We start from the raw sequence: 144,179 nt of genomic DNA on the forward strand, positions 1-144,179 counted from the left end.
ATTGGATTCCTCCCCCCCTCCGCTGCCTCAATTGGCACCTTTCAGGGGGGAGGGGAGTGCAGATACCTGTACAATACAGGTATGTTCACCCACTTCCGGGAATAGCTAGCCGCAAACGCCCTCCCCCCCTCCGTTGTGTTGTGGGAAACACACAGTTCCCACAACACAACGGGGACCAGTGTAGACGGGCAACGCAACTCACGCATGCGCAGTAGGGAACCGGGCAGTGAAGCTGCAATGCTTCACTTCCTGATTCCCTGACCGAGGATGGCGGTGGGGGCAGCCGAGAGACGAGCGATCGATCGGTTTCGGCTGCCGACATCGCTGGACCCTGGGACAGGTAAGTGTCCATTTATTAAAAGTCAGCAGCTACAGTATTTGTAGCTGCTGGCTTTTAATATTTTTTGTTTAAGGTGGAGCTCCTCTTTAACTGCCACTGGTCAGCCACTGATGCATCAGTGGACCAGCAGTGTCAGTACATTAACCCCCCCCCCATGCTGCGAATTACAAATACCATTGGTATTTAACCACTTGAAAAGACAACCCGTCACAGTACATATACTGCTACGGGGTGTCAGCTACAGGCGTATGACGCTGCCCGTTTTAGGGTGTCGGGCGTATGCTTCCACCCACCTACACCCCTGTGATTTGACACAGCAGGAGACTGTCAGCAGATCCCAGCCAATGATTCATGGCTGGGACCTGCTGATCGGCTGTGTCAGATCACAGCCCACAGCTCTGTGTTGATAATCAATACAGGGCACACACAGGAAACATAGTTGATTCCCACTATAAGTTGCTGATTGCCGCCATTACTAGTATAAGAAAATGTATTTCCCTTTTTTTGTGAGTATTTGGGCACTACCTTACGAAAAAATAATGCAAAGCTGAAAACTTAGTATGTTCACACGGGCTCTGACAGAAAAAACAGTTAGCAGGCCTTTCTACAAGCACATTTTCTGCATTATTATTCCAAAGCACTTTAAGTGCCTCTAAAAATACATATAGTTAAAATGTGTGTATTGTCTTAAGCATTTTCTTTTTTTGAAGTGACACTGCCCCTTTTTTTACACCGGGGGGGGGGCGCAGTTTGCCATCTTCGCCCTGGGCACCGTATGACTATGTCCTGGCACTGTGTTTACATACAGTACTTGGGCAACTTACACATCTGCCTGCAGTTGTGTGGTTGCGCTTCCACCTGTGCACATGCCTAGGCAGCCTGCATCTTTGCCTCTGCATGTGCTTTGGCAACCTGCACTATTGCTGAGTAGGATCTTAGTGATAATTGCTGTGAAATCTGGCTTCTCCTCCTCCTCCCTCCTGCTGGCATTCAGCTGCCACAGGAGGAAAATACAGGGGATCGGTTCCAGTAAATGCCAGCCCCACCGCCCCTCCTGTGCAGGTTTCTCTTCCTTCTGCTGCCAGGGCCCCCTTGTATGCTTACCTGGTCACTCCCCCTCCCATCGCAGCGCTGCCAGCTTCAGGATGGGGAGTGGGAGAAGGGGCCAGTAAATATGTAATTTACCAGCTCCTTTTTTTTCTGAATGAGCACAGTGGGTGATCGGTACCAATCACTCACTGTGTTCATTTATAAGCATAGTAAATACTGTTTACTATGCTTTAGTTTGTGAATGAACAGGGAGACTGTGCAGTCATGAGAGATCCCCGTAAAGATGATAATACTAGGAACAATAATAACATAGTTGCCAACATTGCAAAAAAAATATGTGGGACACTTTTTTGGCTGTAGGCGGAGCCATACAATAATTAGGGGGTGGGGCATTCGTTTGTAGGCGTGGTTTAGAAAAAACAATTATAAGTGCCGTGGCGAAAAATGGGCGTGGTTTATGGGAAAAGTGGGTGTGGATTACGTGGAAAAGTGGGCATGGCTTAAATGGGCGTGTCTCAAGAGGGTGTGGTTAGAGTCTGAGATGAATGAGGGATGGAGAGGGAAAGGGGGAGAGGGAAAGGGGGAGAGGGAAAGGGGGAGAGGGAAAGGGGGAGAAGGAAAGGAGGAGAGGGGAATGACGGGACAGCAGCCCCAGATCCTACACAATAGAAATATGTGTATTCTAGAAAGTTTAACAATCAGCAGATAAAGATACTCCAAACGCCTGGTGTTAACGCTTCAATCATCCCGGCACCATGGTTGTTATGGTGTCAGGATGATTGAAGCGCATTATTTCTATTATTACATTGTAATATAAAATTAAATCATTCAACTCACCATAATGCCGAATCAGTGGGATCCCTGAGCGTGTCACTAGCCACGTCGCCTGCCACCAGCAGAGTCTGTCCTTGCATCAGGTGCCACCAGCAGAGTCCGTCCTTGCATCAGGTTCCCCCAGCAGAGTCTGTCCTTGCATCAGGTGCCCCCGGCAGAGTCTGTCCTTGCATCAGGTGCCCCCGGCAGAGTCTGTCCCTGCATCAGGTGCCCCAGGCAGAGTCTGTCCTTACATCAGGTGCCCCCGGCAGAGTCTGTCCTTGCATCAGGTGCCCCCGGCAGAGTCTGTCCTTGCATCAGGTGCCCCAGGCAGAGTCTGTCCTTGCATCAGGTGCCCCCGCCAGAGTCTGTATAGACCCCCTCAGTGCAGACCCCCTCCATCAGTGCAGACCCCCTCCATCAGTGCAGATCCCCTCCATCAGTGCAGACCCCCTCCATCAGTGCAGACCCCCCTCTATTAGTGCAGACCCCCCCTCAGTGCAGCCCCCCTCTATTAGTGCAGCCCCCCCTCAGTGCAGCCCCCCCTCTATTAGTGCAGCCCCCCTCAGTGCAGCCCCCCTCTATTAGTGCAGACCCCCCTCAGTGCAGCCCCCCTATATTAGTGCAGACCCCCCTAAGTGCAGCCCCCCCTCAGTGCAGCCCCCCTCTATTAGTGCAAACCCCCCTCAGTGCAGCCTCCCCTCAGTGCAGCCCCCCTCTATTAGTGCAGCCCCCCCTCAGTGCAGCTCCCCCTCTATTAGTGAAGACCCCCCTCAGTGCAGCCCCCCCCCTCTATTAGTGCAGCCCCCTCTCAGTGCAGCCCCCCCTCTATTAGTTTAGACCCCCCCTCAGTGCAGCCCCCCTCAATTAGTGCAGACCCCCCTCAGTGCAGCCCCCCCTCTATTAGTGCAGACCCCCCTCAGTGCAGCCCCCCCTCAATTAGTGCAGACCCCCCCTCTATTAGTGCAGACCCCCCTATATTAGTGCAGCCCCCCCCCTCAGTGCAGCCTCCTCTCTATTAGTGCAGCCCCCCTCTATTAGTGCAGACCCCCCTCAGTGCAGCCCCCCCCTCAATGCAGCCCCCGCTCAGTGCAGGAGCGGCCGGTGTTCTGCTGAGAAAGTTCCCCTCGGCAATGAAGGACCCCCTGTACTGCGCAGGCGCAGCGCTTGCGCAGTACGGGGCTGGGGAACTTTCGGCAAGAGAAGACACGGCGACGGCGCCGTGTCTTCTGCTTGCTTCAGTGGAGAGGGGAGGGGCCGTGCAGCTAAAGAAGCCGCTTCATTGGCTGCACAGATCGAGCCCCCTTCCTCTCTCCACTCAACACTAGGGGGAAGATAGAGCGGCGGCGGCCGCCGCCATTTTGCTGGAGCCCGCTGCTCCAAAAACAAAAAAACAACATTCCCGATTTTCCTTATGGAAAATTTCGATTCAGGACAGCCTATTTGCAGAGTCTCAGAATCTATATAGCAAGATGTAGTCACTTAGAGTGCAGATAAAGGCCATGTGCTTACTGAGGCACAGGGAAAACGTCAAACCATTCAAGCAGAGTGTGAAAAAAGATTTAGAAATCTCTCTTTTTACTGTTTTCTTTTAAATGCTGATAAATGCAATTAAATACTGTACCTCCTAAACATAGTCTGTACAGACACTATGACTACTAGCTGACCTGGTACAATACAGAGGCAGCTTAAAGAGGAACTGCAGTCTGCTCACATAATTTGTAATAAAAACATCTTTGCCATTCTCAAGCTTCCCTCCAACCACTTTGCATATTATTTTATATATACTGTGATTCTGTACTTGCCAAATATGCTGCAGAAATCTCCCTCCACTAAGTCTGGCTTCAGCCATTTGAACTGTGGGCAGCTGAAGCTGCTGCCTGTTCACTTCCTGGATTTACACAGACACACAGAGGCACACCTCCAGCTCTGCAGCTCTCATTGGCCCTCTTATGATCCATTCCCCCTCCCTTCCACGCACACACTCACAAGAGTGAGAGAGAGAGCTGTGCATGATATCATAAGTCTAGACTTATTACTAGACAAGAAACAGGAAGTGGGCTGTATAAGGTATTTACTGGCAGAAAAAAAATGTTTTACTATCCACAGTTAAAACAACAAGGGCAGAAGATTTAATAGATGGAAAGTAGAAAAAATTACTGAAGGTCCGCTTTAACTCTTCAGTAGGACACAGAAGTTGAATCCAACACAATTTTACTTCTGATAAGTGCAGTACAAAGGATGTTTTTTCCACAGTCATTTGAAGTATAAGGACTAATTTTCATCAGCAGCTGTGTTGATCTTATGGCCAGGGGTGGCCCGTCCATTACGGGCGCCGTCCCCCTCTGTCACGCCACCCCCCTATATGACTAATGGATAGATTCATCCATTGCATGAATCTATCCATGGCTGCCACTGACACCCCCTATTCAGGCGTCCGGACCCTTTTCGGACGCCAGGCGCCTGAATTCCAGTGGCAGGGGTGGGTGTTTTTTTGAAGCACCTGGTTTGAGCCATAGGCTCCAATAGGCTTCAAAAAAGGTGGACTTGGAGCGCAGAGCATTGCGCTCACAGTCCACCCAGATGTGTTAGAAAATCAAATGAATAGTTGCTTTTCTAACACTGAACCGCCTCTCCGCCAATCAGGAAGCGCAGGCCTAATACCCGTTACCTGATTGGCTGAAGGCCCCTATTGGCCCCCTATTGGATGCCTAGCAGAACAGAAGAACAGAGGAAGGGGAAGCATGGAGGACACAGGAGCCATCTCACAGCTCGCTGCCATCACCCGCTGCCTGACCCGCCACTAAGATGGGGTAAGTGCCGGGCAGACAGGGCACGGGCAGGGGTCACAGTGGTGGCATATGATGGGCACAAGTGGCGGCATTTGATGGGCACAAGTGGTGGCATTTTATGGGCACAAGTGGCTGCATTTTATGGGCACAAGTGGCATCATTTTATGGGCACAAGTGGCAGCATATGATGGGCACAAATGGCTGAGATATTCGAATACCTAAAGGGAGTGCTTACCGAACTGGCGGTTTATGCTATTATAGGTAAAGAAGTCAAGAGTGGCACCGCCCATATACAAGGCTTTGTGAACATGGGAAAGTGGAGAAAGAGGTTAAAGCAAATGAAAGAAATGCTTGGTATTGGGAAACTGAAGCTCCAATAGGTAGAGGACGCCATTCCGACCTGCAAGCTGCTGCTCGATTGCTATCCAAGTCAGGCGGAGATTTGCATAAAGTGGCTGATGCGAATCCATACAAGTTCATCCGGTATGGTCATGGATTGAGAGATTATGCCACAAATCTCCATCTTGTTAAGCCCCAGGAATTTAAGACCAAAGTGATCATTCTAATTGGTCCATCGGGTTGTGGGAAGTCTCCACATGCCCGAGAAGTGCTGCAACCAAGGCTTCCCTACCAAAACGCGTAAGCTCTTATATCTTTTACTCACTTTCATGTACTAATAACGCTTTTGCAAAGATTATTGGAGTTGCCTGCTCTACCCTCTACCCAATGCCCAAAAAATAGCTGGTGCAGATGTGTACTATAAGCCTGGAGGGGAATGGTGGGATGGATATGAGCATCTAGCTAAAGTCTGTACCAACTAGCACCAAAACAAGAAGGGGGAACAGAGGAACCTACCAGATGTAACAAATAAGGTAAAAGATGGGCTGCTTTGGCAGCTCAATTTATGTATTTTAAACTATTTATATGTTTATAGCTGTCTGTACATGCCTAAATATGCATGCTTCATGTTATGTATTAGAGAGGCTGCATACCTTCATTCAAAAGAAATCTTCCTCCAGCAAAGTTAATTCACCAGATATAACTCAAGTGGCGAAGGTAAATGTTAAATCACCTTTCGCTTTCCACCACACACTGATGTTGCAGTTCCATTTACAGGGAAGTGTTACAGCTGTGGCGGGAAACACAGGCGTAATACATGTCGTTTTAGAAATGCAGTTTGTCTCATGTGCAAACATAGAGGTCACATACAAACAGTCTGTCAGACTAAAGATCAGTCTACAAATGTGAATACAATACCAACGGCAGCACACTCCATTAATGCGCCAATTGTTCTGAATGATGAAACCTCTACAGGTGTTTATACAAATAACTCTATGTATAAAGTGGACGGAAGATTTACACCGATATTGTGTTACAAGATGTTCCATGCAAAATGGAAGTAGATTCAGGGTGTGCATATTCCTTGATTGCAGAAGAAACGTTTACCACAATATGGCCTCACAATGCTCCTTCAATAGCACTCGGTGAAATATGGAAATTTCAGAGGATGCTTACGCTTAATAATTACTAAGAGACAAAGAGCAAGTTTGCTGGGTAGAGAGTGATTTGAACCCCTTGAAATTTCGTTGTTGGGAGTTCATAATGTATCTCAAATTACAGAATGTGATAGAGGACTTTAGTGCAGTTTTTGAAGAAGGCCTTAGTGTGTCTAAAGGCCCTCCTGTTTCTTTCAAATTAGACCCTACAGTAACCCCAATTCGTATGAAACTGCACAAAGTTGCATTAGCTCTCAGACCAAGCATTGATGCTGAGATTACACGTTTTGTGGAGCAAGGTATACTTGAACATGTAACACACCCTAAGTGGTGTACCCCAATAGTTCCAGTATTGAAGCCAAATGGTGACGTTAGATTAGCGTGGATTTCCTTGGATACAGAATTGATGAACACAGAATTCATTCAACTGATTCTAAGGTTGAAGCTATTCATAAAGCTCCAATCCCAACAAATAAACAAGAGCTGCAAGCTTTCCTAGGGTTACTAAACCACTTGCCGCCCGCCATATAGCAAAATGACGTCAGCAAAGTGGTTGCGATATCCTGACCGGACGTCATATGACGTGGTCAGGATAACAAGCCACTGCGCACCCCCTGGGGCGTGCATCACGGAGATCGTTGTTGCGCGTGTCAGTCTGATGTGTCAGAGACGCTTTACAACGTGATCAGCGGTGTCCAATCATGGCTGATCACGATGTAAACAGGAAGAGCCGTTTATCGGCTTTTCCTCACTCATGTCTGACAGATGCGAGTAGAGGAGAGACGATCGGCTGCTCCTCTGACAGGGGGGGGTCTGCGCTGATTGTTTATCAGCGTAGCCCACCCTCGGATGCCCACCCAGGACCACCAGGGATGCCACCAGGACCACCAGGGATGGACACCACTGATGACCACCAGGGATGCCATCCCTGGTGGTCATGGGTGGCAATGTGTGCCCACACATAATGCCAATCAGTGCCCACCAGCAATACCTGCCAGTGCCTCCTAATCAGTGATGCCAATCAGTGCTATCTATCAGTTTCAATCAGTGCCACTCATCAGTGTCCATCAGTGCCCACCTATCAGTGCCCATCAGTGCCACCTATCAGTGCAACCCATAAGTACCCATCAGTGCCACCTTTTAGTGCCCATCTGTGCCACCTATGAGTGCTCATCAATGCTGCATATCAGTGCCACCTATCAGTGATACCTATCAGTGTCGCATATCAGTGCCCATCATCAGTGCCCATCAGTGCCACCTCATTGGTGCCACCTCATCCGTGCTGAACAGTGCCACCTTATCAGTGCTCGGCAGTGCAGCCTCATCAGTGCCCATCAGTGAAGGAGAAAACGTACTTATTTACAAAATTTTATAACAGAAACAAAGAAAACCTTTTTTTTTTTTCAAAATTTTCGGTCTTTTTTTATTTCTTTAGCAAAAAATAAAAACTGCAGAGGTGATCAAATACCACCAAAAGAAAGCTCCATTTGTGGGAAGAAAATGATAAAAATTTTGTTTGGGTACAGTGTAGCATGACCGCGCAATTGTCATTTAAGCAGTGACAGCGCTGAAAGCTGAAAATTGCCTTGGGCAGGAAGGCAGGAAAGTGCCCTGTATTGAGCTGGTTAATTTTTACCATTCTTTTCTGCCTGACAAAGCCACTGTTGCTGAACCCCTGCATCAGTTACTAGATAACGATGTTCCATGGAAGTGGACTGGTCTTTATTCTACAGCTTGCAATGCTACAAAAAAGCTGTTATCTTTTGAGAGAGTACTTGTACACTATGATTTACAAAAACCACTTACTCTTACCGATGCGTCTCCATATGGCATTGGAGCTGTTTTGAGTCATGTTTTGGAAACTGGTGTTGAGGCTCCTATTTCATTCTATTCAAGGACCTTGTCTATGACAGAGAGGAATTATGCTCAAATTAACAAGGAGGCTTTAGCTGTGTGCTGGATAAAAAAGTTTCATGGTTTTGTATGGGCGGAGGTTTACCATTGTAACAGACCATAACCCTTTGCTGGGTCTGTTCACCAGAAATTCTCCCACTCCTCAAATTCTTTCCCCATGAATGCTCAGATGGTTACTCATGCTGAATGCCTATGACTGTGATTTTGAATATCGTCCTGGCAAGAATATCACTCATGCTGATAGGTTGAGCCAGTTGCCTTTGTTTTCTCCTGATTTCCTTGTCCCTCCTGTGCCTGAGGTTCTCATATTGGAATCCATTACAAACCCTCCATTACATGCGAGAGACATTGCTGGTATGACTGCTGAAGATCCTGTGCTGGCCCGTGTGCTCAACTGGGTGTGGCCCAAATCAAAAGTTGAAGAGAAGTTCAAACCATTTTAGTGTGCCAACATGAACTGTCTGCCTATAAAGGTTGCCTATTATAGGGAAACAGAGTGGTAATTCCAAAGGCAAGCTCAAGTACTGCATGCTCTCCACAAAGGACATTGAAATAGTTTGCATGAATGCGTTAGCCAAAAGTTATGTTTAGTGGCCTAAAATGGATGAAGTTATTGAGGTGTGGGTACAGAACTGTGTACCATGTCAATCTACCCATCATGCTCCATCTAAAACCTCAGTACATCCCTGAGAAGTGACTAGGTCACCTTGGTCATGGTTGCATATAGATTTTGCGGGGCCTTTTCAAGGACAGATGTTTTTTTTAGTTGTCGATTCCGTTTCAAAATGTAAACCGTGAAGGGCGCATCAGTAGTGCAATGCAAACAACTGAATAATTAATTATAAAGTACTGAATGAATCAATATAAAGTGAATAAAATAAAAAAAGTTCATATTTTATCCCACATTGCTATAAAACAAAAACAGTGAATCTTCTTAAAGGTGCTCCAATCACCATATGATAATAAAGTGCAAATGCTGCAAAATTGTAGTGCTTCACCCGAAGTGATAAGTCAAAGCGCTCACCAGATAACATCGGCCACAGACTAAAAGGACCAAATAGAATTTCTCTTCAGGAGGAATATCCTATAGGATGTTGCAGCATAGGGAATGCTGTGTGTGGGCACCCAAATTGCAAGCCAACAGGAATGAATATATATATATATATATATATATATATATATATATATATATATATATATATATATATATATATATATGACTCCTTTATCAATTGCCTCGCATTCAATTCCTCCACCACATCTGTAAATAGTGGCTACAGAAAAGCTACAGAAAGGCACGGATAGTGTAACAACGTCTTTTTAATAGCATAAAAGCACACTTACAATTCAAGTGGTAGGTTGTAAGGTACAGACGAAAAAACGGGCTGCAGCTATGGAGGGAAGCAGAGTCCGGTCCGGCACCTCGCAAGTCTGTATAACACTCGGTGTGTGTCTCGGCGTGTGTCCCAGCTGTAAACAGGAACAGAGGACTCGTATGCTGCGTGTCGAGCCTCCCTTTCAATATACTTCATGCTCGTGCGCGATTAATCAGCAAATGGGGAATTTCCTGTAGTAGTATGGGGAATTTCCTGATGACTCGTGCACGAGCGTGAAATATATTGAAAGGGAGGCTCGACAAGCAGCATACGAGTCTATACGAGTATCCGTGCCTTTCTGTGGCTTTTTATGAGGAGCCACTATTTACAGATGTTGTGGAGGAATTGAATGCGAGGCAATTGATAAAGGAGTCATATATATATTCATTCCTGTTGGCTTGCGATTTGGGTGCCCACGCACAGCATTCCCTATGCTGCAACATCCTATAGGATATTCCTGAAGAGAAATTTTATTTGGTCCTTTACATGCCTGGGGGTCACTCTGTGGCCAGTGTTATCTGGTGAGTGCTTTGACTTATCACTTCGGGTGAAGCACTACAATTTTGCAGCATTTGCACTTTATTATCATATGGTGATTGGAGCACCTTTAAGAAGATTCACTGTTTTTGTTTTATAGCAACGTGGGATAAAATATGAACTTTTTTTATTGCACTTTTATTAACTTTATATTGATTCATTCAGCACTTTATAACTAATTATTCAGTTGTTTGCATTGCACTACTGATGCGCCCTTCACTGTTTACATTTTTGTCTATTAGTTTTACACTAATTTTAGGAGCAGCATCAGATTGTGAGAGTGTTTGATTTTATTTGGCGCCGTGCCCATTTCTTTTCATTTCATTTCTTTTCATTTTTTATTGGTTTGCTTTTCAAAATGGCTGGAAGTTGTATCAGTTACATCCCCCACTTCAGCGACTGTTATAACAGTTTTAAGGAGGCTGTTTGCTACATATGGGTTGCCAGATACAACCATGTCTGATAATGTTACGTAATTTACCTCCTTAGGATTCAAAACCTTTATGGCAAGCAATCGTATTCGACATGTGACGATTGCACCATTCCATCCGTCATCAAATGGTCAAGCTGAACAAAGATTCATTGAAGAGAATTGTTCAAGGAGATAGGAATCAGAGACTTGCAAATTTCCTTCTGCAACAACATGTGGCACCATGCTCAAGCACTGGTTGTAGCCCAGCAGTTTGGATCATTTACACCCTGATCTGACATCGGAGTTACAAGAAAAGCAAGAACTGCATTTTAAAAAGGATGCTAATGTTTCTGTGAGAGTGTTTGAGCCTGACAGTGCTGTCAGAAACTATGTTGCTGGGCCTCTGATACCAGCAAAGGTGCTTGTGGCTACAGGACCTTTGTCATACAAATTACTGATGGTAGAATATTACGAAGGCACGTTGATCAGTTCCAAGAAAGGGTTGGTGAAGGTGTACCTGCTGCTGGTTCTAGTGGTACTGGGATTCCAGTGATGTCAGATCATGGTAAACCATTGGTTGATACAGGTGCTATTCCTCCAGGAAATGTTGTTGCAAAGCCAGTTTCTCTCAGTCCCTCTGACACAGCACAAGAGGAACAATTGCACCCAACCGAGGGTCCCAGGGAACTGTCTCAAACAGTGGTCCTTAGGCCAGGGCCATCTTACTGAGTGGGCACCCCTGGGCACTGCCCGGGGCCCCATGTGCACATGTTGCCCCATCAGGGCCAGTTCTGTCACAACCTTGCAGGATGCAGCAGAGCTGAGATAAGCTGGAAGGACTGCAGTGTGTGGTCTCTGCATGGACAAGTGACTGTGACAACTATCAGCAATGGGGCTGCCTGGTCCGGGAGTCGGAGGCCACATTTATTCTGCCTGCGGGGCTGGCTGTCACTTCTCTCGCCTCTCTTTCACTCTTCTCTGAGTGAACTGAATATTGGCAGCTCCACCTCCACGGTCTCCACAGCAGCAAGTTGACAGTGCTGCCTTTGTAGCTGTCTGTGCCGATCCTGTAGTGTCACCCATCATTCTCACAGGAGGATTCAGAGTGAACAGCACAGGAGCTCAGTGTGCTGAAGACCCCTGTAAACTGACCAATCCCTGGTTCCCTGCTGTGCCCAGGCTAGCAACCTCACCCCCTAATGTGCACACACACAGCATGGTGTGTGCAGCTGCAGCATGAAAACTGCAATTGGAGGTGACTAGAGGCTGGAAAATCGGTAAATCCACTGTCCAGACACCCCGCTCAACATAACAAATGTCCTTCTCTGCTGCTCTGAGCCGGTTCACACTATGCGGTGCGGGAACTGCATGCGAGTTTGAACAGGAATCGCACCGCATTCCTGTTCAAATCACATGCGATTCTGCAGCAGTGCGAATTGAGCCATTAATTCTGTATGGCTTACTGTAAATCGCACCAAATCTGCACCAAAGTGTAGCAGGATCCTTATTTTTTTTGGCCAACCTAGAATCAGATGGCATGGGTGTTCACGCACCCATTCGATCCAGTTCTGCAAATCACACTGCGTTTTGCGAACCGATTTCAGGGTGTCGTTACCCTAACATATACACATGTAGCAGTTCACATGAACGGGATGTGATTTGGATGTGGTGCAGAATCTGCACAGAATTTGTTGCAAATTCATGGTGCAAAAGTGTGAACCGGCACTTAGTCTTGTAAAAAACTGCCGCACGTGGATTGCTTTTTAGAGGTATTAGACAGGCCGTGAGGAGGTGATATGTTGCTTCCTCACCATCTATTTTAACCCCCTAAAAGCTGCATCACCCTCACCACAACTATATGCATTGCACATGGTTGTGGGAAAGTTGCAGCACAGACTCTTATTTGATCTGGTTGCATTTGGTAAGCAGTAGTGCCCAACAAATGCAACTGGTGATATAATTCTTGCTGCAGTCACGAATCAAAGCATCGTGGCTCCAGCATGTGTACACCCCCAGCTACTGCATTACAACATGCTAGTTAAAAAAAAATCCATAAATCTATCCCATAGCCCATAGTTTGTAGACGCTATAACTTTTGCGCAAACCAATCAATATACGCTTATTGGGATTTTTTAACCAAACGTATGTAGCAGAATACATATTGGCCTAAACTGATGAATAAATTAGATTTTTTACATTTTTTTATTGGAAATGTTTTATAGCAGAAAGTTAAAAATATTGTTTTGGGTTTTTTTTTCAAAATTGTCTACTTTTTTGTTTATAGTACTGTGACAGACCTAGCCAGAACAGAGGCTGTTGGAGAGGACTGTATGCAAGCCTGTTGCCTTTTGATTATGGGCCCTGGATTTTCAATGGAACAATACTCTTTGTGAGGTGAATGAGAAATCCAGGCTGAACTGTACTAATCGGACTCAGTCGTGTATATATGTATATATTGTATGGGGACTCCTTACTGTAGATTTGTGTCCCTGAAGAGGGAGGGGGGATTCCTCCAGCAGCCCCCTGCTGATAAGACTGATTCATTCTGTTGGGACACATCCTGTGAGGAGATGCTGGTGTCATCAACCTGTGTTTATGTTAATTGAGAGAGCTGATCACATTAGCCACCAGCACTGGCTAGGAGACGAATGGTCTAGGCTGAGGAGGGGGTAGATTGTTGTTTGTATTGTTAATTGTAATTAGCTCCAGCTATTGTGTTTATATTAATGTGTGAAGCTCGGTGCCGACAAGTCTGTCATCTGGTCTGGGTACATTTTGTAGTAAATTAGCTCATGTTAATTAGGTTAGCTTTGAGTCATCCCTGCTGTATAAATGTCTGTGAGATCTCAAATAAAAAGTTAGTTCTGATGTACTCCAAGACTGGTGTTGTCTAGTTCTTGGGGTTCCTATAGCCAGATCCATTGGACTCGTGTTCCAGAACTTAGGAAGCGCTATATGACGGAAGCACTCAAGTGGAGTGTGGGACGTTCCGTGACAAGTACAAAAAATAAAAACCGAGGTGATCAAATACCACCAAAAGAAAGCTATATTTGTGGGGGGGGGGGAAAGACATCAATTTTATTTGGGTACAGTGTCGCACAACCGCGCGATTGTCAGTTAAAATAACGCAGTGCCTTATACCAAAAAAATGCCTGGTCATGAAGGGGGGTAAACCTTCCGGAGGGCAAGTGGTTAAACAAACTTTTTTGAAATGTCACACTGACATTTCATAAAGTTCAATTGGCCGCAGTGCTGTGAACTGGACATGCTAGAGACGAGGCATTTTGCCTTGTCATGCGGTGGGACTATGCTGAAATAGCCACCTAATACAGTCCCACCACATTTGGTGTAAAATATACCTTAACCACTTGCTACCCACCCGCTGTAATTTTTATTGAGGGTAAGCAGCCCAGGCAGGACAGACAACATACTTATACATCGCCACCTGTCTTCCTGGTTTTTGGGGCATGCATGCATGCCCACTGCCAACCCATGCTGTGATTGGACATAGCACAAGTTAATCAACAGGTTTCACCCAATGTTTTTGAAAGAATCCTGCTGATCAGCTGTGTCCAATCACAGCAGAGAGTTCTGTGTTAAAAAAACACACATAACTCTTTACAAAGAGTAGCGATTTGGCTGTTTCTTCTCCCTGGGAAGCAGGGAGAAAAAACAGCCAGTTCTGTAACTAAAAAAAGCACATATTACACACATTACACTTGCTAGATACATAGTTAACCCCTATATGTTACCCCTTCCCAGCCAGTGTCATTAGTACAGTGTCAGTGTATAGTACTGTATGACTTTTAGTGGGACTGTGATAGGGTAGCAGGCAATCTGACGCTAACAGACCCTCGCAGGGAGGTACACTGACTAACTGACACTGACATCACTAGTGACATAAATACAGTGATCAAATATAATACTTCATATAATATAAAACTTTTTACACTGTTTGTTCAAATTTATCAACTATTTATACTTTAATTCTTGAGAAAAGGTGCGTAAATTGGAGAAGGCTTGTAGGGCCACAGTGCATTACTTTACCCAGGGGCCCATGATGCTATTAAGATGGCCCTGCCTTAGGCGTCCAAGGAGTCATATTCGCCCTCCCAGTTATCTCAAAGACTTTGAGGTCTAGGGGGAAGGTGTGTTATGTATTACTGTGTTATACTGCTCTCCATCCAGCAGGGGGAAGCATTGTAAATATGTTCATTTGTGTATATTTCTGGTAGAGCTATGTATTTCTTTAGCATCTATGGTTCCTGTATTTCTTTGTGCGATTAAGTAAAGAAGTTCTGTGAATGCCTGTCTATGTCTATGCTTCAAATCAACATTTTAAAATACACAACTTTATTTAAAGCATTTCTAGTACTGATATTCGGTCTTTTTACACAAGAAATTGGTGGTAACAGGGTGTCTTTTGCCTATGAAAAATCACTTATATTGTGCCTCCTTTCACATAATAGACTGTGTTGGGTTTGTGTTTGTGAGCCCTACTGAGTGAAACAGGTACAAACCATGTCATTCAGGGTGAATTTTTACATAGTGGCTTTCTTTGTGAAACCACAATAACAAGTCATAGCAGGTTTCCTTTATAACCAATGAGGAAATGAATGTCAGAAATCTTGTTGGTGGCAAATTTCACCTTTCATTTGCACAATATACAGTATATGAAATGTTGTTTACATCTTTTGCCCTTAGCCACACCTTCACAGCTTTTCTATGCAATTTTTATTGATTTTATATGGGGTTAATCAGCACCTTATCAATTTCAATAAGGATGTTTCATTGGTGTTATGATGAATGACCTGTGTTGTCAGCAAGGAGCATGGGAACAGTATCAATGATCGTTCTCTTGGCAAAGTTGGTGTTTATCCTATGTTTATAAAACCTTATGTCCTTTTCACCAAAACAGAGGAACCCAAATGTACGGAGCATTCAGTATGACTTCACTTCTTCATGGGTTCCCAGCTTCTTTGTCCCTCCACAGTGCAGGGGTTAACAGGACACATATGCACCACAGGCTATTTTCATACACACAGCACAGTTCATCTATCATGTGCTGGCAAGTACAACCATCCAAAAAATATTATCTTTCTACTAATATTTGACTGAGTCATTAGTTTATTTTTCTAGATTATTGTATTTCATTCCCCAGGCAGTAGCCCACCTTGTACTTTCTTCATGTACAGTGAGGCAAAACATTCCATTCTTCACCCAGGTGACTGACCCCAAACAGAACATATGCAGGAAAAGGGTAACAATATACTGGCATTACATTAACATTATGGGATGTCAGAAAAATGGGAAATTCAAGATGACTATACTGAAGAATAAAAGACACCGATTGTTCCATCTCAAATGGAACTTGCTAGGGGTTTCCCCTTTCTCAGTATTTTAATGATTTTTAGATGGATTATCTCCATTTTTAAGTTTTGTTTATACTAGTTATGGAACACTTAGCCAACATCTTGCAAGCCAATGACTCTATTCGGGGAGTTACAATAAATGATGTCACCACAAACTAAGTCTTTTTGAGGACAATATACTCCAAAATGTTTCAAACCCAAACAAAGCATTCTTTACCATTATCAAAGAAATAGAACTGTTTGGCAATATGAGTCATTTTTAAACTAATGCCACCAAATCTCAAAGTCTTAACATTTACTTTTTCCCTACCCACTAAAGACTGCTTTTTTTCAAGAAGCATTTCTTTTCCGGTGTGTGCACCAATCTCAATTAAGTACCTGGGTGTACATATAAAGTACCTGCTCAGGTTGACAAGTTGTACAAGCTCAATTATTTATCCTTGCTAGCCTCTACTCAATATAAACTTATCAGCCGGTCATCAGAGTATCACCCCTGGTTGGGGAGGATGTGTCTTTACAAAATTGACATACTACCTCACTTTCTGTATCTTTTTCAAACACTGCTCAAATACGTTTGGCCCCGAAGCTTGGCTCAGTTGTGTTATGACATTTTGGTTCAAAGAAAACTAGATGGTGGAGGGGGCTTATCGCATCTCTATATTATGCTGTGGCTGTGCTGAGTAGGATTACAGATTGGTGGTTTCATACTCACTCCAAGCTTTGGGTAGAGATTGAACAATATACTGTATGTCTCTAATGTCTCTCACATATCTTCCATGGATATGACTGCTATCTCATCCACCACCTCCTTCATATATAGGATTCCACAGTTTGGAAGCATAAAACCTCCTCACACGTAGGACACCTCACTCCAATTCTGGGAAACCTGGTCTGCACTGTATTAGATTCTTGTACTGGACAGCTTCCAAACAGACAGGCTATTTGCTCTGCAGGTGTCAAGCTTTTAGTGAAATTTTTTCTCATGATCCCTTTGCAACTGAGTAGGCAGCTTCATTATATACAACTTAAACATTTCTATTCTCGCCTTACTAATCTTGGACCAGGGCACAGGGACTGTATGCCATTTGAATCTCTTTGCTTCAATAGCTCTTATTGCCCACATATTCTATAAATAGCTCTTATTGCCCACATATTCTATCCCATCTCTATAGCATACTCTTAAACCACCTGTTACTTAATCTTCTCTTTTACATTAGGGATTGAGAGAGAGATAGAACTGGGATACTGCATTTCAGAGGTTGATTGGGAAAAGTCATTCTTTTTGACCTTTAATTTGAGTATGTCCTGCCAGACATAAGGAGGAAATTATAAACTCTTGACAAGATGGTATAGGAGCCACATCACACTTCATACGATGATATCATCTGTTCCAGATTAGTGCTGGAGGTGCGGAGAAGATGGTGGCACTCTGCTTCATACATGGTGGGCTTGCCCACACATTAAACCTTACTGGGCATCCATATTGCAGCTTTTTCATTTGATCACGGGGGCGACTTACCCTGGGACTCCAAAAGTGGCCCCTTTGTTTATTATACTAGGGCAGTGGTTCTCAACTCCTGTTCTCAGGACCCACTAACAGGCCAGGTTTGCAAGATAACTGAAATACATCACAGGTGATATAATTTGCTGCTCAGTGATTGCAGTATTCTAGTCTGCATCTCCTCAAGGTAATACGTAAAATCTGGTTTGTTAATGGGTCCTGAGGACAGGAGTTGAGAACCATTGTACTAGGGTCAACTGCAAAAATTGAAAAATTACTTCTTTGATTCCTTTTATCTGTGGCCAGGATGCTGATCCCCAGACATTGGACATCTGTTGTTCTTTCTATTGGGGAATGGGTGTCAGAACTTAAAACTATTATACAAATAGAGGAGCTTACAGCTAACTTTCAAAAACGACACTTAAAATTCACAGCCATCTGGTCAGCCTAGATTAGAGTGGAGTTCCAGTCACTTGTGGAAAAAATAAAAGTCAGCAGCTACAAAAACAGCCACTCACTTGTCCCACGATCTAGCGGTGTGCTCACCCCAGTGGGTCTCACCCGCTGTCTTCGGTCCCCACCATCGTCACTATGGGCAATCAGCTGTGACAGCTTGCGGCTTCACAGCTGGATGCCTACTGTGCATGCGTGAGTCACGCTGCGCCTCGTGAATGATGGATGCAGTCTTCTGAGACACCTGTCAGTTTCCCAGAGGACTGCAGGGGGGAGGGATGGAAAAGAACTTCCGCTGGACTCGGAATGGAAGTGGGAAGCGGGTAGATGTCAAAATCAGGTACCCGCCCGCTCCTAAAGAGTGTCAATTGTTCAAGAGGAGTGGTGAACGAGTCATTAAAGTGGAACTTCCCCTTTTGGGTGGAGCTCCGCTTTAAGTTTTCCAGCTCATCTATACTTCAGGCCTTTCTGCAAATCCCATCTAAAATTTTTGCTGCACATTAAGGGAATTTGCTAACAAATGCTCAGCCTGGTGCTCGCCTTGCCTGCCTCCTTTCTCTATTCTTTTTCCTCTCCTAGGTCTTCCTTTATTGTTCTTTTCCTTCTCCCTTGGTTAGTGTTATCTTGCTAAAGCAGCTCATAGATGAGTCTGTTTTTTACATTCACCCAGCAGGTTGAATGGAAAAAAATGACTAATTTCACCCATCCACTTGATGTGGATGGGGGAATCCTCCAAGCTGAGCTATTGTAATCTGACAGCCTGGAAACCTCTCTGCCGTCAGCATGCACTGATCAGCATTGCTGGCTGTAGCCTGCAGCGCTGATGAAGCGGGAAAAATCTGACAAGGTGGTTGTACAAAAGTCAATCAGTAGATCAATTTCTGAACAACCTTCCTGCCCATACAAGGATCAAAATTCGGCTGGCTTGTGTCTCTTTGAATCTCTTGTGTATTGACCCACGCAGGAGGCTCTACATGAATGAATATTTGTTCACACGCTTAAAACTGGTTTGGAAGTGCAGATCATATTATCACATGCACTTCTGACCTCTTTTCATGATGTTTTGTAGTACTTAATCAAATCCACATTGCAGGATAGCGACACAGCTGTAGTGCGAGTTTACAATGCTTCATTGACATAAAGTACCGGTACTTCTCAGATTGTCTTTTGTTTATTGTCTGTACCTTTTTGTACAATTTTATATGCTTCAAAAATCCTAATAAAATGTTGTTATTTAAAAAAATGTTTTTGATTGTTAAAATATTTTGTTATATGTCATATAAATATCAAACAATGAAAAAATGATACTGGACTTTGGACAAGCTGTCTTTTACCCAGTGCAGTATATATCTAGTGCATATACTGTATATGATGATCTTATCTTAGCTTTAAAACATCTGTAATTCTCTTCAGCTATTCCTTTAGGGCCAACCCACCCTCTCCCAGTTAGGGACCTACTGTGCAGAGGATTGAAGGAAGATAATTTAAAGACAGATGCAAGTACTTAGACAAATTGTAGTAAAATATTTTTATTTTTAATGGACATACAGCTACATTAAATTATTCCTTCTATAATGTGTTTAAAGTTCACCTTTGACATACCAGGTGAGGAAAAAAAATGCTGGTACCCTTTTCACAAAAAAAGAAGTACCCTCTATTTGCTCCAAATTAACTTGAAACTAACAAAATTGGCATCTGTCATCATTTATTCCATATTTAATAAAAATCAGACTTTGCTTTTGTTTTTTGATTCAACTGAATATTTTAATAATTACAACAAATGAAAATATCGCACACAAAAATGAAAGGGGGAATAAATCAATATTTTCTTGCACAACCTTTAGGCTTCATGTACACTGCTGCTGGTAAACAGACGTTTAGGAGCAGTTGGGTGATTTTTTCAGCTGCTCCTGAACTCTCCTCTGTTATCTTATCAGTACATGTACACAGGGTCGTTTATAGTTGTTTCTAGGCAGTTGAGTTCAGAAGCATTTTTTGGAAAGCAAAAAAATGCATTCAGAATGGATGTTCAGAGGTATTTGAAATGGCAAATGCCTGTAACAGCTTGTAAAAGCGTGTAAATGCAGTAACTCGCGTTTAGCTGCGTTTTGTTTACAGGCGTTTTTTTATTTTTTACTATTTGCAAAAAAAAAAAAAATAAATAAATTTGTAAACATTAAATTTGTCACTGTATCCTTGTAATATTCCATAAAAGCATTACACTGAAGATCAGTGGGAAGAATGCCCCTTACACCAAAGATCAGTGGGAAGAATGCTTCTTACATTGGGGGTCAGTGGGAAGAATGCCCTTTACAATAATGACACTCATCACTGTATAAGGTGTGTCTAAAGTTGGTGAATGGTATCAGAAAACAAACGAAACAGAAGATACAGACAAGTTACCTTTGTTGTTGTTGTTCAGCCATTTATTCGTGTCCGACTCTTCGTGACCTCATGGACCATAGTGCGCCAGGCTTCTCTGTCCTCCACTGCCTCCCGGAGCTTGCTTAACTTCATGTTCATTATTTCGATGATGCTATCTAGCCATCTTGTTTTCTGTCATCCTCTTCTCCTTTTTCCTTCCATGTTTCCCAGCATTGGGGTATTTTCCAATGAGTCCTCTCTTCGCATTAGGTGGCCAAAGTATTTGAGTTTCAGCTTCAGGATCTGTCCTTTCAGTGAATATTCAGGGTTGATTTCCTTCAGGATTGACTGGTTTGATCTTCTTGCCATCCAAGGGACTTTCAAAAGTTTTCTCCAACACCATAGTTCAAAAGCATCAACTCTTTGGCAAAAAGATTTGGGATAATCCTTTGCGCTACCAAGTGAACAAATAACTAAATCAGGGTCCCCTGATGAAGTCACGTGTTGTGACGTAACGCGTAGGGCGTGGCCGAATACACCGAACAAACCGGAAGTGATGTAAGAGGTGCACAACGCTGTCTACAACGCATTGTTTGCACTGTTTTTGCCGTTTTTTTCTGTTTTAAATGTAAGAGTCCATCTTGGCTTTTAATAAATGTGTTTAGTTAAACGTTTTTATGCTATGGGAGGTGTTTCCTTTATCCTTATATAACAACTGAAAACATTGGAACCACCTCACGTTTGGGAGTTTTTAAGTCGGTGACACTATTAGAGATCGGGAGCAGGGTCCAGGACCACCAGTAGTTGGAGTGATCGAGCCGTTTTTTAAAGGTGGAGATTCGATCTATCCCTAAGAGATCGTTAAGGCGGTTTATACTCCTCTTTGAGGTAAGAGCTCTGGGTGACCTAAGTTCACAAAAATTATGAAGATTTTACACAGACGAATCACTGCATATAAGAATTTATAATGCCCCGTACACACGAGCGAAATGTCGGACAGAAAAAGTTGTATATTCCGATCGTGTGTATGCCTCATATGACTTTTTACGTCGAAAATTCTGACGGACCTAGAAAGAGAACATGTACTAAATATTTCCGACGGAACCAATTCTTATCAGGAAAACCGTTCGTCTGTATGCTGTTCCGACGTACCACAAACGACGCATGCTCTGAAGCAAGTACGAGACGGAAGCTATTGGCTACTGGCTATTGAACTTTCTTTTTCTAGTCCCGTTGTACGTGTTGTACGTCACCGCGTTCTTGACGGTCAGACTTTGGTGTGGTCGTGTGTATGCAAGACAGTTTCAGCGGAATTCCGTCGGAACTTCGTCGGAAAGACCTTCAGAGTTTATTCCGACGGGGAAACCGGTTGTGTGTACAGGGCATTAGAATACTTTATTATAGGAATTGGTGTCACAGGACTTTTTATATATTTGTTATATAATTTTGACACACTTATTGTAAGATATTTAGCACTTTATTTATTAATGTTATTTATAATGATAATTTTTAGTATAGGAAGTTGTGCTGACCATTATTTATCCAAATCAACTCTTTGGCGTTCAGCCTTCCTTATGATCCAACTTTCACAGCCATAGGTTACTACTGTGAACCATGGGCGTCTGCAGAACTTTTTTTTAGGGGGGGGGCATAATTTTAAGGTCACCCATGCTCCACCCCTTTTTCGACAATGTCATAAAGGGGAGGGGCTTAGTCATTATCACATAAAGCATGATAACCCTCCCCCCCTTTTTGGGGGGGGGTGCACCTGGTTTTGTAGTGGCCAAGATGTGGGAACTGTTGTTGAAGACTCTGCTAGTTTACCAGTAATAATCCCCAGCATTGGTGTCAGTTTCTGCAATAATAACCGCCAGTATTGGTGTCAGTTTTTGCAATCATAACTGCCAGTATTGTTGTCAGTTTCTGCAATAATCCCCAGCATAGATGGTCAGTGGTTATATGCTAATTAAAAACCATGCAGCATGAAGGGAACCCCGCTGACAGCTGATGACTCATCTGTTGCTAAGGACGCGGTGGCCGGCTTCCTGGCCCCCTGCTTAGCAACCAGCTTACACCGATCATCAGTGGGAAGAATGTCCCTTACACCGATAGTCAGTGGGAAGAATGCCCCTTACACCGATGATCAGTGAGAAGAATGTCCTTACGCCGATGATCAGTGAGAAGAATGCCCCTTACACCAATAGTCAGTGGGAAGAATGCCCCTTACACCGATGATCAGTGAGAAGAATGCCCCTTACACCGATGATCAGTTAGAAGAATGCCCGTTACACCGATGATCAGTGAGAAGAATGTTCTTACACCGATGATCAGTGAGAAGAATGCCCCTTGCACTGATAGTCAGTGGGAAGAATGCCCCTTACACCGATGATCAGTGAGAAGAATGCCCCTTACATGATGATCAGTTAGAAGAATGCCCATTACACAGATGACCAGTGAGAAGAATGTTCTTACACCGATGATCAGTGAGAAGAATGTCCTTAAACTGATGATCAGTGAGAAGAATGCCCCTTACATCGATGATCAGAGAGAAAAATGGGCCTTGATAGCATTCATAACGATATATCTTTTGTGTCCAATGAAAGTGTTATAAAGATTTTCAGAGATTTGAGGGCAGTGTGCCCAGTGTGCCCCTGTGCCTTTAAGGAGGATTGGGCTACCTCCAGGCTCACCTGCCCCCTATCTATCTATTAGAATGCATGTGCTTCCACTGTGGAGACTCTCATAAATTTACAAGAGTTAGGACTGCAAGTAATACAGGGTGCATTGAAGTGGCCTTTCAGCTTACGCATGCATTTGCAAATGTCTGCTAACTAAACCCCTGTTTTTAATTCATACTGTTAGACAGGTTGATTTGGTTGGTCGGCAGACTGGTTGGTGAGTTGAGCTGGGAATTTTTCTAGTTTTGTCTTGCATATGTTGCCCTTCCATGTGCTCCTTGCCATGAAAGCCAGTTATAGGTGGGGCCAGTGGCCATTTTGTTTGTCATTGTTCCTCTATACCTAGCAGTACAGTGTGCCCATGTAATATTAATCCAGTAGAGTGTACACATGTCATAATAAAACAGTAGAGTGTACTCATGTGATAATAATCCAGTACAATGTACCCATGTTATAATAAACTAGTTCAGTGTACACATGTGATAACAGGCCAGTTCAGTGTATATGTGTGATAAAAATCCAGTAGAGTGTACACATGTGATAATAAATCAGCAGAGTGTACACGTGTCAATAATCCAGTAGAGTGTAGACATGTGATAATAAATCAGTACTGTGTACCCACTGATAATAATCCAATACAGTGTACATATGTGATAATAAACCAGTACAGTGTACCCATGTGATAATAATCCAGTACAGTGTACCCATGTGATAATAAACCAGTTCAGTGTACACATGTGATAATAAACTAGTTCAGTGTACACATGTGATAATAATCCAGTAGAGTGTACACATGTGATAATAAATCAGTAAAGTGTACACGTGATAATACACCAATACATTGTACACATATGATATTAATCCAATAGAGTGTACATTAATTATACACATTGTTCCTCTATACCTAGCAGTACAATGTGCCCATGTGATAATAATGCATTACAATGTACCCGTGTTATAATAAACCAGTTCACTGTATACATGTGATAACAGACCAGTTCAGTGTACACGTGTGATAATAATCCAGTAGGGTGTACACATTTGATAATAAACCAGTACAGTGTACACATGTGATAATAGACCAGTTCAGTGTACACATGTGATAATAATTCAGTAGAGTGTACCCATGTAATAATAAACCAGTTCAGTGTACACATATGATAACAGACCAGTTCAGTATACACATGTGATAACAGACCAGTTCAATGTACACATGTGATAATAATCCAGATCCGTGTACACATGTGATAATAGACTAGTTCAGTGTACACACGTGATAATAATCCAGTAGTGTGTACACATGTGCTAATAAATCATTAAAGTGTACACATGTGATAATACACCAATACATTGTACACATGTGATATTAATCCAGTAGAGTGTACATTATATATACACAGTGCATTGTTCCTCTATACCTAGCAGTACAGTGTGCCCATGTAATAATAATGCAGTACAATGTACACATGTCATAATAAACCATTAGAGTGTACCCATGTGAAAATAATCCAGTACAATGTACCCATGTTATAATAAACCAGTTCAGTGTACACATGTGATAACAAACCAGTTCAGTGTGCTCATGTAATAATAAACCAGTTCAGTGTACACATATGATAACAGACCAGTTCAGTATACACATGTGATAACAGATCAGTTCAATGTACACATGTGATAATAATCCAGTTCAGTGTACACATGTGATAATAGACCAGTTCAGTGTACACATGTGATAATAATTCAGTAGAGTGTACCCATGTAATAATAAACCAGCTCAGTGTACACATATGATAACAGACCAGTTCAGTATACACATGTGATAACAGACCAGTTCAATGTACACATGTGATAATAATCCAGTTCAGTGTACACACTGAAGACGTTCACAATGAAACGTACGTCGGAGCGGTACGTGGTCACGTGTCTTTTGCCTTCCAACATCCGGATCCTCTGGTTGTCCTTTAGTACTGGGTGGAACGCAAGCCGAACATGATGCGATGCGACGGGTCTTTGACACCAATCTTACCCTGACATACGAGCAGCCCCAGTGCCGGGTAGGCACCTACAAATGTAAGCGACGATTTGGCTATTCCAATGTTATTTTAACTTTTTAATAAATGGTTTTACGCTATGGAGACTCTGTTTCCCATATATCCTTATCTTGAACGAGTGGGATGGGAGGGATCCATGCCTAAAACATCATCCAGTTGTCCAGCCTTCCATGTGAGCAGGCACAATCCTGCACAAGCGCTAGTGACTCTCTTTTTAAGTAAAGGGGTCATTGGTATCTGGTAAGCAGATATCTATTACTTCAAGGTGTATTTTCTTTTTTTCTTTGGTGATGGAATTCTTTATACCAACGGCAAGAATTTGGCACATATTGGAAGATATCACTTCTGTTTGAATTTATTCACTGGATTGGGACAATTAATCACTACTATTGTCATCACTGTATTGTCTTTTCAGGTTAATTATCAATTGTGATTGCCACTTATTTATATTTACATCTTTTTATTTAATTAAGCACATTATTCTATTAAGATTTTTTGGTTTTGTGTTTTTTCTTTTTTAGCCAAAACAATTTTCTGTAGCCTTTAGCGCCCCCTATCGCTAATATTATTATTCAAAATTGTAGAGAGGTTAGTTGTAAACTGCTGTGCTTTTGGCAAGCATATTAAAGTTATAGTCTTTGGGAGATTTGAAAATAGTAAAATAGAGACTATTAAGGAAAGAGCCGGACAATCAGTGGAATTCTACCAACCTTTTTGCTTTTTCTTTCTATCGCTGTATAAGAATAAGAATATTGTATAAGAATAAGAATATTGTATTGTACTGTATAAGAATATTGTTTAGAGCTTATATTATTGTTGTACATTGCAAGAGGGTCTTGTAAGGTAAGACAACGACCCTTGGTACGTTTTGTATAAGTTGTTTGTAACCAAATTAAGAAAGGGTAAGGAAGAAAGTAAAGAATACCCCCCACCTAATCCCGGAGAGACATGTAAAGACTATGCGGTCAGAGTTTGTGGAACGGATTATTTTTTGATAAATCCTTTTATTGACAATCTAGCTGCATGGACTGAAAGTATGTATTGTAGCTCACCCTTCCCGCGCAAAGGCGCAAATGACCAATTCCATATGTATATGGTCAGGGGACCCTGAAGGATAAGAAAGCTTTCTCATGGTACACAGGGGACCCTGAGTGGGACATAAAGTACATGAAGGAAACAGGGACCCCCTACCACTCAAATAGGCCAAGAGGAAGCCACCTCTTCAGCAGATACGATACTTGATAGTGAGTGACTTTGTCACTGGAACTGTACTCCTAAATCAGTTATTCAGGATAATACCTTCATGCCTGGTAAATTTTTTGGGAAGAAATTTAATAGGAGTCTTAGAAATTGAAATTTTCTTGACTTGAAGAGGGGGAGTAGCCATAGAATTACCACTGTTCTTTCAAACTGAAGTCCCTCCCCCATTTCCACAGGACCACCTCTAGGCTAAAGACAGTCTTGATGTAGGATACATTTCATGTACCCCTTACAAAGCCAGACTAAAACAAGGAGTATGCCCAGTTTACCACAAGCAGTATCATCTCTCCAAAGAGAAGGAGGAAGGCATCAGACCCATTATTGAGCAATTCCTAAAACAAGGAATTTTTCAGACCCATCCTATTGCCTTCTTGTTATAAGGCAATATGATGGGTCTGAAAAATCCCTATAAACCCAGTCAAAAAGAGTGATGGATCATACAGGTTTGTGCAGGATCTCTGAGCCATACATAACCTTGTGATTACAATTGCCCCTATTGTACCTGATGTGCCATCTCTCATTACCTCCATACCTGCCTCGGCAGTGTGTTTTTCAGTTATTGATTTAAGTAATGTTTTTTTCTCCGTCCCTGTTGATGAAGACACACAAATATTACTAGCTTTTTTCCTATAGAGGGCGCCAGATAACCTGGAATCGCTTGCCATGGCTATATAGACTCACCTGCAGTCTACTCAATAGCTCTCCGGGCCACCTTACAGTCTTGGGCACCTAGCCATGGTTCTGCCCTCTTCAGTATGTCAATGACCTACTGTTGTGTACTCCCTCCCAGGAAGCCTGTCAGAAAGGTTCTGTTTTACTGTTAGAACATTTAGCACAGACAGGTCACAAAGTGTCTAAGGAAAAGTTGCAATGGTGTCAGGAAACTGTTGAGTGTCTTGATTTTACTCTGTCCCATGGTGGAAGGAGAATCAGTCACAAGAGAGCTGTGGCTCTCGTGGGTCTGCCCCGCCCACATACCAAGAAGGAAGTGTTAACCTTCTTAGGTACAATTGGTTACTGCAGCCAATGGCTATCTGATTGCTCCTACTATGAAAACTTGCTGAGACAAGCTGCTCTAACTGACAGTCCTGACCTTGTGAAATGGAGTGATGAAATGGTTAATGCTTTTGTGTATCTTAAAACTGCTATGGTAATATCTCCTGGTTTGGGATCCCATGATTATTGTAAAGTTTTTAATTTGTTTGCAAGGGACTGTAAAACCATGGCTGGGGTCCTTGCACAAGAGCAGGGAGGAAAGCTGAGACCTGTAGCCTTTTTTTCTAGAGTAGTCCCAGTTCTGGTACAAGGCATGCCGGCGTGTCTGAGAGCTTTGGCCTCTTGTGCCATGCCTGTAGAAATGGCTACATCATTCACATTAGGTCACCCTACGGAAGCACACACACACAGTACTGATGACATTTCAAAGGGAAATGCACTGGTCAACGCCGCTGCTAAACAAGCTGCTTTGACGGTCCCAGCTTTCATCCAAATGCCCCCCCCCCCCCTTACACCCCCAACTTTGCCCTGGGAACAAGTTTTGCAGGACCTATAGGCTATGGCTTCACCAGAAGATCTGGCCTATTGGCATACACAAGGTCTGACAATGAGTCCTGAGACAGGACTCATTGCCAAAGAGGGGAAACCAGGCATAACAAAAGCAAGTGCACCTTTATTCATCTCACACTACCATGGCATAGGACATAAAGGATGGAAAGCTACAGCTGAAATGTTAACACAAGACTTTGCAAATAGAGTGGAAATTGCATATCACCCACAGAGTTCAGGTATAGTGAAAAGATTGAATCGAACGATTAAAGATAAAATAAGGAAGGCTACGGGTGGCACATTTGCCAAATGGAAAACTGTGCTGCCTGCGGTTTTAACAGAAATAAGACTGTCCCCTTCCAATCACCAATCACTTGTTCCCTTTTGAGATACTGATGGGTCAACCTCTTTCCACGCCCTGGATTAAAAAACCCTTGGTAATAGAGCAGGGAGATCTGAGTTTGATACAGGAAGAATATTGTAGAAACTTGATTATGCAGTTGAACGGCATCCACGGTAAAGTATTCTCTTCTTTTCCATTACCAACACAGGAGTTCCAACCCAGAGATGTGGTCGTAATTCGCCAGCTGAACCGGACAAAGAAGCAAGATTACCCTTTTGGCCCGCCCACTTGTGTAGTCGCAGTGACCAGAACCACTGTCCTCATGGAACAATCTGGAGCCTGGATCCATGCCGAGAGGATAAAGAAAGTACCACAAAGAAGAAAGACACAGATAAAGGAGGTCAAGCAGGTGATGCAAATCCTCGAAGAGCGAGTGAAACAGGTATAAAAGACTCTGAAAAAGATGGCCTCACTTCTCTCACAACAGAATTTTGGGAAAGCCTTGTGCCTACTCTTTATGTTGACACTGATAGTATTTCTACCCACATGGAACATCACTAACTGTATCTATCATCTTGAGGACTTGGGCATCCTAAAGGCCATATGCAGCCCCCCTTCTAATGGAACTTGAAGGGGGGCTGCAGTAACTAGACAAAGGAGGGAATCCAATGTGGAGGGCCCCCCAACTGATAAAATGTCATTACTTCAGTATAAGTATTCTTATGCTCAGAAGTCAGGTTATGACAAATGTTGGGTATGTAGTAAATTGCGTCCAAGCACACTCCAAATTCCTCTCTTAACTGCCCCTATAAATATAACCAAGAACTTAATACAAATATAAATACCGTCTTGAATCAGAGAGCTGGTATTAACAACCCTGTGAGTTTCGTTTTCAACCAGTTGACCATGGTCGACATTTCTGAAAGTTTTCAGGATACTATAAGCCAACGATCATTTTCCCTAGGGAATAGTGTATATGTATGTTGCGGCAAAGAATGCTATCCATGGATACCGGTTGGTACCCGTGGGTGGTGTTATTTGGCCTCATTAATTCCAGTTATGGGAATCATAGGGGATGAAAAAGGAAAGCACCAACATCTTTTGAAAGATAGCACATACCCCAGGTATGCCCTTATACACATCGAGAAAAGAGAGTTGTTTTCTGATAAAGACCAAGCCTGGGCATGGTTTCCCTCATGGACAGGATGGGGAATAGAAATAATGAAAAGATTGAATAACTACTCCAAAATTATGGATGAAATTATGGAAAAGAATTCTGTAGACATCAAACTGTTAAGTATTGAAGAAAGGGCTATTCGTAAACAACTAGATATGCACAAAGAAGTTATCGAATCCAGTGCTGCTATGACTGGACTCTGAAGCAACGGAGGACTATGAGTGCTCAACATGGATTCATAATACCAGTATTGAAATATCTGATTATTATGAAATAATTGATAAACACCGAAAGGAGGTGTCAAACCTCCAAGCTGAAGTGAGAGATATTGCCAAAGATGGATATAAAAAAAGTGGAAAAAAAGTGGATCCAAAAAGAAATCGAATTATTTTGATTTCTTTTTGGTAGTGGGATTCAGAGTGGGTCATGCGATCGATCTGAGTGTGATCCTGGCATGCATGGGCCGTTCTGGCTCATGGGAGTTTTTGATCAAGTGATACTTCACTTATCTACCCCCTCGCCCGTTTGGCAGTTCCCTTGCTGTCCCCCATGTTTTGGGTGGGCTTCACATCAACCCCTTGTCCTTGGTGTTGATGTGTGTTTTCCTTAACATCTATGTCCCATCCTCCACAGCTGTGTATACTGGCAGATTAGCTGCCTGCCTTGCACAGGGGCTGTCTGCTGGCTTGGAGATGGTATGCCATTTCTTCTCATCTCCTGCGTCGCATGCTGTAGTCCCCCTGAGCGACCGCGCATGCGTGCTGGTGGGAGCGTGACGCATGACCTCACTCCTCCCGCATCGCAATTTTGGATGTGGCGGCGTGCGCCGCGCACTCGGGAGACTGCTGTTTTCAGCACACATGCATGTGTGGGTGATTACCATCACCCACACCCTCTAGGAGGGTGTGACATTTTGATCAGCCCCTATATATAAGGAGTGCTATTATTATTATATGCGATTTATATAGCGCCAACAGTTTACGCAGCTCTTTACAATGTATAGGGGAGACAACACAATTACAGTACAGTTCAATACAAAAGGTACAGGAGGCCCTGCTCGTAGAGCTTACATTCTAAAGGGAGGGGGTGGTAGTACAAAAGGTAATAGCTGCAGAAAATGATTTGATGGGGGTTATTAATGGTTCAATCAGGTCTGTGGCTTTCGATGAGGCAACATACCAGCAGCTTATATGGTCTAGGTAATTGCTTTTTTTTATATACCCTCTAAAATGACAACTGCTTAAATTTTGTTTTGGCTAAACAGATAGCACCCTTACCCTATGTATTCCTTCTGTCATTTTTAGAATGTAATATAGTTGGATGTGTCCAACTGTGGGTCGTTCAGGGCCTTTTCTGGCTATTTATATTTAAGCTACCAATTATATCTCCTATATGGACTTCTGGTGCTTATATATCCAGCTATTCCATACAGCTTAACATCAGGGATTCAACTACTCAATCGGTTTGATCCATCTCTATCATAGTGTTGTCCTCATCTATATATACACAGCACCTTTTTGAGGTATATATATATATATATATATATCTATACTTATGGTTTTCTATAGTTCTATAAGTACTTTTGCTGATCCCCATGCCAACCTCTTTGTGTGAGGATATGCTGGCAAAAATTGGTGTATCTAAAATGAAAAATATAGCTACTGATTTCAATAGCCGTTGTCTCTTTTTTACGTTCCTAGCCCTCTGCTGATGCGGTTGCATCAGGTGATCACTACGCTCACTCCCTACATCAACCAGGAAGCCTTTCTTTTAACTTTCCTTGCTGCACTGCTTTTCTTCCCTTGGCCTATCTGCCAATTTCCTATCTATTGTTTTTGGACTCCGAAGTTTTAATGTACATGTGAGTATATGAGCAATGCATATAATTCTGTCTTTGCCATGTTCTATCTTTTGCCACTGGATGGACAATAAATGCTGACTTAATGTATGATGTTGTTGCAAATGTGTATCTTTCGTATTTTAGATTGCTACATATAATACTATTTGCATATCGGACTATCCCTGAAGAAGGAGTTTATGATACTCCGTAACGCATAGGAAACACAAATGCATATGATTCTTTTATATGTTTACATTTTGAGTGCATATACAGTATGCTTGGTTAAAGCGGGTTCCACCCAAATTTTGAACATTATCTCTATGCATTCTCTTCCTTGCCTAGATGCTGACATGCTGTGTAAAAAAATTTAAATCGCCGTAATTACCTTTTTTTTTTCTAATCTTCTAAGCACTTCCTGGTTTTCCTCCCATGGGAGTAGGCGTGTTTCTAGTCTCTCCCAGACCTCCCACAGTCCCCTGGGAGCTAGTCAGGCTTCCCAGCATGCATTGTGCAACAGCGTCATCACAACATCTCGGTGAATGCTGGGAGCACAGCATTCACCGCATCCAGGAAATACATGCTTGTGGGCTTCAAATGCCCACAATGAAGATGGAAACCGCCTTCAGTGAATTTTATAAGTTATTCTTTACAACGAAATCGGACACAGGCGGATTATTACACAGAACATGTGAGTAGATAATCATGAGAAGAAAAGTTTGTGAATGAACTCCAAAAAGAAAAGACGATAGATAGGTGGACCCCCGCTTTAAATCCGATAAATATATACACTCAAAAGCAATTTGTACAGACACTTTAATTATATGTTTATATGATATGTATATTACTGTTTTTTGATATTTGTTTTTTGATAATTGTTAAATAAAATTACTTTATACTTTTTTACCAATCAAGTGTTTCACAGTCTATGCCCATGAAGTCCCACCCCTAAGGGGAAAACTTTTGTACTATATTTCCAAAGATGGGTGGAACCCCTTTAAGGGACTAGAAAGTTTTGGTGATTTTTTTGGTTCCATTTTCTCTTGGTTACGACAGGCAGGAATGTTAATTTTAATGTGCCTGTTTTTTCCTATATATATATATATATATATATATATATATATATATATATATATATATATTGTTCAAGCTTATACAATGTATCTGTAATTATACAACGCAATGAAATGACCCCACACAGAGAACATTAAGTGATCATGGTGAAATCACTTTGTGATTAAAGAGGGGGTTGAAGAAGGAGAAAGAGTTAACATGACTAAAATTTTAAAATAGCTGACAGAGCAATATCTTTATTTTAGGGTCTTGTTTGTCACGATGACCACAGGATAGATAAGGTCTGGTGAGAACTGGTTTTGAAATTATGTCTTCAGACAAAGTCAAAACGTCAGCATTAATTTGTTTAAATTATGTTTTTAGATAACATCAACCGTCAGCTAAAGTACTAGTTTAGACTATGTCTGAGATGCTATATGTTTATATAAGAATTATGCCTCATGTGATGAACTTTGGCCTCCCTCCCTCCTTTCTCTTTAAGTTGTGCAATATTCTTTGTCCATATCCTGTATATAACTCTGCCCACCTGCAATTAAAACTAAGCATTCATTCAAATGGCTATCTTGTCTTGTGCACTGGATGCTTCTGGAGCTCTGAAAGAATTCTCACTGATTGTCCAGGTCTAAGCAGATTTAACCCTTACAGGTACCACTTCTCATCCCTTTTTCTTTCCCCCTTTTTCCTCTTTTTTTACTTTCCCTCCTCCTCCTCTTTCCCCTCCCCCCCCCCCCCGATACATTGAGGCTCCCCGGCACACGGGGGCCCCCTGGTACTTTTTGCATCTGGGGGGGGGCAACCCTTTATTTTGGGCTGCAGTACACCTGCATTATGCACAGTTGATCTCACTCCATCTGACCTGCATACGCCGCCCATTTGTTATGATGGCGGCCTTGTCAACGTCTGATAATTTCGCGCCGGTTGACGCGGTCACACCGGATGCCGCAAATGCCGGGGGATCGCCAGGGAGATGCTTCTTTAGGCACACTTAGTGCACAGGTGATTGGTTGGGCTCATCATCTTGATGGACTCTCCGATCACCTGACACCTACCAGTCCCATCCATTGGACACTTGCCCAGATTGATGGGCGGCTACTTTACGATTTTATCCTGCCTGTTTGTCCTTATAAGCTAGGTAAGCTTATCATTGGGCTGTTGTACAGCCAGGACCACATTGTGCTCCACACCAATGATCCATACAAAAATGACAAATCCAGGTGGGAACTCCTTGGACCCCGCACCCCCTTGTCTTTTCTACTCCTGTGACTATGGTGTTGCTCTGCTGCATGTTTTTGCAGCAGATACTCTAAAGTATCGTGGTGTGTTATGCTCTCAGTGATGAACCTACATGTCTGCTATGGCATGACATGTTGATTCATGCACATAGTTTTACATCTTTTTATATTTTTGTGACCTACATTGCCATTTTATCGATTTTGTATTATTGCCCTGTACCAGATCTGTCTCCCAATCTGCTTGGTCAATCCTTGTGAGTTTTGGTGTGTTTTTTGGCGTCAGGAACGCTGCACGCTCCAACCATACATATATTGTACTTCGAATGCTCTGTAAAGGTGATCCTTGCACTATCAGTGTTGTGAGACTCTCCTACATAGCTCCACGTGTGGACCCCAGATCTCCCGTATTGTGCGATTGAGCAGGTTCAGAGATGAAAGCCCCTCCTACATGTGAATTCTGATGTGTACTATACTTAGAAAAAGACATAAACTTTGTGAGTACCATTTATTTCCATTGCCTGTCATCATATGCCATGCTATTTCACTGTGTTTATATACTTATATACTCACCCATGTATCATGTATTATTTTTGTTCTTTATTTTTTTTTGTTGTTATTAGAAAAAACAGCTTGCTTCAATTCGGCCCCTGAAGAAGGAATTAAGTATTTACACCTATATTCCGAAACATGTTGGGATTATTGTGATTACACATTCCACCTGATCTCATATTGAGATCACCTGTGTGTTCCAGAATCTAGCTGCTGCTTATTGATCGAATCTGATTTAATAGTTTTTAGGTGTTCATAATACCTGTGTATATACCTTATTATCATTTGTAGACAATACATTTTGTACTTTTTTACACAATGTTACTTCTTTAAGTTCTGGTTTACCTCCTTTGCCCGTACAATCCCTGGGGCAACTCTCTTTGCATTTTCTTCTGAAATTGGGATATGGCAAAGGTTTCCAGCGTCACACTTATTGGTGGTTTCCCTCCATATTCTTTTACCTATACAGACGTGGCATCTGGCTGGAGGCCTTCCACTGTATAGCTGTCTACCTATAGAAGTCTCGGAGTCTGCCAATTACCATTGCATCCACTCACTGACCCTAACCTGCTCTCCCCAGTTCTATGAAGAGACAATTAATCTATTGTTTGCATTCAAAAAGTGACTGGTGCCCATCATTCTTGCATTACACCCACCATGCCTGGTAACCCACTCTACAAGGAAGGATGTCAGCTCTCCCTAACCCTTGAGGTCACCATTAGGCCTTTGGGGCCCCAGGACCTTGCTACACATTATATATACACAGTGAGTGTATATATCTATATATGAGTAGAGTGAAGTGTACACAGAGCTATGTGCTGTATACATTATATATACACAGTGAGTGTATATATCTATGAGTAGAGTGAAGTGTACACAGAGCTATGTGCTGTATACATTATATATACACAGTGAGTGTATATAACTATGAGTAGAGTGAAGTGTACACAGAGCTATGTGCTGTATACATTATATATACACAGTGAGTGTATATATCTATGAGTAGAGTGAAGTGTACACAGAGCTATGTGCTGTATACATTATATATACACATTGAGTGTATATATCTATATATGAGAAGAGTGGAGTGTACATAGATCTATGTTCAGTATACATTGGATATACAGAGTCAGTGTATATATCTATATATGAGTAGAGTGGAGTGTACACAGGGCTATGTGCTGTATACATTGTATATACAGAGTGAGTGTATATATCTATATATGAGTAGAGTGGAGTGTACACAGATCTATGTGCAGTATACATTATATATACACAGTGAGTGTATATATCTATATATGAGAAGAGTGGAGTGTACACAGATCTATGTTCAGTATACATTGTATATACAGAGTCAGTGTATATATCTATATATGAGTAGAGTGGAGTGTACACAGGGCTATGTACTGTATACATTGGATATACAGAGTGAGTGTATATATCTATATATGAGTAGAGTGGGGTATACACCGATCTATGTGCTGCATACATTATATATACACAGTGAGTGTATATATCTATATATGAGTAGAGTGGAGTGTACACAGATCTATGTGCAGTATACATTATATATACACAGTGAGTGTTTATATCTATATATGAGTAGAGTGTATACAGATCTATGTGCAGTATACATTATATATACACAGTGAGTGTATATATCTATATATGAGTAGAGTGTACACAGATCTATGTGCAGTATACATTATATATACACAGTGAGTGTACACAGATCTATGTGCTGTATACATTATATATACACAGTGAGTGTATATATCTATATATGAGTAGAGTGTACACAGATCTATGTGCAGTATACATTATATATACACAGTGAGTGTACACAGATCTATGTGCTGTATACATTATATATACACCGTGAGTGTATACATCTATATATGAGTAGAATGTACACAGGCTCCCCATCCCGCCACAAGAGTGTGCCTGTGAGATGTTTGCACACATTATCGTTGTTCATGTATTTTCCTCAGTGTGGAACCAGAATGAGCCGGTATGGCTATGAAGGAGTGTGGAGATGAGAGAGCGGAGCGGGAGCGGAGGATCCGGGGATGAGGGAGGAGGACGAGGATGGAGTGAGGCGGCGGTGTCGGCTCTCCTGCCCCCTGTACACTATGGACTCGTATAGAAGGAACGGGGCGGCCGGGGCTGTAGCCGGGAAGATGCCGGGGACCGGAGCAGCCTGTGTATGGGCGAACATCTGAGGAGCGCAGAGCGGAGCGGGCACCGGGGAGAAGGTACAGAACAGGTACAGAGCCGGTATAGAGAAGGTATAGAGCGGGTATAGAGAAGGTACAGAGAGGGTATAGAGAAGGTACAGAGCGGGTATAGAGAAGGTATAGAGCCGGTATAGAGAAGGTACAGAACAGGTATAGAGAAGGTACAGAGAGGGTATAGAGAAGGTACAGAACAGGTATAGAGAAGGTATAGAGAAGGTACAGAGCGGGTATAGAGAAGGTACAGAGATGGTATAGAGAAGGTATAGAGCGGGTATAGAGAAGGTACAGAGATGGTATAGAGAAGGTACAGAGCGGGCATAGAGAAGGTACAGAACAGGTATAGAGAAGGTATAGAGAAGGTACAGAGCGGGTATAGAGAAGGTACAGAGCGGGCATAGAGAAGGTACAGAGATGGTATAGAGAAGGTATAGAGCGGGTATAGAGAAGGTACAGAGATGGTATAGAGAAGGTACAGAGCGGGCATAGAGAAGGTACAGAACAGGTATAGAGAAGGTACAGAGATGGTATAGAGAAGGTATAGAGCGGGTATAGAGAAGGTACAGAGATGGTATAGAGAAGGTATAGAGCGGTTATAGAGAAGGTACAGAGCGGGTATAGAGAAGGTATAGAGAAGGTACAGAGATGGTATAGAGAAGGTATAAAGAAGGTACAGAGAGGGTATAGAGAAGGTACAGAGAGGGTATAGAGAAGGTATAGAGAAGGTATAGAACGGGTATAGAGAAGGTATAGAGCAGGTATAGAGAAGGTACAGAGCAGGTATAGAGAAGGTACAGAGAGGGTATAGAGAAGGTATAGAGAGGGTATAGAGAAGGTACAGAGAGGGTATAGAGAAAGTACAGAGAGGGTATAGAGAAGGTACAGAGATGGTATAGAGAAGGTATAGAGAAGGTACAGAGATGGTATAGAGAAGGTATAGAGCAGGTATAGAGAAGGTACAGAGAGGGTATAGAGAAGGTATAGAGAAGGTACAGAGAGGGTATAGAGAAGGTACAGAGAGGGTATAGAGAAGGTATAGAGAAGGTACAGAGAGGGTATAGAGAAGGTATAGAGAATGTATAGAGAAGGTACAGAGATGGTATAGAGAAGGTACAGAGAGGGTATAGAGAAGGTATAGAGATAGTACAGAGCGGGTATAGCCGTCACACAGGGTGACTAGCCTGGGTGAGGAGATCAGTGTGGACACCATGCCTGGATCGGTGTGTGTGTGTGACTCTCATCCATGCCATGTACCTGGGGAAGGAAGGGGGCACACATCTGTACACTGATCACACCTCTATGGAGATCCCATGTATGTAAGGGCCCTTTGTATACAGATCAGTGTGTGCTGTAATCAGATCTGCAATATACTGTGCTGGCCTATTGTTTACTAATAATATGTGGATGTTGTTTTCCTCATCCTGCAGCTAGAAGATCCCTCTGGGTAGCAGAAGAGAATGTGCTGTGTGTGTACATATTATAAATCTGCATGTATACATTGCATTGTATGTGGTTGTTGTGGATGGAGAGGTTTCCTTCCCCTCTCTTCTGATAGAAGTGATTGCTCTGATTGGGACTGTGTACATTGTGGAAGGCTGGATCTTATAGGAAGACTGAATCTCCAGTCTCTGAGCTCTCCACCAATAGGAGCACAGCACTGTGAGGTTACTGTCGGTTAAGGGAAGCTTTGGATACAGATATCATTGGCACAACTGCCTTTCTTTGTAGACAGGGCAGGTTTTCATTGCTCTATTGTGTGCAGGGGTTTACCTCCAGGACATGAGCGGGTCATGTATCCCAGGTCATGGCCATCGTCTGTGCCAGGGAGATTTGTGGAGGCAGAAAACTGAGCAGCAGTTGGTATCATCCTGCATGCCCCTATCCTACAGCACAACATGCTTAGATTGCCCCTTTATTCCATTTATTTTTTGTGTCCAGGGCTCAGTGTGCAGTCTTGAAGAAGTGACACTAAACTCTGGCCCTGTAATCGATTTTCATTTAAATTACTTACTGTGTCTTTCTGCCTCCTGTAACATTCCTCAGTCAGCTTCTGAAGCTCTGCTTTTCCTCCTTACTTTCATTTGTTTGAGCAATGCACATTAGCTGCAGTCACATGCACTACTCTACAAATCCCATAGTCTATCTTTAAGGGGAGTTCCAGCTGGACCCATGTTTATTAAAAGTCAGCAGCTACAAAAATTGTTTTAATAAACACCCACTCACCTGTCTCATCAGCGATGCAGCCACCCAAAACCTTCGTTCTCTCCCCCCGCCGGTCCACGGCGTCAACATTGCAAGTGTGGGCACCCGGCCGTGACAGTTTGCAGCTTCACAGTCAGGTGTGCACTGTGCATGCAGAAAATGTGTCCCAGAAGATTGCAGGAAGGGAGGAGTCACCTAGGCGGCACGGGCAGAAGTGGTTGCTGGTTACCTGTCAAAACTAGGTACCCCCCCCCCCCCCCCAAAAAAAAATGACATGCCAAATGTGGCATTTCAGGGGGTCAGGATACCTTAAAGCTGAAGTTCCACTTTTGGGCGGAGTGAGAAAGAGAGGGATATTATGCTCTACATACGGTGGGAGCATAGGGAACAGACATAGCCACCCTCTAGTAGGAATTCAGAACACAGAAAAATTAATTTGGGGATTTGGAGGCACTGAGAGCAATAAAAGGTACTTTTTTGGTTAAAGTGTTTCTTACCCTAAACAAAACAAAACAAAAAAGGATCCTGTTTCTTTAAAGCCTGAGCAACAGCTTGTGCTGTGTAATTTGGCCCCTTGTAAAAAACCTGGCTGATCCTGCCTGGTTCTGCCCACAGTTTATCATGGCTGCTGATCCCTGACACCGTGGTCAGTTTACGTCCCTTTGTCATTCGCAGCTCACCTGTGTCCTCCCCCCCCTCCCCTACTTCCCATCCTGTGGGCTACTGTCAGTGCCCGCCCCTCCCCTCCTGCTGAAATAACTTGTTAATTTTCAGGCAATCCCCTGTCTTCCATAATGCATAGTCTCCACTGTATATGCTTTATTTAACCACTTGCCGACCAGCCGCCGAAGTTGTGCTGCTGCAGAATGGCACGGCTGGACGCGGGCACGCCCCCCCGAGCTGATGCGAGTGCCCGGCGGTCTCGATCACTGCCGGGCTCCCGCGATCGCCTCTGAGACATGGAGAATCCGAAACTGTGTGTGTAAACACACAGTTTCCGGTTCTCTGAGGGGAGAAGTGACAGATCGCCTGTTCATACAGAGTATGAACAACGATCTGTTATCTTCCCTGCACAGTCCCCATCCCCCTTCAATTAGAACACACACTAGGAAACACTTAACCCCTTCACTGCCCCCTAGTGTTAACCCCTTCACTGCCAATGACATTTTTACAGTAATCAATGCATTTTTAATCGCACTGATCGCTGTATTAATGCCAATGGTCCCAAAAATGTGTCAAAATTGTCCGACGTGTCTGCCATAATGTCACAGTCCCAATAAAAATTGCAGATCGCTGCAATTTTTAGTAAAAAAAAAAAAATAATAATTAAAATGCTATAAATCTATCACCTAAATGACATTTTTATAGTAATCAATGCATTTTTAATCGCACTGATCGCTGTATTAATGCCAATGGTCCCAAAAATGTGTCAAAATTGTCCGACGTGTCTGCCATAATGTCACAGTCCCAATAAAAATTGCAGATCGCTGCCATTACTAGTAAAAAAAAAAAAATAATAATTAAAATGCTATAAATCTATCACCTATTTTGTAGATGCTATAACTTTTGCACAAACCAATCAATATATGCTTATTGCGATTTTTTTTACCAAAAATATGTAGAAGAATACATATCGGCCTAAACTGAGGAAAAAAAATAGTTTTTTTATATATTTTTGGGGGATATTTATTATAGTAAAAAAAAAATGCGTTTTTTTTCAAAATTGTCACTCTTTTTTTGTTTATAGCACAAAGAATAAAAACCGCAGAGATGATCAAATACCACCAAAAGAAAGCTCTATTTGTGGGAAAAAAAGAACGCCAATTTTGTTTGGGTGCAACGTCGCACGACCTCGCAATTATCAGTTAAAGCAGCACAGTGCCGAATCGCAAAAAGTGCTCTGGTCAGGAAGGGGGTAAAATCTTCCGGGGCTGAAGCGGTTAAACAATGTCTTTCTTTACCTTATTTCCTATCGCTTTCTCCACCTCCTCTCCTCCCGGCTGACGTCAGCGGGGGATTCTCAGCCCCTCCCGCTGTAGCAGTCAGATCAAGAGAGTAGAGAGGCGGCCGGTCACGTGAGTACGCTCTGAAATAAGGTATAGAACAGCATTTCTTTTTTAAAGCATATACAGTGGAGACATTGCATTATGGAAGACAGGGGATTGCCTGAAAATTAACAAGTAAGTTTACAACCACTTTAACAATAACAAGAGTTTGGTGTTTAACTTTAGAAAGTCTCTTTTATTGCTCTGTTTCCTTCAAACCTCCAAATTCCTTTTTTGTGTTGCTGCGACTATGGGATTTGTAGTGTGCATAGAGCAGTGCACATGACTGCAACTAAGGCAGGCCAAAGACGATGCAAATTTTGCACGATTCCCCCATCAACACAGACAGTGTTGATGGGGGAATCTGTCACGTACCTTACTGTGGAGCCTGAGATGATGAGGGTGGCCTCTTGCACAATTCCTGTCCAAGCACCCCTGGTAGTGGAGACAGGGACTGCTAGGGCAGTGGAAGGGAGCAGGTGCCTGGCAGCTGTGGGAGTGAACTGTAACTTGAAGACACAGGAGCCCGTCCAGTGGTGGCGTGGAGTCTGGTCACAAGTCTTGTTCAGCGGGAGCTAGGCTGACAGGTGCAGAATCAAGATCAATTGCAAGGTCGGGAACAGGCAGAAGTCGGTAACGTGCTGGCGGTGGGGTACCAAATCAGGAGGCAGAGCCGTAGTCATGAATCCAAGCCGGGGTCGGTAACATAAGCAAGAAGCAGATATAGCGGGCAGGGGAGATCCAAGAGAGTTGTCAGACGTAGCCGGGTCAGGAACAAGGTCAGCGGACATGGATAAGAGTCAGGCGTACGGGAACCAAAGCTGAAGACAATCCAGCACTGAAGCCAGGCAGACTCTCAGTTTAAATAGGCTGCTGGGCGCCAGAATCTATGGATGCGTGCGCATGCTATCGTGTACGCACACGTGCTCGCATGTATGCACCAATGCACACGCCCATTCCAGTCCTTGTTCATCTTGGTCTGTGACTCTGCACATGTGGATTAGGATTAGCACTTGCTGAACGGGAATTAGCAGCTACTGAATGGGAATGAGCCCTTACTGCACAGGAATGAGCACCTGCTGCACAAGTTCTCTGACATTGCCCCCTCCTTATAGGCAGCCTCCGGATGCCCAATTGAGCCATTTTTTCAGGGAGAGCATGGTGAAAAGCTTGTAAAAGGCTCCCAAGAATTTTCCTTGAGGCAAATCCTTTCCATTTAATTAGGTATTGCATTTGACCCTGTCCTTTCCTGCAATCCAGGATAGCTTCAACTTCAAATTCTTGCTCCCCATCCACCATTATGGCTTCTGGAAGCCCCACCTCACGATCAGGAAAAGTATTCAATACATCAGGCTTTAGTAATGAAACATGAAACACGGGATGAATTCTGAACGAGTCTGGAAGTTCCAGTTCATAGGCCACTGAATTAGTTTTTCTTTTAACTGGGAATGGCCCCACATATCTAGGTCCCAGTTTTTTAGAGGGACAGGCCAACTTCAGGTTCACTGTTGAGAGCCATACACGATCACCAGATCTCAAATCCAGTTCTCCCCTCCTTTTGTATGGATATTTTAGCTTGCTGTCCACGATTTTAGCTATAAAAATGTGTATCCATTTTAGAATAATATGTATATGTGACGTTTATGAGAAGTAAAGTTTCAATTTCTTGTAAATGGCCTGACTTCTTTTAAATGACGTGTAAGTCCTTTCCTGTTATCTTTTCCCGTTGTTCGTTTCTATATGAGTCAATAATATTTTATTTTTGCTCGTTTTAAACATCCTGTATGTCTGTATGTCTGTATATTAATGAAAGGGTTGGACTTTTGTTGTGATGTCATTTTGGTTATATAAGTGAAATACGGAAGTAAAAGACTAGATCATTCTGAACGGCATGCCTTGTATGTGTGTCATAATTTCCATCAGAATGATCTCCAGATCTGAATGGGTTTGAAGGAAAATTCTAGGCAGGATATCATATGAGGGTTCACTTGCTTTTAGAACATACATACACCTCAACACCTTTTCTTATCAAAATGCTTCTTGTTAAATTCCTGCGCTTTGGAAATGGTTTCCCTTAGTATCTGGTTAGTGTTAAAGAAGTTCAACTTGTCCTCGATAGCCGGCAATGGGGAATCTGGTACCAGCATAGGCAAAAAAGAGGGGTGAAAACCATAATTGGAAAAAAAGGGTGACTGATCTGTGGCATAATAGGTAGAGTTGTTGAATGCAAATTCTGCTAATGGCAACAGTGAAGCCCAATCCTGCTGGGTAAATGAAGAAAAACAGCATAAATACTGTTCCAAAGTCTGATTCGTGTGTTCAGTCTGCCCATTGGTCTGTGGGTGGTAGGCTGAGGAAAAGTTGAGCTTGATACCGAGTGCTTTACATAATGCTTTCCAGAATCTTGACGTGAACTGTACTCAACGATCTGAAACAGTGTCACTGGGAATTCCGTGTAGCCTTACAATTTCTTTTACAAAAACACTGGCTGTTTCTCTTGCCGATGGGGTCCCTTTCATAGGAATGAAATGTGCTATTTTGGAAAGATGATCAACCACCACAAAGATGGACGAAAACCCCTCAGAAGGGGGAAGCTTGACAGTGAAGTCCATTGCACTCATATCCCATGGCTTCTCAGGAACGGGAAGTGGTCTTAAAAATCTCCAGGCCTTGTTCTTAGCAGTGCACAAGTTCTTAGGTACAAAGATCTTATGGAATCTCTGCCCCTGGTAACAGTTCAATAGGGCAAGCCCAATGAGGAGGGAGAATGTCTACTTTTTGTTTATCAAACACGTCCATTAAGTCATGGTACACTGATGGAATAAGCTCTTGTGAGTCTGATACAGGATTTAAGCAGCAAATAACTGGAGCCGCATGGTGTGAAGTTTTGAGACAGTTCTGCAAACAGTAAAAAAACTGGAAGGTAACCCCACCAGTAGTCCAGTTATTTTGCGGGTTATGAGCTTTAAACCATGGCATATCCAGAACGATTGGGAACAATGGTGAGGAAATGACATCTAGGCATAGCAGCTCTTGGTGGTCTGGCAAAATGTTGGCAGGCAAGGGCTGAGTCTCATGGGTGATGGGTCCTGATTTAATACTTGATCCATTGGCTAGCTTTATAGAAAGTCTCTGTTGTTTGGGTTGCAGCGGGATGTTATGTTGCTGGGCGAAGGCATGGTCGATGAAGCAACTACAGGCGCCGGAATCAATTATAGCCTGAGCCCGGAGTGCTCCTTCTGCAAGCTGTAGTGAAACAGGAACAGCAGTGTGAGCAGATCTTGTCATGGTCAGGAGACAGGAATCATGAGGAGAAGAATAAAACTTACAGGTCTTGTTAGGACAAATGCTGGCATAGTGACCGGCTCCTCCACAGTACAGACAGAGGTTATTCTGGCGACGACGTAGCTTTTCCTCTGGTGACAGCGGTGGCCGAAGAAGGCCCAGTTGCATCGGTTCAGGAACTTCAGTAGTGGCAGGAGATAATGAAGGAGCAGAAGCAGCTGGATTAGCAGATACCTTTGGTAACATCCACGTGGGACGGAACTGGCCTGTCCTCTTGGATCTTCGCTCTCTCAGACGACGATCAATCTGAATAGATAATTGAATAAGAGCTTCCAAAGAACTGGGTACCCCAACTAGAGCCAGTTCATCTTTTAGTGCATCTGAAAGTCCCAGACGGAACTGGTAATGAAGTGCGGCATTGTTCCATTGTATTTCAGAACTCCACCGCTTAAAGTCTGTTACTTAATCCTCTACCAGTCTTCGACCCTGCTGGAGAGCATGTAAGCTGGATTCAGCTGTAGCTGTGCTTTGTGGATCATCATACAGCTTATCCATTTCATCAAAAAAGGAGTTCATGGTGTTCAGAAGAGGACTGGCTTGTTCCATCAAGCGGTGGGCCCAGGTTTGAGGCTGCCCCTGGAGTATTGAGACGATGAACTCCACTTTAGTGCTTTCCAGCGAGAACTTGCGTGGTTGCAGCAGGAAGTATAACTGGCAGGCATTATTGAAAGCATGGAACTTGCTGCGATCTCCTGAAAACCTCTCAGGTGTAGGGACTTGGGGCTCGGGAGGTGGAACCACTACTGCGGGTACTTGCGCTGTGGCTGCCTGAGCAGAGGTCGTGGGTGATGTTGCTGTCTGGTGCATTGAGGTGGACGGACAGAGAGACTCCACTGTTTGCTCCAGTTGACGGTAGCCATCTTGCAGGCCCTGTACTGCATCAGTAAGGGTGGCAATCTGCTGGCACAGCGCCTCCAAGGGTGAGACCCCCTTTTGGGCTCCATATGGCTGGATTGTACTGTCACGTACCTTATAAGAGTCAAGAGTACAGGAACCAAAGCTGAAGACAATCCAGCACTGAAACCAGGCAAACTCTCAGTTTGCTGGGCGCCAGAATCTATGGATGTGTGCGCAAGCTAATGTGTACACGCACGTGCTCGCACGTATGCGCCAATGCGCTTGCCTATTCCAGTCCTTGCTCGTCTTGGTCTGTAACTCTGCACATACGCATTAGCATTAACACTTGCTGAACGGGAATTAGCAGCTGCTGAATGGGAATGAGCCCTTACTGCACAGGAATGAGTGCCTGCTGCACGAGTTCTTTGACAGAATCCCTCCTGCCGAGCAATTCTCTTCTCCCCGACAGTGATTATCGCTAGGGGCTCTAGCAGCTACTTGCAATAATTGCGAGTCTGGCAGGCTGGTTGTACCCAAGCTAATCGATCAATTAACTTGGTACATTCAGCCTGCCCATTAATGGTTCAAATCTCAGCCAGTTCATGCTTAACCGGCCGAGTTTCGAACAGTCTATGGCTGGCCTTATGTACTCTGCTTATTCAAGTATGTTACAAGGAGTCAAAAAGTAAAAAAACAGAAAGAAAAGATTTAATGAAAAATAGATTACAGGGCCATTAAAGTGGTTGTAAAGGCATAAGGGTTTTTACCTTCATGCAGTCTATGCAGTCTATGCATGAAGGTAAAAAACCTTCTGTGTGCAGCAGCCCCCCCATCTCCCCTAATACTTACCTGAGCCCCTCTTGATCCGGCGATGTCCACGAGAGCCTTACCTCTCTGGGGACTTGCACTCCTGATTGGCTTTTGGCAGCAGCAGGAGCCACAGGCTCCCACTGCGGTCAATCATAGTAAGTGAGCCAATCAGGAGACGGAGGGGCTTAGTCGTGGCTCTGTGTGTGAATGGACACACAGAGCCACGGGTCGGGAGTGCACCTGCTTGGGTGCCCCCATATCAAGCTGCTTGCTGTGGGGGCAACTGGCATGAAGAAGGAGCCAGGAGTGCCGGCGTGGGACCTGAGAAGAGGAGGATCGGGGGTGCTCTGTGCAAAACCATTACAAAGATCAGGAAAGTATAACATGTTTGTTATTTTTTTTAAAAACAAGACTTTAAAATCACTTGAAGTAGAAGACGTGTATGGGTTACTTTTTGAGAATAAAGCCAGCCATAGATGGAGCAATTTTAGTTGCAGGAACGAAAATCACTCCATTCCCCCATTAACACAGTCAGTGTTAATGGGGGAATCCCACCCGTGGAACTATTGTGTTGCAGGTAGCTGTCCCAGCCAGGAGAACACACAGTGAATATTGTTAGCAGCTATAGCTGCTGACACTGAACCGCCAATCAGGAAGCGCATGTCTGTTACTCATTTCCCGATTGGCTGAAAGGTTAGGCGATCCTATTGGATGCCTAGGAGGAAGGGAGGAGACGCACGGCAGAAGCCACCATGAATTTAGAAGGGAAGAGGACACGGACGACGCTGCAAGATGCCTGCCGCAGCCTGTCCCTCTACCGATGATCCCCGATGTGCCCGCCAATCGGGTAAGTGCCGGACCGGCAAACAGCGGGGTGGCGTGGGGGGGTTTGTGGTTGCTTGCGGCCCCCCCAAACAAAAAACACCAGCTGCCACTGAGTCCTGGGGAGTGTAAGAGGACACAGGGACACACAATGAGATTGGAAGAGAAGCGGTTTAACCTTAAACAGCGCATGTGGTTTTTCACTGTCAGGGCGGTAAGAAAGTGGTGGTGTCAGCGGGGAGTATTGATATTTTTAAAATACTCTTGGACGTGCATCTTAAAGAACACAATATACAGGGATATGGGAAATATTTATCGACACTGACATACATACATCTACACAGGTTGAACTGGATGGACTGTTGTCTTTATTCAACCTTACCTATGTAATCATAAGCATTGTGTAAAAAGGTTGGTACAGAAAGAAGAATTTTGTGTATGTTCTCTCAAGTACAGCATTGCCTTCTGACAACCAGAAGGCAATCACATTCAACATCACCAAATAGCAAATCCAGAAGGCATTACATAGGTACTTTGGGCCTGAGAGCCGAACAGAGCAGCCAGTTAAGTGGTTGGGGGGAATGTGCCGCTGAGGAGAGCTACATTAAATTTATTTTTGATATTCTTTATTTTATTTTTAAAAAACAGCTTTTATACTTTTTATTACATATTTATGCCTTGAGATAGGGCTTAAACAGGAATAATTTCCTAAATTGACACACAAAATAAAAAAGTCATATTCCTTATGTTATAATAACAATGTTAACAGACTCTCTGGGCTCTGCCATCCTGACTTTCCGTTGATCCAGAAAGACAAAAAAACACTATAAGAAAACCTATATCTAACAAAAAAAGATTGAAAGGAAAAAAAAAGAAGGAAGAGAAAGAAAACAAAAAGGCAAACAAATAGGATATAAAAAGAGCCCCCTAATCCCCCTCCACTAGAGCATGAACATAATCCCTGGAGCAGGTAAAGAGAGACCAATTGGTCCATTTTTTGTTAAATATCTCCTCTTTGCCTTGCATAGTTGCAGTAATATTTTCCATGGCATATATGTCAGCTATTTTGGTAAGCCATAGCAAGATCGAGGGAGGTGATTCCTGCTTCCATAGGGCCGGGAGCTACATTAAAATTAACCTTTTATCTTTCCTTGTATGGGAAAATCACACAAATCACACAGATCCTTTAAATTGGTTGTGAACCTCTGAAATTTAAAACAAAGCATATCTCTCTATAGTGTGTACTAGCCTCAATCCAAAGCACCAACTGTGGTTTCTATCTGCTCTATCCTCCCTCTGCTATCTGAATGATTCACTTCTGATAGGTTATGTGGACACCACAGAATCTCTGAAGATTGCTCCCCCCCCCCCCCCAGAAGACAGCGGGTGATTGACAGCCTCAGCTGTGCATGGGACTGTGTAGATGGGATGTGTCCTTTCCCTTCACTCTTGTCTTGGATTACACTCAGCTCTCCAAACTGCTTTGCAGTGTATAACATCAGATGCCTGCCCCCTGCCTTCTGGAGCAAAGAAATTCTGTGTAAAGTGTGTGCTTTATGAGGATGAAGAGGAGACAAACAGGTACAACTTATGTAGGAGGTTTTGTTCCATCTCTGTGTATCATCTAAGACTAGCCACTTCACCTGGTATATGTAAGCGGTTACAACCGTTTTAACCTCTTCATGACCGCGCATTGCCAGGAGGGTATCTGTTGACGTCCTCCCATGATTGTGCTTTCTGCACTCCCCCCCCCCCCCAGCAGCGCACATCGGAAGTGATCTGTGATCACTGTGTCCTTAGGATCAATCACAGTGGCTCTTTACCATGTGACCAGTTGTGTCCAATCACAGCTGATCACAGTGTGAACAGGATTTGCCACTTATCAGCAATCCTTTCCTCACACTGACAGCGTGTGAGGAGAGGAAAGCCGATAAGTGGCAATCCACACAGGGGACATCTACACTGATAATCAGGGCACTGATCATCAGTGTCCTGATAATCAGTGCAGCCCCACCAGTGCTGCCAATCAGTGCCTCCTCATCAGTGCTGCCTGTCAGTGCCCATCAGTGATGCCTATTAGTGCCCCCTCATCAGTGCCGCCTATCAGTGCCTCCTGTCGGTGCCCATCAGTGATGCCTGACAGGGCCAATCAATGATGCCTGTCAGTGCCCGTCAGTGATGCCTGTCAGTGCCACCTATCAGTGCCCATCAGTGCCTCCTGTTAGTGCCCATCAGTGCCGCCTATCAGTTCCCATCATTGCCACCTATCATTGCCGCCTATCAGTGTCGCATATCAGTGCCGCATATCAGTGCAGCCTCATTAGTGCTTCATCATCAGTGCCCATCAGTGTTGCCTCATCAGTGCCCATAAGTGTTGCCTCATCAGTGCCCAGCAGTGCAGCTTATCAGTGCCCATCAGTGCAGCATTTCAGTGCCCATCAGTGCAGCCTCATCAGTGCACATCAGTGAAGGAGAAAAATTACTTATTTACAAAATTTTATAACAGAAACTAAGAAAAAAAATGTGAAATGTTCTTTCTTTTTTCGTTTGTTTAGCAAATAATAAAAAACCCAGTGGCAATTAAATACCAGCAAAAGAAAGCTCTATCTGTCCAAAAAAATGATAAAAATTTTGTTTGGGTGCAGCATTGCATGACCGCGCAATTGTCATTCAAAGTGCAACAGGGCTAAAAGCTGAGAATTGACCTGGGCAGGAAGGGGATGAAAGTGCCCAGTAGGCAAGTGGTTAAGGCAATGGCAACATAGTCCGAAACCAAGAATCATTTCTGTCCCACTGCAGTATAATTATCATAGTTGTTCCATATTGTAGGCACTTTGGCTTGGATCACATGCACACAACGTCACAGCTTATAAACATTAGCTGTTCTCCATGCTCCAAAATGCTTTGGTTATGGGCAGATTTATCAGTCTTGCTGCAGTAAAAAGGAGATACAGTAGATTATAGAACAGGTTTACTACATGTGAATGATGTATTCCCCCATCTGCTACAGACTCAAATCTCTGCATAACTGTCACAGTTGTCTGCACCAGGACTGCAGGCTTAGGTTACAGAAATCCTGCTGCAAATGCTTTCCTAAAATAATCGTATACTAGGAAATCCCCATATTCTGGCTGTAACTTGTCTTAATACTCTGCAGATGGATCTGGAAGAAATAAATAGAAAAAAGAATCTATTTGCACAGTTAAATTGGACCTTTGAGTTACAGAGTCTTTGTTAAAGTGTCCTGTCTCATCAAAGTTCTAGGTACTAGAAAAGTGTGTGAAAGGTCAGCTTTGTTTTTCTACTTTAAATTGTGTTATAAACATTAATAAATGATTATCGGGGAAAGTTTGTAAGGGCGAGTGAATCATTGGACATTGGATAGCAGGTATGCATTGAACATTGAACATTACTGTCTTCTATAGAACAATGTAGAATATACAGTATATACAGTATATGGGATTGGAGACAAAAATGTGCAACTCACAGCCCAGACTAGGGATGGACATTGTTGCTAGTAAAGTATAGATCAGAGTTGTGGCAGCTGTGGTTTGACAGTTGATATTGGGCCCCCTTACTGTGGCACGTTTTGTCCGGCACAGAGAATCCAATGTCATTAGTGTCTCAAGCCGGGCACACACTAATGCCCTGTACACACGACCGGTCTTGCCGTCGGAATAAACTCTGAAGGTTTTTACGACAGAGTTCCGCTGGAATTCCGCTCAAACTGTCTTGCATACACACAATCACACCAAATTCCGACCATCCAGAACGGGGTGAAGTACGACACGTACGACGGGGCTAGAAAACGGAAGTTCAATAGCCAGTAGCCAATAGCTTCCGTCTTCTACTTGCTTCAGAGCATGCGCCGTTTTTGGTGCTTCGGAACAGCATACAGACGAGAGTTTTTTCCGATAGTAATTTGTTCCGTCGGAAAAATATAGAAGATGTTCTCTATCTAATGCCTCGTTTCCACTGAGCGGATTGGTTCGGTTTGGTTCGGTACGGTACACTATTTTGGGTGTTTCCATTATGAAAGCGGCCCATACAACCGAACCGTACCGCTCCATTCAGGGTCCTGCTTCAGATGTGGGGCCATAGAAACTGGTTCGGTTAGGGCGGAGCTACGATACATTCCACTGATTGGCTGACAGAAAACCCTCTGCTGTGCTATGCTGAGGCATTTTTTCTAAACCCTGTATGGCCCCTTGTGGTCCCACTTGCAGTGAAAACGCTCACCAGAATAGACTAGACCATTCTAGGCCATTCAAACTGTACCGACCCGAACCGATCCGCTTAGTGGAAACGAGGCATAAGTCTGTCTGAATTTTCGACAGAAAAAGTCCAGTGGGGAATATATGATGAAAAGCTCCCATCGGACTCTTTCTGTCGGAAATTCCGCTCATGTGTATACGGCATTACAGTTTTTTTTTGAGGCAAGCCAGTGGGTTGCATGAAAAAAAACCTGATAGCTTTGGAGACACTGTACTAACCATGCAAGATTAGTCCAGCGATCTCCCCTGCTTAGCTATTGTGTTCTGACAGGGGGAAGGTCTTCAATCAGCGCTCTCTTCCATTGGCAGAGCACCGAACAGCCAGCTTCTGTCTGACAGACCAACGTACACACAGGCAGAATGTTGGCCATTTTTTTTTGAACCGGCAAATGTCTCCCGACATTGTGTAGGGGGCTTTAGAGCAGGGGGTCTCCAAACATTCTAAACAAAGGACCAGTTTACTGCCCTTCAGACTGTAGGGGGGCTGGACTATAGCCATTGAAAGTAGAAAATGTCCGGCATCAGGAGGAGTAAACAGTGCCCCATATTTGGTGTCAGTGAGAGGAATTGTGTCCGATCCTTTGTATCATTGGGTGGGAGGAATCATGCCCCAGCGTTGGTGTCACTGGGGGGAACTATGCCCCATTGTTGGTGTCATTGGCAGGAACTGTGCCCCCACGGTTGTGTCATTGGGAGGAATTGTGCCCCCTTGTTAAGTGTCATTGGTGGGAATTATGACCCATTGTTGATGTCAAAGGATGAAATATTGCCCCAAGTGCTGGATAAAAGCAAGCAAAGGGCCACAACTTGACCCCGGGCCACAGTTTGGAGACCACTGTCTTAGAGGAAAATAGTGTCCTGGTCCTGTGATCATTTTCCATACAATTAACATTCATCTAACCCAACTCCTAAATTTAAACTGAACCCTTACCATATCACTTAAAGCCCAACTCCACAGAGCCTCCCTTTGTTCCCATTAAGGAGATTTCCTCTTAGTTCCCATCAGGACAGAAAATGCTGGTAATAAACGTTTGATAGAGGCTCTAACCCTTCCCCACGCTGTCTAAAACAAAAAAATATATAGAATTGGGCTTAGGTGGTATGTTAAGTGTTATGCCCCGTACACACGATCGGACTTTCAGCCAACAAGCTCAAATCCAACATTTGTTGTCGGAAAATCCGATCATGTGTACGGGGCATTAGAGTGTTAAGAAAATACTATTAGCAGTGAAATGTAAAATAATTAGTTACAACTTGTAGTTTAATGAGATCTGTGTCTTCTTGTCCCAGTGACAACCTCTCCCAGGATCAGGAAGAAAGATGAAAAGGTAAAAATCCCCCCTTCCCCCTAATGGAGTCATGGACAGTAACAGAAGTGATTATTCTTCCCAAATCTACAGTAAAAAAAAAACATTTTGCCTGAAGTTGGCCTTTAAAATCTAAGTTTAAAAAATCAGCACAAGGGGTGGTGCATACATTAATTGTGGAATGTCCCTTGCGCTGGTGCTAGTTGTCCATTGAGAAATGCCATTTGTACCGGTGCTAGTTGTTCTAGTTGAAATCATCATTCTTCTGCCACCCCCGACCCCCCCCCATATCACACAATGGTAATTTTCTAGTACTGGGGGGTTATTACAGCCACTAGATCTACCATAGGTACTTGTCAAGAGTATAGACTATACCCACCCTTTCCACCCATGTCTTGCATCCATAGAGGCTGTACTATAGTACTATAGCTTCCATCAATAAAAATCTATCTATGAATGAAGGAGGCAGACCCTTTTTTTTCTTCCACCTGTCCTCCATTCATAGAGCACTTTTCATTGATGGAAGCTATAGTAAAGCTTCAGTAAATGGAGGAGGGGGGCAGAAAAGGCGGGCATAATCAGCGCTCTAGACATTTGTTTCTGACAGGTCCAGCTAATTTGATAAGTGATGAAACAGCGCTAAATATCTCTTTAAAAATGATATTACTAAAGTGCTGGTACTATTCCTGAGTACCCCAGAAACTATTTTGAACAGATGTAAAGTGCTAATAATTTCTGGGGTTCTCAGGAATAGTACCAGCACTTTATTAATATCATTTTTAAAGAGATATTTAGCGCTGCTTCATCACTTATCACATTATACTTTGGTGCTGGCAACACTACAGAAGTCAGCTGCTTTATAGTTATCTTTTGCACTTCAGCACTATATTTTTTTTACTATATATTTTGTTTACACGTTTTAGCGGCGCATTAGTACCTCACATTTAAAAGGTCCAGCTAATTACCCCCACAGCACCAGGGGGTTGGGGGGGGGGGGGGGGGTAGGGGACTTTGGATTTCAACTAGGAAAGCCAGAACCAGCACAAAGGAAACCCTTCATTAAATGCTGAGTTTAAAAAATTACCTAAACTTAGGCTTTAACAACAAAATACATATTACCCCTTCACCCCCCCCCCCCCAAACTGTTAACCCTGCATACCTGCAACAACCAACAAACATTCCTATTATGGCCAATTCTCAGGCCATTCTGACAGGCAAAGTTTGGGCACATCCAGTGCCAGAGCTTGCACACTTTCTTCTGCCTCATGTGCATTCCTATTGACCATTGAGACCTTCCTTCATAGTGATGGACCAATATTTTTTTGGGGGGCCTAGCAGCAAGCTCCAACACTACGTGGAAGTGTTAGAGCTTTGCCCATGCCTGGAAGGTTTAGGAGGATGCTAGGACACAGCACATGACATTTCCAAGCTGGGTTAAATATCACTTCTGTAAATAACACTGCAGAACTTACTTACTGATTATCCCCTGTCAGGCTCCTGCTTCCATCAGTTTACATTTCCATACACTTGTTGGAACTAAAGAAGTGGCTTGGACAACCTACAAAACATCTTTAACCTTACAGAACAGATCCAGTTAATTGTGACTACTACTACGTAAGATCTAAAAAGTGACTGGCAAATTACTAAGAAGGGTAACAGCTCTACACACATTGATTTCTTTTAAATGTTTATTATAAGAACCACATAGGATTACAATGTAGATAGTGCACCATGGAATAGAATAATGATTCAAGTCTGATTTTCCAGTGACAAGTAATATATTCTTACCATCACATCAAGATATACTGTATAATACAAAGCTGAATAGAATGCTTGCATTTATTCCATCTTAGGCTATGACCAGCATAGAGAGCAGTACCCTAAGGCAGGGGTAGGCAACCTTTGAGAGGCAGAGATCTACCTGGACAACGTGGAAGAGAGCAAAGATCCCCAGGATGCAGCACTCTTTTAAAAAAATAAATAAACTATAAAGTCCCAATAAAACAATGGTACGAAAAACACAGTATGTCAGTAGTATTCCCCCCCCCTTCACATCACTGCCCACAGTAGTGTCCTTTGCCCCCCTTCACATCACCCCCCACCCAATATTGTAGTCTGCCCCCCACAGTAGTGTCCTCTGCCCTCCTTAACATTACCCCCCACAGTAGTATCCTTTGACCCCCCCCCCTATAATAGTGTCCTCTGCCCCCACAGTAGTGTCTTCTGCACCCACCCACTCCCCCAGTATGGATCTCTGTCCCCCTTTCATATCTCCCCCACAGTAGTGTCCTCTGCCCCCTCCCAAAGTAGTGCCCTCTGCAACCCCCCCCCCCCCACACACACACAGTAGTGTCCTGTGCCCCTCACAGTAGTGTCCTGTTCCCCACACACAGTAGTGTCCCGTGCACCCAAAGCAGTGACATCTGCTCCTCCCCAGTAGTGTCCCCTGCCCCCACACAGTAATGACTTCTGCCCCCCTTAGCAGTGTCCTTTGACCCCCTTCTCATCACCCACTCCCCCCCACAGTAGTGTCTCTGTACCTCCCCACCATAATGTCCTGTGTCCCCACGGTAATGTCCTGTGTCCCTACAGTAGTATCCTATGCCCCCCGAAGCAGTGTCCTGTGTCCATAGAGCAGTCTCCTTCTCTGATCTATCCTATTTAGGTGTACAGCACAGTGGAGAGCGGGGGGATAGCATATTTCTAGATGGAGGGTGGGAGCGGGAGCTGCCATAGTTAACTTTTTATTCTGACTAGCTGGTGATTGGTTACTAGGACCGTCCTGTGTCCTAGCAACCAATAATCTATCAGTCAATTAAAAAGTTAACTTGGGCAGTTCCTGCCCTCTGTCCTGAGCTGTGCTACCTCCCGCTCCCCGCTCTGACATGAGGATGAAAGTGGCGGAGGAGGCTGGGGGAAGGAGCGGCACCTAGCACAGGTCAACAAAGCAGGGACATGGTTGAGATCTATCCATCACCTGCATGCGGTCAACAGGTAGATTGCGATCTACAGTTGCCGACCTCCCTAAGGAAACCATTTTTACCAAGAGCGGATTAAACTGTGGTAATAATGTGAAGAGTGATGGAACAAAAGAACACAGAAAACTGAAGCCATAACCATAGCTGCCCGTCTAGCTTTCAGAAATGGGTAAGGAGACCTAATAAAAAGAGAGTAAAAGTTTGGCTGCGAGTGGGAGCATAGTGGAGTTAAGCAGATTTGTGGTTGGGAGAGGGAAATCTCAAAGGATCTGTTGCGGATAATTCCTGAAAGCAGTATGCTACCTTAAAATGTAAAAAAATAAAAATCATACTTTGGCAATAATATTACTAAATTATTTAAGTAAAGGAAGCTTTTGCCCTAGTGGAAGAGAATGCTGTATCAGGATCATGAATAACCAGTGGCCCTCTGGAGCCTTTGCAGTGGTTACCATGTTACATGTGTTTGGGGACAGCTATGTACCCCCCTTTATGTTATTTGCTAAGATCTATGAATAAATCAGACAGCAGGTTCTAGATTAGATCATTTTTTCTATAGAGAGGCCTTCAAGCTATACAGTAGAATACAAGGTGCCTGAAAGCAGTTTATCTCCAGCGATAAGAGACCATAAAGTAATTTAGCTGTTAGAGACACATAAAAGTTTAGGAAATCATTGTCAATACCTTGTCTTTCACAGAAATGATCCTGTTTCAACACAATTCATTTCCCTTTGTCTGGTGGGAGTTTGAACATTAAAATGCCAACATTTAAGACTATTACTGTGGACTTTGCATCTTGCTGACTTTGCCTTGCTAGCATTAATATCTACACCCTGGTACTGCTTCCTCAGACTTATTATACAATGTGTAAATTCCAGCAAAGTGCCTTGTGTCAACTATTGTCCATGTCCATCCCAAAACTGGGAGGATTCTGACATACTTCATCACAAGCTGCTCACTCTTCAATCAGTACATGTAAGATGACCAGACCAGCCTCTGAGCTCATTCCATATTATGCAGCCTCAGGTAAGTCATTGGTCAGAAATGTTCTAATGTTTTCAGCAGTAATAGTTCTTAATTTGTTTTTGGCTCAATAGAAAAAGAGCGCTAGGTCCAATCTCTGTTGGCGGCATCTTCTCAGTCCAGGATGATGCTTATTTGCATAAACTGAACGCAGTGCTACAAGAATGCAATACAGATAATTGTCTGTGCGAAGGTCAGTACAGGTGGCAATATTTTATGGAAAGTGTTGGGTCTATTATTGGATTATTGGATTTGCATAGTTGTATGGTTTCATATAGGCAGCATTTCCATAATTCAAGGTGCACTGCTATATACATTAGATGGATAGATAGATAGATAGATAGATGGATAGATAGATAGATAGATAGATAGATAGATAGATAGATAGATAGATAGATAGATAGATAGATAGATAGATAGATAGATAGCTGACATACTGTGCAGAGATGTAGGTCTGTTATATATTTCCTCTTCTAGGATTATTGAGCAGTAGTAGAATGTTGTACCATGTTAAACATTAATTAACCACTTAAGGACCGAGCCTCTTTCTGAGATTTGGTGTTTACAAGTTAAAAACATTTTTTTGGCTTGAAAATTACTTAGAACCCCCAAACATATTTTTTTTTCTAACAAACTAGAGAATAAAATGTTGCAATACTTTCTGTCACACCGTATTTGCACAGCGGTCTTACAAGCGCACTTTTTTTGGAAAAAATAGACTTTTTTATTAATTAAAAAATAAGACAACAGTAAAGTTAGCCCAATTTTTTTATATTGTGAAAGATAATGTTACGCCGAGTAAATTGATACCCAACATGTCACACTTCAAAATTATTCTTCTCGTTCTGCCGATCGCGGCAATACCTCACATGTGTGGTTTGAACACAGTTTTCATATGCGGGCGCTACTCACGTATGCGTTCGCTCTGCACGCAAGCTCGGCGGGGCAGGGTGGGTTTAAATTTTTTTTTTCTTATTTATTTTACCTTTTATTTTTTATTTTTACACTGTTCTTTTAAAAAATGGTGTCACTTTTATTCCTATTACAAGGAATGTAAACATCCCTTGTAATAGAAAAATAGCATGGCAGAACATAAAAGACTTCAGATCTCATATTTACACTAAAATGCAATAGATAAAAAAAAATAAAATAGTCATTTAAAAAAAAAAAAGTTGCTTTAAGAGCTATGGGCGGAAGTGACGTTTTGACGTCGCTTCTGCCCTGCAATGGTATGGAGACGGGTGGGGGCCATCTTCCCCTCACTTGTCTCCATACCAAGCCAGGGAGAGGCCCCGATCGCCTCCGCCGCTACCGACGGTTCTGGTAAGTGATGGAGGGCACCGGAGAGAGCGGTGGGGGGGGGCTCTCTCCCGCTGCCGATAAAAGTGATCTTGCGGCGAATCTGCCGCAGAGACCACTTTTATCTGAAACCGGACCGCTCACTGAAGAAGAGGTTACCGGGGTTATGGTAGCTAGCTGCTGCCATAACAACGATATCCCTCTTCAAAATGCCGGCGTATATCGGCGTGAGCTGGTCCGGAAGTGGTTAAGAAGAAAAGTTTGAAGTTCGAAGCTGTATTAAACCCAAAACCAAAGGTTTTCTACATTGCAGCTTACCAATTCTTAGATGTGGTGGCAGCATCAGTTTACATTTTTCCTTTATTTGAACCTATTGATCAGCCATCAAGTCTGTTATTTTTCAACTTCCTTTAACAGACTAAGCAATGGTATAAAAGAGGCAGTTAGAGGAATGAGACAAAACATTTACAATGGTCAGCTATTTTTCATTACATGAAACCGTTATACCTAAAGGAAAGAAAAAAATAGCTGTAACTGCCTAATAAGTGTTAGCTGGAGTTCATTTTTAGTTTGTTAATCAAGTCCATGTAAATGTGTTAGTACATCTAATACTATCTTCTCCCCAGAATGACAATGCCGCTGTCCAAGGGTGTCTCTGTTGCTCCTCCATCCAGAGTGGGGATACCAGAAGGGCCTATTCACACCAGATGCGGTAAGACTGCATTGGGTGGCTATTCCAGCGCAGTCCTACTGCAAGTGGCCAGTTCAAACCACCATGTTGCAATTGAGAATAAGTACAGCATGCAGTATTCTTTTTAGTGTAGTGCAGTGTTAGGCATTCCACGGCCTCACACCATGTTGCAGCCAATATAACCTAATGAAATGTCACTGTTTGACATTTCAGTAAAGTTTGTTTAAAAAAGTACACAGTGTGATACATTGCGTTCAGCGCATCAACACTTCTGTCATCCAACTGCACAACAGCGGCTGGGTTCTAGCGCAGCCGCTGTTGTGAACCAGGCCTAAGACAGGAAATTTGTTACTGACTGGATTACCAGTTGAAAATAAAGGGAAAAAAAGCCTAAAAAAGAATACAAATGCAGCCACCGCATTTAAGGACTGTAGGCCCAATATATTACATGATTGTTTTTGGGTTTAATACCGCTTTAAGAAGTTTAAGTGATTCCCTTTATTGGCTAATTATATATATTTAAGACAGAAAAAAACAGTAACCTGTAGTGACAATTTCTTTTACTGATTTGCCTGTACTGCCTTGATGAAATTATAATGATATATGTTGTTGCTCTGGGTTACTACACATTGGAGTTCAGCTTCACTGTGACTGAGGAGGCTGTCTCAGAACTGTGCTGAGGATCAGTATCATTGTAGTTGAAGATTTTGGAGCAAGAGTGGTGTAAAGATGACAGGTTCCCTTTAAAGTCCAATGAGATGAAAAATGTTATGAAAGTTGTCTGTCTTTAGCTAATTGTTGGCAGCGTGGGATTTCTTTTGACTCATTCTTTCTTCTTTGCTCTATTTCATCTGCAATTGGTTTCCCAATGTTGTCTGTTATAGTTCTTTCTGATCTTTTACACTGGTAACCAGACATCCTAAGATTGCAGGACACACACTGGTGGCTGTGCCATAGGGCAATGTCTTAAACAGGAACTCCAGTCTCCCAAAAAACATTTTAAAGTCAGCAGCTACAAATACTTCAGCTGCTGACTTTTAATATAAGGACACCTACCTGCCCCCGGATCCAGCCATGTCCACATCCAAGCCAATTCTTCAATCGGCTTCAGGTGCAGGCACCGGCATCTTCACCACAGCCGACTTCAAACTGCGTGAGCCACGCTGCACTTTGTGATTCAGCCCGCAGTCTTCTTGGACCTGTGATATGTCCCAGAAGGAGCAGGGGGGCAAACTTCCTCTCAGATCGCCGTGGGGTACCTGTGCCCCCCTCCAAAAAAAAGTGCCAAATGTAAAGGAGGAGGGAGTTGGAGAAGGAAAAGCAGACCTTCACCTTTTGAGTGAAGTTCCACTTTAAGCTGAACATACATAAGTAGGTTTTCGGACAAATGTTTGTACAAATATTTATACAAACATTCACATGAAATTTGTCAGTATATTTGATGATTTGACAAATGTCATTCAATGGCGCTTCAAAATTTTGTTTGCTTTTGACATTCGACTTTGGAATGAATGGGCTTTCCTGAATGAAAACTATAATCACTGTTAGAAATTGGTTCATTTGATAAAAAAAATTCCATCCTGCTCCTTCCAATTTTCTTGTTACTGCAGTCAAAAAGGACATCGATTGGACTCCATTAACAACTGGAAAATCAAACGAGCGTTCTTAAAACAAAAACTTTCAAATGAAATTCTGCTAGTGTATTGCCAGCTTACATTTTTAGGTACACCTGTTTAATTGCTTGGTAACACAAATTGCTAATCAGCCAATCACATGGCAGCAACTCATTGCATTTAGGCATCTAGATGTGGTGAAGATGACTTGCTGAAGTTTCAAACCAAGCTTTAGAATGGGGAAGAAAGGGGATTTAAAGGGGTTGTAAAGGCAGAAGGTTTTTTTTTAACTTAATGCATTCTTCGCATTAAGATAAAAACCCATCTGTGTGTAGCAGCTCCCCTAATACTTACCCGAGCCCCATTTCTATCCAGCGATGTCCACGAGTCCCTCGGCAATCTCCCTAGTGATAGGTTGAGACACAGCAGTGCTGCTATTGGCTCCTGCTGCTGTCAATCAAAGTCAGTTAGCCAATCAGGAGAGAGAGGGGTGGGGCCGAACCACAGCTCCGTGTCTGAATGGACACATGGAGCTGCAGCTCGGCTCGGGTGCTCCCATAGCAAGCTGCTTGCTGTGGGGGCGCTTGACAGGAGGGGGGGGCCTGGAGCAGCAAAGAATGACCCAAGAAGAGGAGGATCCTAGCTGCCCTGTGCAAAACCACTCCACCGTGCAGGTAAGTATAATATGTTATTTAAAATAAAATAAAAAAAAAAAAAACTTTACAATCACTTTAAGTTAATTTGACCGTGGCATAGTTGTTGGTGCCAGACGGGTTAGGTCTGAGTATTTCAAAAACTACTGATCTACTGGGGATTTCATGCACAACCATCTCTGCGGTTTACAGAGAATGGTCTGAAAAAGAGAAAATATCCAGTGAGCGGCAGTTGTGTGGATGGAAATGCTTGTTAATGCCAGAGGTCAGAGGAGAATGGGCAGACTGGTTTGAGATGATATAAAGGCAACAGTAACTCAAATACCCACTCGTTACAACCAATGTATGCAGAATACCATCTCTGAATGCACAACACATCACACATTGAAGCAATTGGGCTACAGCAGCAGAAGACCACACCAGGTGTCACTCCTGTTAGTTAAGAACAGGAAACTCATGCTACAATTCGCACAGGCTCACCAGAATTGGACAATAGAAGATTAGAAAAATGTTGCCTGGTCTGATTTCAGCTGCGACATTCAGATGGTAGGGTCAGAATTTGGCGTAAACATCATGAAAGCATTGATCCATTCTGCCTTATATCAACAGTTCAGGCTGGTGGTGTAATGGTGTGGGGGATATTTTCTTGCCACACTTTGGGCCCCTTAGTACCAATTCAGTGTTGTTTAAACATCACGGCCTACCTGAGTATTGTTGCTGATCATGTCCATCCCTTTATGACTACAGTGTACCCATCTTCTGATGGCTACTTCCAGTAGGATAATGCACCATGTCACAAAGCTCAAATCATCTCACCACTGGTTTCTTGAACATGACAATGAGTTCACTGTACTCCAGGGGCCTCGGCAGTCACCAAATCTCAATCCAATACTGCATGCGCAGTAACGTGATTGCGCCGCCCGGTGCCATTTTTTAAAAGATCGAGAGTCTAGACCAAGGTGGCCGGCGACTGTGCAGTGCACTCGTCATAGGCGAAGCCGCGGAGGAGCCGAGCAGCCAGTGACGGTGAGGAGGATACTGAGGTGGAGGAGGAGAGTTAAGCTGGGGGGATATCCATAGTAAAAAGGGGGACAGAGAGAGAGAGGAGGACATTACTGGGAGCCCCAGGAGGCAGAAGCCATGCCATGCAGGGGACAGAGACTGATGTGGTCTGTCCACCATCCATCATATTACTTCTCCAGTCCACATCAATCATCAGTGTGCTGTGTCCTCCTGTGCCCCTTTCACCTCTCCACAGGTCAGGGCAGCACTGTGCTGCCCTGACCTGTGGGGAGGTGAAAGGAGCACAGGAGGACACAGCACACTGATGATGTGGAGAAGTAATATGATGGTGGACAGAGAAGCTACTGTGAGGGTGTGAGGAGGACACTATCATGTCCGCAGCCTCTGTCCACCTGCTGTGGTATATCTGCAGCCTCTGTCCACCTCCTGTGGTATGTCCGCAGCCTCTGTCCACCTCCTGTGGTATGTCCGCAGCTTCTGTCCACCTCCTGTGGTATGCCGACAGCCTCTGTCCACCTCCTGTGGTATGTCCACAGCCTCTGTCCACCTCCTGTGGTATGTCCGCAGCTTCTGTCCACCTCCTGTGGTATGCCTCTGTCCACCTCCTGTGGTATGTTTGCAGCCTCTTTCCACCTCCTGTGGTATGTTTGCAGCCTCTGTCCACCTCCTGTGGTATGTTTGCAGCCTCTGTCCACCTCCTGTGGTATGTTTGCAGCCTCTGTCCACCTCCTGTGGTATGTTTGCAGCCTCTTTCCACCTCCTGTGGTATGTTTGTAGCCTCTTTCCACCTCCTGTGGTATGTTTGCAGCCTCTTTCCACCTCCTGTGGTATGTTTGCAGCCTCTGTCCACCTCCTGTGGTATGTTTGCAGCCTCTGTCCACCTCCTGTGGTATGTTTGCAGCCTCTTTCCACCTCCTGTGGTATGTTTGCAGCCTCTTTCCACCTCCTGTGGTATGTTTGCAGCCTCTTTCCACCTCCTGTGGTATGTTTGCAGCCTCTGTCCACCTCCTGTGGTATGTTTGCAGCCTCTGTCCACCTCCTGTGGTATGTTTTCAGCCTCTTTCCACCTCCTGTGGTATGTTTGCAGCCTCTGTCCACCTCCTGTGGTATGTTTGCAGCCTCTGTCCACCTCCTGTGGTATGTTTGCAGCCTCTGTCCACCTCCTGTGGTATGTTTGCAGCCTCTTTCCACCTCCTGTGGTATGTTTGCAGCCTCTGTCCACCTCCTGTGGTATGTTTGCAGCCTCTGTCCTTCTCCTGTGGTATGTTTGCAGCCTTTACTTGCCATTGAGTCAGAACTTTTAAATACTTTGTCCTACGAAGATATTATCGATGAGTTTGCCAAAAGAAAAGTTAGAACTAAAAAATTGTAGGGAGTTTCTTACTGCTATAATCTTTAAAAGGCATTTTCTGCATTACAGAGTATTTTCAGTCTGTACAATTAAAACCAGTTATTTTTAGTGTTCTCGTGTGTGGAGATATGTTTTTGATTGATCTATTGTAGCAGTCATCAATAAAGGATGAGAATAGTGGTGTGTTTGTGTGTCTGTGTGTGTGTGTGTGTGGGGGGGGGGGGGGGGGGCGGCATTGAAGGACCCGGCCTTGGGGCATCAAACGGAGTAAATCCGGGCCTTGCTGGAGGGCAACATTCTGCAACAACTTCATGCCCTATGTTGCAAGTTATGTTCACTCCTACTTGCTCCAAAGCCAGCCACATATGGGACTGGGACAGCAAAAGGACCATTCTCAGATTTATAGTTGTTTGAATGAGCAAACTCTATTAGGCATTACATATTGTTCCAGTTTACTATCTATTGTAATCTTTATCAAATATAATTCTGTTGCAGATATCAATAAATATTACAAGTTATGCTGGTTATAGTAGCCTTTGTATTCCAAAAGACAGTTTTTATCTTTCAGTGTTCCTGTCTTTTATGTGTCTGTTCACAGACAGTTTGTAACAGTTTGTATACTATATACATTTGTTGTATCAATTTGCATACTATGTACTTTTTGCCCTTTTGTTACCTTGCTAATCTGATTGTGTTGCTGTAATTTTTGGAAGAGTCAAACTGCATGTGTGATCCTGTACTTAATGTATGTCTGATGTATATATGGACCTATAAGAATGTCAAGCTGGCAAAATTAATATGTGACTGACTGCAGATCCTTGTGGACTTTAATCCTGTTCACTTTTAGAATATTTACACACAGTTCTATAGCTGGCCTTATTCCACCTGTTCTTGTCTCGTCTTATAATTATAACAGGAATTATCATTCTTGAAGAGAATTGTTTTCTAAAAGGACATTTCACAATTTTATTTGGTCTCAGTGTGCTTGTGTGGATGTACAGGACAATAAACCTAGTTATACCATCCAAAGGGAAATTTATCAGGAGAAATCTACAAATAATCTGTCTGAATGTTGATGAGAACACAAGTTTATAGGACTGCATAATACTTACAATGGCCATAAACAGGCAGATCCGTCTAAAATTATTATTTAAAAGCTAAACACATTGCTTAGTGCTTGTAGCAACTTCTGCATTTGAGGTTATTCTATCCAGCTTAGAATCTTCTTCCCAGCAATATTTTTCTAAAATGATACCATTCATGTAAGGAGAATGATCACATTGTTATATTATCATTATTTTATAGGATTTTTATAGCGCCAACATTTTGCACAGCACTTTACAAAACATAGGCAGACAGTACACTTACAATACAATTCAATCTGAGGGGATCAGAAGGTCTTGTTTCTGAGAGCTTACTATCTAAAAGGGAAGGTAATAGATGTAAAGGATGTGCTAATGAAAATGTAAAAATACAGTTTATTAGGTGAGATTGGTTAAATTTCCTTTTTTTATTCAATCTCTTTTTATTAGTTTTATAAACATATTATACAAATATATGTACATTCATATACCGTACTTTATAGCTATAAATAATGTCCTGTGTCCCTGACAAAAGACAATAAAAAGATAAACTTCCTTTAAGAAACGGTCTGTCGGTGATTGCTTAAAGGCGAAAAGAGAAGAAGATTATTAAACAGATTGGCGTAGGAGTTCCAGAGGATGGGAGAGTGTCTGGAAAACATCTGAAGGTGAGCATGGGAGTGATGGAGTTAGAGAGCAGGATATTTTGGAAGGAGTCGAGAGGACAGTTTGGTTGATATTTTGAGAGGAGGTTGATGATTTAGCTCGGGGTTACGCATTTGGAGTTATTATTGTGGTGTTTACCTTGACCACTTTCTAGTGTTATGATACTTTGACTAACAATTATTCAATCATGCAACACTGTGGGGGAGATTTACTAAAACTTGACCGTGCAAAATCTGGTCCAGCTCTGCATAGAAACCAATAAAATTTCAGGTTTTATTATCAAAGCTGAATTTAGAAGCCGATTGGCTACCATGCACAGCTGCACCAGATTCTGAGTGCACCAATTTTAGTACATCTCCCCATGAACTCCAATAAATTTGATATCATTCACCAGTTGGAGCTTTCTTTTGGTGCAATTTAGTACAGGCATACCCCACTTTTAAGTACACAATGGGGTTCATTTACTAAAGCTGGAAAGTGCAAAATCAGGCTCACTTCTGCATAGAAACCAATGAACTTCTAACCTCGGCTTGTTCAATTAAGCTTTGGTAATAAAACCTGGCAGGGGCAGATCCAGAGCCTAGTCTCGGGAGGGGCACTGTCAGAACATTTTTGGGGGGGTAAATTTATCAGGGAAATGGCTGGTGTTAGCGCTTCAATCATCCCAGCACCATGGTTGTTATTAGGGCCCAAACAACTAATCGATTAATCGACAACTAATCGATTATGAAATTAATTGATTCATATTTTCATAATCGATTAATCGGCCAGTAACATAATGGGGTTAAAAAAGCTAAAATTAGCCCTTATAGTACAAAAAGCGCAAATAATATCTACTGTAAACATTACTTTCACTGTTGCACAGTAAAAAAACGAAGGGCTAATTTTTTTTTTTATCTCCATTATGTTACTAAATGTCTTATGCCTGGTTCCCACCCATGTGTTTTCTTGGTTCTTTTTGCAGAAATGCACTACAGTTCATTTAACATTCACATCTATGCTTTTTTCAGCTGCTGTGTATTTGGAAAGGGTCAAGGACCTTTTTCAATGCAAAACGGTGCTTTTTTGGTTCAATATACTTCAATGGAGAAGCTGCAGAAAAGCATGTAATATTACAGTTCTGTTTGAAAATCTGAAAAACAGTCTAGAACTTTTCTTTTTCTTTTAATAAAAAAATTTGATCTGAGTCTGATGATATTTACAAGATTCAACCTCTAATAGTATATAGAGTACATCTCTTCTGTCTGTTATTCTCAGAGTGGATTAAAGATTTTACTCCCTAACCATATAGTTGGTTATTTTATATTTACCCCTGCGTATAAGATATTTAGGAATAAATGTCCTTTTTTTAAACTTTACATATTAACTAAATTATACACCACACTTTTTCTTAGGGTTGTTAACCGATTAATCGAAACAATAATCGGCCAACTAATCGATTATGAAAATAATCGTTAGTTGCAGCCCTAGTTGTTATGGTGTCAGGACGATTGAAGCTCATTATTACTATTATTACATTGTTATAAAAAATGAAATGGTTCAACTCACCATAATGCAGAATCAGTGGGAGCCCCGAGTGTGTCACCTGCCACATGTTGCAGATTGTCACTTGCCACATCGCCTGTCACCAGATGCAGATTGTCACCTGCCACGTCCCATGCCACACATTGCAGATTGTCACTTGCCACATCACTTGCCACTTCCCATGCCACACGTTGCAGATTGTCACTTGCCACGTCCCATGCCACACATTGCAGATTGTCCCTTTCTACATCACCTGTCACCAGATGCAGATTGACACTTGCCACGTCCCATGCCACACATTGCGGATTGTCACTTGCCACATCGCCTGCCACCAGATGCAGATTGTCTCTTGCCACGTCACCTGTCACCAGATGCAGATTGTCACTTGCCACGTCCCATGCCACACGTTGCAGATTGTCACTTGCCATGTCACTTGCCATGTCCCATGCCACACGTTGCGGATTGTCACTTGCCACATCGCCTGTCACCAGATGCAGATTGTCACCTGCCACGTCACCTGTCATCAGATGCAGATTGTCACTTGCCACGTCACCTGTCACCAGATGCAGATTGTCACTTGCCACGTCCCATGCCACACATTGCAGATTGTCACTTGCCACGTCACTTGCCACGTCCCATGCCACACATTGCAGATTGTTACTTGCCACATCCCATGCCACACATTGCAGATTGTCACTTGCCACATCACTTGCCACGTCCCATGCCACACATTGCAGATTGTCACTTGCCACGTCACTTGCCACATCCCATGCCACACGTTGTAGATTGTCACTTGCCACGTCCCATGCCACACATTGCAGATTGTCACTTGCCACATCCCATGCCACATGTTGCAGATTGTCACTTGCCACGTCCCATGCCACACGTTGCAGATTGTCACTTGCCACATCGCCTATCACCAGATGCAGATTGTCACCTGCCACGTCACCTGTCATTAGATGCAGATTGTCACTTGCCATGTCACCAGATGCAGATTGTCACTTGCCACGTCCCATGCCACACATTGCAGATTGTCACTTGCCACGTCACTTGCCACACATTGCAGATTGTTACTTGCCACGTCCCATGCCACACATTGCAGATTGTCACTTGCCACGTCCCATGCCACACATTGCAGATTGTCACTTGCCACGTCACTTGCCACGTCCCATGCCACACGTTGTAGATTGTCACTTGCCACGTCCCATGCCACACATTGCAGATTGTCACTTGCCACGCCACTTGCCACGTCACATGCCACACGTTGCAGATTGTCACTTGCCACGTCCCATGCCACATGTTGCAGATTGTCACTTGCCACGTCCCATGCCACACGTTGCAGATTGTCACTTGCCACGTCCCATGCCACACGTTGCAGATTGTCACTTGCCACGTCCCATGCCACATGTTGCAGATTGTCACTTGCCACGTCACCTGTCATCAGATGCAGATTGTCACTTGCCACGTCCTATGCCACACGTTGCAGATTGTCACTTGCCACGTCCCATGCCACATGTTGCAGATTGTCACTTGCCACGTCCTATGCCACATGTTGTGGATTGTCACTTGCCTGCTATAATTGTCTCTTGCTGTGCCCCAGAGTCAGGCAGCAGATTACCATCAAACAGCAGAGAGATGATGTAATCTCTCTGCTGCCACAGCTGCCTGCACACTGCACAGTGAGGGCGGAACTGCAGGGATGCAGGGCGGGCGCCGGGCGGTGAGAGAGGATGTTATCTCTCTGCTCCCCCACCCGCCGGCTCCCTAAATTGGCTAGCAGCCCGCTCTCACACTATCACCGAGCTGCACAGCTGCTCACCAACCAAGCCACCCAGCCCGTCCGCAGACCCGCCCGCTGTCTCTCAACAACCGAGCCGCCCGCTGTCTCTCACCAACGGAGCCGCCTGTGCTCTCAGCCGCAGAGCCGCCTGCTGCCCACTCACTCACCCGCATTCTCGGAGGGGGCAACTGCCCCCTTGCCCCCCCCCCCGATCCGCCTCTGAAACCTGGAAGCTCATTGGTTTCTATGCAGAAGTGAGCCTGATTTTGCACTTTCCAGCTTTAGTAAATAAACCCCAATGTGTACTTAAAAGTGGGGTATGCCTGTAATCACTGCCAGGACAGCACAAGCACCCCCAAAATGGCCCATTTTTGGAAAGTAGACTCCCAAAGGTTAACTCATAACTTTTGACACAATTATTTTGGAAATCAAGAAATAACTGGTTGATGGAGGACAGACTGGAGTTTTTGTTAATTGATTTAAACCCAGTATGTTTTATGGTTGAATAATTCACATATGGTGACAGAATCTGTAAACACTGTGGAATAAAAAGGTTGCCTTGACGTTTGTTGGGATAAGATATCAGCTGTACAGTGCAATGTTTTCAATGAGAACCATTTCATAGGCTTGCCTTGTGAAAAGGAACAATAACGCACAATTATTGTGTAGCACTGGAAAGCATCAGGCAGGACCTACAAATAATACCAGAAAATATGGTTTAAAAAAGTACAAGAGACCCTAGGTCTTTAGAGTAAAGCTCACAAACGCCTCATAATCCTCACAAACAATGTTATATGAATGTTATATAAGGTATGGTCAGCATTACAAACTTTAGTACCATAAATGTCTTCTAGTACAAAATATAAATATCAGCATTTTATTGGACTACAACAGACCTAGAAAGCCATCCCATGCGAGCCTACAATCAATACTATATACACTCGTGGATTAGAAAACAATAAATGTATCTTTTAAATCACTTATTCTGTGTAAGAAAACTAGATGCAAAATATTTGTTTCCTGGAAACATGCTGAAACATAGGTAAACACTTGTGTGCGGCTACATGAACAGCAGCAGCCGCTGTCAGCATGTCATTAGGTTATATAGGCTTCTGCTATTCGCATGACCCGGTCATCCTAGCCGCAAGAATCTGCTGCTGAGATCCGGAGAATGCATCTAACAGGCCTTGTAAAAGGGGCCTAATTAGTATGAAACACTCTTTAAAGATTTTATTTGGCACTAAATATAAAAGAAAAACTAGTTGGCACATAAGTATTTTTGGTGAATTAATAATGTGCCGGTTGTATGTTTTTGCCCATTGAAAGTTACATAGGGTGAAACATTTAATATTTACCATTGAATTGCGTATAAAGCTGTTTTGCACAAAAGCATTGTACAAGCTGAGATCCTAAATTAAAAATTGACTTGTAATGGTAAGTTTGCCTTATTATTTGAAACTGCTCAAAATAAGTTTCATGCCCTCAGAGTGCTCACATATGTTACACTGCTGTTGCCATTTATATACATTGGCCAACATCCAATGCTAGCGTTTTAGACATGTTTGAAGAATGACTAGACATTGTATACTGTACAGGTATAAAAAAGGAACTTGTGACTCTAAACGTGCCAAGTTTGGTCAGATTGGACATTTTTTCCCCAATTACCATTGTTAAAAGTACATATGTGTTTGAAATTAAAAAACATTATTCCAGTTGGATTTTTATTCCCAATGACCAGTTATCATAATTACAGCTATAAAGTTATAGTTGGTGTTTTTTTTTTTTGCTCTGTGTCACAGGTCAGCACAAACAGGCTACAGTTGTTACCATGAGATCCACCAGCATGCTCTCCATTGAATGTTTAGGGGGATTACTATCTGCTACTCTTCTTAATTGAACAGAGGAGAGAATGATCTTCCCATCATATTGAAAGGAAGGGTCCTAAGCAGTGGCAGCTGGTGCTATAAATTTTTTTTGGGGGGCGCAAACAAACCCCTCCAGGTCCACACTCACCACGGTCATGGTTCTCCTGATATGGCTCCCCTCCACGTCTTCGGGTTTCAAATCTTCAGTCTCCAGAAGTCAGAAACTGGAAGTGACACAATGGCGAATATTGATTCACTATTTGCTAAAATCACAAGTGGGAGGGTTTGGAGCGCAGAGCACTGAGGACATCCTAAAACAAGCCAATTAGAGCCTCTGGCTCTAATCACATGCTTGTACAAAAATTATGGACCTAACAGAAACACATTAGTCCGGTGCTCCGCACAGTGCAGTGAGTGCACACATAGAACTATTGTATTTTAACCACTTAAGGACCAAGCCTCTTTCTGAGATTTGGTGTTTACAAGTTAAAAACAGTTTTTTTGCTAGAAAATTACTTAGAACCCCCAAACATTATATATATATATTTTTTTTCTAACACCCCAGAGAATAAAATGGCGGTCGTTGCAATACTTTCTGTCACACCGCATTTGCGCAGCGGTCTTACAAGCGCACTTTTTTTGGAAAAAATACACTTTTCTGAATTGAAAAATAAGACAACAGTAAAGTTAGCCCAATTTTTTTTGTGAAAGATAATGTTACGCCGAGTAAATTGATACCCAACATGTCACGCTTCAAAATTGCACCTGCTCGTGTAATGGCAACAAACTTTTACCCTTAAAAATCTCCATAGGTCAACGTTTAAAAAATTCTACAGGTTGCATGTTTTGAGTTACAGAGGAGGTCTAGGGCTCTAACGATTGCGGCGATACCTCACATGTGTGGTTTGAAAAACGATTTCCTTTTCAGGCGCTACTCGTGTATGCGTTCGCTTCTGCACGCGAGCTCAGCGGGATGGGCGCGGTTAAAAAAATGTTCTTATTTATTTTATCTTTTATTTTTTATTTTTACACTATTCTTTAAATAGGGACTGTAGATTGTAAGCTTCTGAGGGCAGGGACTGATGTGCAATTACAATGTGTAGATTGTCAGTGCTATTTAAATACCTATAATAAATACATATATAAATAAATATTTAACCTCACAAGTTGTTATTATTAATACACAGGATTTATATAGCACCAACAGTTTGCACAGTGCTTCACAATTTAAAGGGGGACAGGGGGACAGTTCAAGACCAGACAGTTAGGAAGACCCTGCTTGTGAGAGCTTACAATCTAAAAGATGCTATACACCTTATGACATCAACATTATTTTCCCAAATGTTTAATGCTAAAAGTTGTTTTTGCGGGGCGTGTCCTGAACATGGAGCTGTGAGGACGTGTCTGGTCCGCGCTCCGCTCCCGCCGCAGCTTACCCAGCAACATACCCACGATCCTGGGCCCTGACACGGCCCAGGACATGTCACAAAGGCGGCGGAATACAGCCCACCATTCCGGGACAGAGACCACCCAACAGGGGCAGCTGGATTCCTATTTTTCCGGGACCCGCGGCAAGGCCCCGGAGAAATCCAAGATGGCGCCGGTCAATAAGACAGGGAAACAGCACGCGCCGGCACAGAAGCAAACCACGCCAGCCGCGCTATCGCCACAGCCATCACCCGGATCGGTGAGTGACTCTGTACCCCCGACATCCCCGGGATCCACTGTGTCTAGGGCAGGGGGATCGGATATTGCCGACCTTATAGAAGAGGGGGACATTAAAAAGCACATCTGGTCCCTCCCCACTAGAGAGGATTTGGAAAGATTCACAGCCAGGGTGGAAAAGGCATTCACAGAGGATATAGCACAACTCAAAGAGGACACCACACACCTGGGCAACAGAGTGGAAACTATAGAGCAAAGGCTGGATGAGGCTCTTCCCACTATGTCAGCATTGCAGCTTAGATGTGCAGCTCAGGATCAAAAGCTGGACTTATTATTGTCACAACTTGACGACTTTGAAAATCGCAGCAGAAGGGCAAACATCCGTATCCGAGGTATGCCAGAAGCAACAGCCCCCAGGGACATTATCCCTTCCCTGCAAGGCATATTCAGGGAAATCCTGGACCTACCAGATACAGAGCCCATTGAGATTGATCGTGCTCACCGAGCCCTGCGACCACCATCCCAAGACGCTGACAACCCACGAGACATAATATGCAAGTTGCATAAATACACTCTCAAGGAGCGAATAATGCAAAAAATGCGCAACAGACCTTATTTTGATTTCGACGGCGCCCACCTCTGTTTCTTCCAGGACATCTCCAGACGCACGCTGATGCAACGTCGAGCCCTAAAACCTGTCTTGCTGGCCCTCCAAGAAGCAGGCCTCACATACCGCTGGGGCTTTCCCTTTTACCTACAAGCCTTTAAAGATGGCCGTTCAGCCACCCTGCGCACCAGAGATGATCTCCCTCACTTTCTCTCTGCCCTGGGACTTGGCAAAGTTGACTTTCCGGATTGGCGAGGGGACCATGCGATGATGAACTTTCCAAACATTGAACTCCCCCAGCCCTGGACACAAATGCCCCAACGCCGGGGCCGAAGACGCAGTCGCCACCAGCAAGAGTCAGATGCCTCCCCCGGCCCCTCTGCACTGAGAGACTGATGGTAACGTCAGGATCCCGAACTGAGTCCTTACCCCCCTGTTTCGGAGGCACCCCTTATTATTAAATCACCTACAGAGCCTGGTCTCACCAGGTCCTAACAACGATCTTCTGCCTACATAAAGCTGGTCAAGGCTCTCACCCGCTTCCTGAAAAGACACAGTTGGAGGATGTTTCCAGTTCTCCTTAGCTACTAGTACTACTCTCCCCGGGCCTCCCCCAAGTATACAACTCCCCCCCCCCCCAACCCCCTATCATGCCATTTACAACAACCCCCCCCATCTACGGGTCATAACCCAGCATTTAAGAGGTGGGAGCGGGGCGGACCCCCTCTCCCTTCTCCCCTCCATGACGGCTCACGTTCCCCCAGTAGGCTGCCCATGTTTGGGCACTAATCCCATTTGGGATACCGGACCTGGACAAAATGGGTCCCCTGAAGAAGGGGGGCACATTGGGCCCAGTCTGTGCCTATATAGAACCATTGTTAGGTTCTCGTTACATTTAAATGTTGCATATGGTTATGCTGACGTTAAAGTTTGTTTTAATTTTAATTGCACTTTTAATTTTGTTTTTTCACTTTCCTCCTCTATTCTCTTCTCCCTCCCTGGCCTCTTTCTTGCTCTCCTCTTCCCTAACAGGGTCTATTCGATTGCCGTTGCCCGCTCCGGACTCCGCCCCCGGGACCGCAGCCGACCTACAACATCATTCTACAATGACAACGGTTAAGGTAATCTCTTATAATGTCCGAGGTCTCTGCTCACCCTGTAAGCGGAGCAAGCTGTGGTGGGAATTAAAAAAGACCAGGGCGCAAATAGTTTTCCTACAGGAAACACACTTTACACACCATGCCATACCAAAACTACCGACACATATCTACAGTCAGTGGTACCATAGTACCTCCCCAGTCAACAAGTCCAGAGGCACCTCCATAGCTATCCACAAAAACTGCCCCTTCCAATATTCAGACACCAGGATTGACCCCCTGGGACGATATGTCTTTCTGAAAGGGACCATAGCGGGTACTAAATACACCCTCGCCAATATCTATTCCCCCAATTCGAATCAACTGACCTTCCTTGATTCAATAATAGAGAAACTAGAGGAGTTCAGAGAGGGGTCTCTAGTTTTAGGAGGCGACTTTAATGTGAGCCCAGACCCATCCCTGGACACTTCACACAGCAAGCCCTCCCATTCACACGCATTCCTTCGGCACTTTCGAAAATCCCTTCAGATGATGGGCCTAGTTGACTGCTGGAGGACCCTTCACCCCACAGAGAGGGATTACAGTTATTATTCAGCGGTACATAACGTTTACACACGTATAGACTTGGTCTATTTTGACCGCCCGACCTTGGAGCTCCTTCAAAGCTCTTCCATAGGAAACATAACCATCTCAGACCATGCCCCGGTCCAAGCCTCTTTTATCATTCCAACAGGCTCCCGGAAAACCTGGAACTGGCGCCTTAATGAATACTTATTAGATGACCCTGTAGTGGAAGCCCAGGTCTCAGACACGATAAAAAATTACTTCCGAGAGAATAATCAAGGAGATTTGAGCGAGGGCACAATATGGGAATGCCATAAGGCCGTTGTACGAGGCGAACTTATTGCACAGGGGTCAAGACTAAAGAAAGAAAGGCAAGCTGACTATAATAGAGTTCTAAATGCACTTCAGCAGGCGGAACTTAAACACAAGGCGGGAGGTTCCTCAGATGACCTACGAGAACTAACGGAACTCAGAGACATATTCTCACGGTTGTTAGAACGACAGGCGCGTAAACAATTGCGACACTTATCCCACCGATACTACGAGCATGGTAACAAGTGCGGACGCATGCTCGCAAGAGCGCTTCGGACAAAACGGGCCCAAATGCAAGTACACAAACTTCGAACCCCTACGGGAGATATGACATTCCACTCCTCCAAGATAGCAGAAGGGTTCCGCGACTATTACGCCGAACTCTACAACCTAGATGCGAAAACTACCCATGAAGCTAAGGAAAACAGACTGACCAAACTTCGAGACTACTTATCCACCAACGGACTGCCCTCCCTGACTGAAGACCAACTAGCTGACCTAGAATCCCCTATCACTACCACGGAACTTGAGTCCACCATCAAATCTTTACCCAACGGGAAAAGCCCAGGTCCTGACGGATTTACTATAGCATATTATGCCAAATTCTCCCCGCTCCTCACGAACCACATGTGTAAATACTTCAATTCCCTAGTAAAGGGATGCAAAATCCCATCTGAAGCTCTCTTAGCACACATCTCGGTTATACCGAAGGAGGGTAAAGACCCAACTGTCCCACAGAGTTACCGCCCCATTTCCTTACTAAATACGGATGTAAAAATCCTAGCGAAAATCCTTGCAAACCGACTGAAACACCTTATCCCCCTTATAGTTCACTTAGACCAGACGGGTTTTATTGTAGGACGCGAAGCTCGAGACAACTCAATCCGTGCGATTCAACTTATACATTGGGCTAAAACTAAAGAGGTACCCCCCCCTTACCTAATACTCTCCACCGACGCCGAGAAGGCGTTCGATCGCATAGATTGGTCATATCTCAGAGAGGTCTTAACCTCAATGGGGCTGGGCCCAAATATGCTAGCTTGGATACTGGCCCTTTACTCGGAACCTAGTGCACAGGTTAGGGTTAATGGGATCCTCTCATCCAAGTTCCCGATTGGGAACGGCACGAGACAGGGGTGCCCACTCTCCCCCCTCCTCTTCGCCCTGGCCTTAGAACCACTGCTTTGTAGAGTGAGAGCAAACGCAGATATCACAGGGCTGACGGTGGGTGCTGTGGAGCACAAACTCTCAGCCTACGCAGATGACGTACTGTTTCACCTAACCAATCCCCTGGTCTCGTTGCCGGTCCTGATGCGGGAACTCAAAAACTTTGGTACACTTTCTAATTTTAAAATCAACTATAATAAATCGGAAATTCTACCTGTCAATCTGTCTTCCTCTATGACAAACAGCTTAAAAGCAACATTCCCTTTCACGTGGACTAAATCTTCTCTACGCTACCTAGGCATACAACTGACGGACAGCTTTGACACTCTATATACCACAAACTTCCCTAGACTTTTGACAGAAATTAAACAAGACTTAACACATTGGACGAAGACAGCTTTCACATGGATAGGCAGGACAAATATAATAAAAATGAACGTACTCCCCAGAATTCTTTTTTATATGCAGATGCTCCCCATACGCTTGCCCAAAACCTTTTTTAAACAAGTATCCAACTTGATCACCACCTTCATTTGGAATTCAAAGAAGCCACGAATTGCTATGAAGGTGCTGAGACGTTCGAAAAGATACGGAGGGTTGGGAGTCCCGGACTTACAGCGATACTGCCAGGCTATTGCCCTACAGAGAACTCTAAATTGGCACTTCCATGGACATTCCAAACTATGGGTGACCATGGAAAAATATATGGCGGGCAGAAACTTGTCCTACGCCCTGTGGCTCTCACGGGAACACAGGGGATTATCAGATTCTACGTCCCCATTGACGATATCTACGCTTGACACATGGGACAGAGTAAACAGAAGGTTGAACTTAGCCCCCCCTGTGTCCCCGCTGGCCCCACTGGGCGGATTCCTCTGGTTTGAACCGGGGGAACGTGCAGGTTTCTTTGAAGCCTGGGTAGATGATAAAAACGCCAGCTGTGGCAAACTACTGAGAGGTGGGAAGCTTCTGCCCTTTGAGTCTCTGGGAAATAGACCAGGTAGCCCACACCTAAATTTCTGGAAGTACAGACAATTGCACCACTTTTTTGCAGTACACGGCAACTCTATTAGGGACATCTCAACACTCTCGCCTTTTGAGGGACTGTTTATACTGGAAGAACCAGTCCCACACATGATTTCTGAACTTTATCAATTACTGGGGTCCTCGGCCTCGGCCTCTAAACCTACTTATATAAGAGCATGGGAGAAAGACCTTGGGAAGGGGTTCTCCGAGTCTCAACTAGCATGTATGTACCAATTCACACACTCCAGCTCGCTGGACTCTAAGATGCAAGAGACAAATTACAAATTATTAACACGTTGGTACAGAGTCCCATCTGACCTGGCGTGGATTTATCCTGCTAGCTCAGATCGATGTTGGCGGGGATGCGGAGGCCGAGGCACCCTCCTACATTTGTGGTGGGAGTGCCCACGAATAACGACATATTGGCGGATGATTAAGGACCAGATTAAAGATATCCTCGGAATAGAGATCCCCTTCTCCCCGGAACATTTCCTCCTGCATATCCCCCCTATACCAGTTAGTCGCTACAAAAAAAGCGCACTACCTCATTTGCTCAATGCCGCTAAACGTCTACTGCCTATCTTCTGGAAGAAAGAGCAGATACCGAGCAAAGACGAGTGGATATGCAGGGTTAATGCAATAAGGGAAGCAGAGGAATGGGTGGCAGTGGGCAAAAACACTACAGTTAAGCACACAGCCATATGGTCAATATGGCAAGTACACTTCCAAGATACTTCCTATGTACCCTCTAGCCTGGACATTTCCCTTTTAAAATTGGCGGATCCCACATTGGGCCACAGAGCCCACCCTAAATAGCTCCCACCACGGTTTCTCCTTAAGAATGAAATATAGATCGCACATGGACTCCGATGCCTTTGCCAGAACCAAGGGGCTGCCTGGGGGCGGATAGTCCGAGGTGGATGATCGGAGAAGCACGAGTGAACAAGGTTTGACCCTATCTACCCCTCCTTACCCCGCCCACTCTCCCTGCCACTCCTCCACCCTTTTTTCTACTCTTTTCTCTTCTTACCCCTACTTCCCTTACCCTATCAAGTGATATTATTTATGGCACTGTTGGTTGATTGCGCAGAGTATGGGCACCTAAACATAACTTACCGGTTAAAATTGAGGAAAAGCTGCTTTCCTGGCCGGGGAGGCCGGGGAGGCCGTGTGGGCGGAGACGGACCCGCGGCCCCGGGGGCGCGCCGGGGGAGGACAGATGGAGGCCTTGTGCCCCCCTCCTCCGGTGGGGCTCCCGGTGGTGGCGGTTCGGACGGGCCGCGGCTTACCCCTCCCCGGTCCGGAAGATCATTATTGCTCAGGTCAGAGGGTCTACGGTGGGCGAGGGCTACTGCTGGTCGCCGCCCCCGGGGACCTGTAAACCTCAATGTAGCATATACTGGTACTACCCACGAGATCAGTTCTCACGGTCTCAACAGAAATTTTAACACAGCCCGAGACTATCCCCCCCCCCCTTTTTTTTTTTCTCCCTTTTCTATGCCGTTTCCCCCCCCCCCTTTTTTTTCTTCTCTCTCTTTACTTATTTATTTTTTACTTTTACTTTATTTTATTTTAATTTACTTTTGTTAAATACAAATATGCAGATTACTGCTAATGTTGATATAGAAAAAGTCTGTCACTAACGTATTTGTACTGAACTGTATTTGTCGAGATGTGATGGACAACAATAAACAAAGTTTAAACAAAAAGTTATTTTTGCAAATTATAGCCATTTTTCAGTTAATAGCATATTTTCATTAGGGGTTTGCCATTCGTTTGCCTATCCTTTCTATAGATATTCCATCTTCAGGAAGCCGCACATTATTATTATTATTATATTAAAGTGATTGTAAAGTCTTTTTTTTTTCCTCTAAAAATAGCAAACATGTTATACTTACCTGGTCTGTGCAGTGAATTTGCACAGAGCAGCCCAGATCCTCTTCTCGGGTCCCTTTTCTGTGATCCTGGACCTTCCCTCCTGTTCAGTGCCCCCACAGAAAGCAGCTTGCTATGGGGCCTCCCGAGTCACAGCTCCATGTGCCCATTCAGACACAGAGCCTTGATTCGACCCGCCCCCTCTCTCTCCTGATTGGCTGACTGACTTTGAATGACAGCATTGGGAGCCAATGGTGCTGCTGCTGTGTCTCAGCCAATCAGGAGGAGAGTCCTGGATGGCCAAGGCACTCGTGGACGTCACTAGAGAGAGATGGGGCTCAGGTAAGTATTGGGGGGTGCTGGGGCGGCTGCTGCACACAGAAGGATTTTTATCTTAATGCAAAGAATAGATTAAGATAAAAAAACCTTCTGACTTTACAACCACTTAAAATTCCCATTAATGCCACAAAAATAAAGTTCTTTGAAGGAATTCTATAATAAAGACCTTTTTCTGTGTGTGGCATAGAAGACATCATCACACAGACTTTTCTGACCCGGAACACAAAAGCAGAGGGCTATTTGTCCTCTGGGCCTCATCAGACTTTGGGAAATACAGGGCTGTCATATAAAATGTTATTACCCAAAAATCCTGGTGAAAAGGGTTATTTAGATTAATTTCCAAGGAAGCATTTCCTGAAGTTTCCCTACCTGTACTTTATACTTCAGTCAGACATTGTTGGCATCCCTCCAGCTTTATCTGAGTTTGCTAGTAACTCATCTGAATCCACTGGTGCCAGACCAGTGAGTTTGAAACATGTATACACTTACTAAAGAGTTTATCTAGGAAACACTGTGGATAGTTATATTTTTTTTTTTTTTTTTTTTATCCAAGAAAAAGTTTTTATTGAAAAACAAGTACATACAGTCCAAGAAATCCACAGTTAAATTGTACATAGTAGCCTAATCAGGCATAGTTCCATAGAAGAATCAGACTCATACAAAAGTATAAAGTACATCCCACTGTTAGAAAATAAGATAGGAATTAATATCACTGCCTCCTACTTATGGAAATTCCAACCCTCTATCTGTAACCATCCCGAGCTCAGAGCTCCAATCAGGGTTAATGCGGGGTGCACCATGCCTTCAGCCGTTATTAAGGCGCAGTAATCTATCCATGACCAGGTCCTCCGAAGCTAACCCAGGAGTGCCTAGCCATGGCTCCCATAGTTTTTCAAATTTTCTTGAACATCCCCTGTGTTGGTATATAATTTTCTCCATTCTTAATATATGTCCTAGTGCGGTAATCCATTCCTTAACTGAGGGAGGCGTTTCAGATTTCCAGTGTACCATGATTAGCTTACGGGCCACAAAAAGGGCTCTAGTTAAAGCTTCCCTGACGTGGGGTTCCCACTCTAGTTCATCTAACACATTCAAAATACAGTGTCTAGGGTCCAGCGGAATTGAGACCCCAAACACTGCGTTCAGCGTGTCCACCACCCCCCTCCAGTACACATGCAATCTGGGACATCTTCATAGCATATGTATTAAATCTCCATGATCTCTCTTACATCTAGTACAGGTTGGGGTGGAAAGAAGTCCCATATTATTTAGCCTATGGGGTGTATAATACGCTCTCAGAAGTGTATATAGTTGCGTTAGTCTTTGCGTTACATTCAGTGAACATATGGAAACTGACTGCAAGACCTCCTCCCATTGATCCTCATCTAAGGGTCCAACATCCAACTCCCATTTCCCTTTTACTGTCAAAGGATGCTTTAGAAGGTATTTGTGGAGCAAGGTGCTATAGCTCTGGGAAATGAATCCTTTAGAGGTCTCCGCCCCTTTGAGCAAATCGACCAGAGGGTTCGAGCTGGTATGCCAATCAGAGGTTTTTGACTGTGCTTCAAATGCGTGTCTAAGTTGCATATAATAAAAAAGCATGGAGGACGGAAGACTATATAGGTCCCTTAAATTGTCAAATGAACGTAATTTGCAATCACTTATGATTTGCTTTAGGTAGAGAATGCCAAACCTCTTCCACCTTTCCGCATGTTGCAGTTTAGCAAGTTCTGGGTAGGATTCATTTCCCCATATAGGACTATACTCGTTGATACCTGTCGCCTCCTGAATGTACTTAGTTTTGTTCCATATTTTTTGTATGAGGGCATAAGTGGGGAAACATTTCTGAGGCTTGCTAAAGGCCGTGGCCTCTAAAGCCGTGGGAACGGATTTACCCCCTATCGTATGTAGCATTATATATTCTGAAGCGCTAGGGACCCTGGTCGTAGACTCCCCCTCCATGGCCATGGTGCCTATTAAATGTTGAATTTGCGATGACAAGTAGTAAAGCCATGGATTTGGCAATGCAAGTCCACCTTCATCTTTAGGGCGTTGTAAGTTTTCTAGTTTTATTCTTGGTGGGCGGTTCTTCCAGATCAGTTCACGAAAAATGGCATTAATTATTCTGAATATCTTAAGTGGGATGACTACCGGTGAATTATGTAGTATGTATAGCAGTTGAGGCATTAGAATCATTTTAATTAGATTCACTTTGCCTGCAACCGACATACTCAGAGCATTCCAGGTTTTAACTCGTAGACGAAATCGAGCCAGTAGTAGGGAAATATTCAACTGACTATATTCCCTAATCTTAGGAGAAACCTGTATCCCCAAGTATCTGAAGGAAGCGGACACAGGGATTCCCCCAACTTTCTCTTCATTTAATAATCTTGCATCATCTATTGGCATTAGGGCTGACTTGGTCCAGTTTATTTTAAGGCCCGAAAAATCCCCAAAGCGAACCACTGTATCCATTGTGTTTTTTAGGGAGTGGTCAGTATCACCCAAAAGAATCATAGTATCATCTGCATAGAGCATCACCTTCTCCTGTCTGTCACCATAGCAGAAGCCGGTGATATCTCCGCAGTCTCTGATCCGTATTGCCAACGGCTCTATGGCTAGAGCAAACAGCAGGGGGGACAAAGGGCACCCCTGCCGTGTACCCCGCCCCAGAGCAAAGGGCAGTGACATTCTACCTGCCTCTCTAATTATCGCCTGAGGGCAATGATATAATAAACGCACCCAAGAAATATATATCTCTCCAAAACCAAATCTCCTCATTACCTCCCATAGGTATGGCCATTCCACACTGTCAAAGGCTTTCATTGCGTCCAGAGACAGCAGTGCCCTCTTACCTTTATTATCCGGTGGGGACTGCATGTTAAGATATAATCTCCTAAGGTTTATTGCTGTTGATTTGTTGGGCATAAATCCCGCCTGATCAGAGTGTATAATTGAGGCAACAGCCTTATTCAACCTGATAGCCAAAACCTTTGCCAATATTTTGATGTCTGACTGCAATAAGGATATCGGTCTATATGAGGCCGGGTCTACGGGGTCCCTGCCTGGTTGGATAGTTATATTTTAATTTGGATCTGTTATCCACAATTCAAAAGAATCACCACCAGCTAAAGCCAAGATTGCATATACAGTGGTGACGGAAAGTATTCCGACCCCCATACATTTTTCACTCATTGTTATATTGCAGCCATTTGCTGAAATCATTTAAGTTCATTTTTTTCTTCATTAATGTACACACAGCACCCCATATTGACAGAAAAACACAGAAATGTTGACATTTTTGCAGATTTATTAAAAAATAAAAACTGAAATATCACATGGTCCTAAGTGTTCAGACCCTTTGCTCAGTATTTAGTAGAAGCACCCTTTTGATCTAATACAGCCATGAGTCTTTTTGGGAAAGATGCAACAAGTTTTTCACACCTGGATTTGGGTATCTTCTGCCATTCCTCCTTGCAGATCCTCTCCAGTTCTGTCAGGTTGGATGGTAAATGTTGGTGGGCAGCCATTTTTAGGTCTCTCCAGAGATGCTCAATTGGGTTTAAGTCAGGGCTCTGGCTGGGCCATTCAAGAACTGTCACGGAGTTGTTGTGAAGATACTCCTTTGTTATTTTAGCTGTATGCTTAGGGTCATTGTCTTGTTGGAAGGTAAACCTTTGGCCCAGTCTGAGGTCCTGAGCACTCTGGAGAAGGTTTTCGTCCAGGATATCCCTGTACTTGGCTGCATTCATCTTTCCCTCGATTGCAACCAGTCGTCCTGTCCTTGCAGCTGAAAAACACCCCCACAGCATGATGCTGCCACCACCATGCTTCACTGTTGGGACTGTATTGGACAGGTGATGAGCAGTGCCTGGTTTTCTCCACACATACCGCTTAGAATTAAGGCCAAAAAGTTCTATCTTGGTCTTATCAGAATCAGAGAATCTTATTTCTCACCATCTTGGAGTCCTTCAGGTGTTTTTTTAGCAAACTCAATGCGGGCTTTCATGTGTCTTGCACTGAGGAGAGGCTTCCGTCGGGCCACTCTGTCATAAAGCCCCGACTGGTGGAGGGCTGCAGGGATGGTTGACTTTCTACAACTTTCTCCCATTTCCCGACTGCATCTCTGGAGCTCAGCCACAGTGATCTTTGGGTTCTTCTTTACCTCTCTCACCAAGGCTCTTCTCCCCCGATAGCTCAGTTTAGCCGGACGGCCAGCTCTAGGAAGGGTTCTGGTCGTCCCAAACGTCTTAGATTTAAGGATTATGGAGGCCACTGTACTCTTAGGAACCTTAAGTGCAGCAGAAATATTTTTTGTAACCTTGGCCAGATCTGTGCCTTGCCACAATTCTGTCTCTGAGCTCTTCAGGCAGTTCCTTTGACCTCATGATTCTCATTTGCTCTGACATGCACTGTAAGCTGTAAGGTCTTATATAGACAGGTGTGTGGCTTTCCTAATCAAGTCCAATCAGTATAATCAAACACAGCTGGACTCAAATGAAGGTGTAGAACCATCTCAAGGATGATCAGAAGAAATAGACAACATCTGAGTTAAATATATGAGTGTCACAGCAAAGGGTCTGAATACTTAGCACCATGTAATATTTCAGTTTTTCTTTTTTAACCACTTCCCGACCGGCACACGCCGATGTACGTCGGCAGAATGGCACGGCTGGGCAAATGGGCGTACCTATAAGTCCCATTGAATTCCCTGCCGTGCCATTGCGTGCGCCGGCCGGGAACTTCGTGAGTCGGGTTGCGGGTCCCGTGGACTCGATCGCCGCGGGGATACCAGCGATCGCCTCACGGAGAGGACGAACGGGGAGATGCTGATGTAAACAAGCATCTCCCCGTTCTGCCTAGTGACAGTGTCACTGATTTCTGCTCCCTGTCATTGGGAGCAGAGATCAGTGACATGTCACAGCTAGCCCATCCCCCCTACAGTTAGAAAACACTCCCTAGTACTGACTTAACCCCTCCCCACCCCCTAGTAGTTAACCCCTTCACTGTCAGTGTCATTTACACAGGAATCAGTGCATTTTTATAGCACTGATTGCTGTATAAATGACAATGGTCCCAAATATGTGTCAAAAATGTCCGATGTGTCCACCATAATGTCGCAGTCACAATAAAAATCGCTGATCGCCGCCATTACTAGTAAAAAAAAAAATGATTAGTAAAAACTATCCCCTATTTTGTAAACGCTATAACTTTTGCGCAAACCAATCAATAAGCGCTTATTGCGATTTTTTTTTACCAAAAATATGTAGAAATATACGTATCGGCCTAAACTGAGGAAAAAAATGTTTTTTTAATTATTTTTTGGGGATATTTATTATAGCAAAAAGTAAAAAATAATGCGTTTTTTTCAAAATTGTCGCTATTTTTTTGTTTATAGCGCAAAAAATAAAAACCGCAGAAGTGATCAAATACCACCAAAAGAAAGCTCTATTTGTGGGAAAAAAAGGACGTCAATTTTGTTTGGGAGCCACATCGCACGACCGCGCAATTGTCAGTTAAAGCGACGCAAAGCCGAATCGCAAAAAGTGCTCTGGTTAGGAAGGGGGTAAATTCTTCCGGGGCTGAAGTGGTTAATAAATCTGCAAAAATGTCAACAATTCTGTGTTTTTCTGTCAATATGGGGTGCTGTGTGTACATTAATGAGGAAAAAAAATGAACTTAAATGATTTTAGCAAATGGCTGCAATATAACAAAGAGTGAAAAATTTAAGGGGGTCTGAATACTTTCCGTCCCCACTGTAAATCATATGCAGTATAAATCCTCGGTGCAAATTAATTTCTTTGCGGTACTTTGTGCCCCACCCCATGTAGCCTTCATGTAAACTGCAGTTATTTTTTGATTGCAAATTATGGAGAATCCATCAGAGTAACTAGATACTATTGTTTTTCTTTGTAGTCCATGGCTGCTCAACAGAACAGGGTATCCCAACATGTGAATTATCTAAACTGAAACATCAGTTTGAGGTTACAAAAAAAAAAATCCTTTATTGGGCCTCAACAGCCATTAAATACCTGGTATCCCTCATCCCAGTTGACTTGAAAGACACATTCCCCTGAAACATTACACTGCTCATTTGTAACGATAACTTACTGCTAACAAGATGACACATGGAAGTATTTTGCCTTGAATGCTGTAACATTATTAAGATGGCATTTCTCCCTAAATGTGTATACATTCTACAGAAAGTAGTTGACATCACATTACAGTACAGCAAATAAACTTTGGTGCAGACAACTTGGATAACAACCAAACTCTTCTGACTTCCCCTTAACAGGTTATCCTGGTGTGCACACCACATTCTCCTTGCCTTAAAACAGCATCCCACTATTGGATTATCCCTTGATACATGTTCTACAGCCCTTACAAAACATGCTATTTCTTCAAACGAATTCCCCCCTATACTCGATTTTGGTCAATCCAAGGTTCATCCTTGGTTCCCTTACCAGCCTGTTATGTCCCATCTTCTCAAAAAGAATAATCAGAGCCCCATATTTCACACTTGCAGGCTGTTGGCTTACTATAAATGAATTAACAAAATGAGATGGCCATTACAATCTTGACCTCTGGAAAGCACTCCTGCTCAGACTCCTGTCTGCTCGCTCCCACCCGACATTTCATTAGACCAATTACCCCTTTTGTACAGCTATGCACTGGTACAGGTCCATTAAGACACTCCTTATCCATACTCTAAACTCAACTGATACTACCAACACAAGACTAAAAAGCCTCATATTTGACACATTGGGAATGGTACACAGAAGTCTCCTTTACACTGAAACAGTGTTGAAGGATTATACATTTCTCATTAAAATTCTCAATTTGCAATCTTCAAACTTCCAAGAGACTAATTTTAAAATTCTAGTTAGATGGCAAAGGACTCTATTAATCTTACATAACTTTTACACTAACATTACCCCAACACTAGAACATTTCTGGAAGTGAGTCTGAAGTATAGTTACACTTAAAACATTTACAGACTACTTGATCCAAGTGGACCCAAACTTCTTCCTCCTACATAGCTCTCAAATCCCCTTCAAATGTTATCTCTTTCTAAGCACTTACTGAATGGCAAAGGCTTGCATTCCCACAAAATGGAAAGACTCTTCCCAACACGATGACACCTATGTGGCTTTATAAGGTTGAGGAGACCAGAATGATGGATGACCTAATTCTTTCCCCCCAAACAAGAAAGAAATATTTGTTCAAATGTGGTTTTACTGGAATGACTTTACCTTCCTGGAAGAAGGTAAAGTCTTATTGCTCAGCATTACTTAAAAATAGCACTCTCTTCTCCATTCCATGAACCAGTTGACACCTGTTCCCCCACCTACAGTCCTTCCTGTCCCTACCATTTCTCCTTCCCCCCTCACCATTCTCTCCATTTCCCATTCTACTGTTGACAGTCCCCCCCATGGCTTAGAAGTGTAACCTACCAAAACCCTATGCTTCTGGTCCTCACATAAACCTTCCACTCATACACAACTCTTCCCCAAATTAAAAATATGCATGCCAGGGACCTTAAACTCTGCAGGCTATTCCTACAAGACCGAACTGCTCCTCAAAACGGTAACTTCATTTTTAAGTGCTCTTACACATTGATATGTCTAACGTTTTTTTGCATTCATTTTGTTATCTGTAGCATGCATTCTCCATGTTCTCACAATGTTTACAGGGAACAAAAAGGTGTGTACCCAGAATTCTTTCATTGTTACTGTCACGCTTACCCCTAATGCAGGTGGTCAGACACTATAGGTAGCTTCTGTGTTCTTCACCTATAGCAGCCCCATTTCCCATAAGGCAAGCAGGCCTACCAGTACTCGGTTCCCCCAAGGACTTATACACAATGCTATAGTGTAGGGCTACCACGCCAGTGCATGTGTGAACTGAGCAAATCATGTGGTTGGCAGACAGGTAGAGTGATTCAATGAGAGTCCAGGGACAAAGCAGGCAAGATTCAGAATAGTCGGGGTCAGTCCATAGTCAAAAAGCAGGCAGAGTTCAGAGAATAGTCGATATCCGATCCGAGGTTGTCAACGAGAGAATCCAATCTAGCAGAGCAGGTCAGGAAAACAGGGAGCCTGAAACACGTATTACACACGCTATCACAAGCATGAGACTTAAGGTTTGGCTGGCTTAAAGGGGTTGTAAAGGCAGATGATTTTTTTATTTTAATGCATTCTATGCATTAAGATAAAAAGCCTTCTGTGTGCAGCAGCCCCCCTAATACTTACCCGAGTCCCATCTCTATCCAGCAATGTCCACGAGTCCCTCAGCCATCAGACTCTCAGACTCTCCCTCCTGATTGGCTGAGACACAGCAGCGGCGCCATTGGCTCCCGCTGCTGTCACTCAAAGTCAGTTAGCCAATCAGGAGAGAGAGGGGGCAGGTCTGAAACACAGCTCAGTGGCTGCTTGCTGTGGGGGCATTCGACAGGAGGGAGGGGCCAGGAGCACAGAAGAGAGAACCGAGAAGAGGAGGATCCAGGCTAGGATCCAATCTGCCCTGTGCAAATCCACTGCTCACAGCAGGTAAGTATAATATGATTGTTTTTTTTTTTTAAAAAAAGAGAATTTACAATCGCTTTAAATCAGGTTTGGCCCCCACCCAGAGACTAGACACATTAATCACCTTTCAGGTGGACAGATAGACATGGATGCATCATAGCCAAAACCAGAATGCTGGAATGAGACCAGCAGCAATCAAAGAACAGGAGCGTTACACGTTCCTGACAGTTACGTTCTGCATTTTGTTCTGTACTCTGAAATGTATATAAATAAAGAATTTGTAAAAAAAAAAAAAAAAAACATGTTAGAATAAACATCATTTCTGGGATATAAAAAGCTTTCCCCTCATGTTATGATAACTTATAGCCAATGCCTCGAAGCAGTTGCTGTCAGCTGCTTTTAGTATGGGTGGCTATGACTCATAGAGTATCCCAAAACAAGAGATGCTTGCTTTGCATTTGTCCTCTACCGTCTTTCTTTCTCATCTGATCATTGTCAGCCACATTCCGAGATATGTTCTTTTCAGCTTTGTTCATTAAATACACAAATAGAATTGTGAGAACAAGCTTCAAGGCAGCACAAAAAATATCATAACAAATGACTAATAGATCTTACTGTTATAAATCCTAGTATCAGTAATACTGACATTCAATGATTCCCTACCTAACTTAGCTATCAGTATGTTTTTTTTTCAATGACAAAGATTACTCCTTTGTTTAATTACAGTATGTATTTATTTATGGAGGTAGTCATCTGCATCCACAGAACTTTTTCCACGAGGGGGGGGGGGGGGGGCATCATTTTAAGGCCACCCATGCTCCACCCATTTTCGACAATCTCATGAAAATCTTTCCACTGGAAAGATATATGTGTGTTATTTAAGAGATAATTCATCTTCACTTTGTATTGGAAGTTACTCAGGCGGCTGCGTACCATGCCCATATAGCCTAGAGAATGTACATCTTTTTACATTTACATCTGTTGTGGCCGTATTTTGATCTTCCTACTGTCACTGTATAGCTGTTTTCCTCAAGATCAAAATACGGCCACAACAGATGTATTGCAATGTAAAAAGATATACAATCTCTAGGCTACATGGGCATGGTATGCAGTAATCTTGCGGATGCCCATGCTTTCAATCCAATACAAAGTGATAAGTGAAGATGAATTATCTCTTAAACTGTACACACACATATCTTTCCAGTAAATTGCAATTATAGCTCAGCTCAGCTGTCCTACTTTCCAAGCAAAACAATATATTATTATATATAAAAATGCTCCTCCTGAGTATTGCTGTTACCTGTGGTTCTTCATTGTGTATGCCTCAGTATTTCCTGTCTGATGATGATCCCCCTGGCCCAGGGCAGCACTGGCAGGCGACAGCGTATCACTAACTCTGATTTGGCCACTTGGGTGGGCGGGGCCGGTGCTGCGCCGGCCGGATCTACACAACACAAGCAGGCTGGCAGCCAATGACTGGTGCGGACATAGGCATGCGCAGCGTATTGCAATAGGGTGTGCACCCCAAAGCTCAAACACACACGCATATATATATATATATATATATATATATATATATATATATATATATATATATATATACACTAAATTACCAGAAGTATTGGGACGCCTGCCTTTACACGCACGTCCACCCTTTGCAGCTATAACAGCTTCAACTCCTCTGGGAAGGCTGTCCACAAGGTTTAGGAGCGTGTCTATGGGAATGTTTGACCATTCTTCCAGAAGCGCATTTGTGAGGTCAGGCACTGATGTTGGATGAGAAGGCCTGGCTTGTAGTCTCCACTCTAATCTGAAGGCCAGTCAAGATCCTCCACCTCAAACTCACTCATCCATGTCTTTATGGACCTTGCTTTGTGCACTGGTCCAAATCATTTGGTGGAGGGGGATTATGATGTGGGGTTGTTTTTCAGGGGTTGGGTTTGGCCCCTTAGTTCCAGTGACGGGAACTCTTATGCCCTGTACACACGGTCGGATTTTCCGATGGAAAAAGTGCGATCGGATTGTGTTGTCGGAAATTCCAATCGTGTGTGGGCTCCATTGGTCTTTTTCCGTCGGAATTTCCGACACACAAAGTTTGAGAGCAGGATATAAAATTTTCCAACAACAAAATCCGATCGTTTAAATTCCGATCGTGTGTACACAAATCTGACGCACAAAGTGCCATGCATGCTCAGCATAAATTAAGAGACGATAGCTATTGGCTACTGCCCCTTTTATAGTCCCAACGTACATGTTTTACGTCAGCGCGTTTAGATCGATCGGATTATCTGACAACTTTGTGCGACCGTGTGTATGCAAGACAAGTTTGGCCCAAAATCCGTCGGAAAAAATCCATGGATTCTGTTGTCGGAATGTCCGATCAATATCCGACCGTGTGTACAGGGCATTAAGGCGTCAGCATACCAAGACAATTTGGACAATTTCATGCTCCCAACTTTGTGGGAAGACTTTGGGGATGGTCTCTTCCTGTTCCAACATGACTGCTCACCAGTGCACAAACAAGGTCCATAAAGACATGGATGAGCGAGTTTGGGGTGGTAGAAAATTAACTTCAAGTGCACAAATTCACATTATATTAGTAACTAAAACATATAAAATTAAGTGTAACAATCTAAAAAAATAAAAATTCCAAAGTGCTATAATGGTGGGAACCTCCCAACTAAAAAGTTGTTGCACTTGAAGTTAGTTTGTATTGCAATTATCTGTAGAGGGGTTTCCACCATCCTTGCTAAGTTTAAAAAAAAAAAAAATATGTCTTATTCTCATTTTGATGTGCACTGACATGTGAAATCACATATCACTGGAATTATTGCACTTGAATTTAATCTGTATGGCAAATATCTATAGGAGGGGTTTCCACCATTCCTAAGTTTCATTTTTTATTTCTTTTTTCAGTTTGATGTGCATTATATATGATGTTACATATCACATAGACCGGTATTGTGGTAATATTGAAGTTTATTGAGATTTCCATACATTAGAGGGTTCCACCATTATTGTTAAGTTATTGATTAGTAAGTTAGCGCTACACTTTATTTTTTTGTGGTATTGGAACACATAACAGTGCTTAGCGGCAGGCCTTTTACTGACACTTTTTTATTTTACCTCCAGTAGTTTATTGTAAATAATAGTGTGGTAATTACCTATTATACTAAAGATCAGCACGTGGCTTTATTAAACAGACAGATTTCAGTTTTGCCCCACCAGGCCAGCCCCCCATGGACAATGTGCCTGGCTGCTGAGTTAATCTCCCCATCCCTGCACTCAGTGCACTGATAGGCAGCACTCATGGGCACTGATTGGCACTAATTGGCACTGATAGGTGACACTGATTGGCAGCACTCATGGGCACTGATAGGCAGCACTGATGGGGACTGATGGTCAGTACTGGTGGCCACTGATAGGCTGTACTGGTTGGCAGCACTGATTGACAGCACTGTTGGGCACTGATAGGCACTGATGGGCGGCACTGATGGGCACTGACAGGCAGCACTGATGGGCACTGATTGTCACTGATAGACGGCACTGATAGGCAACACTGATTGGCAGCACTGATGGGCACTGATAGATGGCACTGATAGGCAACACTGATTGGCAGCACTGATGGGCACTGACATGTGGCACTGATTGGCACTGGAAGGTGGCACTGATTGTCACGGATAGGTGGCATTGGTTGGCACTGACAGGTGGCACTGATGGGCACTGACAGGTGGCACGGGTGGGCACTGATTTGCACTGACAGGTGGCACCGATGGGTACTGATCGGCACTGACAGGTGGCACTGATGGGCACTTATTGGCACAGATAGGCAGCACTGATTGGCACTGACAGGTGGCACTGGTGGGCTTTTATAGGCGGCACCGATTGGCACTGATCTAGGAGAGGGGGAGTTTCACATTGAGCAGTCAGCGAGCCATGTAAGAGCCGCTCTGTGCGTGAAACTGTAATGTAATGTCACTTCTTGCAGAGACCAGCTGTCAAAACTCGGCGCTGATGTCAGGGATGGGTGTGACAGAACAGCTAGCCTATCAAACACAAGCCAATGGGATAGGAGCTGGGCGGGCCGCGCCGCGCCGTGTCTGTGGCTCCGCTCCCTTTCTATCATCTATCAAACACCAGCCAATGGAATAAGGTCTGGGCGGGCGGCTCCGTGTATGTGGCTCTGCCCCTTTCTTAAGCAGCCCAATCATTGGCTGGTGTTTGATAGCTGATAGAAGGGGGGCGGAGCCACATACACGGAGCGGCCTGCCCAGCCCATATCCCATTGGCTTGTGTTTGGTAGGCTAGCTGTTCGGTCCTGCCCACCCTGACTTTAGCGCTGAGTTTTGACAGCTGGTCTCTACAAGCACTAACATTACATTACAGTTTCAAGCACTGAGCGGCTCTTATATGCCTCCCAGACTGCTCAATGTGAAACTATCTCACAGGCAGCACACTATACAGTCTCTTGCAGGATTTTACAGCAGATCTCAGGACACACATTAGGGTGTGTCCAGGCACACCCGGCACACCCCGTGCGCATGCCCATGGGTGCGGATCAGCCAATGCAGGCATCGCATTGGATGATCGGGCCAGGGTGAGGGGGGATGTCAGATGATAGATGTCAGAGTCGCAGAGACACAGAGAGCAGGTGGACCCTGCTGGCTGCTGCAACACCTTGATGATTCCGGGGGGGGAGGGGGGCACTTGACCCCCCTTGCCCCCCCTTGCCCCCTCCTGCGGACGCTCATGTAGGTTGTGTTAAATTGTGTAATATCAGAAATCATTTGACCGATCCATCTGAGATGGATAAAGATTGTTGACAAGCATCAATCATGTTTTTCTAGTTTAGCTTCATATAATTTTGGACGTAGTGAACATGGACCTGATAGATAAGACCCAGAAAATGCTGCTGGGTACAGACAAACAAAATTCCTTAGGCTCCATGCACACTGGCGTAAAAAATGTTGCTTCTACAGGAGTTTTGTGTTCTGCCTGTAGAAGCAGCTCAATATTATCCTATGTGTCCATACACATTAGGACGATTACAGGCATATTTTGAGATCAACATTTAGAGGCAGGAAAAAAAACCCTTCTCATTCACGTTTCTGATTGGATCTCACTGGCAGGAAAAACATAAAACTCTCCTAAACTCGTCTAAACGTGCAAAAAACGTTCTATATGAGCGTTTTTTACTCCAAAGAGAACAGACTTTTTTCAAGCCCAGTGTGCATGGAGTCTTAAAGTTTAGCAAAAGCCAAAACATTTTGTTTTAGGTTTAGGTAGAGTAACAAATGCTTAGAACCTTATTGCGGTTCTTTTTTTTTGTTTAACCTGTATCTAATTGAGTAGATTTTTCTATCCTTCCTGTTCCAAAGACTCAGGAGCAAGTAAGAAGAATATCTTCCCAAATTGAAGAAAAATCCCCTCCTAGACAGTTGCCACCGAAACAGGTGTGCCCATTGCAGAAATTCTCCTCTACTTTAGTTTTGCAGAAAACTGTAAAATTTAGAATTTTCCACCACTTTGTGTTTTGGTGACAATGGTCAACCGGACAAACAGAGGGCATATCTCCCTAGCATGGACATAGTCCTTTATAAAGAATTATGCTGCCGAAATGTGTTTATATATTAACCTGTTTCTTTTAATAAATCTTTAATACAGGCCAGGATGTGCAGTGAAGGAGCAGATATGGAGAAGGATTTGGACAGGAAGCTAAAGGGCCGGGGAGACACACAGAAGGGGAACACGAATATTGATGGCGGCTGGGCATGGATGGTGGTCTTGTCTTCTTTCCTTGTCCACTTGCTGGTTATGGGATCACAGATGGCACTGGGCATTCTCAACATGGAATGGCTGGAAGAGTTCAATCAAAGCAGAGGTCTGACAGCTTGGGTCAGTTCCCTGACAATGGGCATCACCCTAATCGTAGGTATGACATTGCACTAGAAGGACCTGCCTCTTTTATACATTTCAGTTACACTGAAAAATTTTGTCTTTTTTTTTGCTTGATCTGGCCGACCCCAATTTGGACATTTGGACACATTAAAAAAAAAAATCCTCTCAATTGCTGTTTATGTCCCCTAAGATAAAAGGCCCAAACCTTCTCTTGATTTTGCCACGGCTTGGATAAACCAAGCATTTGCATCTATGAATAGATCTGCTTTTACAAGTGGCAAAGTATACCTATATCCTATGTATATGTGCTCCAGTCCTATAAGGATATGTAAGCAGAAGTGCTGTTCTTATTCCCACTGTATATGTACACTGAAAACGAAATACACAAGTATATGCACAGTAAACATAAAAGAGAGGCAAAAGCAAAACGCAATTTTTACAGCTAAAGTGTTATTTCATTCACTATATCTGGTCTCCCACAGTACACAGAACTTGGAAATGCAATAGTGAATATAAACTGCTAAATACCTTTTTGATCAGCACTTATAGCATGCTTTCGACATATCATTGTCTGCTCAAAGCTTGTAGGAGGAGTTTTCATTCTCCCCTGATCCTCTGTCAGTGCTGATTGGCCTTGTGCTGATCACATGCACTCTCCCAAGAAAAAAAAAACTCTCTAGCAATACACACCAAACTGAGTATGTGCAGCCTGACTCCTAATGCCCTGTTCTATCAAGAGATGGATTGGAGTCAGTTAAAGTAGAGGAGGATGAGAGAACACAGCCTTTATATACAATGCAGAGGATTAACCCCTTAGGTTTCACAGTGAGTATAACAAGCATGCTTTACTGCATATACAGACTGATTTTACTGTTGTGGGTTTAGTAACACTTTAAATTTTACTCAGTGCACACTGTTGTTGTTGGTATACTCTGCATGCTTAAGTCTTGGCTCAGGTTTATTCAGTAAGCATTAGAGCCCTTTCACACTGTGCCGCCTAGGGCATCAGCGGTAAAGCGGCGCTACTTTTAGCACCGCTTTACCGTCAATTTAGCGGCGCTATTTGGCCGCTAGCGGGGCGGTTTTAACCCACCGCTAGCGGCTGAAAAAGGGTTAAATCCGCCCGCAAAACGCCGCCGATCATTTATGACACCAGGCTTTTAATGGTTTGACAGTTTGGTTGCGAGCACAATCAGTGTAACAGTTACATTCCCAGAAGGTGCCAGGAATCTGTTTTTTTAAACTGTTAAATCGATGCGTTTAGTTCCGTTTTCAACATTTTGTGAGATTTTACCTTCAGACCTCATTCACTGCATACGTGTATAAAAACTGAAGGAAAAACTGAGCAGATTTCACTTACAGAGACATGAGTTTTCATGCACATTTCGGCGAGTTTTTATGCACGTTGACAATTTTCATGTGCATCTTTTATGTGCCCTGTTCACACCACAATGTTGGTGTTAGTCAGTTTTTTTTTTCACACAGAAAATTGCATACACCTAGCAGATTCCTGTGCAGAAAAAATCTGTACATGATACCAGTGTTGTGGTGTGAACAGGGCACAGAGAGAACAATTGTATTCTTTAAGCCCTTGTAGAATGTGTGCAGAAAAACTGACGTCTGCACATGGTGTGAGCAAGGCCTTAGGGCCAGCTCATACTAAAATCACACTTCAGATCCGTTCTGGATGCATTGATGCATTCCAGTCGTTTATGTTGCATTTTTTTATGCATTTCTGGATGCATTCCAGGTGCTCTTTTTCTTCTTTTTTCCTGGGGTTTGGTGTGTTTTTGATGCATTCCAGCGCGTTTTTTATGCATTTTACTGCGTTCCAGTACAGTTGAGTGAAGAAAAAATGCAGCATGTTCTACTTTTTTTCTGGAACTGGAATGCCCTGGAACTGACCGCACTGGTGTAAACTATTAAACTATGCCATTGGAAACCATAAAACCTACTTTCCATACATTTTTGATGCAGAAAAAATTAACTGGACTGTATGTGGTGTGAACTGGCCCTAAGAGTTAACAGATAAAGGTACTAATTCTTGCAGAATATCCAGCCTAACTGGGCCCATTTATTTGCTTTTTTGTCCCTCTGCCAGAGGGAGCTTCAGCTCAACATAAATAGATCATAGATATACAGTATACAGGCATACCCCCCCACTACTCGCCAATAGCTACTACCTAGCAATATATACTGTACATAAATCTTACCAGGTACCAGGCTGCAATGACCTGTAATGTATCAAAGGCAGTACATTATTTTAGCTTCAGAACATCCCATGTAGATTTACATGGTGCAGCCAGGGGCAGTTCTTAAGCTGCAGTTAGTAATACAAATGGGCTAATTTTGTGTAACTAATGTTTATATTTTATTATAGCTTAATTTAATAAACATAATTTATAATACAGTATAGTAGCTCAAGCATGTTGTGTTATTTGAAAACAATGTGATTAAAGCTAAACATCTCCTATAAGACAGCAGGAAACAGTTTTGTTGCTTAAAGTGACCTGGTTAGTTGTCATGTTGTTTTATTCTCCAGGTCCTTTTATTGGTTTGTTCATTAACACCTGTGGATGTCGGAAAACTGCCATGATTGGAGGGTTCCTGACGTCACTTGGATGGGTGCTGAGTGCTTTTGCCACCAATGTCCATTTTCTGTTCTTTACGTTTGGAGTCATGGCTGGTGAGTTCAATATTGTCATCAGCCTTTCTTAACCTTTTAGCCATGTAGGGACCCTTAAAATAGTTTCCAGGACTCAGAAAACCCCCACTAAAATGATCAGGCCTACAGCTTGTGCTGGATACAATATAGAAAATGGTTGCACCCCAGTACCAGTCCAAGAAGATTTTTATTCCATAAGTGCACATTGTTTGTGTGAAACGCGTCAACCTGCAAAACTTGAGTGTGTCTTGGTGTTAGTTTTTTGCAGTTTATGGATAAAAATCTTCTTGGACTGGTATTGGAGTGCAGCCATTTTCTATATTGTATCCAGTCTTCATAGAAGCTAGCCGGGTTCACTCAGTCCATCTGGATGACACTCACCTGGAGCGGCGTATTGTCTTGTTTCCTGTGTCTACAGCTTGTGCTACATTAGCGTGTTCAGTATTAATAATGGGCAGAAAAGAAACACAGACAGAAAACTGAAGTGACTTGTTAAATTGGTGGTCATTGTAGAAGTGACCACTTATGTTGGTGATCAGTGAAAAAGTAACACCTTACAGTAGCGGTCAGTGATCAGTGTAAAAGTGAAAATAAAATAAAAAAGGGGTGCTAACCTTTAAAAGTGCACTGACCAATCAACACAAAATACACAATAATAACCACACAATAAGGCTCCATGTACGCTAGCAGCTCCTAAACTTGAGTTTAGTTGCGTTTGGCCTTTTTTTTGCGAAAGCTCCTAAACTCAACTCCACAAAAGCCTGTGTGTCCATGTACATATAGGCTTTAAGGATCATTTAGGAGCTGCTGCAGTTAGGGAAGGTTCAACTCCCCAGTAGGGTTCAAACTCCCCTAACCTCCCTCTCCTGAAGGCGGAAACAATGGCGTTCAGGATAGGAACATTTTGACCGCAGGCCACAAAATGCGATTTTACCTAAATTTTGCTGCGATTTGCATTTTCCCACGGCCCGTGGTCAAAGTAGTTTAAATGTACATGAAGCCTAAAAAGCTCTAAATATATAACTGTGTCAACATCCATTGTTTAAATAAAAAGTTCATAAAGTGTCCATAATCTGAATTTTCTCCCAACACCATACATATGGCGATAAGAAATGTGTATCTACTTTGTAAATAATCTGTGCTCCACCACGTGACATATGCAATGCGCGCTTACCAGACAGCAATGGCCAAGAATGACTAAGTCAGCATGTAGCAAGGTAAAACTCTAGAGATATAATGATGAGGGACATCAGCACTCCAATAATACCCTGTGCAACAGAAGCCTCTCTCCATTATAGGTGGTGATAACAAATGCCATACAAAGAAATTCTTATGCCCTGTACACACGATCGGACATTCAACGGACATTCTGACAACAAAATCCATCGGTTTTTTTCAGACGGATGTTGGCTCAAACTTGTCTTGCATACACACGGTCGCACAAAGTTGTCGGAAAATCCGATAGTTCTGAATGCGGTGACGTAAAACACGTACGCCGGGTCTATAAACAGGGCAGTAGCCAATAGCTTTAGTCTCTTAATTTATTCTGAGCATGCGTGGCACTTTGTGCTTCGGAATTGTCCACACACGGTCGGAATTGTAAATAATCTGTGCTCCACCACGTGACATATGCAATGCGCGCTTACCAGACAGCAATGGCCAAGAATGACCAAGTCAGCATGTAGCAAAGTAAAACTCTAGCGATATAATGATGAGGGACATCAGCACTCCAATAATACCCTGTGCAACAGAAGCCTCTCTCCATTATAGGTGGTCATAAGAAATGCCATACAAAGAAATTCTTATGCCCTGTACACACGATTGGACATTGAACGGACATTCTGACAACAAAATCCATGGATTTTTTCTGACGGATGTTGGCTCAAACTTGTCTTGCATACACACGGTCGCACAAAGTTGTTGGAAAATCCGATCGTTCTGAATGCGGTGACGTAAAACACGTACGCCGGGTCTATAAACGGGGCAGTAGCCAACAGCTTTAGTCTCTTAATTTATTCTGAGCATGCGTGGCACTTTGTGCGTCGGAATTGTCCACACACGGTCGGAATTGACACGATCGGATTTTGTTGTCGGAAAATTTTATAGCCTGCTCTCAAACTTTGTGTGTCGGAAAATCCGATGGAGCCCACACACGGTCGGAATTTCCGACAACAAGCTCCGATCGCACACTTTCCGTCGGAAAATCCGACCATGTGTACAGGGCATTATTGTGTAGTAGTTTTATTAAATGAACCCAGAAACAGTGTTAATTTTGGCAGCAAATTTCAATTTAGTTTTAGTCTTAGGACTAAAATGGCATTTTAGTTTTAGTCCAATTTTAGTCTTCTGCAATTGTTTTAGTTTTAGTCGTATTTAGTCAGCTAAATCTCCAGGACATTTTAGTCAACTAAAATGTCCTACATTTTGGTCGACTAAAATCTCCAAGACATTTTAGTCAACTAAAATCATTTTAGTAGAATAAAACTAATTTTAGTTATTTAAAATCTAATGGGTGTAGTTAAATTGTAATGCATTATTTAAGTATTTCTCTACAATTTCCAAAACTCATTATATACTGCTGGAATGAAAAATCAAATATGTTATTTATAGTATTGAAGTATGAACATGCACTACAGACCAGTGTTAATTTTGACGCCAAATTTCAATTTAGTTTTAGTCTTAGTCTTTTGACTAAAATGGCATTTTAGTCCCATTTTAGTCTTTTGACTAAAATGCCATTTTAGTTTTAGTCATATTTTTAGTCATCTCAATTGTTTTAGTTTTAGTCGTATTTTAGTCGACTAAAATGGTATTAAGTTAGTCGACTAAAATGTTTTAGTCGGTTTTAGTCGACGAAATTACCACTGCCCAGAAAATAAACAAAATGCCAATACACCTGTATAGTTGCCAGAACAGCACCAATGCAAACAGCCTGTGGTATTTAGCTGGCGTGCGTTCCACAGACTGGACTGTCCGCCAGCCGGAAGTGACATCATAGAGGATCCTGGAACTGATCACAGCGGCCACGACTCAACGCGTTTCACACTCTAGCATCCTCATGAACCTGGAGGTTTAACTTGTTACATATTTACCAAGTCATTCTTGCCCATTGCTCTCTGGTATGGTGTTGGGAGAAAATTAATAGGATTATGGACACTTTATGAACTATTCATTTGATCAATGTTGACACAGTTATATATTTAGAGCTTATTATTGTGTGGTTATTATTGTGTATTTTTTTGTTGATTGGTCAGTGTACATTTTTTTCTGATGAAGCGCTTTACATCATATATAATATACATCAGTGTAAAAGTGACATTCTGCATTGTGGTCTGTGATCTGTGTAAAATTGACCCTTTACATTGCTGGTCAGTGTTGATATAACCCCTCACATTGCTGGTCAGTGTAAGCAGGAGAGCAATCACTGCTCTCTTCTGAAGGAACGCCTAACATCCTCTGGAGGAGCCCTGGGGTTTCACAGAACCCTGGTTGTGAAAGGTGGTTTTAGAGACTATTCCTTCAATATGAATAGGAAAATTCACACAAACTAACCTTACCCAAGTTTTGACCTTGTGTTAATATAATGCTCTGTTGTTTTAGAGAGATGTTTTAGAGAGATGATATATTCACTGATGCCCAATGTGCAGAAGCAGAGAGGGGAGAAAGGAACAATTAGCTGAACAGGACATTTACAGTTTTAGGTCTCCTGACATCTATTCAGTGCGTGTCATATGAGAGTGACTAAAGTGAATACAAATACGTCAACCTCATCTTATACTTACACTTAGTAGAGAACAACAGTGAAACAGCTAAAAATTCCTTTACTCACAATTTACATTTCTCACCATTGTGGGTATTAAACAACAATTATCTAATCATTATTTGTAAACTAATTGTGTAGTATAATTAAATGGTGTCCAGCAAACTGCATTCACTGAACAGTGGCTAAACCTTATTAATTAAAGCAGCCCAGGCAAAGAACGAAGAGGCAGCATAGATTTGGGATGTGAGTTTTGTGCGATTATTAACCCATTACTGGGAATTGGAAGTGGAGCTTACAAACTACCTGAATAATTGGAAAAAACAGGGGCAGTGTCTGCCTTTTCCTCTCTCCAGAAAGCATATTGTTGACTTTAAGCTGGTCATAGATGGATCGAAATTCAGCCGGTTCAGCAGGGACCTCCCAAATTATGATCCATTTATGGCCGTTTCCACTCAACAGAACCCAATCTAACAATCAACTTCTGACGAACAGGACTGTTGGGAAATTTTCGTTGAATCAGCGGATGCAGCCAAATGGCTGCATTGCTGATCAGTGGATTATGACCAATTTTTGCCCAGTCTCAGAATAGATTTCACTCCTGCACACACATGGAGATGTTTGTTTTAACATGAACAAAAAAGTTACTGTGCATGCTTTTCTTTTTTCAGGTATCGGGAGTGGGATGGTGTACCTGCCTGCAGTGGTAATGGTGGGTCAGTATTTTCAGAAGCGTCGTGCACTGGCACAGGGACTGAGCACCACTGGGACAGGGTTTGGGACATTCCTGATTACGGTGCTGTTGAAGTACTTGTGTGCAGAATTTGGCTGGAGGAATGCCATGATAATCCAGGGAGCCATCACGCTAAACCTGTGTGTGTGTGGAGCCCTCATGAGACCCTTGGACCATATAGAAGAATGCAGCGTGGAGAAGATTGGTGCTCACAAAACAACTAGAGAAATTTCCCTGCTTGACGCTGATGGTGGGAAAGCAAACAGCAACCTACCTGAAGAGGGAGAAGACACTGCAGCACCATGGTGTAAGGAAGACTCCAGCAATGGCATTGTTAAGAAAGATTTAAGCAAAGTGGGAATCCTGAAGTCACTGACTGTGACTGTGAGATGTGGATTTTGGGCCTGGTACTCTAGCTACTTTGGGGCAGCCTCCCTCTTCACCAACAAGGTCTTTGTAGCATTTGTGTTTTGGGCACTTCTGGCCTACTGCAGCTTTGTAATTCCCTTTATTCACCTCCCAGAGATTGTGGAGCTTTACGGCATGGCAGAGCAAAACAACATCTTTCCACTCACCTCAATTATTGCCATTGTGCACATATTTGGGAAGATTTTCCTGGGTTATATTGGTGACTTGTCATGTGTCAGTGCCTGGAATATCTTCCTTGCTTCCAACTTTACCATGGGTATCTGCATCCTGATCCTCCCACTTATGCAAGTATATGCCGCCCTGGCTGTGGTCTGTGCTCTTATAGGGTTCTCCAGTGGCTACTTCTCCCTCATGCCTGTTGTTACAGAAGATTTAGTGGGCATCAAGCAGCTGGCAAATGCCTATGGGATCATCATATGTGCCAATGGGATATCAGCGCTTCTGGGACCTCCATTTGCAGGTACAGTAACATGACACAAAAGCTAGGTTACCTTATACCATGGGGCTGATTTACAAAAGAAAACTTGACCAAAATGAAAGTAATTGTAAACTTATGAAACTAAACATGAGCAAGGAATATCCTTCTATAGTGTATACTTGCCTCAATCCAAAGCACCAAGTGTGATATCTGTCTGCTTTCTCTTCCCTTTGCTATCTACATAAGTCACTTCGGATCCATAATGTTGACACCAGAGAATTCTGGGGGACGCGCTCCCCCCAAGCTTGTGATTGACATCCTAACCTTAATGGTCACTCATATAGATAATGTACCTTTTTTTTGTAATTTTTTTAAAATATAAAAGTAAAAGAGGCTAACATAAAACTAGTGTGATATTTGACACTGTGATAAGCTAACGCAGCAATATCTGGTTCGATGGATGTAGTGGCAATAATCAATGAATTCTCAGGCTAGGTTCACACATATGCAAATTGGATGCGGTTTCCCCACATCCAATTCGCATGACAGGTGAGTGTGACCGGCTCTCAATGGAGCCAGTTCACACAGCTCCGGGGCAGCCACGGTCTGCATTTTAAAAAGGAACTGTTCGTCTTTGGTTCCGATTCAGGCAAAATTTTGGACCTGATTCGCACCTGAATGGGTGAACAGGGATGCATGCTATGAACTGCGTCCGCAGCGTATGTGAACCCAGCCTCGAGGTGCTCTTTAGACATTTTAGTTCTAATTTGACCTTCGTGTGCTTCATCCTTGAAAATAGTTGCTCACAAATAGATGCTGCCGAAAACTGATGACATGAATAAGGTGTGTTGGTGAGGAGTGCAATATTTTTCTTTGGGAAGACAAAACTCCAGTAAAGTGACACTGTAAAATTTTTCTTTGGCCTCATGTGTTGGCTAAGTGTAAATGCATTTTTACAAAAAATTCCCTAAAAATTTACATTTTTAAGTAAATTTACGATTTTGTGTTGGGCCACATTCATAGCTGTCTTGGGTGTGTAGGGTACACACTGCTCCAAAGCAACCCGCAGGGAGATCCACAGCTGATAGGAATGCTCGGGTGCCCGGTCTGCAACCGCAAGCAATCAAAGTAAAAAAGTAAAGGTGATGGCACTCCAAGAATGAAAACAGCTTCTTTATTAACCGCTAGTCGACCAGCTGCCCCAGTTATACTGCGGCAGGTTGGCACAGCCGTGTAAATAGGCGTAGGTATATGTCGGTCTTTTAAGACGATACAGCAGGCGCATGCGCGCCGTGTGTCCCTTGGGCCGATGCGCGTGTCTGGCGGGAGCGAGCATCTGCCGGGTACCCGCGATCGCTCGTAACAGAGCAAGAATGTGGAAGCTGTTTTTATCCCTGGAGTGCCGCCACCTTCACTTTTTTACACATGTGGGCACTACCTAGGTCAGTCTGTAAGCAAATACACTCTGCTTAGGAACACCCACTCCTTGAGACTGGCATGAACTGATATTTGCATAATTCCTCCCAAGCCCACTGCTTGCATCAGGGATGAGAACTATGTGAGAAGTACTGAGGCAGGATGCTGTGATGTTTTCAGTAAGTTATGTACAGCACCCTGCTCACCCCTCCCACTAGTCATGATCTTCCTCCATAGCATAGAAAAGCTCAGGGACCCAGTGATGACATTACTATCGCATCTCGGCCTTTTGGCTAAGATCAAGTATAGTATCTGTTCTTATCAGTTGCCAGAGGAGGCTCTATGCTACTCCTAAGTGTGGGGAGGGCAGATGCAAATCCAATGGTGTCATTGCACTTGGAAGGGCGGTTTCGGTAGTGACAGGTGTCTGGTCGCCCTTAGAGATGTCAGCAGGGTCGAGTCTGAGCCGTCCGGAAGGGTGCTCCTGGTGAGGATGGGTGCTGCATTGGGTCTGGTCAGAGGGTCGGGTCCCTGGCATTCTGGCCTAGATTGGGGTAGTTCTAGCTCCGGTCAGTTCTTCAGGAGAGAACACTGGCTCTCCTTTCCCACCAGGGGAGCGGTTAGTATTTCCTGAATGTAATTAGGAGTGATGGGAGCGACGGTTGAGCCTGATGGCAAGGGCTCTCCCTAAGCTTTCAGAACTTCATGCCTTCTTGCCTGGGGTGGGGGCTGCACTGGTCTGGGTTGTTGGTCAGGGTTGGGATGAAAAGCCTGTGGTGAATGTGACCATGAAGTGGCAGTTCAGGGGTGCCGTACAATCACTGTGAGTGAGGGTCACTCTGATTTATGGCACCATGGTCACTTCACCACACACACTTTTTTTTACACCTGCCTCTAGGGCCGAGCCTTTTGGCTAGGACCAGGGGGAATTTTTATTCCTGCCCGAAGGGTCTGGCCATTGTATTGCACGATGGTCACTCTTTCACTTCTCCTACTTCCTTCTCCCCACTTTCCTATTTTTTTTGAACCGCACGTTTGTCACTTTTTTGTATATTTTTGTTTGGTGTTCACCTTTGTTACTGTGTGATTAGTAGGGTGTGGGTCCTCGGGCCTACCCTGAATGTCTTGGGATGGGGTGGACATAAGCCTTTTGGCTTGGTACACCCTCACTCATGGGGTCTCCCTTCGGGGGAGTCCCACCGAGTACTTGAGTGGGTCTGTTTCGGCAGACCCTCCAGAGAAAGGGGATCTGTCTGGTCTCGGCCAGACAGACCCAAGTGAAGTACCTCAGTCCCTGTCTGGAGCCTAATGCCCCGGGAGATCAGGGTAAGGTCCTTCCTAGGGAGGACTAGTGTAACACCCGTTGCACGTTTTGTTTTTCACTCTTTATGTGTGTGCACCTTTTTTGGCATTGGCTGGAGTTTTTGGGTGTGTTTCACACGCCACGGGCTTTTCAAAAAAAAAAACTAGGTATAAAATCAGGTATGTATCGAAAATAGCATGTGGGTGAGGGGGCAGAGGAGGAACCAGGGAAGGCAATATATAGGTAGATTAAACTTCAGCTTTAATACATTTTGGGTGCATTTATATCTATGTAAGTGGTGCCGATTTATACAGACTTTACGTTTGTATTTAATGATTAAAAGCGAGGCTGTCAGGTAGTCAGAAAACATTTGTCCTGCTGTTTAAACTCTAAATTAATAACGCTGCAGAGTCAAGTACCGATGACATTAATCAGGCTGAGTAAAAAATGGAGTGCAGCCAACTCGAACCAGTTTTTGCTTGTTTCTTATTACAGCACCTAGACACTAGGGATGAGCCTGATGTTCGAGTCAAACGTAAGTTCAACTCGAACATCGGGTGTTTGCCTGTTCGCCAAACAGCGAACATTATGCAGTGTTTGCAAATTCGAAAGCCGCCGGAACACCGTTAAAGTCTATGGGACACTAACATGAAAAATCAAAAGTGCTCATTTTAAAGGCTTATATGCAAGTTATTGTCATAAAAAGTGTTTGGGGACCCGGGTCCTGCCCCAGGGGACATGTATCAATGCAAACATTTTTTTTAAAAACAGCTATTTTTTCGGGAGCAGTGTTTTTTTTAATGCTTAAAGTGAAACAATAAGAATGAAATATTCCTTTAAATATCGTGCCTGGGGGGTGTCTATAGTATGCCTGTAAAGAACAGTACCACAGCAAAATGACATTTCTAAAGAAAAAAGGGCATTTAAAACTGATCGCGGCTGTAACGAATTGTCGGGTCTTGGCAATATAGATAAAACTCGTTGAAAAAAAGGACATGGGTTCCCCCCCCAGTCCATTACCAGGCCCTTTGGGTCTGGGATGAATATTAAGGGGAACCCCCTGAACCAAAAATTAAAAAAAAAATTGTGTTGGGGCCCCCCAAAATCCATACCAGGCCCTTCAGGTCTGGAATGGAAATTAAGGGGAATACTGCGCCAAATTTTTTAAAAAATGGCGTAGGGGTCACCCCCAAAATCGGTATGGAAATTAAGGGGAACCCTGCGCCAAAATTTTTTTTAAAATGGCATAGGGGCCCCCCCAAAATCCATACCAGACCCTTATCCGAGCACGCAACCTGGCAGGCCGCAGGAAAAGAGGGGGGGATGAGAAAGCGCCCCCCTCCTCCTGAACCATTGATACATCTCCCCTGGGGTAGGACCCGGGTCCCCAAACACTTTTTATGACAATAACTTGCATATAAGCCTTTAAAATGAGCACTTTTGATTATTCATGTTAGTGTCCCATAGACTTAAACGGTGTTCGCTTGTTCTGCCAAATTTTTTGCCTGTTCCGTATGTTCTGGTGTGAACTGAACCGGGGGGTATTCAGCTCATCCCTACTAAACACATTTTGTTATTTTCTCACTTTGATTAGAAAGAAGTTTGTTAAAATGACAAGAGAAACACGTGGGGTGGTATCAGAATAGGGAAAGGTTTTATGGTACACACAGTTGTACGGGATAGTGAGAAAAGTTCAACGACATGATGAAAGATTTACCATGACCAAATATCAATACGTGTGAAGCAGTGTGCAAGAGTTTCTCTATTGAAAATCACCTGATCTGACTTCTGCAGCCTGTTCTGCAGCCTGGCTTGAAATGATACAGGTCTAAACAAGTATGAATGTACCTGGGTGCTGTAGATACAAGGCTAAGATAACTCTGAACTTGGTATACCTGTTTTTTATATGCATGAATTGAAGCTGAACTAGGCAGATATAAAATTGCAAATTAACGCAGATCTGCAATTATTAAAGAAGAAGTGTGGGATATGTAAAAAAAACAAAACGAACCTTCATACACACCTCTATGCTACAGCATTAGTGCCGAGGTGCAGCTGTCCCATGACAGCTCTAATTGCAAGAAGTGAGTAATCACATGACCACTAATCGCTCAGTTCTTGATCTGCTCCGAGCAGAAAACAGTGACTGTCAGTCACCGCTCTCTGCTCTACTGTTCCAGCACTCACTGGAGCGCCAGGCTGGGGAGGGGATGGGCACATCTAGCTCTCAGCCACCTGCTGAAAGGCGGGGCTAGCTGTCAGGCATTCAGTTGGATCCCGACAAAATTGTCTGGACCCTTCAAGAGTGTGCCCTGGTTCTGCTCTGTCAGCTGATAAAGGGCAACAGTCTGCTATCATCTGACTTTGGGTCACAGGAGAACAAATTAAATGCACTCCTATGACCCAAAAGAGAAGTATGGCCAAAAAAGCTTTGGCCATACTTCTCTTTTAATACACAGTTTGCGCAGCGCTTTACAACGTAGGGGGGCAGTATAATTACAATACAGTTCAATACATTAGGAATAGGAGGGCCCTGCTCATGGAGCTTACAGTCTAAAGCATGGGTGTTCAACCTGTGGCCCTCCAGCTGTTGCAGAACTACAAGTCCCATCATGCCTCTGCCTTTGGGAATCATGCTTATAACTGTCAGCCTTGCAATGCCTCTTGGAACTTATAGTTTTGCAACAGCTGGAGGGCCACAGGTTGAACATGTCTGGTCTAAAGGGAGGTGGTACAAAAGGTAATAGCTGTATTTTTTTAAATGCAAGCAGTGTTACTACCTGAATTTGACCTGGCCTCTTGCACTCCCTCTATAGCAGGGCTGAGGTGTGAGAGAAAAAAGCAGAACAAGGAGCCAATCAGTACATGTGCTGACTAGAAGCATGCTAATAGGAGGAGAAAGCAGAGTGACTGAGAGACGATCATGTACTGCTTCTCCTTTCACTGTTCAGGTTGGGGTGGGTCCAAGATGACTTGGACTCAGAGAACGAGGGCCAAATAATACTGGCCAGACTGAGGACACTTAGTGGCAGAAATAATTTATTGTGGGAGAAATCTCTGGAATGAAGCAGAATATTGCAGCAAAAGCTACATTTATTTTGATTTAAAGGGCTATTAAGTTTTTGATTTTTTTTTTTGGCAGGAGTTCTGCTTTAAAAAAGAGGTTTTCAAATTCCTTTAACAGCAGCATGCAATTTATTGTTATGTTTACCTGTGAGAAGAACAGGTTATGCTAGCAGACTAGACTAATATACTTATATTCATTTCCTCACCCTTAGGGCAGCTTTGCAACTTCAGTTCATGGGTTCATTCTGTACCTTGCTATATAAAACCTATTTCCTTTCTTGCACATATAAGAGTGCCAGACCGGGGAAGAAAAGCAAACCTTTGTGATAAAGCACACTACCCCACATTTAGATGGCAGACTTTGTTACACCATACAAATACAAAAAATGATTATAGACTGGCACAACTGACAATTCAGTACAGTTTTGGACTCTACGTAAAGAATACGCACATGTATGCACAGTACAGTACGTTTGCTGTATATGTCATTGACGAGAGCTGAGCAGCCCCGATAGCTTAATGGCACTCAGTGAAGGGTTAGGCTGTGTTCATGGTATGTCACTTCAAAGCATCGGTACATACTGATTCTGCAACCCTCATTTCTGGCAGTGGCCATGTTCCCCACCCACAGGAGGAACGACAGCAAGGCCTAACCTTTACTCAAGGGTATGAGCCCTGCGGCAGCAAAAGCTTTCAGATTCTGTTAACTTTATTATCACAATATTTTTTTCCATTTTTTCATTGTGTTAAAATTGCAGGATTATTAGGGATGCAAACAACCCCTATTGAACAGGATTGCAAAAAGTCTACACAATAAGCATAACCTTTCCCCAGACACTGTGTAAAAACCTTTTGCAATCCTGTTTGTGAACTCTACCTAATACTCCAGCAAGTTTAACACAATGAGATTTTCTAAGGGAAAAAAGTCTTGTGATAATTCACAATGTTGCAGTACTTTAGCACATGTGCATTAATGCATGTTATGCCACGTGCTAACATGTGTTGTGTTAAGACGGCCCATTCCTAATGCATCAAAAAAGATGCATGTATCATAACACATGTTAGTGCATTGCCCCTTATTGCACTACAATGAACGTTTATTGGCAAGGTGTGCTGGGGGGGATATTCAGAATGAATGACTCTCCATCGCACCAATGCAAGTAATATGCGTTATCACAACGCAGTAGTGTGAATGGACCCTAAAAGAACTGAAATGCTTTAGGGCATTACATCCTATACAGGTATTTTGCAGTGTGAAAGATGTCTTCTAAGCATAACCTTTCCCTTCCCTCTTGCAGGATGGATCTATGACGTCACCCAGAAATATGACTACTCCTTCTACGTGTGTGGCTTGCTGTACATGGTGGGAATGATCTGTTTGCTTATGGAGCCCTGTCTGCAACCAAAGGAGAATAACACTAAGAAAACTACAGACATTCCTGAATCCTGAAAATGCAATAAAGATGTTTGAGGACATTTTCTACGTATCCTGAAACCCATATTATAAAAAATAAGATCCTATGGCTAGTCAGCCCTGTACAAATACTTCTCCCGATGCTTCCTGCCTGGCTTGGCATAGCAGGATCTGTATTTTTACACACACCCAGCCATTTGTTGCCTTTCCTATATTTATGTCTCCTGCAGTTTTCTGCTTAAAAATTGTAAAGATGACTTAGAATCTAAAAAGAAAATTTGATTTGTTCAAAAGCTTTAGAACCACATATAACTGGCGACTGGTGTAGCTGTCTTCATTTCTTTGACATTTACACTAGTCCGCCAGTAAATTAATCTGCCAGTAAATGAAAATCACAGATTGGATCATGTAAAAGTATAGAAACATTCATAAATAAGAAATACAGATGCCCTTCTAGTACAGTTTTTATTCTTTAGGGCCCCTCTGCCCCCCAACATTTTGGTAATTTACCTAGCTTTCAGCTCTCTGGTCATTTTTGTTGTCATCTTAATGGAAACACCCAAATGCTCTTCAAAATCTTTTTAGTCCTGTACCTCATCTCTGGACCCCAGTGCATGAACTCCTGTAACTTCAGCAAAGAATTCTTTCACACCTTTTTAAGCAGATGAAGGATGATCCTATTAAAGTGAATGAAGTTTGGGGAGAGGAAGCTCCAGGATGCAGGACTGAGAAGATTTGGAGAGTTGCCTTATGGGGCCAGACAGGCTGCACAGCAAAGATTGCTAGGCAGCTGCATTTTAGGTGTGTTCTATCACAAGATAGTTCTCAAGTATATATCTGGCAAGCATAATCAAATGCTGGCCTCTTAAAGACTTCAGTAGTGATAGGCCTACTAGAATTCCCAAGCCTGGTTGGCTGCAGTACTTAGTTCATTGCCTGATTCTGGTGCCACAATCCTCTGATGGTTTCTACATAACGCAGAAGAAACTGCAAGAGTGTAACATGGCTGTTATTGCCTTCAGGAGTTGGAGCAGAGGCACAAGTTACTGCAGAAAATTGTCACCACTGGCTGTCCAAAAAGCATAGACTGCTTGCATAAGGCTCCATTCACATCTGTGCACTGCAAGAATGTGTGCATTGGAGCTGATCAAAATATTAAAGTGCATGCACTGGGGCTAACTTGAGGCCTGAAGTACATGAATTGGTGTACATGCATTAGGGCTGAAAATGTTTTTTCTTTTAGGTGTACTGCAAGTGCCATTCATTCTCAAAGGCACTCCAATGCACCTTGGTAGTGCACACGCCTTACAGTGCACTATGACGTTTGATAACCTATTACCATGCGTTATGGTGTGCTGCATTTAAAAAACAAAAAAAAGCTACATGCATTTCTTTGGTGAGATGTCTATGTCTTGGGCTGCACATTTAAATGAATATGCAACAGTGCATGCTTATTACCATATGATATAGAGGTGAATCTTTCCATAATTAGCCCTACTATTATTCAAAGTTGCCCTTTAAATTCCAACTGAACCAACACTTGAAATACATTTTAACTTCGCTCTCTTTGCAAGCACTGGAGATAGTGATGTTTTGGATAGTGTTAGCTATTATTTAATGCAGAAATTGGCAGTTAATTTGATGCCTTTTTTTGGCTAACCTAATTTATTAAAGATGCAAGCTTTCAGGACCTTCCTTACTGTATGTCTTTTGCTCATGCTTGAGGAAAAGACAAAGGTTCATAAAGGCCACATCTTTAATAACATAATTTAGGACCAAGGACTAGAGACAAGAGTGCTGGTTGGTAGTTTGTAGTGATGTATTTTCCAGATTATTTGTGTATTGTACATTATGAACTATTCATTGAGAAAATGTAACTGACATCAGTTGGCTGTAAAGGCTGCTACAGACAAATGTATTTTTGGTGGAGTTTTTGTGCTTCTGGTATTTCTGAGGGTGGTGAGGAACCAGCACATGATTGCCAACAACCACTCACAACTGAGCAGAGGGTGAAATTGACTTTTTAAGGAGATACTCAAGTAATAATACTTAGTTATTTAGAATGTGCTACTTTAAAAAATGGTGCCAGTAACTTTACTGAAGAGTGAGCCTCCATTTCAGTGAGTACTATGTGACCAATGACCTGGAAATGATCATGTGCCCAGAACTATATATATATATCTATATATATAGATATATATATATATCTATGTATATATCCCAATTTCTAAAGTTCTCACTGCCTTTATTAATATTTATTAGTTTAACAGGATTTGTGTAGGACAGAATTAGATTTTTACTGTTCCTTTTAAATGTGCAGTGGTCAGTGGCCAAATCTCTAAGGGCCCTTTCACACTGGGGCGGGGGCGGCGGCGGCGGTAAAGCGCCGATATTGTAAGCGGCGCTTTACCGTCGGTATGCGGCCGCTAGCGGGGGGGTTTTACCCCCCCGCTAGCGGCCAAGAAAGGGTTAAAACCACTGTTTGCCAGCGATATAGCTGCGCCGTTCCATTGATTTCAATGGGCAGGAGCGGTGAAGGAGCGGTATATACTCCGCTCCTTCACCGCTCCGAAGATGCTGCTAGCAGGACTTTTTTTCCCGTCCTGCTAGCGCACCGCTCCAGTGTGAAAGCCCTCGGGGCTTTCACACTGGAATTAAAGCAGCAGCACTTTCAGGTCGGTTTGCAGGCGCTATTATTAGCGCAATAGCGCCTGCAAACAGCCCCAGTGTGAAAGGACCCTAAAACCCCATACACACTATTAGATTTTCTGCAGATTTTTGTATTCAGATATACCAAAACCATGTAGTGGAAGGGCCTGCCTGATTGCATACAAATTGAAACTCTTAAGGTTTGACCTCATATTATATGGATTTGAAAATCCGAGGACAAAAATCTGCAGAAAATCTGATAGTGTGTATGAGGCTTAAGAATGATCCATCTTTTCCCAATTCCAATATGTATAAAGAAAGAAGAATGCTAAATGTGTATGCAAGTTGTTAAAAAAAACTTGCTTCTGGTATAAAAGGGCTATTTAGGAAGTATGTTCTTACAGAATAAAAAAGAATTGTATCTACAAATTGAGAGGTGTCCTTTTCTCCTATAAAAGGCTAACAGATTGCAACCAGCCTTTGTGAAACATCTTGCAGCTTAGACCGTTCAAACATTGCACAATGGAATCTGATGCTGTTGCTACATTTTGTACAGGTCAGCTGGCAACTGCAGAATATAAATGAATAGATTAATGTGGATCATACAGAATTTCCTGGAGTAATTTTAGAACTCAACTGACATTACATAACCAATCATTATCCTTCTTTCAGTCGCCCCTTTTAAATTCAAATGACCGGTAGCCTGATCTATCGAGGGGGCTGAAAGAACTGTCTCTGATGCGCCACAACATCAAGTCAATGCAAGATAAACTATCCAGTACAAGTTGAAAACACAAAGAATAGCCTGGTGGTTATGTGACATTACAGCTTTTATTTAAGGCTTTATGCATACAGGCATAAAAATATTCTACTTTTACAGGGGTGCCGCATTTTTTTTTCTAATGCCTCTAAGCACAGTTATACAATAGCCTATGTGGCCATGCACATCAGGTGTTTAGATCAGTATTTTAGGAACAGTGTTTAAAGGAAAAAAAACGCACCAAAGCTGCATTTAGAGAGGAGCTTATGAGCATAATTTACACACGTAAGCGCACATAAATGCATACATATGAGGGTAAATGTATTCCAATGGCTACAATAAATTAATATTCTGGCTAGTAATTTCCATATAGAGAAGCAAAATGATACCCCAGCTCCACTGCCAGTATGATGTTCTATGAACTGTGATCCGGTACTCTAGCCAGGACGTTCAGGCCCCAAGATGCAATACTTGAATCAGAAAAGGGCTGGCGACTCGGATGCTCTTGAATAAAAGTCCTTTTTTTGGGTTACATGGATACACGTGTACAGGCTACGTTGACGCGTTTCGGCTAAGAAGCCTTCATCAAAGCTTCTTAGCTGAAATGCGTCAGCGTAGCCTGTACCCGTGTATCCATGTAACCCAATAAAGGACTTTTATTCAAGAGCATCCGAGTCGCCAGCCCTTTTCTGATTCTAGTCATTTCCATATGCCTATAAACATGTGTCCATACGTGCATAAATGTGCATGCATACGCATTATTGGAGAATTTCTGACAAAAAAAAGCCTATTTGGAGCATAAATTTAAATGCCTGTGTGCATGAGACTATAAGACCACCTACCAATAAAGTCAGAAAGAGTGTACTAAGATGCTGAATACCTTGACCCCCCCCCCCCTTTCCAAAACACTATCAGGTGACAATGTGATACATTTGTATTAATAAAGCTAGAAAAGAATACAAAACCGATCTCTTGTGCAAAGTGCACATCTGACCATAGTTTTTTTTTTTTTTTAGTATACTAAGCCAAGTGTCCTATAAAATAAGTATGGATAGCAGCATTCTGGTATTTTGTGTCTTATGCATACCTAGGTCTGGGTGATCTAGCTTTACTGGATCTTCACAAAAGTTAAATTCCTACATCAAATATATTGCATCCAGGTATAGCCTCCAATCAATGTGTGAACAGCATGTACTATATTGCTAAGATAAACTATTACAATATAAATAGCCAAGGGGTAGAAAAGTAGAAAATGATGTATTTCATATTGGATGGGATGAATATTTATGGGTCATTCTATCACTCTTTATCTTGCATTTGGTATGTTCTTGGTTGATGTACTGGACTTTGTATTAACAGTTTGTCACAAGACTGAGCAGATGTTGTGTAAATCCTTTCATTATTTTACTGTGACTTCAATGATAAACAGAAGGCACTCATATCTTTTCAATAATTGTGCATTAACCAGAATGCAAAAAAAACAAAAACAAAAAAAAACAACAATTATGTATTATCTGAATAACAACCTGGTAGTTTTAAGGGAAGGTCAACTAAGACTTTAGTCTCCAAAGTCTCAAAAACTCAATACATATATTTTTTTATATTTACTGCTTATAAGCTTGAATGTGATAGCACATTGCAATGATGTTGATGCCAGTCTCTTCAGTGTGTGTAAGTGTAAGATGCCATGTTGACACAGAGATGTAAGTGTAGGATGCCATGGGTTAGATCTATGATGTACTGCACTCATAGGATGCCCTCAGCCTTCTGGGTTGAATGACTCATTAAGACATGGGGACATCTATTGGTGGAAAGGAATTACTGCATGAGTATTGCAGCCAGAGCTGCTTTTTTGTTTTGAAAACCTGCTGGAAACACTTAAAAAAAAAAAATATATATATATATATATATATATATATAAGTATCTCCTTAATGGCACACAGCCATTAATGTCTAAACTGCTGGCAACAAAAGTGAGTACACCCCTAAGTGAAATTGTTCAAATTGGGCCCAAATTGTCAACATTTTGTGTGGCCACCATTATTTTCCAGCACTGCCTTAACCCCCCTCCTGGGCATGGAGTTCACCAGAGCTTCATAGGTGTTCTGGACTGAGTCAAAATGTGAAATATTTGGCTGTAGCAGAAGGCAGTTTGTTTGCCAAAGGGCTGCAAAGCGGTACAATAATGAGCATCTGCAGGCAACAGTGAAGCATGGTGAAGTTTCCTTGCAGATTGGGGCCTGCATTTCTGCAAATGGAGTTGGAGATTTGGTCAGGACCAATGGTGTATCAATGCCAAGAAATACATGCAGATATTTATCCATTATGCCACACCATCAGGGAGGAGTGTGATTTGCCCCAAATTTACTCTGCAGCAGAACAACGACCCCAAACATACAGCCAATGTCATTAACAATTAGCTTCAATGTAAAGGAGAATAAGGAGTCCTGGAGGTGATGGTTTGACCCCCACAGAGCCCCGATCTCAACATCATCGAGTCTGTCGGGGATTACATGAAGAGACAGAAGAATTTGAAGCAGCCTATATCCACAAAAGATCTGTGGTTAGTTCTCCAAGATGTTTGGAACAACCTACCTGCTGAGTTCATTCAAGAACTGTGTGAAGAATTTATGCTGTTTTGAAGGCAAAGGGTAGTCACACCAAATATTGATTTTATTTGAATTTCTCTTCTGTTCGTTTACATTGCATTTTGTTAATTGATAAAAAAATAAGCCATTAACCACTTCAGCTCCTGATGATTTACCCCCCTTCCTGACCAAGCCATTTTTTTGCGCTAAGGCACGGTGTTACTTTAACTGACAATTGCACGGTCATGTGACGCTGTACCCAAAAACATTTTTGTTCTTTTTTTCTCACAAATGGAGCTTTTTTTTGGTGGTATTTGATCACCACTTCTATTTTTGAGCTATAAACAAAAAACAATCGACAATTTTAAAAAAATAAAACATTTTTTTTTACTTTCTGCTATAAAACACATCCAATAAAAAAGAAAATTAAAAATCGAATTTCTTCATCAATTTAGGCCAATATGTATTCTGCTACATATTTTTGGTAAAAAAAAAAACCCAATAAGCGTATATTGATTGGTTTGTGCAAAAATTATAGCGTCTACAAACTATGGGATAGATTTAGAATGTTTTATTATTCATTTTTTTTACTAGTAATGGCAGCAATCAACGACTTATTACTGGACTGCGTCATTGGTCACTAACTGACACTTTTTAAATTTTTTGGGACACCAGTGACACTAATACAGTGATCAGTGCTAAAACATTGCACTGTTACTGTACTAATGACACTGGCTGGGAAGGGATTAACATCAGGGGCGATTAAAGGGTTAACTGTGTGCCTAGCTAATGTTTTAATGTGGTGTGGGAGGTGCTTTTACTAAGGGAAGGCATGGATCCGTGTCCCTGCTTTGCAGGAACACAGGATCCGGCCCTTCCCTTCTGAAAGAACGGCGACCTGCCATGTTTACATAGACAGACTGCCATTCTGCCTGTGTACTGAACGATCAGCGGCTGCCAGCGGACATCGGGTGTGTAGAAGCACACTCACGCTTGCTACCCGGAAGTGCAGGATCATGTATATATATATATATATATATATATATATATATATATATATATATATATATATATATATATATGTGATCCTGCACTGCACGGCCACCCTGTAGCAGTAAAACTGCTATAGGGCGATCTGCGCCTGGTAATCACTTCTATTTCTGAAAGCATTCTTAATTTACAGCATTTTTTCCACACTTGCCTAAAACTTTTGAACAGTATTGTATACATACACATACAGGCAGTCCCCGAGTTACATACATCTGACTTATATACTACTCATACTTACAAACGGAGGGAGACAACAGGAAGTGAGAGGAAATCTACCCCTAGGAGGGGAAATTTTACATCTGTAATGCCGCGTACACACGGGCGGACTTTTCGACGGACTAGGTCCGGCGGTCTTTTCAAAGGACTTTCCGACAGACTTTCGAATGAACGGACTTGCCTACACACGATCAACCAAAGTCCGACGGATTTGTACGTGATGACATACGACCGGACTTAAATAAGGAAGTTCATAGCCAGTAGCCATTAGCTGCCCTAGCGTCGGTTTATGTCCGTCGGACTAGCATACAGACGAGCGGACTTTTGTACCGGACTCGAGTCCGTCGGAAAGATTTGAAACATGTTTTATTTCTAGGATTGTCGGACTTTTGGGGAAAAAAAAGTCCGCTGGAGCCCACACACGGTCAAATTGTCCGACGGAGTCCGGTCCGCCGAACCTAGTCCATCGAAAAGCCCGCTCGTGTGTACACGGCATTAGAGTTATCATGGAAAAAAGGTGTCTCCACTGAAGCTTTATCACCAATCCTGGTTTCCAGGACAACCCAAAATGTTCAAAATCCAATTGTCACAGGGATAGAAAGTGAAGTGAAATCTTCTGAACTGGGGCACAGACAGCGAAACAAAACATTACAGGGGTGTTAACCCTTCTCCATGCTATCCAAAAAAACTTGCCGCACGCCGATGTACGTCGGCAGAGCGGCACGGCTGGGCAAATGGGCGTACCTGTACGTCCATTTGAATTTCCCGCCGTGCCCGTGCGTGCGCCGGCCGGGAGCTCCGTGAGTCGGGTCGCGGGTCCCGCGGACTCGATCGCCGCGGGGATACCCGCGATCGCCTCACGGAGCGGATGAACGGGGAGATGCCGTTGTAAACAGCATCTCCCCGTTCTGCCTAGTGACAAGTGTCACTCGATCTCTGCTCCCTGTCATCGGAGCAGAGATCAGTGACGTCACCCACACAGCCCATCCCCCTACAGTTAGTAATCACTCCCTAGGACACACTTAACCCCTCCCCGCCCCCTAGTGGTTAACCCCTTCACTGCCAGTGTCATTTACACAGGAATCAATGCACTGATCACTGTATAAATGACAATGGTCCCAAAAATGTGTCAAAAATGTCCGACATGTCTGCCATAACGTCGCAGTCACAATAAAAATCGCTGATCGCCGCCATTACTAGTAAAAAAAAAAAATATTAATAAAAATGCCATAAAACTATCCCCTATTTAGTAAACACTATAACGTTTGCGCAAACCAATTAATAAACGCTTATTGCGATTTTTTTTACCAAAAATATGTAGAAGAATACGATCGGCCTAAACTGAAGAAAAAAAATGTTTTTTTTATATATTTTTGGGGGATATTTATTATAGCAAAATGTAAAAAATAATGCGTTTTTTTCAAAATTGTCGCTCTTATTTTGTTCATAGCGCAAAAAATAAAAATCGCAGAGGCGATCAAATACCACCAAAAGAAAGCTCTATTTGTGGGAAAAAAAGGACGTCAATTTTGTTTGGGAGCCACGTCGCACGACCGCGCAATTGTCAGTTAAAGCGACGCAGTGCCGAATCGCAAAAAACGCTCTGGTCAGGAAGGGGGTAAATCCTTCCGGGGCTGAAGTGGTTAAGAATAAACCTACAGAACCTATCTTGCTTGTAATCCAGGGTCTGTCTGTAGTGGCAGAATTAGGCTTTAAAGTAGAGCTACAGGCAAAACTTTTCTTTTCATTATGGATAGAGTAAGGGAGGGTTATAACCCCTGTTGGTTAGTTTTTGCCATCTGTGCCCCATTGGGGAGATTTCCCTTCACTTTCTGTCCCATAGCCAAAACAGGAAGTAAGAGGAAATCCCTGCAAATTAAGGGAATCCGATGAGGACCCCCTATTACCAATCGAAGATTTCCCCTCTATTACTTTTTTGGGGACAACCCAAAATTTGGGATTTTCTTTTACTTTTAATGATAATGGTAAACAGGACAAATAGAGAGGGGGATCTCCTTAATGGGGGCACAGATCGCAATAAAAACTGACAGGTGTTCTAATCTCTCTATATTCTGTCCAAAAGAAAAGCTTTGCCTTTAGTTATACTTTAAGTACTATGTAGCGCATAGTACTTCATGTCACATAGGTCAAATAGCCAATGTTTCACAGCCTTGTAGGGTCTCTTTCTTAGCGTGACTCAGTGATCCTTGAGTCACCCTGAAGAAAGGACACTGTAAGCTCTTGAAACACTGGATATTTGACCTGTGTGACATGAAGTTTTTAACAATAAATCATTGAAAAGAATATATTGGAGTGCTGGCAATTTCTATATCTTGTTTTCTGTTTGATCAGGGATCCAGCACACTTCCAGGTTTGTTGGATCTCCTACTGTGTTGTGTGGTTCCATCTAGGTTTTTCATCACTACTTCATCTTGTAGTGACATACAAGCCGTCTGATGGAGCCATAACATTGGTAAATCCAGCATCCTACGCACACAGAAACATATAGAATAGAGAAGATTCTTCAACAGCTATTAATTCTAAGGAAAGCAAGGACAAGAGTCACAAGCAGTGAAGAGGTAAGGACAATTGTTATTTTTCAGGGACCTCTCTTTGGGTGACAACTGTATCGCATACTTTAAGCGCTACCACATAAAGGCCTATGTTTTTTCCAAGAAAAATGGGGTTGGTATTATGTTTGTAATTGAAACCAGAGGCCGGCAGTTTAAAGTGCAATAAACAAGACATTTAGGCCCCATGTCCCATACTTGCTTTGGACCCAATTTTGTTGAGCTGGTCTGGATGAGGATGGGAAGTGTCTCCTCAAGAGATGAGAAGATTCATTATTGCTATAGAAAGGTTAGTGTAATAAGAAAAGTAAGATAATTGTGTCTTTGTGTTAGCTTACTGTAATTAGTGAACAGAGAAAATGATCATGGTCATAATCTCAATTATATTATGGACAGAAAAGGTAACACAATAAGGCTGGTATAAAACTTTTGACTGCTGGTGAGGGGAAACAATAGTACAGTACTCCTTTCAGTTATACCACTGTGATTGGAAATGATAGACAAGTAATACTACCTAAAGTAACTAAAAGGTGTCTACTGGGTATCTTAGATGAGCTTCCAATTGAAGAAACTTCTAAACAGGCTATTGCTAAGGCCCTCTTCCAGGCCCGTATACAATTTTTTAGGCACTGCAAAGCCTAAACCCCCCTACACTTAAAGAATAGATAACTCAGATGGGGGGTACCCTGTGTATGGAAAGGTATATCTTCCAACACAGGGGATGCCAAGCAAATTCATCAAACTATGGGACCATGGTTGTATACCTCAGGTCTTTCCCCAGTAGACTTGGTTATGGGGTAGACTGCTGTTGTAAAGCTATTGTCAATGTGAATCAACATGATAGGTGACAGTATACTGCAGACTTGAACTTAATTAAGGTGGGGTGCTTCTGTTAGGCCCTGCAGGCAGGTGTGTGCCTCTTGGTGCTGGTGTAAGGAACCGTATCAAGTTAATGTTTGCCGCATGTTATCTGGAACCTGTAACTTTTGTTTTATACATTTTGTTTCTCAGTAAGCTTTTTTTGAGATAAAAAAGTATAGCTAAAAGCAAAACTTTTTTTTTTGTTATGGACAGACTGGAGAGGGAATAAAACACTTGTCAGGTTTTATTGCTGTCTGTGACCCCATTAGGGAAATTCGCCTTCTGTATTTGTCCTATTGACTGTTATCAAGAGTGAATTTGAAAAGAATCCCACATTTTGAGTTGTCACCAGAACAGAAATCGAGGGGAAATCTTCCATTGGGCTCATCTTTAGTTCCACTTTAACAGTCAGTTTTGCCACTTTAATTGATGAGAGGAGAAAGTGTTATGATAGTCTTTTCAGTTATTTCACTGATTTGAGGAAACTGGTCGTCCATTTATGTCAATGTGGTTGAAGTGAGACAAAAACAACGACAGTCTGTTCACTTATATCAGTTATATAAAAATAAATATAAGAAAAACTCAGGGAGGAACTTGGACTAAACAAGCTCCCCTGAAACTGGAACAAAACAAATATGAATCAAGATTCAGCATGTCATTTTTATCATAAAAGATACTACTACAGAACTTTTGTTTTATGTTTTGCGCAAAATAAAAGACCTAATTTTATGCAGATCTTTGTTGTGTTTAATTTATGTGCATGTATACACTGATTTATCTTTCCCAAGGGACTGCTGTAAAATAATTGTGAAACACAATGGAGGGCATATGGATTTGCTGTCTTATTAGGTTAGGCTCTGTTCACACCATTAGTTCCGTATGTCGCATGTAGAGCAGCCCATTAATTTCAATGGGCTGCCCAACACATGAGAAACGCCCAAAACAAGCCCCTGACCTATCTAAGAAATCATGCTGCACTGAAACTAATGGTGCTGCAGCATGTTTGCGTTTACAGATACGTCGGGTTGCCATTAAGAATTAATGGCACCGCCTACCATTTGCAAAGGGGCAGCATTTGCCTTGCAGGAAAGCGCAAGATTTTGTAAGCGTTTACAAACAAATGTAAACCTAGCCTAAGAACAGAGTACCCTAAGCAATTTCAACCAGTCAGAATTCAACTTTTAGTTTTGTGACTTTAGTAAAAATGAAATCCGATTGGATGCTGGAGGTTACCGTGCAGTTCTCATTTCAGCTTTAGTATATATTCGTGCTACATTTGATTTAAATTATACAGTGTTCAGAAGGAGACATTTAGGTGTGTTATGTGCTGATTAATTTAACCCCTTTACCAATGAGAGTTGCCCTTTAATCCCACATATATATAATCAACGCTTGGCACACAATTCATACATTAACTATGGCTTATATACTGAAATGAAAAAAGAAGACAAAATTCCATTAATTATTAAATGAGTCCTGTAAAGCTTCCATAAAACAAAAAGGTTTTTACACATCTCATGTCATTGAAATCCCAAAAATAAGCAGATTATGTGTGGTTTTAGGACAGTGGTTGCAACAGTGATACTATGCAATGTACTGGTTCAGTGGAAACCCTTTGGCCAATTTTGCCATAAGCTGCTGAGTTTCGCCCCAACTGGAATTGGGCTTTAAGGTATATCTGAAGTCAAAACTGTGAAGTGGGGAATGGTTAAAAGCTCTGTCGGGTTTTTTTTTCTTTGCATTTTGTGCCCCATTGGGGAGATTTTTCTTAAATATCTGTTCCTCAGACCTAGGAAGTGAGAAAATGCAACTGAAGGAAATCCTCTCAGAAAAACAGAAAAAAAAAAGTTTTGATATACTTTAAAAGAGAAATTAGGGTTTTATTTTAGAAATCGTACTAACCTAGGTGGATGCAGCATCAGTCCGATGCTGCATCTGTCCCTCGCTGGCTCTAAGAGCCATTTCACACTAAAAGCATGGGGGTGTTGGCGGTAAAGCGCCATTAGTTTTAGCGGCGCTTTACAGTTGTTTTAGAGGCGCTTTTCGACCTCTAGTGGGGTGTTTTTAACCCCCGCTAGCGGCCGAATAAAGGGTTAAAAGCGCCGAGGCGCTTTGCAGGCGCTTCGGCGGCGCTGCCCAATAATTTCAGTGGGCAGGGGCGCTTTAGGAGCAGTGTATACACCGCTCCTAAAGCGCCTCAAAGAAGCTGCTTGCAGGACTTTTTTTGACGTCCTGCCAGTGCAGCGCCCCAGTGTGAAAGCACTCGGGCTTTCACACTGGGCTTGCAGATGAGGCATTTTTCAGGAGCTTCATAGGCGCTATTTTTAGTGCTAAAGCGCCCAAAAAACGCCTCCAATGTGAAAGGGGTCAAAGACTGAGAACTGAGTGATCAAACACTGCTGATCGCTCGGTTCTCAGTGCTCCGTGAGCAGAGAGCTGGTTACTGTCAGTCACCACTGTCTGCTCTGTGTGTCCCCCCCCCAGTCTAAATCTGGCACGGATGGTACGTTATAATGAACTGCATCACTTACTAGCTATGACGCATATATACAGCTTACTACATGGAGGAGGACAGGTGGCAACCCCAGAAGCCAGAGCTCTGTATGGGAGTACCTAAACTCTGAAAAGGCAGTGAGTAATTCAACCCATCAGCATCCATCCATAACTAAACATTATATAGTGGATTGACCTTTTAAACAAATCTGTTAAAAAATTATTTAACTAGTATGAATTCTTCTACGCACCCAAATAAAGACGCTCAAATGTAACTATATTTCAGCTTTTAATCACACTGATGCTTCTGGTACAAAAGCATTGTAATGTAAAAAAACAAATACATCTTAAGCAGAAAATAATTTTGGCACTATGTTTAAGGGCTCTTTCACACGGGGGATCCGTATGTCCGTTTTTCATCCTTCCATTTTCGGATGAAAAACGGACATACATGTATCCCTATGGAGCGTCGGATGTCAGCGGTGACATGTCCGCTGACATCCGACGCCGCTCCGATCCGAAAAGTGTAGGCACAAATATTTACCAGAATAAACCCTGAATGACATCTATTAAGTGTACATAACATGCAAGGACTGGCCATAAGCAAATCATATCACTCTGGGTTAGGTGAGGGATCTGCTGTCTATAGCTTCCTTCCTATGTGGAAGGACTGTCTATGTTCCCCATAGCAACTTATTGCATTTTTTCCATGCACTAGAAACTTAAAAATACAGACACTGGGTGCTATGGGCAATACAGACAGTTCTTTCAAACATGTTCCTATAACTAATGAGGAGACGTGACTTCTTTGTACTTTATTATTCGGCACTAATGATGTCATTGCAAGACGATATCTTGACTCTCTTCCTGTTTCTTCCTCCATCTCCGGAGCTTGAGCTGAAGCTGCAGTTTGTTGGTGAAGAAGAACTGCTTCCAGCCAATATTTTGGGCTAAAGCTCTCATCTCTGGGGTGACGGTATCACAAGATCTTTCCACAATGTGCTCCCATAGCTTGTCCGAATTGCAAAGCTGAAAAATAAAATGTAAATGCTGGTTTATATGTATAAAAAAAGATGAGCTACACTATATTGCCAAAAGTATTGGGATGCCTGCCTTTACACACACATGAACTTTAAAGGCATCCCAGTCTTAGTCTGTAAGGTTCAATATTGAATTGACCCACCCTTTGCCGCTATAACAGCTTCAACTCTTCTGGGAAGGCTGTCCACAAGGTTTAGAAGTGTGTCTATGGAAATGTTTGGCCATTCTTCCAGAAGAGTGTTCTATTGGGTTGAGGTTAGGACAGTCAAATTTCTGCACCCCAAACTCGTTCATCCATGTCTTTATGGACCTTGCTTTGTGCACTGGTCTTGTCTCATTTGGTGAAGGGGGGATTATGGGGTGGGGTTGTTGTTCAGGGGTTGGGCTTGGCCCCATAGTTCCTGACCTCAACCCGGCAGAACACCTTTGGGATTATTTGGAGCGGAGACTACGAGCCAGGCCTTCTTGTCCAACATCAGTGCCTGACCTCACAAATGCGCTTCTGGAAGAAAGGTCAAACATTCCCATAGACACACTCCTAAACCTTGTGGACAGCCTTCCCAGAAGAGTTGAAGCTGTTATAGCCGCAAAGGATGGGCCAACCCAATATTGAACCCTACCGATTAGGACTGGGATGCCATCAAAATTCATGTGCTTGTAAAGGCACATTATATTGAATTTCTTCTGATTGTATTGAAATAAGAACATTACTTTTTCACTGCTAAAACTGTCTGCTTCAAACATGCCCATTTTCAGGAAGCAGGGTGAGTTTATATGCTAGCATAGGGATTAGAGGAGACCCTCTCTCTCTGGGGTCTTAAAAGTGTGGAGAGAACAAGTCAGGGCACTGAATTTCAAAAAGCGTAAAGGATAGTTAAAATTATGCAGCAAAATTAGGATAACACCCACTTTATATTTGTTACATGTTCTCATTCACATAGCAGAAATATAAAAAATTGCTACTTACGTTTTACTGAAAACTCCAAAACTGAAGCTTTCATTTGCTATGCAGAGGAGGCTGGGGAGTGAATGTTTAACATAATTGACCGTGCCAGTACTGTGCTGGCAGATCTCATTATCAGTTGCAAACTAGATTTGGTTACTGTCTGTGAAGGTTAAAGATCTCAGGCTTGGATTTTGCAGTATTTGTTAACAGGGGAAATGCCCTAGTCCATGTCTGGGGACAGACTCACTACAAAATAGTTCCAAAGGATTGTTCCAAAGACACATCTAAAAAGTAAGACTTTTAAAATATATATTTTTAAGTACGCTGTGTCACTCAGAACACACAACAAAGATATAGTGGGGTTTTCGCAAACTTGACTGCAAATGTGGAAATACACTGTGATAGTATGAGGCTCTGTCACTAGGGAGATGGGCAGGAAAAAAAACACAGAGTTTTCATGTCTGCTGACTGCAGGGCTACAGAGTCTAGGTTTTGAGTGGAGAAAACTGCTTTTGCAGCTTCCTCAAGATCTTGGTATTTCTGGATTGGATCTCTGTAATTTGGAGATTCCTGAGAGACTTGGGTGGGATGGAATCTCCAATGCAGTGTCCAGGTGTTGTGGACAACCTGCAGGGTGTGTGCCCAGTTGTACACAGCCCTTATAACGATGGGCTGGTGAGAGCAGTAAGTGGAGGGAGTTGGAGTTAGAGCTAGTTGAAGACAGAACCCTGTCAGGAGAGCTGGAAGTACCTGGTGGACACTGCCGCCCATGTGAGGGGGATTTTGGGCCCAAGAACTGGGAAAGTCTGGCCAATGTCCAGAGTCTGGGAGACCAAGAGAGGGTCTGGGGAACTTAGGAAGCTGCAGAGGCCAGTGAGTCCAGGGGGGCTGGAGAGAATCCAGAAGTCTCTGGTGGGTTCAAGCTGGAAGTACTGGGAAAACCCTGTCAAGAGGCCATGTGGGTCTGAACAGCAAGTGGTCTGGGAGACCAAAACAAGCAGAGCTACTGCTGACCGGAGAGCCAGGTGGCTCAGTATTTTTCATTTGTGTTTGCTGACTGAAGTTGAAACCCTTGCATGGGAATCCCGGATGGACTTTTGCTTTGTTTTTTTTTTTCTCTTATAATAAAAGTGAGCTACCAGGCCCTTAACTATAATGCCTGTGTGATGTGGACTCACTGTACAAAAACGCATCTACTACTGAGCTAAACATCCCCCATATCACAACACTTTAAATTTGCCATTGCTCAGTCAGGGTGAGCTGACATCCACACTATAATCAGTGTAACCACACTTAGGTCCAGGGCTGCTGATAAGGCAGGACAGTCAGCTTTCCTATATGGAGGCCTGGGCCCCATAAGTTTAACAGGGGGGCTTGGGCATCTGCACAGCAGGAGGGCCAGCTTTACTGCCTTGTCGCCAAAACCAATCCCCCTTGTAGCTCTCCCTGCACTGCAACCAGTTTCTCCTCCTCTCCCTTCTGCTGGCTTTCGGCTACTGCAGAGGGAGCTACAGGGGGATTGGTTCCAGGATCTGTTTAGACCCCTGATAATTCACCAAAGACCATCCAACAAGGCTGTTAAAAATGTAAAAATAAAAATAAAAAAAAATTGTAAAATATAATAAAAAAAATAAAATAAAAGGCTCATTCACATGTGCTTGACAGGCGGTGAAGAAGCATTGTCTCACCTCTTCACCGCCTGGTTTAACCGTGCACCAGTGCATCGCAATCACGTGCATTGTGTGCGGATGTGGGCAGCCAGCAGAGCAGCAACGTTCATTGCAGCTGTGGAATGTGTACACCCCCAGCCGCTGCCTCTACAACTAAAGGGGCAGGTTTTACTACCCCCCAACCCCACATGTGAACGAGCCCCGAGTGCTCATTCACAGGTACTCTGACCATGTGCATGAGTGATTTGTTCATGCGGCTCTAGCTGCCTGTTACTTTATGGGGAAGCAGCAGCTGTACAAACAATCTGACAGGTGTTCAGGGCCGTCCACCTGCATCCACATGTTTGTCAAATTAGGACTTGCAGTTGTGTTTGTACAGCTGCTGCATCCCCATTGCATATCATAAGCTGGCCGCACACAGCTCCAGGCGGCTGCAGTCACATAAATAAACCACTGATTTACACTGTACAGGCCACAGCCCCAACCCCAATAAGCCCCATGACCTCATTCCCACACAGAGCTTTATTTATTAACTCAATACAGTTTTATTTTCTAGATTTAGCAGGAGTTTGTGTCCACTAACAATGATTTTAGTGTATTTTTAGCAGCAATATTGTTTTGGTATTTTCTGGGGGGTTTAGCAATGATCATCATACTGGACCTTGGATACCAGGGCTAATATAGCTACAAATTGTTCCAGGCCATGTTTTTCCAAACAAGGTTGAACACAACAGATGGTTTTTCTTTGGAAAGCAAAGCAGCAATATAACTAATGACCCAGTGATGTCGATTGCACACTATTCATTTACGCACATGCAAGCAGCAATTGCCGTCCTCTGTACACGGGGCCTAAAGCTATCGTATCAGAGCACACGCACGAAAAACCTGTAAGAATATATAGTACAAGCTCATACCTGCTGAATGAACAGAAAGTATGTTTTTATTTTAGGCTTTTCAAAGTAATTTAAGGAAGGGAGAGTTGATTTTAAATTAGACAACTGCAAGAATCATTATTAAAGCAGAAGTCCACACAAATTTCTAAGTTTAGCTCCATCGCATTATTGCATTGCTTACATTGTTAAATTGAAGAATTTTTTTTTTTTTTTTTATAAGAGGGTGTACCTGTATATCTGTGCTTTCTTGTTCATTTCCTGTCTATGACCCCCGCGGGTATGGTCATAATATCCGGCGCCGCACTGTCTCCTGGGAGCTCTGTGTCATTATTCCCAGGAGTCAGTGCGGATGCCCGCCGCGAATTGTGTGTGTGTTCAGTGTTATCTTCGTTGCCATCACTACGGGGCAGGAACTTCTGATGCCGCCGCCCGTTGTGATGGCAACGTGGAAGTTTACGGCGCTCCGCGCCGTACAAGCTGAGCATGCGTGGGAACGAGCGGTGAATGCTGGTAGCTCAGCATTCCTTGCATCCAGGAAGTTTATGCTTGTGGGCTTCACATGCCCACAAGCAAGATGAAACCTGCCAGCAACAGATTTTAAAACAACATTTTTGCTACCAAACCGGACATCGGGGGATATCTGTTACCAAACATGTGAGTGTAACATTGACCATATGTAAGGGTCTAAATTGTTTAAAAAAAAAATTCTATTGTCGGCGGACCTCTGCTTTAAGGCTTGAAAAAGGAGTCAAAGTATATAATAAGACAACCTAGATGACGTGTCTTTAATTAAAGAGAATTTCAGTAACTGAGCTTTGAACTGCTGCCAGGAAACTCCTAGTGAAAGCTTGGGGAGTACGATGGAACATGGCCAATGAAGATACAACACTGCAAAGGAGATGTCAGCTTTGAGACCAACTCTTTTATCTGAAGGTCTTTGAAGTAACACAAATCCTCTGGACCTCACACTCATGAAGCCCCAGCAATAGAATCCACTCCACTTCTATGTTTATTTGCTCTTGGGCGCAGTGCAATTACCACAATGACAACTACTCTCAATGTTTCGTGACATTGTTCTAACTCCTTAAAGCAGGGGTCCACCTATCTATCGTTTTTTTTTTTTTGAGTTCATTCACAAACTTTTCTTCTCAGCATTACATACTCACATATTGTGTGTAATATGTCCGTGTCAGATTTCGTCGGAAAGAATAACTTATATTATTCACTGCAGGCGGTTTCCATCTTCATTGTGGGCATTTGAAGCCCACAAGCATTTATTTCCTGGATGTGGTGAATGCTGTGCTCCCAGCATTCACCGCTCGTTCCCGCACATGCTCAGTGGCATCCTGGGAAGCCTGAGACTAGCTCCCAGGAGTCTGGGAGAGGCTAGAAACACGCCTACTCCCACGTAAGGAGAACCAGGAAGTGCAAAGAAGAATAGAAAAATAAAAGGTAATTACGGCGATTTAAATTTTTTTAAACGGCATGTCAGCATCTAGGCAAGGAAGGGAATACATACAGATATTGTTCAAAATTTGGGTGGAACCCCGCTTTAACTCAACTTAACAGCATACACTTCTTAAGTACATTGCAACTAGAAATCATCAGTGGAAACCTGTTATAAGCTATATATAGGGCCTGCTATTATGGGTCAGTGACTTAAACTATACTGACCGCCAGGCAGCTAGTATTTCCAGAGTGGTCAATGGCAGCCTGCATATTTTCCTTAGTACAGCTTTATTGTAATGCAAACGTTTTACAGATGGGTTTCTTTTTTGTTTTGCAGATTTATATTTACCTCGGTGGATGCAGCATGAGTCTGATGCTGCATCTGTCCCCCAGCGCCTCTGCACTGAGAACCGAGTGATCGAACATCGCCCATCGCTCAGTTTTCACAGCTCTGTGAGCAGAGAGCTGTAGACTGTCAGTCACAGCTCTCTGCTCTTCTCCCTCCATGCTCATTGGAGCGCTAGGCTGTGGAGGGGGCAGCCATCTTAGGCTCTCAGTGGCTCGCTGAGTGGCTGAGTGGGGTGTTAGTCCAGGCACCTGGCGGATCCAGACTTCTATTGTCGGGATGACGCGGTGCCTGGCCTGATATCCGTGATGTCAGCAGAGAGCAGATCACAGGAGTGCAAAACCAACTGCACGCCTGTGATCCATAGGAGAAGCCCAAGCAAAAAACTGGCATTGGCTGGACTTCTCCTTTAACTGCTTCCCGACCGCCGGCCGTCAATTGACGGCCAGGCGGCGCAGCTCTCGTTGCGGGCGGACGTCATATGACGTCCTCGCTTTCCTAGGCCACCAGGGGGCGCGCGCGCGCGCCACCGCCGGCGATCGCGCGCGCCCGCCGTGTCACTAGGCACCCGGTGCGCGTGCCCGGCGGCCGCGATGTCCGCCGCGCACCCGCGATTACCGGTAACACGGTCCTGTCAGAGGAGAGGAGACCGAGGAGACCGATGATGTGTTCCCAGTACAGCGGAACACCGATCGGTCTCCTCCCCTAGTGAGTCCCCACCCCCTACAGTTAGAATCACTCCCTAGCAACACAGTTAACCCCTCGATCACCACCTAGTGTTAACCCCTTCACTGCCTGTCACATTTATACAGTAATCAATGCATTTTTATAGCACGGATCGCTGTATAAATGTGAATGGTCCCAAATATGTGTCAAAAGTGTCCGATGTGTCCGCCGCAATATCGCAGTCACGATAAAAATCGCAGATCGCCGCCATTACCAGTAAAAAAATTTAAAAAAAATAAAAATGTTATAAAACTATCCCCTATTTTGTAGACGCTATAACTTTTGCGCAAACCAATCTATATATGCTTATTGCGATTTTTTTTACCAAAAATATGTACAAGAATACATATCGGCCTAAACTGAGAAAAAATTTGTTTTAAAGAAAAAAAAATTGGATATTTATTATCGCAAAAGGTCAAAATTATTGTGTTTTTTTTTAAACTTGTCACTCTTCTTTTGTTTATAGCGCAAAAAATAAAAAACGCAGAGGTGATCAAATACCACTAAAAGAAAGCTCTATTTGTGGGGAAAAAACAATAACAATATCATTTGGGTACAGTGTTGTATGACCGCGCAATTGTCATTCAAAGTGCGACAGTGCTGAAAGCTGAAAAATGGCTTGGGCAGGAAGGGGGCGAAAATGCCCAGTATTGAGGTGGTTAACCATGTCCGGACCACTGCACGCCGATATACGTCCTAATATTGAAGAGGGATATCTTTGTTATGGCAGCAGCTAGCTGCCATAACCCTGGTATCCTCTTCTTCTGCCGGCGGTACGGTTTCCGATAATAGTGGTCTCTGCGGCAGATTCGCAGTGAGATAATTTTTATCGGTGGCGGGAGAGGCCCCCCCCTCCCACCACGCTCCAAGTGAGCCGTCGGCAGCGGTGGAGGCGATTGGGTCCTTCTGCTGGCTGGGTATGGAGACGAGTGAGGGGATTTTTTTTTTTTTATTGCATTTTAGTGTAAATATGAGATCTGAGGTCTTTTTGACCCCAGATCTCATATTTAAGAGGTCCTGTCATGCTTTTTTTCTATTAGAAGGGATTTTTACATTCCTTGTAATAGGAATAAAAGTGACACATTTTTTTTTAAAGAACAGTGTAAAAATAAAAAAATAAAGGTAAAATAAATAATAAAAAATAAATACAATTTTAAACGCGCCCTGTCCCGACGAGCTCGCGTGCAGAAGCAAACACATAGGTGAGTAGCGCCCGCATATGAAAACAGTGTTCAAAGCACACATGTGAGGTATCGCCGCGATCGGTAGAGCGAGAGCAATAATGCTAGCCCTAGACTTCCTCTGTAACTCAAAACATGTGCACAAAAGTGCACTTGTAAGACCGCTGTGCAAATACATTTTATTCTCCATGATGTGTGAGAAAAAATGTATAATGTTTGGGGGTTCTAAGTAATTTTCTAGCAAAAAACCTGTTTTTAACTTGTAAACAACAAATCTCAGAAAGAGGCTCGGTCCTTAAGTGGTTAAGGCAGCTTGCGAATTCTAACTTTTAGGCTCCATGCACACTGGACGTTGAAATGACATTATAAAAACACCAGTAACTTTGCAGTGAGTCTTTCAACATTTTTTAATGTTTTAGCAATAGCATTTATTAGCGTTTTCTGTGTTAGCGGTTTTTAGCGGGTTTTTTTATTTATTTATTTATTTTTTCAATGGATCAAAAATGTTAAAAAACGTTGGTGAACCAAGTTTTTGAGCGTTTATCAACGTTTATTAGCGTTTAACATTTTTAAGCATTTTTTGTGGTCAGAAAAACAGTTCCTGAACACGATTTTAGGGCACAGCCCTAAACTCCACTGCTGATAAACGTCCATATATGCATGGACACATAGGATAACAGAGGGGGCTGTTAAAAAAAATGCCCAAACTCCCAAAAACTGACGTTTATGAGCTTCATTGTGCATGGAGCCTTAAAAAAAATGTCTCCACCCTGTTTCTTATTTACAAATTTTCCCCACCCTTTTCCTTACATGAATTCACCAATAGGTTATCTAGTCCTGGATCTGGTAAAGCCAAGATTGTGAGTGATGCAAACTTCTTTCACTGAGCCCATTTAAGGACACAGCTTGCTGGTAATTAAAGTGGATGTAAACTCTCACATATATCCAGTGAAGTGAACAGCCTCAGATGATACACAGAGATGAAACAAATCTCCCTACATAAGTTTTACATGTATATCTGCTGTCTTCAGCTTTATATACTGTTTAGAAAGAGCACATTGTGTTAGGAGATTTTCTCTTCCTGGTTAGCACTGCAGTGAAGCCTGGGCATACAGCCAATACAGCTGATTGGAGGAAAGGCACACGCCCCTTCTCCTCATGGGTAGAGACTTTCAGCTCTGTTTGTTGAATAGTTCAGGGCTCTGCTAATCTATTTATAGCATCCTCCCCAACACAAAACTCTGGCTGCTTTTATCATGTGATGGAGAACTTGTCAAGAGTTATCAGGCTAATAACAGAAGGAGCAGGAGACAACTACAGGACATAGTGCTTTGAAGAAAGATAACAAAACACTGCAGATATATGTGCCCAGCTCAAATTTCATGAATCGGGTTTACATCCACTTTAAGCAATCTAGGGTTATACTGCCGCCTACAGGACACTAATGAACACTAGGCATATAGAACACTGAAGGTCAACCACCTGTCCTAGAGACTACAACTCCTCCCAACTTCTCAGTTGTAGCAAGCAATCCAAAGAGAGAATGATGACATATGAGGGGAGGGAGCTGTGAGCCTCAAGGAATTTCAGTACAAAAATCTATTTTTGCTATAACTCATTGAGGGACACAGCTTGCTGTTAATTAAGGAACCTAGGGATGATCAAAAGTGGTTCAAACAGAGGAATGGGAACAGAAAAACAAACACGGGTCAATCAACTCATCCAAATGAAAGGAGATCAATGGCAACAGAATAGAAGCAGACACATTTGACTTTCTAAAACTATTGCGCGTACACACGAGTGGATTTTCAGTTAGAAAAATCTTGGATGGTTTTTCCGACGGAATTCCGCTCAAGCTTGCCTTGCATACACACGGTAACACAAAAGTTCGCTGAACTTTCGACCGTCAAGAACGCCGTGACGTACAATACTACGACGAGCCGAGAAAATGAAGTTCAATGCTTCCGAGCATGCGTCAAATTGTTTCCGAGCATGCGTAGGAATTTTGCGTGTCAGAATTGCTACAGACGATTGCATTTTCGGATAGGAACTTTTTCCGACTGAAAAATTGAGAACATGCTCTCAATCTTTTGCTGGCTGGAATTCGGCCAGCAAAAGTCCGATGGAGCATACACACGGTCGCATTTGCCGACCAAAAGCTCTCATCGATCTTTTGCTGGCCGAATTTCCGATCGTGTGTACGCGGCATTAGAGAAAATGTGCACAGGAGACCAAATCACTGCCTTTCAAACCTAAGACACAAAGGCCTGAGGATGAAAGACCCTGCCCTAAAAGGCATCCAGGAAAAGGCCCAATGGGAAAGATATATTCCTCTATTCAAATGATAACTAGAATCAATTCACAAGAAGGTAGCTTCGTATGGTGGCGTAGAAACCTAGAGACACCAATGACAGATCAATGGATTAAAGCAATAAATCTTAATTTTGGATGAGAAGAACTGACTTATAAACATAGGAGATGTCCTAAGAAATTTGAAAAGATCTGGCATTGGTGGTTAGTGTCTAATCTGGTTGAGCAATCAGAAGAGTATATATAATGATATGGGAAAATAATAAAGAAATATGATACTGGAGCGAAATGAAAATATATAAAATATGTACCATTATGGAATATTGTGAAGGAGGGAATTGAAATAGAGCCTGATGAATGCAGAATTGACCAAACAATCTTCTGGGACCTGTGACATGTCCCAGAAGATTGCACGGAGGGAGGGGGTAGAGGTGAACTTCCTTCCGGCTCCGCGGATTCCCAGGAGGAAGTAGGAGCTGGATGCCCCTAAAAAGAGGGTATCCGCCCCCCCCTCCCCAAAAAATGACACGTCAAATGTGGCATGTCAGGGGGTCACCTTCACTTAAAGCGGAAGTTCCATTTTTAGTTGGCACTCCACTTTAAGGTAAAAAAATCTTCTGGAAGCGGACCCCCCCTACACATATCTGAGCCCTATCTCGAGCCAGCGATGTGCATGACAGCAACAGCAGCTCTGCCCAGGCCTCACTTTCCTCATTGCTTCACACAGCAGTGGGAGCCATTGGCTCCTGCTCCTGTCAACCACAGCCAGTGAGCCAATAAGGAGAGAGTGGGGAGCTGGGCCGAGCTACACTCTGTGTGAGAATGGATGATGTCCATTCATAGGAGCATGGCTCCCAAGTGAGCCTGCTTGAGTGCCCCCATAGGAAGAGGCTAGCTATTGGGGCACTCGGCAGGAGGGAGGAGCATACATCACCGTTGGGGGTACTAAAGAGAAGAGGATCGGGGCTGCTCTGTGCAAAACAATGGCACAGAGCAGTTAAGTATAACATTGTAGTAATAGAAGTTTTTTTTACCTTGCTATAGGGGCACTCTGAAGGCAGAAGGAGCCGGAAGCCCTGGTGGAGGACCTCAGAAGAGGAGGATCAGGGCTGCTCTGTACCAGATCCAACCTCTATTTTGTTCTCTAACCATATAGCTGGTTATTTATATCTACCACCGCATATAGATATTCAAGAATACATTTTTTAAGGTTTTTATCCGATTAATCAAAACAATAATCGGGCAACGAATCGATTATGAAAATAATTGTTAGTTACAGCCTTAGTTACTAAAGTTATAAAAATTCTCGCACAACAGAATACAACTTCGGAAGTGATGTAATGTATAGTATTGTAATGTATTCTTTTATTTCCGAGCATGCATTGTGTGTTTTTTTCCGTACAAATACCATACTAATTACACAAAAAATGATTTGTTCTGTTATTGCACAAGAACATTTTTCATGCTTGTTCCTTCAGATATTTTCCTGAACCTGAACTGTCATGATTGGATCTAGAAAGCTGTGTACTAACAGTCAGATTATTGGACGATCGCTCAAAAAGTTGTATTTTTCATCCAATTTCCTGATCGTGTGTGTAATAAAATAAAATAAAATAAAGAAGCAGTCTTAATCTATCAACAAAACGGTTTCCTGCTCAAAGGTCCCTTGGCTTGCAGGAATTTTTGGATTTCCTAACTCATGACTCAAAAGCTTCTGATTAAGTGTTTGGATGCAGAACAAAGCTTATAATTTAGTCATTTCACCCAAAAGTCCCTGTTCTTTCCAATTCAGAACTAAAACCTGGGATTTTATGTACTCTACAACTACAGCAGGATTGCCACTAATCTCTTTAACACTTTCTCAGCCAAAAAGTCTGCCAGTTGCTGGGCTTTTTTTTTTTATTGTGTATATTGCTACCTGCTGATGCAAACATGAAAGTTGATGTGGCAGAAAGCCTGTTGAAAACCAGTCACGTATTGTATTACTCTGTATAATCTGGAAACAGGAAAAGGGCTTGAGATGTTTTAGAGCTACTATTTAGTCGCCCTCTGCTGGCTGACATATAAAACAAGATATAAAAAAAAAATCTACAGACAGAAAATGAATTGAAGAGTAAACTTGTGTATGCAATAGTTGGTACCTGCAGCCCTGCACAAAACGTGCACATACTAGAACTGCAATATGTAATAATAAAATTATAACATACATTACAACAAGAAACACTTTGTAATGAGACGTCTGCCCAAAAGAAATCACAACATATAGAAAGAAGTTCTGTCACATATCCAGACAGCTGCCATATCAGCAGACTACTGCCATGCAGCCAGAGGTATATCTCTGAGAGTTGAGCATTACTAGATCAACTGCCATTTAAGTTGCACATAGCCACAGAATATGCTATAAAGTGAGTACACCCCTCACATTTTTGTAAATATTTTATTAGATCTTTTCATGTGACAATACTGAAGTAATGACATTTTGATACAATGTAAAGTAGTGAGTGTACAGCTTGTATAACAGTGTAAATTTCCTGTCCCCTCAAAATAACTCGACACACAGCCATTAAGGTCTAAACCGCTGACAACAAAAGTGAGTACACCCCTAAGTGTAAATGTCCAAATTGGGCACAATTAGCCATTTTCCCTCCCCAGTGTCATGTGACTCGTTAGTGTTACAAGATCTCAGGTGTGAATGGGGAGCAGGTGTGTTAAATTTGGTGTTATCGCTCTCACTCTCTCATACTGGTCACTGGAAGTTCAAAATGGCACCTCATGGCAAAGAACTCTCTGAGGATCTGAAAAAAAGAATTGGCCTAGGCTATAAAAAGATTGGCAAGACAAATGTGAGGGGTGTACTCACTTTTGTCAGATACTGTCAGCTGCACATTGGCAGAAAGAGCAATTCGCAAGTTGCATATATTGCCAGAAAGTATAAACTACAGTGCCTTGAAAAAGTATTCATACCCCTTGAAATTTTCCACATTTTGTCATGTTACAACCAAAAACATAAATGTATTTTATTGGGATTTTGTGTGATAGACCAACACAAAGTGGAACATAATTATGAAGTGGAAGGAAAATGATAAATGATTTTCAACATTTTTTACAAATATATATCTGAAAAGTGTGGCGTGCATTTGTATTCAGCCCCCTTTACTCTGATACCCCTAACTAAAATCTAGTAGAATCAACTGCCTTCAGAAGTCACCTAATTAGTAAACAGAGTCCACCTGTGTGTAATTTAATCTCAGTATAAATACAGCTGTTCTGTGAATCCCTCGGAGGTTTGTTAGAGAACCTTAGTGAACAAAGAGCATGTAACCTGGGGGACAGGTAGCATGGTACAAAGCTCCCTGGGATGAACAGTCTTTCAGGCACAGATACCAAATCCAGTGAGGAAGTGACAATCAGTGCGGTGTTTATTTGTGTTGTCAAGATAAATGTTGTATGTACCCGCCCTATCCACAACAATGCTCCGCGCTTAGAACGATATACCCAATAGTATATACAGCATATATATAAATGAACACATGAATGAATAAATATTTGTGTTATATACAACTCTAGATACAGGTGCTGTACAGTGTTCCCCAAAACAAAATAGGAACAAAAATAACAAAACAAAAACCTAGCCTTGTCTCGGCACTAACTATACAATATATACAGACCCTAACGAGCAGGCTGAGCAAGCCTACAGCTTGTCAGCTTCCACAGATACAGTTTAACAAGCTTTTTACCAACCTTTCACTTTCACGCACTAGTGTTGTCTGTGTTTCCCAGGCAGAGAGCACTGGCTATCTGTCTCAGGTGAGTTTAAAGGGTTTGTTAACCCATATATAAAAAACTATGCCAGCCCCTCTAATAGAGGCTGGCATAGCAGACATGTCTTTAGTTTTACAAAACGAGTGTTGTAAATGCCTAATTTCAGCTGTCTTCAGGCCGGTGACATGGCCGCTTTCCAGCTCTGATGGATGGCTTCTGAGGGAGGGGCCGTGATCTCCCTCTGACATCAGACGGGAAGATTACGTGACCTCCCTCTGATATCAGCCAGGGAGATCACGTGACTGCTCGCCTCCTCCACAGAAGCCGTGTATCGGAGCTGGAAAGCGTCCACGAGTCACGTGACCGGCCTGAAGACAGCTCAAATTAGGTATTTACAACACTTGTTTTGTAAAACTAATGACATAGTGTGCTATGCCAGCCTCTAATAGAGATGCTGGCGGTGAAAATGTTATGACTTTATTTTGCAAGCAATGGCGGTGGGGGGGCGGGCCGGGTCAGAGACAGACACAGAAGCAGATGATAGGGAGGAAGGAGGGGGGGGAGAGAGGAGAGCAGAGGGGACATCGTATGACGGAGGGACGTACTTTGACCACGGTGATCAAGGCAGAGCGGGCATACAGAAAGTGCAATGTTCAGGGGTTTTTTTTCACAGTTTAGAGGGGGGCATATTACACAGCACAAGCACTGTGCTGTGTAATCTGCTTTAAGGGACCAGAATCAACATTTTTTTTTATTTTGGGTTAACAAACACTTTAAATTAGCCTGGGGGGGAGAACACCAAGATCCGAACTGGATCGCGGATCAGAGATCCCTGAATCTATATGAGAGGAGCCTGGGAGACGTATAAACCCTGAACAGGTCCTTTCCCGACTCTCTCTGGGACCCTCTGCTACAAGCATCATGAAGGCCAAGGAACACACCAGACAGGTCAGGGATAAAGTTGTGGAGAAGTTTAAAGCAGGGTTAGGTTATAAATAAATATTCCAAGCTTTGAACATCTCACGGAGCACTGTTCAATCCATCATCCCAAAATGGAATGTGGTACAACTGCAAACCTACTAAGACATAGCCATACACTTAAACTGACAGGCCGGGCAAGGAAAGCATAAATCAGAGAAGCAGCCAAGAGGCCCGCGGTAACTCTGCAGGAGCCGCAGAGATCCACAGCTCAGATGGGATAATCTGTCCACAGGACAACTATTAGTCGTGCACTTCACAAATCTGGCCTTTATGAAAGAGTGGCAAGAAGAAAGCCATTGTTGAAAGAAAGCCATAAGAAGTTCCATTTGCAGTTTGTGAGAAGCCATGTGGGGGACACAGCAAACATGTGGAAGAAGGTGCTCTGGTCAGATGAGACCAAAATTGAACTTTTTGACCTAAAAGCAAAACGCTATGTGTGGCGGAAACTAACACTGCACATCACCCTGAACACACCACCCCCATTGTGAAACATGGTGGTGGCAGCATCATGTTGTGGGGATGCTTTTCTTCAGCAGGGACAGGGAAGCTGGTCAAAGTTGATGGAAAGATGAATGGAGCCAAATACAGGGCAATCTTAGAAGAAAACCTGTTATGCCTCGTACACACAAGCGGACTTTGCAGCAGACTTGGTCCGACGGTCTTTCCGCCGGACTTTCCGGCGGACTACCTGAACGGACGGACTTGCCTACACACGACCGGACTTTCCGGCAGGCTAGGTTCGCCCGTCTTTCCGACGGACTTTCGCCAGACTTTCAGAATGAACGGACTTGCCCACACACGGACAAGTCCGTTCATTTTGAATGTGACTCGGGTACGACGGGACTAGAAAAGGAAGTCAATCTTGCCGCTTTTATCGGCGAGATTGACACCTTGCGAGCCCCGTCGCGGGTCATACCAGGCCCTTAGGTCTTGTGTGGATTATAAAGGGAAGCCCCTACGCCGAAAAAACGGCGTGGGGTCCCCCCTAAAGTCCATACCAGACCCCGATCCGAGCACGCAGCCCGGGTGGTCAGGAAAGGGGGTGGGTACAAGGGAGCGCCCCCCCCCCTCCTGAACCGTACCAGGCCGCATGCCCTCAACATGGGGGGGGTGGGTGCTTTGAGGGAGGGGGCACCCTGCGGGGCCCCCCCACCCCAAAGCACCTTGTCCCCATGTTGACGAGGACAAGGGCCTCTTCCCGACAACCCTGGGCGTTGGTTGTCGGGGTCTGCGGGCGGGGGGCTTATCGGAATCCGGGAGCCCCCTATAATAAGAGGGCCCCCAGATCCCGGCCCCCCACCCTATGTGAATGAGTATGGGGTACATGGTACCCCTACCCATTTACCTAGGGAAAAAGTGTCAATAATAAAACACACTACACAGGTTTTTAAAATAATTTATTAAACAGCTCCGGGGGGTCTTCCTCTGGCTTCGGGGGTCTTCTTCCGGCTTCGGGGGTCCCTCCGGTTCCTCTTCTCCCGGCGTCCGGTTGGTTCTTCTCCGCTCTCTCTGGCCTCTTCTCCCAGTGTTCCAGTTCTTCTGCCGGCTCCTCCGCTGTCTTCATGCCGCTCTTTTGCCAGCGGAGATCCGGACTTCTGGGCTTCATGTCTTCTTCCCTCTTCTCTTCTCCAGATGTTGACACGATGCTCTCTCCGGCTGGACTGCTCTCTGAGCGCTCCGTTGTGACTTATATAGGCGGAGACCCCGCCCCCTTATGCCATCACAGTCCCTGGGCATGCTGAAAATTTGTTTTTCCTATTGCAGTGAGCGCGAGATGCAATACCCTGCCCTTGGTCCGTCGGATCAGCATACAGACGAGTGGGCTTTCCGTCAGATCAGCATACAGACGAACGGACTTTCCGTCAGGAACTGAGTCCGACGGAAAGATTGAAAACATGTTTCAAATCTAGGTCTACACACGGTCGCCAGACCAAGTATGCCAGAAGGTCCGCTCGTGTGTACACGGCATTAGAGTCTGCAAAAGACTTGAGACCGGGGCGGATGTTCACCTTCCAGCCGGACAACAACCCTAAACATACAGCCAGAGCTACAATGGAATGGTTTAGATCAAAGCATATTCATGTGTTAGAATGGCCCAGTCAAAGTCCAGATCTAAATCCAATTGAGAATCTGTGTCAAGACTTGAAAATTACTGTTCACAGACGCTCTCCATCCAATCTGACAGAGCTTGAGCTATTTTGCAAGGAAAAATGGGCAAAAAATTCACTCTCTAGATGTGCAAAGCTGGTAGAGACATCCCCAAAAAGACTTGCAGCTGTAATTGCAGCGAAAGGTGGTTCTACAAAGTATTGACTCAGGAGGGATGAATACAAATGCACGCTACACTTTTCAGATATTTATTTGTAAAAAATTTGGAAAACCATTTATCATTTCCTTCTGCTCCACAATTATGTGCTACTTTGTGTTGGTCTATCACATAAAATCCCAATATAATACATTTACATTTTTGGTTGTAAAATGTAAAAATGTGGAAAATATCAAGGGGTGTGAATACTTTTTCAAGGCACTGTACATCCTGCCAAAAGAGCCGTGCAAGCTTCAAGTTATCAAATCTGTTTACAAGTTTATAATAACCAAATATATCTTAATAAAAAGTGAATGGTGCTCCACCATCTTATAATACTTGTGCACTATTGTAAAATAAAAAAAATAAAAAAATAGAATATATGTGCAAGCTCTGCAATGGTATAACTCAATAACGGTAGTGCAAATATTGCAATAAATAAATGATGCAAACCATTGCCAAATTTCATATATATACATAAATTGATTATTCATTGGTTGAAATCAAATAATGTGTCTTCAGTCAATCTGTATACAAATAAGCAGTTATCTATATTAAAGTTCATATGGATGAAAAAGTTTGATATTCTTTCTTTCCCGTCACCTCTATATAAAATGTGATTTTGCTTTTATGTTGTCTGTGATTATAGAACAAAAAATATATACGTATTGGGAAAACCCATAAAAAGTAGGACTTTATCTCCACATGTTTGTGAGTAGTATTTTATTCTGGTTTTATTAAGAAATTTGCTTGGGATAATGCACAAGGCTGGTGCGCCCTTCTTTTCTTTCTTGTTCTATATTATAAGAAGTAGTGTTATCAGTTCTATAGGAACAGCTACTACATCCACAAATTGGAAATGATATGTGTATTGGGAAAAACCCATAAAAGTAGGACTTTTAAGAATGTAGGGCTGACACTGAGGTGAGCACACAGTATTAGGTAAAAATAATTTAATGAATACAAATTGTAAAATGACATACAGAGATAACCATATCTCATAATATAATCAATAGCATAACATGATGTACAGATATTGATTCGTGTTCCACATGCTTGATGACAGTTCATATAAGTAGAATCAGCCAACGCATTTCGCTAAGTAATATCTATGCTTCTTCAGGGAATTTCACAGTATATCTAATTATCATTGAATTGAAAGAGATACCATTATTATCACATTATGCTAATTAAACAATACATCTATAAAACATTCATTTATTTATATAATATATAGCAACTCATATTACAAACGTGCTTACCAAATACATCGGTATGCAGAAAAATGCACTCCCACAGGCTCAACATATAACAAGACTGCCCTCCAATCAATGGCCCTTGATAATTAAAACCAGGACCCTGTCAGGCGAACATCTCATAGTGATAGACATAGCGAAAAGGATATCCAAATTAGAGTAGTTGTAAGTGTATGGTGATTTGTGCATCAGTATTGGGGAGATGTTGGTGGGTGCCATCTGTCTACACCATGAGGTGAATGGTAGGCCCCGTTTTTGATCCTGGGGGTTTTTTGCTAGTATAATTCTTGGTCGATATAGTATGAATCCTGGATAATTATGCTGTTATAGAATTGAAATCCATTGGAGACTTGCATTGGGCACTACATTTGGTATGTTAGCTGGGGGTATATATAGTTAACCCTGTCAGCGGGTAAATGATTAAATGTTCTTCCCCCTCATTTCCATAGGGGCTTACCACGTATGGTCTGAATGATGCAATTTCCCGGTCCATTATGTAACATATAGTCATCTCTTGCCCCCATGTCATATTTTGAGTAGGGGTAATAGTAAGTATGTATGTATGACAGTTCATATAAGTAGAATCAGCCAACGCCTGAAACTAGATATGTTGTCTGTAAATTGCAATAGTCATAGAATATAATACTCTCTTTCCTTCACAGTACTTCATACTGGATATCCTTTTCGCCATGTCTATCACTATGAGATCCAGTGTTTACCTGACAGGGTCCAGGTTTTAATCATCAAGGACCATGGATTGGAGGGCAGTCTTGTTATATGTTGAGTCTGTGGGAGTGCATTTTTCTGTATACCGATGTATTTGGTAAGCACGTTTGTAATATGAGTTGCTATATATTATATAAATAAGTGAATGTTTTATAGATGTATTGTTTAATTAGCATAACATGATAATAATGGTATCTCTTTCAATTCAATGATAATTAGATATACAGTGAAATTCCCTGAAGAAGCATAGATATTACTTTGCGAAACGCGTTGGCTGATTCTACTTATATGAACTGTCATCAAGCATGTGGAACACGTATCAATATCTGTACATCATGTTATACTATTGATTATATTATGAGATATGGTTATCTCTGTATGTGATTTTACAATTTGTATTAATTAAATACATTTTTACCTAATACTGTGTGCTCACCTCAGTGTCAGCCCTACAGCCTTAAAAGTCCTACTTTTATGGGTTTTTCCCCAATACACATATAATTCGCAGTTTCAGGATGTGGATGTAGTAGCTGTCCCTATAGAACTGATAACACTACTTCTTATAATATAGAACAAGAAAGAAAAGGAAGGCGCACCAGCCTTGTGCACTATCCCAAGCAAATTTATTAATAAAACCAGAAAAAAATACTACTCACAAACATGTGGAGATAAAGCGCTTAGCGTAGCCACCTGATCATGGTGTTCAGTCCAGAACCAGTAGTCTCCAGATAGCTATGGAAAAGACATCAGGGCTGCTGCTGGCTGATGCATTTCGAAGTCATAGCTGCTTCTTCAGAGCCTAGCCCAAGCTAGGCTCTGAAGAAGCAGCTATGACTTGTATTAAAATAATATTAATCCTCCACGATAGGTCGGTCCTCCTGCGTCCACCAGGGACTCTCCACCGTTACCTCCTAGTTTTCTGATCTAGCTGGTGGGTGAATTCTCCTTTAAGACACTCTCATGTATCTATCCTGTTGGTTGATCTCCCCCAAAACATAGGGAAATGTAGGGACATTATCCCATTGTGTAGTATTTTTAAAATTAGGCATATTTATTAAGCTAAAAATTCGCACTTACAATAGTACAACTTTCATATTGCATAAAATGCCACGAGTACTGTATTGCGCTTCCGCATGGGTCACCTCTGGTTTCCTGTCTGATTCAGCTCACGCCCCACACGTTATGTCGCCGTCATGTGACTTCATCAGGGAATAGCGGCTGCCATACTAGATGTCTTTAAATACCTTCTACGTAACTGAATAAAGCGGCAGCCATTTTATTAAAAACCATGGTATTAGTTAATGGCCGCCATCCACTAACACCATGGTCTTCATGGACCAACATATCTTGGAGGATTAATAATACATGCCTTAATACAAGTATGAAGGAGATGAGAGTTTTGTGAGCACAGTGGTGACTAGTGATGGGCCAAACACCCCCCTGTTCGATTCGCACCAGAACGTCCGAACAGGGAAAAAGTACGGCCTTGAGCCGCAAACTCTATTAAAGTCTATGGGACCCGAACATGAAAAATGAAAAGTCCCCATTTTGAATGCTTATATGCAAATTTTTTCACCATAAAAAGGGTATGGGGGCCTGGGTACTGCACTGGGGGGACATGTATCAATGCAAATTAAAAAAAAAAAAAAAAAAATTCCTTTAAATATAGTGCCTGGGGGGTCCTCCTATTCTGTCTGTTCTGTACCCTGTATAGAACCTGTTGCAGCAAAACTGACATTTCTAAAGAAAAAAAATGACATTTAATTTGACTTGCAATACAATACAAAAAAACTGCATGAGGCCCCCCCCCCCGGTATCGCGATAGCAATTACTGATATTTACATTTTTTTGCATTGATAGTATCAAAAATGAAAAAAAAAATAGTAAGATTTTTTTTTTTTTAAAAACGGCGTGGGCCCCCCATGCATACAAGGCACTTTGGTAAAAAAACAGTGTGGGGTCCCCCCCCAAAATCCATACCAGACATTTAGGTCTGGCATGGTTTTTGAGGGGAACCCACCGCCAAAAATTTAAACGAAAGACAGCCTGGGGGTCCCCCCCAAAATCCATACCAGAACCTTAACCAAGCACGCAGCCTGGCAGGCCAGAAAAGGGGGGGGGCGAGCTATCCCCCCCTCCTGAACCATACCGAGCATTAAGCCCTCAACATGAGGGGAGTACTTTGGAGCAGGGGGGGATCTGGTGGTCGGTAAGGACACAAGGGGTTCAGGACCACCAGGTGGCCTCGCCCCTTACCTATTTAAGAACTGTCAGACAGAGGAGCAGGCATTCGGTGGTCAGCTTTCCTCACGGGCGGAATGTTTTGGGGGTTTTTTTGGGTCCAGGTGTGGCGGCGTCATGATTGACGATGGATCATTGGGGTACGTTGTTTTTTTATTTTTCTTAATAAAGGAATTGTCAAAAACTGGCTCATGTCTTTATTTATTTTTGACACTTTTTTTTTTGGTGAATGAGCAGAGGTACAATGTATACCATACTCATTCACATAGCAGGGGGGGCCGGGATCTGGGAAAGAGGCCCTTGTCCCCATCAACATCGGGACAAGGTGCTTTGGGGTGGGGGGGGCAGAGCTCCAAAGCACCCCCCTATGTTGAGGGCAAGCATTGTGGAGCCCCAACCTACGCTCGGCCCGAACTGTTTGCCCATACCTAGTGGTGACAGATATAATCACAGGCAACACAGAAGCAAAATCACATTATACAGTGGGGCAAAAAAGTATTTAGTCAGCCACCAATTGTGCAAGTTCTCCCACTTAAAAAGATGAGAGAGGCCTGTAATTGTCATCATAGGTATACCTCAACTATGAGAGACAAAATGTGGAAACAAATCCAGGCAATCACATTGTCTGATTTTTGAAAGAATTTATTTGCAAACTATGGTGGAAAAGTATTTGGTCACCTACAAACAAACAAGATTTGTGGCTCTCACAGACCTTTATCTTCTTCTTTGAGAGGCTCCTCTGTCCTCCACACATTATCTGTATTAATGGCACCTGTCTGAACTTGTTATCAGTATAAAAGACACCTGTCCACAACCTCAAACAGTCACACTCCAAACTCCACTATGGTGAAGACCAAAGAGCTGTCGAAAGACACCAGAAACAAAATTGTAGACCTGCACCAGGCTGGGAAGACTGATTCTGCAATAGGCAAGCAGCTTGGTGTGAAGAAGTAAACTGTGGGAGCAATAATTAGAAAATGGAAGACATACAAGATCACTGATAATCTCCCTCAATCTGGGGCTCCACGCAAGATCTCACCCTGTGGGGTCAAAATGATCACAAAAACGGTGAGCAAAAATCCCAGAACCACACAGGGGGACCTAGTGAATGACCTGCAGAGAGCTGGGACCAACGTAACAAAGGCTACCATCAGTAACACACTATGGCGCCAGGGACTCAGATCCTGCAGTGCCAGACGTGTCCCCCTGCTTAAGCCAGTACATGTCCGGGCCCGTCTGAGGTTTGCTAGAGAGCATTTGGATGATCCAGAAGAGGATTGGGAGAATGTCATA

The 144,179-nt window shown here is 43.1% G+C and overlaps 2 protein-coding genes and 1 pseudogene across 7 annotated transcripts in view; 2 read left to right on the forward strand and 1 right to left on the reverse strand.

Annotated features, from left to right (window-relative positions):
* Positions 1–36,102: 36,102 nt before the first annotated feature.
* Positions 36,103–109,780, forward strand: SLC16A14 (solute carrier family 16 member 14). Of its 6 annotated transcripts, none has more exons than XM_073625656.1 (6): positions 36,103–36,432; positions 64,315–64,420; positions 92,429–92,696; positions 95,205–95,348; positions 99,759–100,709; positions 107,751–109,780. In XM_073625656.1, exons 3-6 carry the CDS (start codon positions 92,435–92,437, stop codon positions 107,900–107,902), a joined length of 1,509 nt encoding a protein of 502 aa, XP_073481757.1. In that variant the 5' UTR covers positions 36,103–36,432; positions 64,315–64,420; positions 92,429–92,434; the 3' UTR covers positions 107,903–109,780. The 6 variants fall into 6 exon arrangements, with proteins under 6 accessions (XP_073481757.1, XP_073481758.1, XP_073481756.1 ...); XM_073625657.1 differs by having other exon boundaries at positions 36,103–36,421; XM_073625655.1 differs by lacking the exon at positions 64,315–64,420 and having other exon boundaries at positions 36,104–36,421.
* Positions 102,357–102,466, forward strand: LOC141141944 (U2 spliceosomal RNA; annotated as a pseudogene).
* Positions 109,781–121,587: 11,807 nt separating the features above from the next.
* FBXO36 (F-box protein 36) overlaps positions 121,588–144,179 on the reverse strand; it is a 92,380-nt gene continuing 69,788 nt past the window's right edge. Inside the window, exon 4 of the mRNA XM_073625660.1 lies at positions 121,588–122,082. Coding sequence (XP_073481761.1) covers positions 121,891–122,082 — 192 coding nt within the window. The 3' untranslated portion in view covers positions 121,588–121,890. The remainder of the gene's footprint in view (positions 122,083–144,179) is intronic.

This window comes from Aquarana catesbeiana, linkage group LG04 (assembly GCF_042186555.1).
Source record: "Aquarana catesbeiana isolate 2022-GZ linkage group LG04, ASM4218655v1, whole genome shotgun sequence".
NCBI classification, from domain to species: Eukaryota; Metazoa; Chordata; class Amphibia; order Anura; family Ranidae; genus Aquarana; species Aquarana catesbeiana.

Bases quoted from the DNA above. Each gene is read 5' to 3' on its own strand.
- SLC16A14 (XM_073625653.1), top strand. From the start codon at position 36,373: ATGGGCGAACATCTGAGGAGCGCAGAGCGGAGCGGGCACCGGGGAGAA. The intron at 92,697-95,204 runs GTATGACATTGC...TTTATTCTCCAG, and splicing joins GGGCATCACCCTAATCGTAG to GTCCTTTTATTGGTTTGTTC. The intron at 100,710-107,750 runs GTACAGTAACAT...TCCCTCTTGCAG, and splicing joins TCTGGGACCTCCATTTGCAG to GATGGATCTATGACGTCACC.